At 31.6% G+C, this 125,388-nt stretch overlaps 2 protein-coding genes across 5 annotated transcripts; one reads left to right on the top strand and one right to left on the bottom strand.

The window, feature by feature from the left end:
- Positions 1–16,878: 16,878 nt before the first annotated feature.
- Positions 16,879–79,721, bottom strand: LOC118200688 (protein FAM76A). 3 transcript variants are annotated; one of them, XR_015042165.1, is made up of 10 exons: positions 79,462–79,721; positions 62,257–62,318; positions 58,161–58,224; positions 50,863–51,018; positions 45,622–45,791; positions 45,443–45,523; positions 33,043–33,172; positions 25,200–25,284; positions 21,402–21,503; positions 17,484–17,520 (listed from the first exon to the last, which is right to left on the bottom strand). XR_015042165.1 is itself a non-coding variant. In XM_085820617.1 (9 exons), the coding sequence occupies exons 1-9, from the start codon at positions 79,540–79,542 to the stop codon at positions 17,431–17,433; spliced, it is 936 nt and encodes a 311-aa protein (XP_085676743.1). In that variant the 5' UTR covers positions 79,543–79,720; the 3' UTR covers positions 16,879–17,430. The 3 variants fall into 3 exon arrangements, 2 of the variants coding, with proteins under 2 accessions (XP_085676743.1, XP_085676744.1); XM_085820617.1 differs by lacking the exon at positions 25,200–25,284 and having other exon boundaries at positions 16,879–17,520; positions 79,462–79,720; XM_085820618.1 differs by lacking the exons at positions 17,484–17,520; positions 21,402–21,503; positions 25,200–25,284 and adding an exon at positions 25,337–25,366.
- Positions 79,722–80,500: 779 nt separating this feature from the next.
- LOC118200689 (ADP-ribosylation factor-like protein 3) lies at positions 80,501–122,110 on the top strand. Of its 2 annotated transcripts, XM_035372645.2 has the most exons (6): positions 80,502–80,648; positions 80,861–81,004; positions 95,299–95,415; positions 99,625–99,675; positions 100,209–100,394; positions 119,260–122,110. In XM_035372645.2, the coding sequence occupies exons 1-6, from the start codon at positions 80,646–80,648 to the stop codon at positions 119,299–119,301; spliced, it is 543 nt and encodes a 180-aa protein (XP_035228536.1). In that variant the 5' UTR covers positions 80,502–80,645; the 3' UTR covers positions 119,302–122,110. The 2 variants fall into 2 exon arrangements, with proteins under 2 accessions (XP_085676742.1, XP_035228536.1); XM_085820616.1 differs by lacking the exon at positions 95,299–95,415 and having other exon boundaries at positions 80,501–80,648.
- The last annotated feature ends 3,278 nt before the right edge of the window (positions 122,111–125,388 follow it).

The raw sequence follows: 125,388 nt of genomic DNA, 5'->3' as shown, positions 1-125,388 counted from the left end.
AATTACAGTTAGTGGGGGTGAGGAGGAAATTAACGTCGGAGTGTACAGCTTCATCGCTCTCGTTATGAATTGCTCCACATAAATAACAATAATGTAAAGTGCTAGATAACTAAGGAAATAAAAGTCATTGCATTGAAAGCATCGAAGTTGACATGCTCTCTATCCCCTCCCCCCAAAAAAGAAAATTTGAAAGGTTTCAGACTTTAAATTACAATCAAAGGGGCGTTTTTTTATACATTTTGTCTCTTACCTTTATTTATTAAATATCACTTTCTTCGCCCTTAAAGCATAAAATTCAGTTCAAGAGCAATATCGGAAAATAGTTTTAAATTGAGCATATCTTTAGAATTTCCGATACAGAGTCTCTCGCGCTGGAGATACAATCTGTAGTAGCAATCTTGCTTTTGAGCAAGAAGAAAGGAAGTGAGGACTTTGGCGAACGCCGTTTCCTCCAGTCCGTGAGGCGCGGTAAGTTAGAAGTTGGCGAGTAAACAACGCAACTTCGGAGTTCTTAGAATGGAATTTTTAACTACTCATTCTGGAGATAATGTTTTTTCTGTATAACGTTGCCATTGCTCACTTTAAAATCCTTGAGTTTGTTAATCAAAAATTCGTGAAAGTTTTACAAAATATGAAATCGATAATAAAACAAATTCCAAATTTGGGCCTCCACATGCCCATATTCGTAGCAGAATTACGTCATTCAAAATTTTATGGCTCTATGTACCGTTGTTTTACCACAATGCGAGAAATATACATACATTTATGGAGATTTTTCATTATTTAATTTCTTCAAATATAATGCAAGACTCTTTGGTGGCAACAGTTTGAAAAGTGAAACGGACATTTATAGTGATTGAATGCAAAATCGCAAAACGAAAACAATAGTCCTTCAAGCCCTTTTGGACGAAAAAGTTTAATATTTTTGCTATATTTATTGACTTAACTGAAATTCAAAATAATTGCAAAAAACAATCACTCAAAATTATTTTATTGTGTTTCCCTCCCACTTTTTTGCAATATTTAGATAATAAGTAGCAAATCTCAAAATTAAATACCCGAACTTATTGTTTTTTTCCTTTTCTTTTTTCTTATTTTTCCCCTTACTTCTTATTTATTTATTTATTATTTTTTTATGTAAATGCTTATTTACTTTTAAACATTTTGCTTTTTGATACTTGATCCGAAATGAAAGGGCTTTTTCTTCTTTAGTGACATTAAGCTTGATAGCTAGAGGGAAAGTGAGACCGAATACAGAGGGTTATTCAGAACTGTAAAAGAACAAAAGCTTTACGACTTAAGAGTGTCACCTAACCTTCGTAGTATTTTCCCGCCTCTTGTTTGCTGAGGAAGGATGACTTTTTCTGATCTTACTTCTAATTTGAAAATCGCACTTTCCGTTCATTCTTTGTTAATCACGAAATTTTTGGGAAGCTGGAAATCAATATTTTAAAAATTAAGTCTTATTTATTGAAAATTAGTTAGCACTTTTTTTTAAGTATAGGTAGTGGTGAAGCAGGAGGGTGTTCGGGCGCCCCCCTGGCTACGCGCCTGCATTCTTTCATTTAGTCTGCAGTTAGGTAGCTATCTACGAACAAGTGCGTATTTTGAAATTATTTAAATGCTTTCATAATAATGTCTAGTGACAAAAACGATTCTGATTGAGCAAGTGAGCAAGCGCAACAAAAAAGACAAAGTATTCGACGTCGTTTCAAAACAAGTGGTTAACTCAATTTAATTGGCTTATGGAGAAAGACAACTTTAATGGAGAATGTAAATTATGTCGTAAAACGGTTAATATTAAGTAAGAGGATGTTAGAGCTATAACTGTAAATTCCCAAAGAAACACCAATCGTTAATATTGAATAGGAATTCTTCGCAATCGATTTCAAACTTTTTCGTGAAGAAATCTTCAAAAGAAGAGGACAATATATCAACAATTAAAATTACTTCAGTCTATCATGGGATTAAGCACCATCATAGTTTTAATAGCCAGGATTGCTTAAGCAAATTGTTATAGCACTCTATTTCCAGATTCTTTTTTTGAAAAAAAGATTTCTTGCGGTAGAACAAAATGTACAAGCATTTGCGAGAGTGTGCTTGCTCCTGCAGCTCAAGAAATACTTTTAAATGAGATTGAAGAAGCAGAGTTATTTTCAGTCGCAACAGATGCGCAACGTTAAAATGTTTCCAGTAGTCGTGCAATATTTTCATAAGGAAAGTGGGATAAAACACGAACTGCATGATTTTTACTGCGATCCCCAAGAAAAAAGTGGTGAGATTAAAAACCAGATTTGTTGAGTTCTCGTCGAAAATAATTTATATATATTGAATGTAACTTCGTTTGCTGCTGATAATGCTGTCAATTATGGCATAAATAATTCTGTGTATAAAAAACTTAAGATTGACAATGAAAACATTTTAAAAGCAAACTGTAAATGCCACATATTACAGAACTGCCCAAAATTTGCATTAAAAGGTATAAAATTCGACGTTGAAGCCTTAGTCTTGAAAGTTTATAGTGAATTTTCAGAATATGCTAAACGAACAGAGACTTTGAAAGATTTCCACGCATTTTTAAATATTAAGTATCGCGACATTTTACGCCATGTGCCAACCAGATGGCTATCTTTATTGCCAGAAATAGACCGTTTGCTTTGTAATTGGCCAGCTTTACGGGCGTATTTTATTGAAGAAGGAGAAGAATGTAGTACAATTATTTGGCAAGCATTTAAGGACGAAAACTCAATGCCTTTGTGCTACTGTTATTTTTTGTACAATGTTATGTGAATTTTTGATAATGAAATTAAAATCATCGAAAGTGATTTTGTTACTTGCACAGAATTACACGATGTTATGCTTGCAATTCGCCGAAAAATAACAAATTTTTTGGTAATTCAGCAATAGATTTTTTTAAACAAATTAAACGAAACGGACAAGGCTACGTTTTATAAAGATGCAGACATTTTCTTTGAGAGATGTTTAAATTACCTGAAAAAATGGCATGATTTCAAAAACTCAGAGTATAGTAAATTGAGTGTACTTTCAATGAAAAAAACAGATTACGTGGGATGCTTTAAGAGACTTTTTCCTACGTTTAAAGATCATTTTGGATGAAAATAAGCTTTATGATTTCTGCATTTTGAGGGAGGTTCAAGACAGTATTGTTAAATCAAATGTAAGAGCTGATCTGACGTGGGCAAAATTTTTCTCAACGGTCGAAAATAGAGTTGGAGATATGTTGAAGAAAGTAGTTTCATTCGTTTTGTCTATGCCTGTATCAAACACTGCCTGCGAGCGTGTTTTCAGTATAGCATTCAATATATGGACTAAGGAAACAAACTGTTTAAAAGAAGAACATGTCAAGGCAGAAATCCTAACGTTCTTCAATTTTAAAATGGCCTGCAAAGAGTTTTTTTTAATTTGTTAGTTCCCGACCAAATATTTTGAAATCCGTACGATCAAATGCAAAACATAAGTTCAAAATAAAATAAAAAGTTATGAAAATTGATATTTTCCCCCTCTTCCAGATTTTGACAGCCAAGAGGTGGCGACCCTAGTAGCTGCCGTTGAATAGGATGAATCGATATCATTCGGTGCATCTTTCTGATATCCGCTGTAAAAGCATAAATATGTTGTCGGAAACGTACCATAATTGAAAACAAGTCCTCCTTGAATTACACCACCATTATACTGAATTGATTTCAGCGAATTACCTTTAGACGTTGCAGTCGAAGCATTGAAAACTACTCTCAAAGGTGTCGAACTTTTCTCAGGGCGATAAATACAAAGGTGTGGAATATATTTCCCCTTTTGCTCATCTTCCTCTTTCACTTCAGTCATGTGATCTAGTTCACTATATTCATGTAAAAAATCAAAGAACAATAATAAGTAATTTTCATCCTTACTTAAACGATTCCACAACGAGTTCAACCTCTTAAGTTCGATTTGTTTCGAATTCCCTAAACACATTGGATCTTCCTTAAACGGTATCTTGACAACATATTTTCTGGTTTCAGTCCTAGAATAGTTTTTGAGAAAACGCTGTTCACAAATTTCTGCTTCTTTACTCTTAGAAATCTCAGACTCTCTTTCTACGTTTTCAATTTCCCCAAACTCTCTTACTGCTCTAACTCCAAATTATCTGTAATAAGCCCAAAATGTAATTTACTTTCCCCTTTAGCAGGAACAGTCCCACTTACAACATAGCCCAAAACACTATTTTGTAATCTTAAATTAGAATCCTCAAGGGAAAATTGACCTGTTCTTAAAAGCCTATAGAAATGTTCTGCACCTATCAGAAATTCAATTGAGCCTGGCTAAAAAAATGTGTCATCTGCCAAATTGATGTTATCTAAAGATGAAACATTAATTTCAAGAGGCCTAGAGGGCAAGCACTCTGTTGTTTTAGGAACCACCAAAAATTTTAACTCAAATCGAAACTCTCGTCTCTATTTAAAATAGTTGCACAACTCTAGATTTTATATTCAAAGACAAATTATTTACTCCTGAAACAGAAATGTTAGTCTTTTCTCCCTTTAATCGAAGCAAATCTGCTAACCTCTTGCTCATAAAATTTGAATTGGAACCGACATCTAACAAACCTCTAACTTTAAAAAAGCTACCCGATTCATCTTTAACAAAGAAAAGTGCTCGGTAAGATAACCCTTAATTCATTCGCGAGACTGCACGTTGTTGAGAATAAATTTTGATCAAGCTTGCAGAGGTTCAAATGATGGAGCCGAAGCGTCCAAATTTGAAGGAATATTTTTATTTTCATGACTCACCACCTGCGAAACTATTTGTTTATTTTTTGTTCGCAAGGGAAATAAAGAGTTATGTGATGCTTCTTTTTACAAATACTGCAAGAAAATTTATTGCTGCAATTAATCACCTTATGATTTCCTAAACAGTTGAAACATAGATGTTTCGATTTCACTAGCCCAACTCTATCGCATTGCTAACTGTCATGTTTTTATAAACAGGGCATTTGTACAAAGGATGAATTTCTTTGCATGATAAAATACACTTCTAATTTTTTACATCAGTTAGAAAAGCCTTTGACATATTTTTAGGATAACTGTTTTTATTACTCAACCTAGAATTAGCCACTACAGGTTTTCCCTATGATGTATAATATACATATATCTCCTTCGCCAATTCTACAGGTTTAAACCAAGAACTTCCTTCCCTTACATTTGTTCCGGTTTGACTAGAAACTTTCATTCTGCCGATGTTCCGGTTTGATCAGAAACAAACTATTCTCTGCCTCGGAGCCCGTGAAATTTTTTACTGGCCAGGTATGACAAATGACATTGAGCAGCTTGTTTCCAAATGTGAAAAGATCAGAAATAGAAATCAAAAAGAGCCTCAATGCAACATGAAATTCCAACTAAACCATTCGAAAAAATTGCCCTTGATATCTTGCAATTTGGTAATCAAAATTACTTAGTAGTTATCGATTATTACTCTAAATGGATTGAGGTTTCTAACATAAAAGACAAGACAGCAAATGAAATTATGATAAAGTTAAAATGCATCTTTGCCAGGTATGGTATTGCAAATGAGGTCATTTGCGACAATAATCCCTGTAATAGCTACTTATTTAAGAAATTTGCTGAAGATTGGGATTTCGAACTTAAATTTAGTAGCCCCAGATATCCTCAAAGTAATGGGTTGGCCGAAAAAGCTGTAGGAGTAGTGAAAAATATCATGAGAAAAGTGCAAGATATAAGTGCAGGCTTAATGGATTATCGAAATACCCCAATTAGTAGAATACATTTGTCTCCTGCACAACATTTATTTAATAGAAGATTAAGGACAAAATTACCTATCAGTAATAAATTGTTAAATAGTAAAATAAACAAAACTTATTCTAAATTTTGTGCACTTCAAGCTAGGCAAAAATATTATTATGATAGAAATGCACAGAAACTGCCTGAGTTAAAACCTGGAGATAGAACCTTGTTCAACTTTAGAACTGGGCAATGGGAATAAGGTGAAATAATTTCAAAACATAAAGCTCCTAGATCCTATATTGTAAGAAATTCAAATGGGGAAATATTACGAAGAAACAGATGCCATACAAAATTTTCAAAATCACCTTACAAAGTTAATAATGATTATGATGATATATTATTAGATAAAGAGGAAAATTCAAATGGAAGCCCTGAGAATGTTTCTGTGCCTGTTAATATAGGAAATCAACAGAATAATCTATCCAATAATACAATAACAAGAAGTGGATGGTTGATTAGACAACCTTCAAGATATAGAGACTTTGTTATGGAATAAAATAATGTAACATATTGCATATATCATTTTTATGTAACTTTTTTTATTGTATGTCCTATTGTGAATATACTTGTATTGATATTATTTACTACTTTTATTATTGTTTATAAACTGAAGGAAGGGATGTGATGTATATTTAAAAAATAACTATAACTGTAATGGCACTCATGCTATGCGATTCTGTTGTTGTGATGCACGTGTTACTGTGTTAGCTGAATGTCATGTGAACTGTTTAAAAATGTAATAATAAAAATTTTGAATTCTTGAGATAAACTCATTAGTTGAGTCTACTTTTAAAGTACAGAAGTTAGTAAGTTTAACAAACTAAACAAGAAGTTACAATATACAAGGTTACAAGTTAAGTGCTCCATTAGCACAAAGTGGAACGAGCGAATGCACCATAAGTCCGCTGCGTTTATTGTTCAACAACCAATTCAACTAAATTTGGGTCCTCTCGCAAGAGGGTGCTATATTAAACCGAACAACGTTATTACAAAAATATTTTAATAAAAGATTTTAAAATGAATTTAAAAACTTAATAAATAGTAAAACTTTAATAGCAATATTATTTCAGGATTAATCAATGAATTAGTCGTTAGTTATAATTTTACTTAAAAAGTTTAAATTAATATCATGTTTTGTGATACACAAAATGTCATTTATTAGCCCACCAGTGGCCGAGCAGTAAAGTCGCTGCACACTGGTAGTTCAGTCTGAGGTTCGAATCCCACAAACGGGCTGCCTGCATGGGTGTTTTCCCCCATGTGTAACGTGTATACGAGACAGCTTCCCTTAGAAAGTCCTCCACAAAGGCATCCCTCCTCATTAGGCAGATAGCCCTCAAGGTTTTGCTGTAATTAAATAACCTAACCTATCATTTATTAAATTCAGTAAACTTGAATATGTTTGAAACCGAAATTATTTTAATTAGTGGTAAGTATTATATTTTTAGTAAGCTACAAGTATCATATTTTTAATTGATAAAACTGCAATATGCTTTGCAGATGGAAACAAACTAATAACTAAAATTGTGAATAAGTTAATAAATTTCAAGCAGAAAATATGCTCAGCCAGCTATAATTCAGAACAAGAATACAGAAATATTTGGAGATAAATTACAGATAGTTAAGAAAAAATAACACAACAAAACTGACACAAAAATTATATAATTAATGAACTTTTAAGTATATCAAATGTATGACAAGTAATAAGTAATGCTTTGCCACATAATGATGAAAAATAAACAAAACAATTATAAAAGCATGGTTATTTTATGTTTTTGTGATTTTTAATTTGATGCTGAAAACTATTTTATAGCAACTACAAATTTTAAAATTTAAGTACAACAGACAGTATATGCTGAAATGAGTCATTGATACTAGACTAATAAAAAATTTAACTGTAATTATTTAAAATGCCTTTCTGTTTACTTATTTTTAGCTTTTAATTTTTTTTTAAACATTCGCAATAATAATTACCTTCTTTGCTTGTTGGTTACCTTTTTGATGATGATGCAAAAATTAGTAATTATTTTATTTTGCATCATAGCATTTGTTGTGTCTTTGCATTACAGAAAACATATATATGTGCATATTACAACTTTGTTTATAACATGATAATTATATCTGCTGCTCGAAAACATGATAAACATATATCATTTATTCACTCTAAAATGCCACAAAGTTTGAACATTCTGTGTGTCTCAGCATTAGATGGAACACATGTTAAATTACTTCTCTATAAAGGCTGGACATTATTATTTCCCTAATAGGATGAAAGCTTCATATTACAACTGCAAAACTTTGTACAACCAAGGATCTGTTTGTCTGGTAAATATTCTAGAAAAATATACATTTAATAATGAAAGAAAGAAAAAAGGAAAAATAAATATAAAAGTAGTTTTCACATTTAGAAAAAAAAGGAACTAATCACAAATCCAATACAATTATTTTGGTTTAAAAAAATTTGAAATTAATTATTTTCATCAAATATGCTTTTAATGGCACAATAATAAATTTTAATTAACTTCTCATAAAATAAGAATATTTACAAACCAAACTTCATAGAAAACTTCTATGCTTGATAAGTCCTTATGATTAAATGAGATATCATGTATCACGTAAAATCGTGTAGTAGTAAGAATTGAAATCGTGAGACAATGAGAGACTTGCCAACTAATACATAAAAAGTATTACATTTCAAAAACACAATTATCTAAAATCAGGAATATTGTTTTTCAATTCACACTTGTGAGCAACATAACGAGAATTTGCCAATTATATCTATTCTTAGGAAAAATACTGATATTCACATACTACTAATTCACAAGTCAAACAACAAAAATCAGCGTTATATTTACAAATTTTTTTTTTTTTTTCCGAAAAAAAAAAAAAAAAATTGTAAATATAACGCTGATTTTTGTTGTTTGACTTCTGAATTAGTATTTAATTGGCGTGTTATTGTGTCTTAATCACATACTACTAATTATGTCACTGCAGAGTTCTGCAAATATTCAGAGTTAAACATGTAAGTGTAGTAAAGCTGTGATTGTCAAGGGAATGTAAGTGCATGAGGGGTTTTTGGCGATTTGTGTATTTGTATTCCTTCAAGAAATTTGCTGTGTTTCTCACAAGAGTTTGAGGGTCAGTATTTGGCACTTTTGGCAATGCGACACAGGAATGTTATAGTTTCACAGCTCTCGCATACGCTGTATGCTACCAATGAAGCCAACGGTTTCACAGTCTACAGTTGCCCAAAGGCATCATGTGCTACAACTGTATGCCAGAAGACCAACTGTTTGCATACTGCTCACTACAGCACACAAGAGAATGCATTTAGCATGGTGCAAACAACATATGCCTTAGACCAGACTTCAATGGAGCACCGTGCTTTTTACAGATGAGTTGAGATTCAGCTTGGACAATGATGCTCGGCATATCTAACTAAAGAGAACCGGAATTCTTCCCTGATCAGAGTAAAGGATCATTACAATGGGTGGAGGTGTTCTGGTTTGGATACACATTATGTTGGACGGCCGCACATCCCTGCATATGTTCGACAAAGGCTCCCTGACTGCTATGAGGTACACAGAAATCTTAGAGAAATATGTTTGACTTTTCACGAATGCAGCTGGTTGTGGGTGATAACATTTGTCAGCATAGGACTCAGCTAGTTATATTTATTTGGAAACTACCACCATTAAATTGGGCATATTCACCACATTATGGATTGGCAAGCCACATCTTCCTGACCTTAACCCTATAGAACATGCCTTGGACACTCCTGGGAAATCAATTTCATCTCACCGTTACTCTCTGAGAACCATCACGGAGTTGAAAACTGCCTTGCTCCATGAGTGGAATTGAGTACCATAGGGACTCCTGAACTGTCTCCTGTCCAGTAAACCATCATGCTGTAGACACCATATTATCCTCATTTTGCAGTTCAATACCACAGTGCAGATGTTGAACATACTTGCATAATGAGTTTTATAGAGAATCACGCATATACAAACCGATTTTTGAATGGTTTTCTCTGTTATATATGCAAATTTGTATCAAATTTCAGTAAAATATCCCCATTTGTTTTTCAGAAATTTGACATAATGTGCAAATTCTATTAATTTTGTACACAAGTGCACACTGAGATTATTTACTTAACATTGAAAGTCAACACATAATTTGCCCAATACCTATCTTACAGATTTGAAAGTCAATACAAAATTGTCCAATATAAAATAACAATTTACTTCATAGAATGTTTTAATATGTTTTAAAATAAATTTATACAACATTTTACTTTGACAAGGGATTCACTAAAAAGTAACAAAATCTTTTATAGAAAGAATATTAAATTACTTCTTAGAATCACCTCTATATTTTAAAAATGTAACAGACATTTCCAATAACAATATATAAACAGCACTAATAAATAAGAATTCCATATTGAAACAAGTAAAAATAAACCTTACATAATAAATATTGATTCAGAAAATAAAAACATAAACGTGACCCAAAATTTTACAATAAAAATTTTAGCAACTCTAAAATTGTTTTATTATATTAATTTTGAATTTGACAAATATTAATTTCAATGCAGAAATTCAAGATAACAAATTATGCATATTATTACAAAATATTTCTTTACAGAAGTAATATTATCTATCAACCTCTAATCGTACACTATTTATAGAAATTTTAACAATTTTCTTCAGGATACATTATTTTACAGAAATGCTATTCCGTTTGTATTTTTACAAACGGGAGTTACAAAATTAGAATGTAATGCACCATTTAATACAAAAGTCACTGAAGCTTTTCTCCACAATTTCTAATAAAATTCATTTTATATTATACACATACGAAAAACAAATTACATGCACAGAAAACCAAACAAAACAATTTAAAAATTAAAATTAACAGAATACATGAGTACCTTCATAAACAAAATAGGTCTTCAAAATATATCTTTTTCTTTACAATTTTTCTGCAAAAGGAACAGCATAATTTATGTAGTAAAGTTGAACAATCTGTTCTGGAACTGAATCACTGTATTGAACGAATTCACTCTAACTCTTTCAACAGTTTACATTGTTCTTGTTGGAAGCATACTAGGAATAGAGATCTGACTGATTCACTTTACTGAATAGACTAATTCATTTCACAAACTGATTCACTTTACTGAACAAGCAAACATCTGGCTGCAGATGGGGGGGGGGAGAAGTTGGAAACGTGCCAACTTCCCATTTTATCATTTTATGGGAGAAAATAATGTTTATCCTCCCATGTTAAATGTCAGTTCAATTTTTATCATTTCCCAACTTTTTTAAAAATGCTTATTCAGGAATTTAATTGTTAGTTCTGTGCAGAAAGGAAATTTTATGGAATCTCGCACCACAACTGAAAGAAATCAGTTCAGGGAGTTAGCATTTGATTGACTTGATTTTTCCAATCCCACAGATTGCCTAATTCTTTTCGCTCTTCTCTCCAACCTCACTAACCAGTCATGATGCCACAGCTCGTTCGATTCTTTCCACACTTTATTCCATCTTCACTAACCGCTCTTGATTCATCTATCGTTCTGGATCGGTTTCATTAAGGTTACTGTTAGTGAATGGTGAGCCATAAAAAAGAAACAATTCATTTCAGTGAGCAAATGTTTCTGATCAATCCCATAAAAGAGCAGCTTTTTCCATCTCTATTATGTAGACTCTCTCAGTTACATGATTAAAACACTTTTTCAGTGTGAGTTTCTTTCTTTCGCTATACCAACTTTAGGGGGGGGGGTAACTCAAATATTATTCATTTATTTAAAAATATAAAAATTACATGAACAAGTTAAACATTTGATAAATTGAAAAGAAATATACACATTTTGCCAAAATGTTGATTTCAGAATGGTTGTCCTTAAAAAAAAAAAAAAAAAGTATGAATGAGGAAAAAAAGAATCCCCCATTCCTCCCCCTATCTTGGAAGTCTGAAAGTATACAAAATACAACACCTGCTCCTCCGTTTTTTGTGCGATTGGTTTATTAATTATTTCAAATGGTGCCACAGCACTGGACTCTGCAAATTTTTGCAACTATACTCTAACTCTTTATTTACTTTTCATTAATGGAATAAATTCCTTTAACATGAAATATTACCACACTGCTCACATACAGAGGGTGTTTACACATTTTTGTAACGATTTTGCAAAGATTTATATCTAAACAAACCTTAGAATTTTATTTTCTAATATATTCAATCTGATAGCCCTTTTGTTGAATTATCATATTATGCCTTAATTTCCTAAATAAGTCTTTTTCTTAAAACATCAAGGTTGATTTTATTCCACTCTTCCTTCAAAATCTTCCAGAGTCCATCCAATGTTATGGGATGTCGCTTATAAAGAGGCTGTTTTAAAAGTCCAAATGCACACTAATCAACAAATGACACATCAGGAGACTTGGCTGGGATGCATTTAAAGGGAATAGTTTCAATTGCAGTTTCACTTTTCATTTTTTCAAAAGACAGAGCAGTAGATTTTCGAGGTATGGCTAGGAGCCTTATCCTGATGGAACTTAACCCTTTTGACCCTATTTTTGCATGTTTAAAATCTAATCATGAAAAGTAGTTTAATTTAAGGTTGGCATACTAAAAGAAGTGTAATATGAGTTTAAAGTTTTTAACTTTTCCCAGTTCTTGAAATAATTTATCCCAATTATATTGTCAACTGCGACTATTTGTCCCAACCGTATAGGATATTGTAATAATAATAACCGTATAGGATATTGTAATAATAACCTTACACTGCATATAAATAAATAATAAAGTTATTTAAAATGTACCTAATATTTTATTCTTACAGTACAAGTTAAGTATAACATGGCATAAAGCAATCTTTACAAATGGCATCCTAACACAATTGGCATATAGGCTGGTTTCTTTAGTTATATATTTGTTCTCTAATTCTTTAACATTTTCGCGATGGCGCACAAGACGCTCGTGCAGGATGGAAGGGAATCGAAGGCAGTCATCGTACAGGGCGGAGGTTTTACATCGCTAAGCCTAATTTTATATATATATATATAAAGGAAGAAAGAAAAAAAAGTTTCACTTCTAGCATCGTAATTTTTGGTATCATTTTAGATTATTACTTGAGCTCTTATGTATGTTAAAATTAGCACTTTATAACATTTTTTTTCTTTATTTTACATAAAAATATACTCAAAAAATTGCTTATCTTGTAAAATAATTTTCGGAAGCGCTATTCAAATTATTCCAAAGTTTTAATTGATAAAATCCATCAATAAAGTTTAAAATTAATAAAACAACACAATAAAAACTATTTACTGTAAGAAGTAACAAAATTTAAAATGAAGACGAATGTGGTAAATCTCGAAGCATAGAGAAGTATCACTTTTTAACTCTTTAGAAAAGGAATCATTACTCTCATTTGCATTAGTAAATGGTTCACTAACCATACGAGGGTATTCTTAGTCTGATAAATAGCGCCATAATAGACTGGAGGTGAGGCTTTCCTAAATAAAAAGGAAAGAAACGGAAATATATCTGAAGGCAATGCAAAACATAAAAGAACTCCACACAATAACCCTAAAAGTCCGTACATAGTAGAAGGGAAAAAAAAAAATAAATAAAGGAATTGGATATAAATCAGACAAGAAAGTTTACATTTGCATGCAGTAATATAAAGAGCTCACCTTTGTTTACGCTTTCCCTCCCCCCCACCTTCGCATCAGCTGATGAGTAAAATACCAAAGTCAAGCAGAATATATTAAACTCAAGGTCAGGAACCTAAAACTGTGTTCACTTCAAAACGAATGGACATAGGATCTAGTGACAAAACATCTAGTGGCCTTCAGAAAAACGTTCCACCTTAAAATGCGTATACACATCACCCGTCCTCTGAATGCAATCTCTAGTGATGCATGGATGGGACGCTCGTCTGTAAAAGACGTTCTTAGGGAATGCGTAAATGGGACGCCTGTCCTGAAAGGGTTAAAAACATTGTACACGTAAAAACCCACTTAAAAGTGGGTTTTATTCCCCCAGTCGGGAATGAAATCTAATCTCTGGGACGTATGTGCCCATTAGGACCGAAAGGGTTAACACAGTGAAGACTGTCTGGATAAAGAAATAAAATTCATTCTTTAAAAATAGGCATTAAAACATACTTCTGAGAGTAACCTGAACTAATTTTCACTTTTTTAAAAATTTTCCTTATTTTAAGTTTTCCATTATAAGAGACCGAGACCCCAGTAATAATCATAAAAACCTTCCTTGTTTTCTCTGAACCGACATATTAAGTTCTTTTCTCCTCTTTTTCGGTAGTAAATCGATTTTTTCCTATTGAAATCAGCTAAACATATCCAAGACTCATAAATTGTAACTATATATTTCCAGTTTTCACCTGCCAAATAATTTTCATACAGCAATCTGCACATTCTCTTATGCTGAGAAACCTGTTTCGGCATTAGGCGATGAACCTCGTTTTTTTTTCTTCTTTCTTTTTGTTTTGTTTTAATTAGCTTTAAATCAGATTTTATAATTCGGTTTCATACAGAAATATTTATAGGTTTTATGCAACTTTAGATTTAATTACAGGTATATTAAATACCTTTACCTAAAAATACCTTTGCAGGGTATGTTTTTTTTGCCCTTTTCCCAGTCAGATGTAAGCTTTGCCATTTCTTTCCTTTCATATTAATTATGTCACTTATTTATGTGTAAAAATATTAAGACCATGCTTTTCACGTGTTCTTTTTTAATAATTGAGTAAAAGTATTTTAGCACAAAAATATAGCCTTTGATCCATTGTTTATTTTTCAGCTACATTTTAAAGAAAAGAATATTTTTATAGCTACAGACAATAATTAAACCTTAATCCAAACTGATGCCAGTCACGTTTGTATTTTAAAGTTAATATTTAAATTCACAGAAAATCAAAATCATTACAAAAATGTGAATACCCACTGTATTTTTTCTAGCATTTCCTTTAGCTTTTCAGCATATAAACCTAAGAACATCTGCACTCTGATAATAACACACATAATATGACAGAAAACTAAATATGATGTGTAAGTGAAATATATCTATATATATAAGCATACCTGCCAACTTTTCCGAATTTTTACGAAAATGCGTTTGTCTTTACGATTTTACGATCGTAATCCATTTTTTACGATTTTTTTTCCCTTTTCAAGTGTTTTTAGTGATTTTTGGTCGAAATTTTAGAATTTTTCGCCAATTCAGCGATTTTCGCCAATTGCATCGTGTTTTACCGCCAACTATCGACTACTTCGAATCCAGTAACCTGCGGTTTCCCCCAACTCGCCGCTTAACCAGCCAATCCAATGCGCTGGACTTGTTTCTCCCACTCTTTTCTTTGTGGGCGCCAGATTATTTTTTTTTCGCGTTCGCTTCAGCAGCAAGGGAATTACTCAGCTCGGACTGAGCAAGCGTGGATTGTCGGATTCTGTTTCTTTCTTTTTCTTTTTGCTTGCACGTGCTACGAATTTTCTTAATACGTCGTTGTTACAAAATGAGTTCAAAAAATCCGTATTCTCAATAGTTTCGGCCTGCCTACAAAGCCGAATTTCCAACAATTAAAGAATCCTTCAAAGGAAATAACTATGCATTTTTGCAATGTGTGCGCCTTCATAATAAGTCACGGTGGAAGAAGCGACATTGTGAAGCATGTTAAGTCTAAAAATCATGAAGTTAATGCTTCGGCTTTGACAACGTCAAAGAAAGTGGATGATTTTTTTTCAAATTCGGCTACGAATTCGGATGCCGATGTCATTTTGGCAGAGTGTTTGTTTACTGCATTCCTCATCGAACACAACATGCCGCTAAGCGCTGCCGATCATGCCGGTCAACTTTACAGATGGATGTTTCATCTTTTGACAAATTGAAAATTCATCTTTTGAAAAGATTCGTCTTTTTATTGATAAATTTCCATTTTTGTTAACAATTAAAGAAAATGAATGCCATAATGATGCTTTAGATGAACTACAGAACCAATTTTCTGCTGCACAGTTTGAAGACTTGTTCTGGAGAAGATAGACTTGATGTCCTCATTGGTGCCTTAAAAAGATTAAAAAGAGTTCATGGAACACCAAAATATGATAGACTAGCAAGGGTTTTATGTGCTATTCTCGTAATTCCACACAGTAATGCTGAGTGCGAGAGAGTCTTCAGTGTTGTAAAGAAAAACAAAACTATGTTTCGTTCTTCAATTTCACCAAAAACTCTAGAAAACATTTTAATTGCTAAATGTTATGAGGAAACTAATTGTTATGACAAGAATTTTCCAAAGAATTTTTGGCTAAAGCCAAAAAATGCACTCTAAATTCATTGCAATAATTTTTTTGTGTAACATTAAGTTCTTGTTTTATGTTTCCTAATAAATTTTTTAGTTACTACTTAACTGAGATTTACTAATGTAAGTATAATTTTCTTTTTTCTATTTGTATAAATTGTTATTTTTTCAATATCAAAGCATGATATTAATTCTTCGTGTTCTGAATTTTGGAGAAATCTTCTGAATTTGGGGGAGAAATCTGAATTTTTATTTTTAGAGGTTGGCAAGTATGATATAAGGCAATAACTACAGTTCACGTCTTCAGAATTATGGACATTAGCACAATGTGCACTTTTTAAACTGCTAAACCCTTCTTTTAAAACCTCCCGTCTAAACATGTCCATTTTTAAAGGATAGAGCATGAGTAAAATCAAACAAATTTCCTTAAGTTTAATTGGAAAACAATTGTAATAGAAGAACAGATGTCCTGAGAAAGGGACTGATTCTACTATGTCTTTCATTAAAATTTTTAAGTCCCAAACAAATTACAGGATTGGAAATCTCAGATATCTAAGAATATACTAATTTGCTCCTACCATTCCACCATTTCAAAAATTTATCTACAGACTTGTTAAGAGATAGAGGGGAAAAAAAAAAAAAAAAAAAAAAAAGACTGGCCTACGACTTCTATTTTACAATCCAACAGCTCTTGTAAACCAAACATTTTCATCAATATGTTGATTATTTTGAAAAATACGTTAAAATAAACAGTAGAAAGTGGCAGCAGTGAAAATAGAGTTTTATTTCATTCTTGGGTTATAAAATGACACAGGTATTTTCTGGTTAAAAAGTCATTGGGAAAATAAATATCAATAAGAGGCCTCTTTATGCCTAATAACAATAATAATAATAAAAAAAAATACTTTGAAAATAAGGCATGCACATAAATATCTGGGTTTTTCACTCAACATTTTCATTTTACTTACTTGAAAAGAGGGGGGAAAAAGAGAGTAATAAATAATATTCAGTTTTAATCACAGCACCAATGATTACATTACAGGAATACTGTCATACTGCTTTCCTTTTATTATAACAATATTATATTAAAAAGAAAACTTTATAACATAACATAATTACATACTTTAAAATAGGTTATTTAAAACTGTCATTGTAAAATAACTAAATGAACAATTAGCTATAAATGCATTAAAATCCTCAGTTGATATTTTAAAACAGTATAAAATGTCAAAGATGAGTATGATTTGAGTTATAAATACATGATTTCATTATTTCAGATTTTTTTTTTTTCTTTTCTTTACATTACAGTTATTCTCATAAACGTTGAGGACTGTCTGTATCCTTTCCCTTTTTAAGGCCTTTAGAGAGCGTAATAACTTGCTTCTGTAGCACTCTAACTTTAGACTGTAAATTAGAAAAAAAAAAAAAAAAAAATTAGTTTCTTAAAACATAAAAATACTTCAGAAAATGTTTTAAAAAAATTAAGCTTATTAATACTGGTATTACAATATTCTCGTGTGTATAAGCTGCACCTTTAATTTTTACCTCTAATTCCCATTCTGGAGAATACAAAAAACCTACAGAAGAATGAATATTCACTATGGTGACAGCTGTCTCATTCAAGCAAGAGGCGTACAAATGGGCAAAAAGATTTTTAAAATGGGAGACAAGCATAAACACAGGAATAAGAAACTAGTTAGAACAGAGAGTAAGACAGCCAACAGCAGCAAACTGCTGACAACAAGAGATTCATTGTTGTTAAAGCTGCTGTATTTCAACATGAATCATAGTTCTGCATATAATAAACTACAATGATATCAGGTCTAAGAAAATGTATTGTGAGTGAATATTATGGCGGCTATACAAAAATTATATGTATGTTCAGCAGATAATCTGCCAGAAGCATCTGGACCCCCATGCCTTGATGCAGATATTGTTTTCAATCTAACCGTGAGACAAGACACATCATGACAGCATCATTATAACCCATATGGTTAGAGGTATAAAGTGGAACATACTGTCTCCCCCCCCCCAAAAAAAGAAGAATGAATCTGAAAAGTTTTATATTTTGATGATCACCCAAATGGGTTTGCTAAGGTTTTTTAAGCCCACTAAGCTCACAGTCTATCACTCTGCTCTTGTTTGTACTCACACCTGCCTTTTGAGCTTAATTATTAAGCATTGTTTTCTTCCCACTTACGAGACACACAGTTCTATACAAATATTTTTAAAAGCTGCATAGCAGCCTATGTTTACACAGTTCCTGATGCAGTGTTAAAATGTTGGTATACAATTTTATACTTTTTCCAATCTCTCAGTTTATCATATCAAAACTTGTTTATTCTTAGTAAGATGGCTAATAATTTTTTTTTAAAACTCTTTATGCGTCAAATTTATTTATTAAATATCACATTCTTTGCACTTATGCCATATAAAATTAAATTCCAGAGCAAAATCGCAAAATATTCAAAAACAGCGTAACTTAAGCATTCCTGATAAGAGTGTTAGAGGTTGCCATACATATTTTTATATTCACTATATTATTTATTGAAAACTGCTTAAAATAGCTATCACAAAAAAGAAAAGTATATAATGATTTTAATGAGTCGAGCTAGTGTAATTTCACAAAAATTTTGAATATTTCTAATTAAACATCTCATGCTTTTAATTCATTTTTATTGAAATCAATCACATTAAAAAGTAGAAAAATTAATAAAAACTGTATTTATCGCTTTTAAATCACTTAGTTTATTATTCAATGAGTTACTTAAAAGAATCTAAGGCTTTACTGAATGGCAACATGCTGGTGTGCGGAAGACAAAGATATTTTATTTCTAGCCATGGCAACACACTGCTTTCATAGAGCTGAGTTTGTTAATTGAAACTGAAATATAAATAACTTACGTTTTTCAGAATGGCAATAGTCTCGCATGCTGGAGATAAAACTGCTTTATTTCAAACAATGTTGCCACTACTCATTTTAAAATCAATGAGTTTATTAATCAAAGATTCATTAGTTTTACAAAATATGAAATAAATAATAAAACAAATTCAAAATTCGGTCTTCCAGGTGCACATGTTCAGACAGAGGACTAGATTATGCAAAGTCTGATGGCTCCAGGTACTGCTGTTTTTCACAACATGGGAATATACATACACATATACAGATTCTTCATTATTTAATTTCTTTAACAATAATACAGGGCAATAATAATTGGTGACAACGATATGAAAAGTGATACACAGTTTATAGTGAACTAATGCAAAATCTCATTTCAATACCAACAGCCCCCTTTGGGGTAAAAAGACACAGATTTCCATTGGAAGTTCACACTAACCATCTTTCAAGATGTCAATGATCACATACTGGTACATTTCAAGGGAAAAGATATATTGTGACTAGTGCTCAACACAGTGACATGTCAGCAAACATAAGGAAGCCTCGATGTAACAAAAATGCCTCAGACTTTTTTCCAAAAGGGATACTGCTTCGCAATCAGCGGTGTTAAAACAGTCATTGTGTTGTTTAGATATGGCATTACTGGAAATTTACTTGCATGGATCTTTGAAAAAATATCTAAAGGATCAGATGTTTGTACACTGTGAGAAAAAAAGAAGGGGACAGTTCTATATCTGCTGTTCTGCTGGGCTGATAGATGAAATCCAACTTGCATTTTTCATGTCTCGAAAGTGCGACTTAAGATACCATGTATACCTGCATATGCGAGATATTTTGGACAAAAAAAAAAAAAAAAAAAAAAGGAAGACTTCAAAGTGGGGGGTCGACTTATACGCGGGGCCATAAAAAATTTAAAGAATCGGAAGTTAAAAAATTTCTTTATATAATGCAGTTGATTTCTTCCCGCACTCAAATTGGACGACTTATCAAATAAGTCACTTACCCACCCAATAACTGAACAGTTATTAATATTTCAAAACACCTAAAAACGACTGTGGCTGTAATTCCGGGAGGATTGACATCCGTCATTCAACCCCTATATGTCTGCCTCAATAAGCCTTTCAAAGTAAATGTTAGAAAATATTGGGAAGAGTTGATTAGTTCCGGTCGACCAACATTTACAAAGGGATGCAACATTAAAAAGCCCGATATTACATTAATTGCTCAGTGGGTTAAAGATGCTTGGAACGAAATACCCTCTGAAATGATTATAAAATCATTTAAAAAATGTTGTATTAGCAATGAACTAGATGGCCTGGAAGATGATGCTGTTTTTGAAAGTGAAAATGACGATGAAGGCTCTAGTAGTGATTGTAACAATACAGAGTTCGAGACTGAAAAATGTATGATGATGAGCCAATGACGACAGAAGCGTTCTATGAAATGTTTGGCGAATCTGACCATGAATTAGACGTTGAAGGATTTTGATTTTGTTTATTTACCAAGGTATTTTTTATTGTATATTTACTTTTTTTCCTCAGATGATTTGTAAAAAAAATTTTCGAAGTTTCTCGATTAATTTCGGAAAGTGGGGGGTCGACTTATACACGGGTTTCTTATTTTCTACGAATTTTTTATGTCAAAGTGGGGGGGGGGGTCGACTTATACGCGGTATCGACTTATATGCGAGTATATACGGTATGTATTAGATTTATATATAGCATATAAGATATATCACATTTAAAAATTAAAGAAGCCACACCACTTATCCTTTATCTATATTAATGTAATTATCAAGGGTAATAAAGCAATCTGTTGGCAATTACATTATTACAGAAGTGACCTTTTTCTATGTTGTTCCCAATGAGAGTGCCATAAAACCTTTCTTTCAGTCAGGCACTAAAACTTCTACTGTTCCATGTTAGAAATAACTGCAATAGACCAAGTTGAACTGAATTCCAATAATACTGAAGTCAGAAACAAATTTTATGCTTATTTGTAATAATTCTTTTCCTGAATTTCTTCATTTATTTACTATTTATTAAGAAAATGATGTATTTAGTAACATGCATTTATAACAGGCTGGGATTGTGAAATAATCTGAAACAGTTACCTAAAAATCCTACTGAGAATTAACTTATCACAAATAACATAAGAAATTTCCCACATATGCATCTTGCATAGTAAAATAATCAATAACTTGCACTAATTAGATTTGCATACTGAAAATCAAGGCCTAAAATGATGAGAGGGGGGGGGAATATTCAATATAAACAAAAGTACTGATTCATTAAACATATTAAAGACTATTATTGTTTAACAAACATAACACACATAAAAACACTATAACATTTCCATATTTTAATTCATGAAATAAAAGTTTTACCTGAAGATCTTCCACTATATCGCCATGTTGTTTCTGCATGGCCTGTATTTTCAAGCGTAGTTCTCTTTCTAAAATTCCATGTTGAGCTTTCACTTCAGCCGCCTAAGTTTAACAACAAGCAAAATTCTGAGAACCATTTTAACACACAATACAAGCAAACAAACAGTAAAATGCCTAACAAAAGTTCTAAAATTATTCAGATAAAATAGAAAAGAAAAATTATCTATCATTTAAGAAAAGGGGAGCATACTGTATTAATGTTTCTCATGTTTTGGAAAAAAAAAAAAAAAAAAAAAATTAAGCAATATATATATATATATATATATATATATATATATATATATATATAATTTTAGAATAAATGATTACAAAATATGAGTCATGAAACTATTTCTAGCAGCATATCTTTTCTATTTTTGCAATATAATAAATAATTTTAAAAAATTCGTTTAGATACTTGTATTTCCTGCTTCTCTCACACATTTCTTCTTCTTCAATATAATATATTAAAGAATCATACTCCTTCCCCATCCCTTGAACAGAAAAGTCCCAAATTTTGACATCATACAACATTTAAAACAGAATTATGAATAAAGAACTTTTGTTATAAGTATCATGTATTTAACAGGTTGTCTGTGCTCTCAAAATTAGTTCATTTTCAAAAAGTAGTTTTCATCAGGATATGTATGCAACCCTCAATTAAAAATTTATTATTTCCGAAACATTTTTCACATCTTACCTTCTGATTAAAAATAAAATTTTAAATAATAATAATAACTTTTGTCTTTTTTTAAAGTAAAAGTTAAGATTAAAAGAGCTCATACAAGAATAAAATAAACTACAGGAATCTAGTTTCAAATTTTTAAACAAAAATTCTTGCAGTTCTTCAGTTTGGAGTTTTCCATTTAAACACCTGAATTTTATTTCTTACAGAAGATTTCTTTTATTACCTATATAAGGATTACTTAGAGAGAGAGAGAGAGAGAGAGAGAGAGAGAGAGAGGAAAAAAAAAAAATCTTTAGTCTTTAAAACTCTCCTCTTTATTAAAATCCATGATTTTTGAAAATATGCCTTATTTTAAAACCATTAAATAATAAACTTTAAAATGCAATCAGAGTTTACAATTAAGAGGCTTATATTTCTGGTCAAATATTATGAAAGTTATCCTAAAATTTATTAACATAGGTGATAATAATTCAAAATATCTAGTAAAATATTTCAACTCACTAACTTTTACTAACAAATTATGTTAATTATTGAGATTTACCAATATGACATATTTAAACCTATTTCAATCCAGGTTTGCAATGTAAATCTTTTACACATTATATTTTTTAATTGCTCACAATTGATATTTATCTTCCTATTGATCCATCAAGATGACATACATCATGTTTAAGGATTTGTGTAAGTAGGTGGATTAGAATACTACACAGGTAATAACTTTTACTCAAGTAATAAAAAATATAGTATTCTGCTAAATAAAGTGAAATAAATAAAATTTTGATCAGTTCAGAGCAGATGCATAAAACACTGTGGTATTTTCATTTTAAAGGCAAAGAGAAATGAATACCATCAACAATTAGTGGTGATGAAAAAATTCCTTGGTGAAAGATCATTTCACAGAATGCAAAGCTTCCAGCTTTCAGATAGATCTCATTATCTTCTATAAGAGTGTATTAACAGTGAAAGGATAAAAATATTTATACATTTATCCTTCTGACAGGCAAGGTTTTACATACACAGCCTAGAATAGAAAGTGTGCATATATATGCATCTTGAAATATGGCCAAACAATTATGGCAATATATCAAAAATAAGTAGAGATATAAAGTATAAGGGCCGTTTTGGCATTGAAATCAAGAAAATATCTCTTTCTCACCGCAGTTTCCAGATATCTGGGCTTTCTCAGCGAAACTTCATGCCAATCAGATAATTAAAAAAACATTTTTGGGCATTTAATGGAATATTCTACGATTTCATACTTTCTTTGCTATTGTGTGTTCACTGATCTCCTCACTCTTGCTAATGAAAACTTCAACAACAACAGGGGGGAAAAAAAATTTATGCTAAAAGTTTTTATTAGTCCAAAGGGGCTTTGTCCCTGAAGGCCTATTGTTTTCATTTTGCGATTTTGCATTGAAAACTTTAAAAAGCTGTATCGCTTCTCAAATCATTGCCACCAAAATACTATCGCCCTGTATTATATTTGAAGAAATTAAATAATGAAGAATCTGCATAAATGTTTGTTTGTTTCTCGCATTGTGATAAAACAATGATACCCACAGCCATCCAATTTTAAATGATGTAATCCTACTGCTAATATGGGCATCTGAAAGCTCAAATTTGAAATTTATTTTATTATCAATTGCATATTTTGTCAAATTTTTTATTAACAAACTCAAGGATTTCAAAGTAAGAAATGAGAACGTTGTACAGAAAAAATGCTTTTATCTCCAGCACATGAGACTGTGTATCAGAAATTCTAAAGATATGCTCAATTTAAAATTATTTTGCGATATTGCTCTTGAATTGAATTTTATGATTTAAGTTCAAAGAACATGATATTTAATAAATAAAGGTAACACGCAAGACGTTAAAAAACACCCCTTTGGACGTAATTTAAAATCTGAAACCATTCAGATTTTTTAAAAATTTTATTTCATTTTAAAAAGCGTAAATATACTTTTATAACATAAAACTTTGGCCCCACCAGTGGCCAAGCAGTGAGGTCACTAAAGGCTGGTAGTTAAACCTGGGTTCGATTCCAGGTGAATGAGTGGGAAGTTCTGTTGTTTTTCACATGTATTATAACATGGATATAAGTCAATTCCCTCAAAAAGTCCTTCAAAAGGCATCTCTTCTCCAGGGCAGATAGCCCTCTTGTGCTCTGCCATAACCAACTAAAACAAACTGAAACATAAAATTTCTTTCTGGTCCACCTTGTTGCAGTAAGACAGTAAAAGACAATTTTATAGCATATAACAACTCTGAAACTGTGTAAATACAGAGCAAAGATTGATCATGTCTTTCAATGAAATATTTTCAGTAAATTTTCTACAAAATTATATCTTGTATATTATTTATATTGCTTCGCTCCAGAATTTTGCTTGTTTTAATATCAACAGTTTTATGTTATAAGCAGCATTATTTAAAATAAATTTATAATTCAATATTCTATCTGAAGTATTCTGTTCTTAAATCATACTGTCAGTTAAAAATTAACTTGAAAAAGACCTTCTCATTAAGAAAGGCTGACTATAAACCTAGGCAGAAGAGTTCAACACTGTGCATCATTACGTATGATAACCTCATTACACAGCAGAAAACTGATCCTGACTTGCATTATAACTAATAACAGGAAATGGAATGACAAGCTAATAAAATAAAGCAAAATACATATCCAATAGGATAATATTTTCTACAGAAAAGAATATTGGCGATCACTATTGGAATATCATTTCCAAAATTTTATGATGATGTTAATGCACTGTAAGCTCTATATATAATTTTTATCCAGCTTCTTGGAAGCTTGAAAGCAAGCTTCACTAGCTTCTTTGCATTTAAAAGTTTTTAAAAGGTCCGATCTAATTTTTTAACTATTTAATACATTTCTATACCTATTGAAAAAAATAACAGCAATATAAATTTTTCTCTTGGGAAAACAAACCCATTTTAAAAAAATTCTGAAATTTACCTAGCAAAACTTGCATTTCATTTTTTAATGCCTCATAAAATTAATTAAATTCAAAGGGAGAATATCAAGATTCAATCTTAATAAAAGCATATACACATACTATTTAGTTCTCCCTCTAGGAAACATCCCTCTTCCTAAAATAATGATAATAATGCTATGCACATTTCATGCTGTTACAACATCTCCTAGAAGAAAATTAAATATTACTTGTATACCTAGTAAGCTTTGCTTTCAGTAGTGAAGGCAAAATTTTTAGGAATGATGTATCTGCAAAAGATGAAGACACATAAAGATCCTCTAATACACATTTAATTTTACTATAATATGTACATTTGCTGTCTCAAAAAAAAAAAAAAAAAAAAAAAAAAAAAAAAAAAAGGAGGGAGGCTTATTATTTCAATTATACATATTTATCAATACTATAATCAGGTACTACAAACATAACATATACATAATATGTTTAAAAAGTTACATGAAAAAAATTCCAATTCAATAAAAACAAAAGACTAAAGAATGTTGTTCACTAATTTTCCAAAAATGAAATCCCAAGAAAATAGTGTTACACTTGATAAATATAAACTTTCAGACTCAATTTAACCTGAATATGTAGGCAAAAATGTTATTTCTTAAAAGGAGGGGGGAAGGGGATGTTTCCAATCCACTACAATGGTTTTAAAGAAACCGAATATATAGTGAAAAATGCTAATAACCATTTATCTTAAAAATACACAGCCTTAATGAAATATTAATGTAACTTTTTCCTCTGTCTATGCAGCTGTGGTAAATTTGCTTTTCACTCCTTTTATTAATTACAAAACTAATATTCTGCAGAAATATTTATAATTAAAAGTTAATTTACTAAATTTAATAAGAAGTCTTTTTATTATAATATTATGATATATTATTTGTTAATAAATTTATTTTGATAGGATACAGAAATTAAGCAAACTTAAGGTTATTGTTAATGTATTTAATGATATAAATACTTGAGCTATTCTTATGATGTGTACTATTTCTACCAGAGGGGTTTGCTGTTGTTTTTGAGTCCATTCAAAAGAGGTTGGCCTTCTACTTTCCACACCGATTTTGAGGGAGAGCACCTTGAGGGTAGTCCAAGGGTCTCCCACCCCTCTCCTCCTACCACCAAACCACACAAGAGGACTTTCAGCTCACCATAGAGTGGCCACATGCCGCAAAGACACTATACATTTACAAACCCCCATGCCATCTCTTGGATTCAAACACGGGCCCTCTGGTACAGCACCCAGAGTCACTAACCACTATCCCATCTGAGCGGCATTAGAAGAAAGTAAAAACTGTGAATGAAAAGTTGGCCCGAAGTTGCAGAGTTTCTTAAATACACATTCTGATTATTAATAAATTAAATTTTCTGCTTTTGCAATACTTAAGTTCTCAAAATGCTGCTTGATGGTTCTTATATTACGCTATACTATGCTATGCTAATTTTGGGAAAACTACATTAATAAAATTTGCAAAAGCATCAGTGAAGCTTGTAGGGTTGTTTCATAAGTATACACATGTAAACAAACATTTTACATTGTTATTTGATGTAAGTACAAAGCAATGTTCAGTTATTCCCCATTCTACATTTTTACCTACGTATTCAGGTTAAATTGAGTTCCCAAGGGGATTTAGCTTGACATATGCAGTGTTTATAGTGCAACTGAAATTACCATTTTTTATGTTTTTAAGAATTAAGTGCAGAATACCTTTCATAACACAGCTTGCAGATTTTATTCTTTATTATGAGATATTTTTGTTTGAAAATTAAAGGTACAAAGAGAAAGCTTTAACATTTTCTTCAGAGTATTTAAGACTATACAAATATCTTTGGACTATTTATATGCTAACTGAAATTACTGCTCACCATGAAAAACAAGTCACCACAATACATATTACACAAGATATACATCAACATTTTTATAAGCTTTTATTTAGTTCACTCATGGTCAAAAGATTGTCACTAATTTTTAAGGGACTCTCTGAAAAGCTCTTGAGTTCAAATTTAGTATACATACTGTTTGTGGATAACAATATAATGTAGTGAAGCAGTGTTTCTGAAATTCAATTTATATTTTTTTGTTTAATGTTCAAGAAACTGTTTGCACATATTTTAATAGATATATTAAATATTCAAACATCTCAGAAATTTACTGTTTGACCATTGAATAAAATGAGGGTGGGGGAAATCTTTTTTGATGAAATTTGTATAAAATTGGTGATGCTGTTTCTAGATTTTTTATTGAATTTTCGAAAATTGCCCAATTTTTTTGACTATTTGATATTTAATTATTTTAAAACTTCAGCATAAAAAAAATCAATTACAGAATTTTGAACTTTTCACATGTTACAAAATATTAATTAGGAAATTTTCTACATTTAAAAAAAGTATGCTACAATGTGAAACAAAGGAGCTTCTACCTTCAGCACTGCCAGGAAACATAGTTTCAAAGTTATGGTGTCAACTGCATCATAATGAAATCTACTGCATTATTTTTTTTTAAATTTTTCTCTTTCATTACATGTATGTATGTTTTCATTGGCATTTTCTTTTAAGAGTTTAAGCTTTGAACATCCAAATTTATATTTGTGTTAAAGATTTGACATTTCAAAAGGCATGAAAGAAACTCCTAATCCTCTTCTAAAATAAAAATAAGTAAAATAATTTTTATTGGGCAACATAGTAGAATATTTTTTTTAAACCAGCAATGTTTTCATAAATTTTATTTAACTCACTCATGGTTTTATCACTACAATCAAAACTTTGACATTCATTTTTAAACTGTTCTATAAGTTATTAAGCTCGCATTTTGCACACACACTCACTGTGGATGATACTCATGCTCAATGTAGTGAACAGACGTTTTCAAAATTTGATTTTTTAAAATCTAATGTTGAAATACTTTTTTGAATATATCTTCATTTGATGAACAAAATAGAACTCCCAGAATTTCATGGGTTGCACCACTGGATAGTAAAGAGAAGTTTTTCAAATTAAGTTTATGAGGTTGTAACATAATTTCTTATTTTTTTGGCAAAATCTATGGATTTTTCGACTATTTGATGTAAAAGATTTATTAGAAATAGAAGCATGACTTTTTCACTGTTGAAATATGAATTTTGATAAAATGTGTCATTGAAACTAAAAGGATGGGGATAAACAAAAAGGAACTTTTTTAATAAAATAAGCTTTAATTTAAATCTTTTTAAACAATTAACTAAGAGGAGAAAAATAATTTATTTTATTATTTAATGGGAGTAATAGATTAAGTAATTCTCTTTTCTCTACTTAGTTCACTAATAATTATTTCATAGGATTTACATAAAAGCTTATTTTATAATTTTTTTTTTTTTTTTTTTATTATTTACTAAATTTTTTTAAACACATAAAGACTTGAACACTGCTAGTTTATTCCAAGTACAAATCTTGGAAAATGGATTAGAGTGGTATTATGAGATTTCCTAAAAATGAAATATGAGTAAACACATCCTCCACAAATACACTTCTCTCCTAAAAAAAAAAAAAAAACAGTTTCTCACATGCTTTGTCATAATCAGTTTGAAAAAGTCTTTTGGATATGTAAATCTGTAATTTTTTATATGAACTGAAAGAAATCTTTCTATTTCAGTGCATTTTGAGTACCACTAATTTTCTAAAAGCTGTTGATTGATTAATTAATGGATAAATGTAAAGAATGCAGCAGCTACCTGCTTAAGAGAAGAGATGCCTTTCTCAAGGAAACTAGCTCACAGTCCTATTACACATGAGGAAAGTCACGGAAAACACCCAAGCTGCAAGCTTATTCACTAGGATTTGAACCCATGTCAAACTAACAGCTTTCAGCAGCCTAATCTACTTTGCTACTGGTAGGTCCAGAGAACTTTAGAAGCAGTTTAATTACATCAATCCCAAAAGATCACAATTTTAAGTCACATTTAGTTACTTTATGCTATCATATGGGTTTAATATGTACCTCTGTATCAAACTGGCATTTTAATATGCTAAAAAAATTATTTCCTGTAACATTAGACAATAAATAAAAATATATAAATAGTTACATAACTATTTATATATATAATGAAGAAACCAAAACTGTACTAGTAAACTAATTGCATACCTACATTATGTAAAGGTTAAATCCTTTCCATGCCATAACCAAAATGCTCAGTGTACCAAAATTAGTAAAAGGCCGGTCGTTTATACTTCCGATACAATTAGGCAATTCAATAATATACAACTGCTGTAAAAGCATTTGTCTGCATATATCCTCATACAAGAAATATTTGAAAATTATTAAAAGTTTCAGTACTATTCCATTCTGAGGACCGTAAAAAAATTGCAGCGAAAATGTATGAGCAAAAGCGCCAAATCTAGCAAACGCGCCCATTTAACAGCGCGCCAAATCTAGCGTACGTGCTGATTTCAGATTGCCTAAGTTTATATATATTTCTTAAGATGCCATTGAAATACTAGTTAAATTTTTAAATCCTTTTTTGATATTCTATGGATTTAACAATTTGGGAATTGCCAATGACAAAAATTCTGCAATAGAATTTTAGGTAAAGTGCAGAATCACCCACTGCTTGACATGTTTTTAAGAACTGCACATACTCGGTATCCATGTACACATTGACCTATTTTCACTTTAAAAAAAATCCCAGAATTGCACAAAAATGGCACTACGCGCACCCTTGACTTTATCTATGTACACATCGACCTATTTTCACTTAAAAAGTAAAAGAAAATTGACAAAAATCCAATTGTTTTTACCCTTGTAAAAAGCGGCAAACAAATAAGTGAGCGATTCTGCACTTTACCGAGAATATTTTTAAAGAAAAGGCATCATTCATTATAGAAAATTATGTTTGAACAACTAATGGATGAAATTATGCTTTAGCGATAAGTCAGTAGCGAAATAGCGATACAGGCATCCATTCAGTTATGTTCAGCAATTTTTATATAAATTATAATAATGATCTGAAATAGTTATTTACCCTTATGCTTCCAAACAGTTATATTTAACCTTTTTTATATAAATTATACTAATCAAAACGTACTATATGAAATTAACTTTTCATCTCAATTAAAACATCAATCTTAGATAGTTATTTACTATCATACTACCTTTCTTGTGTTAGGGTTGCCACAATAATGTTTGGCAGCACTGGCATCAACAATAGTTTGGCGATTTTTTATGGCCCTCAAAACCGAATAGTACCAAAGTTTTTAAAATATGCTGAAATTTACATAAAAAGCAAAAGGAACACTGAGAAGTGGAAAAGAAATTTTAAACCCTCAAACAATTACATACTGAGTAGAAATGCTATTAGTAGCCTAAGCCACTAAGTACAAAAAAGCAAGAGCTTTAAAGTTGCTTTATAATATGTTGAAATATTAAGGATTTTTACAATTAAAAAGTCTATTTGATAAAGGTGCACATATATTCAAAGTATCCTTAATCAGGTGTATAAATACATACAAGGATGTAATCTTAAATTAAAAACATCTTATAACTCTTCTTCTCATTATTGTGACAACGGGTTTATTTTAAAATGTTCCAGAGAGCATTGCTACTAATGAAGTTCAAAAAGGACAAGACATATAATTTAAAGCACAACACCTTTTAGTTAGTTAAAGCATATTGCTTTGGTCAACTTAGATGAAGTAGCCAAATTGTCAGAATATGCCAAACTCTGGCAATAATGCATGTAAATATTCTTCAGACAACTAAGATCATAACAAGTCTTCAGTCAAGCATCAGTGCCATTTTTGTATGCATTCTTTTCGATCTATTTCAAGTTCCATTGGTTTTAAAAACCAATCTGTGTATAAAAGACAAATACACCCCCAACTCTCAATTTTGGAATTTGCCAACAATAGAAGAAACTGTGGTAAAACTTCCCCAGAAATATGGTATAAAAAGGGAAAGAATGCATTATAGCGATACATGGAAACGGATTTAACTGTGAACAAGCTGAATGTTCTAGGTACAATGATGGGATGCATTTGCTAGATAGCTAGTGTGCAATCCCAAGTAATGTAATTCTCTCTCTTTTTAAAACGTGAAAATAGATCTCAATGTACATGGGGAGAACAGCACAAAAAATTAAGAGAAATATTTCACGAAAATTGTGTTTTATTATTTTAATGTATCATATAATACTTATTTAACAATTCAAATTTGCATTTTAAATTACTAAAGTATGTTTTCTTTTGATAATTAATTATTAAAGTGTCATTCTTTTCTGATAAAGTTGATAATATTTGCCCACTTATAAATATCAATAGTTTGATGATCCTTTTTAAATCAATGTTACCAAAATCACCAACTAGTATTGGTAAGTAACTCCCCCCCCCTATTTCCAACAAATCCTCAAACGGTGGCAAGGTGATTGCATTAACGTGTAACTACCCTCCCTTCAATTTCTAAAGCCAGTTAATTCACACTAAAAAAGACAACAAATGACATTTTAAGTAGCTTACATATAATAAACATATCAAATGTTATAGCCTATGATTCATATTCAAAACTAAACTCTCGCTGCTGCAAAACAGCAAATAATAAGTTGAATATTCATTTACCCTGTGTTTTCTCTCCTAACAATTAATCAATTTGGAGTTTAATAAAATATGAAAATTTTAATGCTTTTTTCAATAATTTCTATTTCAAACACAAATGGTAAATATGAAAACTTGAAATCCATACAAAGAGACAAACAGGAAAGTATTATCTAGTACATTAGCAAAGCAGTACACCAAAAACAAATTTGTATAATATGCTTAATGCATAAAGTATGTAAAACATCAAAAGCAATCATTTGATATATTTCGCTAGGGAAAAATATATGAAAGAAGCAATGACACTTATAATAATGCATTTTATTATGTGCTGGCTCCAAAACATTCACAAATTATTAGGAGAATAGCAAATAATTTGCTTATATATGCAAAATTTACATATATTTTGAAACCAACACTACCTAAGTATAAAAAATAAAAACTGACATTCTCTTTCAAAGATAAAACATATTTAGCAGAACAATTAAACTAAAAATAATTTACAGTCCCCCCCAAAAAGCCATGCTTAGAATGCCTTCCCCCCATTCCAAAAAATCTCAATTAAAACAGAGAAACATAAAATTTTTAAATAAGAAAAAAGTTTCTTAGACAAATCTCTACTTTTTAAGAACATTTGATCATGAAACACATAATGGAAGCATATAATTAAAAAAAATCAAAAAGTAAAAAATTGTGATATAAACAATAAATTTTTTTCCACACATTTAGAGTCATTATTTCCCCCCAATTTTAACTAATATTCATAAATGAAAGTAAATTAATTACACTGTACATATTTTTAATTGTCAAATATCCCTCTTAAATTTTAACTTGTAACATGTGTCTTTTATCATATTTAGATGGAACCAATATCCAATTAAGTACCATACAAAGAATTCTTTTACTGCACTGGAAACAACATTAATCACTGTCTATATAAGCAAGTTTGATCAGGATCTCTTGCTTTGTTTTGGACAATACAACTAACACGATATTCTCAACAAACAAGGTACTGAAACACTGTTATAATACTCAAATTACATTCCTTACTGGTACTACATAATTAAATGTTTAGTAATTACCAAAATAGTGATTTCTTGTTTAATATTTTGAACTTACGAAATTTAACTCATTTTAACTTAATATTTTAACTTAAATCAAAAAATTCTTATTTTAAATCTCTATCAACAATGAGAAACTTGGAGTCAACTTTAATAAATAACAAAGCAAAACAATATTTGGGAATAGAACCTAAAACCCCAAAATTTGCCTTTTCCTGAGTAATGTTACAAAAATGTTATAATAAACAATGTTTAAATTATCCTTTTCACAGACCATAAATGCAAAATATATTTAAACTTACTTGCTTCTCCCGGGCTAACATTTGCTGATCTTTCATTAGTAACTGCTTTTGAAGAGAGGCAATCTGATCCTTTAACTGATGCATTGCAACAACATGATCACTTGTGCCTGTATCCAATAATGTGCTTTCACTAGACAAACAAAAAAAAAGTAGAGTTAAAACTCAACTCGGCAAAAACCATAGTACCTGATTCATTTCAGGCAGAAAAATGCCTTAAAAAAAAACAAAGAAACTTCCCAATTCCTCATAATAATAATTATAATTTAATATATTTTTAAATTAAAGCTACTATTAGCATGTTTTGAAAGATGTGACTATACTATTAACTCTTCCTCTGTGATTCATCGATCAATTTTTATATTACTATGTGAGACATCCCATCTTTTCCCTCATCAGATAAGGAGCAGCAAATGAAACTTTTAGTTCCTTAGAGTTCATTGTAATGGAGTTTGACTGCATAGCATAAAATCTTACCGTTTGGTAAGAATATCAGAAAATACTGACCCTAATACTAGAAGATAATATTAGCAGCAAGTATTTTTTCAATATCATTTTGTGAAAAATTTCAATTTGAAGTTTCACTGTAGTATAAAATTAATTATATTTTAGCAGTGAAAATCTAACATTTAATGAATCAATCAGGTTCTTAATAATTACAGCATGATCAATGTGAGCAGTTTGAAATATTCATAAAAGATTGCAATCTCAACACCACCAGGCAGTTTCTCTTCATGAGAGGTTTTTTATCATGCTTTTCTATGAAGACAACAGCTAAAAACTCAAACAAGTTCCATTAATTACTGGAAATGCGAATACGAAAAACTAATTTCCTTTAATCGTTTTATTTAGTACAATAGAAGTAAGAAAGACAAAAAGTAAAAAATCTGATGTATGCACCACATGACTTCCTTGTACGGAATATTAAATTATATGCATTTTTTTTTGCATTTCATTTAAACTTATTGTATTGAATTAAATCCACTTCATCGAATAGTGCATAAACCACAATAAAAAAAATGCACTCTTTAAAATTCACTATATTTGTTTACCATAGCGACACTCTGGCCCTAAGTTTGCTTAACAGCGCTACATTTAAATAATTTTTTAAGACTTAGACACTTAGATATATCGAACTATTGCCTGATGCAACGTTGCCGGTTCATAAAATCAAGTCCTGGGGCACGTGACATAGTAAAATCTGGACGAGGATAACATCTCTGAAGAGAAAACAGAGGAAAGGAATAATTTTTTAACTTAGAATGCGCAAAATTTATATCATTATTAAGAATGATCTAATCATTGCCACATGTTCTATTCAAATACTATAATAAATCTAAAATGATGTATAAAAGAAATTAAGCAAAGAATAACAACAAAAAAGAAACAGTTTTTTACAGACAATTCAGTATTTCTCATTCAATTAATTCAGTACTCACTTCGCGACAAGGCAAAAATACATAAAAACTCAGAATATCTATATTGAAAATTACGAAGTAAATCTTAAACACTTATTTCCTCAAATAAATCGCAGAATGTATTAAGCATGATTTAATTCGCAATAATAAAAGAAGGCCTTATCTTTGTTATTGTGAAGCTTACTTTCTCTAGATTGGCCACAAATCTACTATTCTGTTGTTTCAAATGTAAACAAGCAATGGCGGACATGGCAATAATTATTAGGCTTAACTGCACTTAACCCGTTTGCAACGGGCACCTCTGTTACCAAAGAGTTCTCTTGGGACAGCGTGTTAACCGGATGCCTCGTCCTATGGGGACGGGCAATTTACGCAGTTAAGCCTAACTTAGGGAAAAAAATTCGTATAAATGAAATTTGTCCTCCAATTTTTCCAATTTTGGGTACATTATGAGAACATTCACGTAGTCGTCAGAATTAATTTTAAGCCTTTATTATTATATTTTCCTTAAAAATTTTATAAAATACTCATTCTAGAATAATATAATTTCTCCCTTATATCACAAATAAATATATATAGAAAAATATAAACAACAATTGGAGATTTTATTTAACACAACACACAATTAAAATTAAAAAAATATTAAAACTGTCTTTCATAAAAATCAACGAGCAAACAACGAAAAGTAAGCAATGTTTCAAAATGAGATAGTGTATGATATTCTTTGAAACATGGGTGTACGCAAAGTCCAACCTTGCATTAGTCACAGGAATATAATATCTGCTACTATTTTACTCAGCAAATTTGACTCATTTAGCATTTGTATATGTTCTATGGTCAGGATCATGCTTTCGTTTTGCCATTAAAAAATAAATAAATAAATAAAACATAAGAAAAATTTTAAAAAAAACGTTCGTTAAGCGATACAAAATATTCGTCTCAATGCCGAAAAACTCAAAGAGTAATAAAAAATGTCTCTAATGATAGAACATCTACTCCACTATAACCGATAAAAAAATAAAATAAAAATAAGAAAAATTAATAAATTAAATTAAAAGTATTCCAGAGCATCGAGAACATGTTCATATGTTTATATAAAATGATGCAGTAAGAGCCATTACATTACTCAACACTAACGAATTAGCCATTGCGTATACAGTCAAAAGTCTTTAATCCGGACTCGTTGGGACTTTAATGATTCTGGATTATCGGTTTTTCCGGATTATAGATCATCAGTTTAAATCTGTTAAGATGGCATGCAGAAATTATAAAATTAAAAATATGAAACTGTAATTTATGAAATAAAGAACAATTATGATCTAAAGGGTATCAAAATTTACAAAAAAAAAGAAGCTTAATATTTATTTGTTTACTTTATTAAACATTTCTTTTAATGTAAGTTGTTTAAGTTGCTTCGTTTTATGTGATAATAATTTCTTTTTATTTCTATAAACAGACATAATTTCTTGTTCAGTTACGAAGTTCCGCTGTTCAAATCCTATAATTGCTGTGTTGCGCGCCACCACGTCCTCTCGCAGAGCAGCGTGAAATTGATAAACAGATTTCGGAATGGTTAGAGAAACAAAGGATATGCCTTTATCCATATTTTGCCACTTTTTGTTTGATGGACATCGAAACATACTCTTGCTTTGTAGATCCTTTGGCAGCTCCAGCATCGGAAATTCTATTTGACATAATCGAAAGTTTAAGCTTACTTTTATAAAATTGCTCTACCAGTCTGCAAAAAATAATAAGCCCGATCCAATTCGAAGATTAAGGAACAACGCAATCTGCAACATTAAATGAAATAGATAATTTTAGCTTAGCTTATACCGCCCGTTATACATTAAACGCGCATGCGTAAAAGTATTACGCCTATGTGCATGTGTGAACGCATTATGCGTTCACGCATGTGCAGAAAGTTTGTACCTTTAAGGTCCGGATTATAGATCATTCCGGATTATGGATGTCCAGATTAACGACTTTTGACTGTATTCTATGTTTAGATACTGCTTTCGTTTGCCATTAAAAAAAGATAGGTTTCGCTGATAATTATAAATATTCATCTCAAAGCACTAAAAATCTAAGATTAATTTAAAAAAAGGAAAAATATAAAAGTCATTAAAAAAATCTCTAATTATAGAATGTCTATCCCACTATATCGCAAAAATAAAAATAAAAAGTACCTCAATGCAGTGAGAGCACGTGCATTTGTTTATATCAAATGAGGCAGTTAAAGAGACATTACATTGCTCAACACCCACCCACAAACTCACTCTCATTCCGAAACAAAATACCAAAAATAAAAATCATTTCATAGGAATGAAGGTAAACATACTTAACTTTTGATATATTTCCCCATAACAGGTATACAGCTACATCTAGCGGCAACAAAAAATATTAATTAAATGTTTTATCGAAAAAGTCAAATCTAGTACACCCGGCCGGTAAAGTGAATTAAATGGCGATTCAAACATGACGTACCCGGCCGTGAGGTAATGTTTGCTGCTGATGCACGTATGACACACCCATACTGAAAGGGTTAAACAACTTTTAAATTGTTGATAATTTTAAAAATATTGCATACAGATTTACTAAAGGCATAAAATCCTTAACCAGAAGATAAGAACAGCATAATTAAATAATTTTTAAAGCAAAAAATGCACAATTTACAAACATATAAGAATAAAGAAACTAAAATCACTGAGCCAAGTAAATACATAAAATTTATATACTTTTTGGTGCAGCCGAGTGCAACTAAAATACAAGGTGCACATCTACATGTTATAGCAGTCCTATATACAAAATTTCAATGTTTTGAGGCCACTCGTTTTTGAGTTATGAGAGATACATACGTACGCACAGATGCCACGAAAAATTCTCTTTAGAATTCATTTAAAATTAGTTTAACAATTATTTTTTGGGGAAAAGAGTCCTTTATTCTGTCCTTATGTACAGATGTCAAGCAAAAATATTATTAAATTGGATTTGATAGCGGTGTAAATGGATATTTGCGTTGAAATAGGATGCCTGAAACTTCGCAATTACAATATTTCCTTTTTACTTTGCACAAGGAAGTAAAAGACGTCCACTATATCTATTGTGTCTTAAAACCAATAACAAACCTGGTTTTTTGGCCAAATAAGAAATAATAATGAAGAAAAATGGAGCTATTACACAAACTTTTATGTATTCACTTTTTATGGGAACTCAAGTGAAAAAAAGGCCTGCCAAATGTATTCAAACTTGTCAATAACATCACAATGAGCAAAGAACATTCATCAGGCAAAGGCAGTTAGATCTTTGGAGTGGTACCAAATGTCAAAGGGTCAATTGTTGAGCACGGCTTTCCTGAGAAAAGTAGAAATCATTTGTTACCATAGGTAAAAGGATTCATGCTGCTTTGTGAAAGGTCTTTCTGCATGGTCTTTATTAATCTTTACCACACTTTCCTTAAGGCAACCAGAAAACATAAATATCAATTATTTAATTACAGTAGTTGTATTCATTATTGCAAGTTGATATTTTGTAAAAGAATTTTCATCTAATTCTGAAATACATTTTGAAAACAACATATAAGGAATTTAACCTTATCTATACCTAAATGAATTAAATTAATTTTCAATGAAAGACAAGAGGAATTTTTTTTAAATTATGAATATAAATTGAAATAACATTTTTTGAAGTTTGAAATAACTGATTTGGTCTTTTCTTCATTTGTGTCAAGCTGCTTTATGTTACTTTAAAACATGATTAAGCATTGTAAATTGTTACTTCTGTGACTTATTACAATTTCCCCCTGGGCATTAAATCTTTAATTTACATATGATTATATTGTATGATTGATAGTATAGCATTGCTATGCTTAAGAAGGTAATAAATGAATAAACATAAAAGAAAAACAAACTTTTTTATCTTTCAAATTATGATAGTATTGAGTTAGCATGAGAGTTATATCAATTTATTTTAAAACAATTTTTGTACAAATAATTTAAATAAATATCAGTAATAAAGTATTTACAAGCATTCTTTATAATATTATGTAAGTTATGTAACTGCTGTGTTTTATAAACATCTATATCATTCATAGAAGACGTCTATAATGTCATAAGACTTTATAACACCATAATGGATCTGACCACAGAAAAACTGCTTGGTGGTATGCCATGTCCACAAAAGTCCTTATCCTGTCTTTATTTTTGAAACTGTTGGTCACAAAAATGTGCTTTCAGTTACAAAAATGTTTTGAATGATGCAAAGTTTCTTCTTTTGACATTTTGAAATTCAAAGAAATCAATTTTGTGAAAATCATAAAAATCTAACTTTTTTTTATATTCCTCCAGTTTTTTAACTCCTTCCTTAAACTTAGGAAAATGTTTTACTCCTTATTTGGGGGTGGGGCATAAAAAACTTGACTTCCACATGACAAAAAGTTATCAATATATTTAATTTTTTAAGCCTTTACTCCAAAACTTTGCCTAAGAGTTAAGCAGTACAAGGAAGAATGCTACAAGAACATTAAATTCTAACTTCCTTCTATCCCTAAATTATATTCTCAATCAAAAGAGAAATGAAGATAGAAAAGGCTAAATTTGTGATCAATAAATACAGTTAACAAAAGATGCTCTGAGCCAGTGCTGCCAGAAAATTTTCAACTTAAGTAGCAAAGGAAGACTCAAAAAGTCGTAAAAGACGTCAGGGATCATGTGATTTTTGTGACGTCATAGTTATGCATGCTCACATGACCTCTGACGTCATTACAAACTTACTGTCTATTGGTTTCTGTATTTGATTCTTAGTCGGTTTTGTTATGTATCTTAATGAAAAATTTCAAAATTATATTGCTCATTTTCAATTGTTTAAATATCTATTTCTGTTTTAATTAATTCTCATGTATTTAGGTTCTAATTTTAAATTCATATTCGTTCTTAACAGATTCCTCACGTTAAATTATTAGCGCTTTTGTACTAAATTTTTTGAGTTAGCAGTTACTTTGTTTAATTCATTGTTTTTTTCCTTAATTGTGAACATTTTAATTAAGGAATGTCTTTCAGCGAGTTTCCCGTTCTGCCTGGAGGGCTTATTCAGATTCTGATTACTTAAGAAAGCCCTGCTCTTCCCCTGTTAAATTTATTTGTGTTGTTACTTAGAAAAATGTCGTTGCTTTGATTTTTAAGTCATTTCTACTGCTTAGTTAGCTCTTAGCAATATTATTAATCAGGATAATGAATCTTACTTCTTTCTATGTTTGGGTAAACAAGCTGCAAGTTCTTTTGTTGATTTGTTATTATCATAAAAGAGTGAAATGACTTAAACACACGGGGGATGAGGAGGGGAAGGTGAGATGTCCCAAAGCAGTTTTTTTTTTTTTTTTCTTTCTTTCCCACTTTTTCCCATTCTTGTTAAACCAGCATCAGGCCGTACAGGCTTGAAAAGAAAAGCCAACTTGTAAACAGGATTGCCAGATGAAAACTTCTATTTAAGCCTAAAAAAACTTTTTTTAATGTAAATTATTTTTAATTGATACAATACTTTTAACATGTAAGCATTTTCTGATACATTAAAAAAATCTTTGAAGTCGCAAAAAGTAGCATAAGGAAATGATGGAGGTCGAAAAAGTTTTGCAAAATTTCAAATACTAAAATTTTAGTAGCACAGGTTTGTCAAAAGTCGCAAATTTGTGAAAAATCACACTATCTGGAAATACTGCTTTGAGCCATTAAGATTATTCACATGCAACCTTGAAGCTAAAACATTAATAAGTATTTTCTGTTTGCTAAATGTGATCTTAGGACTAAAACATTCCTATGCATTTTCTGATTGCTAGGGTGCAATATGATGTGTAGTATGATCTTAGACCTAAAACTTTCCTATGTATTTTCTGATTTCTAGGGTGTAATGTGATCTGTCTATTAATCAACTGGGAGACTGTGTTATTAGCTTGGAGAGAAGGTTTGCCCTTTCCTTTCAGAAAAGAAAAATATATAAGAGACCGAGCAGGGACTTATCATTCTTTTAGCCTCTTTTTCTAAAGATAACTGTGTCTTTTTACTTTGTATCACTATGTAATTATCAAAAAGGCATCACATGCTTTCAAAAGTTTCATAATCTGTAAAGCTGTGAGTTGTGAGTGTGCGTAAGTAAAGCTGTGAATATGTGAGTATTTATAAAGTTGTGAACATATAACATATGTACAGCAAACTCTCGCTACAACTATACCCATACAACAATAACTCCCTCTACTACAATAATGTTTTGTGGTCCCGGTGATTTTGCATATAAACTAACGTTAATCTCCCCTCAATATTGCTATATTCTCTAGAACAATAAACCTATGTAAAACGATTTTTTCAATCTAAATTTCAGTATTATTTTCTCCCTTTATAATAATATTTTGATTTTCAAATGCTTTTTTTTTTCTTTTTCTTTTGTTATTTTTTCCGTCTATTAAGACTCATTGTGGATATTCAACTTATCCCTGAACAAATAGCTATTGTTCAGGTTTCAAAACAGATGAAGACCACCCTTTTGGGAATCGGAGTGGGTGAGGGGGGTGAAGAGTAAATGTATGTCTAGTCTCATTTCTCAGTAAGCTTTGGAATTCTGATAAGGTTTAAGGACATCTAGACCTGTCTGGTCACCTTGTCACAGAACAAGTGCCCTTTGTTAGAGGAACAGGGGGAGATGGAGGCGGGGTGTTGTTAAGTGACATACTGAAAAGTGAGTTCAAAGGTTGTTTTATAGTCTTTAACGATTTTGAGTTCTACGCGAAACATTTGGTTTAAACTTTTCTTTCTTTCACACGATATTGTTCCCTAAGATGGCAGGGCGAAAGCAACTATTTTTTCGAGATAAACTGAATGTTATCAATGATATTGATGAGGGAATGAAGCAGATTGATACGGCTAAGAAACATGGATTATCGCAATCTACAGTTGCAACGTTCCTAAAGAAGAGAAAGCAAATTGAAGATGCTGTAACTTCAAATGAAATTAACCCAGAGCGAAAACGACTGAAAGTTGCGACAAATGAAAACATTGATGCTGCTGTTTTAAAATGGTTTCAAGAGATGAGAGCAACAAATGTCCCAATAAATTGACCTTTATTATGTGCAAAAGCACGGAAATTTGCAGCAATGCTAGGGAACGAAACTTTCAAAGCTAGCAGTGGTTGGTTAATGCGTTATCGAGATCGTCATGGAATAACTTTCCAAGAAGTTCGCAGAAAGAAAAAGTCAGCCCCGATAAACGACGCAAATGAATGGCGGCAAAACAAGATGAAAGAAATCTTAGAAAAGTACGCTCCAGAAGACATTTATAATGCAGATGAAGCTGGGCTGTTTTTCCAACTCCTACCCGATCGAACATTGGCATTCAAGGGTGAAAAGTGTTATGGAGGGAAGAAATCAAAGCAGAGACTGACTGTTCTTCTGTGTACAAATAGCACAGGAATGCATAGAATACAACCTCTCGTCATTGGTAAATCATTGAAGCCAAGGTGCTTTAAGAACATAAAAAGTCTTCCCGTGGAGTATAAAGCAAATAAGAAGGCTTGGATGACGTCTAAATTTTTTTCCGAATGGTTACAGAAGTTAGACAATGAAATGAAGAAGAGAAAGAAAAAAATCGTTTTGTTGATAGATAACTGCGGTGCTCACACGTCATTTCAAAAGCTACAAAATATCGAAATCGCTTTTTTCCCTGCCAATTACACTTCAATTTTACAGCCTCTTGATATGGGCATAATTAAGTGCTTCAAAGGATATTACAGAAAACGGTTGGTGGACTCCATACTTGTAAACTTTGAAAATAAAGTAGAAGAGCTGTAAATGTCAAGGAAGCGTATGACAATATTGCTGGAAGTTGGTGCGAAGTAACAGAAAAAACCATTCGGAATTGCTGGAAAAAGGCCGGTCTTTGTGTTATGGAAGATAAGAAATCTGATAATGATGAAAATTCCATAGACAATGATCTCTTAGATGATCAAGAATGTCTTTTGCACATAAAAAAAATCCCTATCCCAACTTGAGGAAACAAGAGGTAAAAAGTTTGGAATTGGTATAGAAGACTATTTAACAGCAGATGATGATCTTATGGTTTTCGCAGGAGTTACTGCTCAAGATATTCTCTCTGAAATTACTCATGAGATAGGAAACAATGATGAAGATGATGATGATAATACAGGTCCATCGCAGTCCTTATTGTCATCCCAGATAGCTCTTCAATCTGTGAATTCTATACGGATATTTTTTCAAGCCTTCCGTCGACAAATGAAGAACATTTTCGTGCACTAGACTCAATGCATACAGTATTGGTGAACTTAACAGTTAAAAAAATCAATAAACAAACAAAAATATTGGATTATTTTCAATAAAAAGTATTTTCAAGTATGTGAATATTTCTGTGCTTATTTTCTGAATTTATCTTTTTTTTTTTTTTTTTTTTTTTTTTTTTTTTTTTTTTTTAGTATTTAAACCACTATTATTAGTATTTTACAAACTTAAAAGTAGTATGTTATGCACCTTAAACTAATAATAATAAAAAAAAACTCTTATTAAATGCTCAAAATATGTGGGCCCTTGATATAACAATATGCCTCTCTACAACAATATATTTATTTGGTCCCTAAAATATTGTTGTAACCAGGTTTCACTGCATATATAACTTCTATGTATAACAACAAAAATTATACATAGATAACTTCTATGTATAATTTTTGTTGAAAATACAAAGATAGAATGTTAATAATTTTACATTTTTAGCATTTACTTAGTATATTTATACATTTAGAATAACATCATATGAAAGTGCCTCCTGAAATATGATCAGAATAAATAGTATTATTTGTACTATATTTTTAAATTATTCAGTTAATTTTCAGAAATTATGGTTTTACTAATATTTGACAAAAGAATCTATAACTAATTATACTTATATGTATTATTTTGCTGTAAAAATAAATGCTAAAAACGTTCTCAGATTTCAAGCTCTACATGGGCAGTGGTTTCACTCCTAAACCACCATCTACCTCCTTTCCAAGGTGTGCAACAATTTTTCTTTCAATACATTTCACATTTACGAAGCTCAAAGGTACCACTTATCAATTAATTTCATTAACGGCTGGAAAACTTTCAATGTGCTCTTCAAAGTGTTCAATCAAGTGTCGAAAGCCATTTGCATCCAGAACAGTGTCCAGACTTTTTATCACTTCTAGGCAGAGGGTAGCTATCTTTCTTCATGATGCAATTCAACTGGAGATAGTCAAAACAAAATCCAGTACACCATCTTTATGATCAAGTTGATGCGAGAGGCCTAAGGACTTGCTCGATAACCTTGACTCTAAGGAGGCTTGATAACGTTGCTTTCCAACTTCTACCAGTTTAGCTATCAGTAGACGTATCAGACCTTGCTTTATAGGTGGATGATCCTCCGTATCAATTTTATGATAAGCCAAATTGATTCGCCCTTGACGGCCCCTTCCACCTTTTCTTGGAAGGCCGCAAACACTACGCTGTCACTACCTGTCTTAATGACCCCTCCAGTCAAAGGCATTAAACTCCACTCCTGATACCAAAAGCTGTTATGTGTTATAATTGACTAAATGCCCACAGAACTGATGACAGCTTTATAAAGTTTATTTCCTCACAGAAACTACGTGAATTTTGCACCAAATTTTACAAAATTTAATATTTAGGCATAATCTGAGTCGTAGAATCAAAATATAGAAAAAATTGGCATGTCATTTCAGGAAAAGTTTGATTTTTGTGTCAAAATATATATATTACAACAATGCTACATATAAATCTAATATATAACTTATGCTGCGCTTTCAAGCCATGAAAAATCCAATTCAAATTTCGTCAATCGGCCCAGCAGAACAGGAAATATAGAACTGTCTTTTTTTTTTTTTTTTTTTTTTTTTGGGTGTGTGCAGTGTACTCCTTGTTCATAGAAAGAGTGATTTGTATAAGATATAAGAGCCTGTTTCTTCCAATGCTTCAGTGAAAGTGAACCTTGTTTGTGGAAAGTCAATGCAAGAAATTTTTAACTAAATCTGTTACATATAAAATCTGGATATGGTTAAGTTACATACAGGCATCAATTACAGTTATTCAATTACATTACCAGTTACATATACAGGGTACAGATCAAAATCTCATCAAGTTTGGTGACATTTGGCAATTTCTTGCCAAATTTGGGGATGAAAATAAGACGCCAAAGCCATTGCCAACTTGGCAATATCTCACCAATTTGGTTACTGGCACGAAAACCAAAGTTTGCTATCCCAATGGTTATGGCAAATTATTACTTACACCAGAAATGAACAACTTCTAAACAAGTAAATGGCATCTAACTAAAATTTATTACTTTGAAGTTTGTGGTTGCAATTGTGGATACTATACACCGCCATCCCCCCCCAAAAAAAACACCTTTGTCACAATATCTGCATGATACATGGAATGCAATCTGTTCATTCATCTGCTAAAGACAAAATGACAAATTATCAGCGTTCTCTAGCTTTATTTACATTGAATATTGTAATTATTTATAAAAACTCAATATTTAAAAAACTTTTTACAGCCTCAATGTAATTTTTTTAAAATTTATATCTTTTAAAAGGCATATTCATCTAAATATCCACATATTAGCCAAACTAATGATCATTAATAGCACATTAGGCTTCGCTTAATATTTTCCGATGCTTTTTGAGTTGTGCTTCAAAAACAGCTGAATAACTAAAACTGTGATCCAAGATTAGAAAGGTTAAAAGTACAAATTTTTTGCTAAAATTTATATTAATAATTTTTATATATAAGCAAGCTACATTTTATATTTTATCAACGTTATCAGTTTTTGTAGATTTCTAACACACTTGCTGCTAGGATAGGTGATTGGCTATTAGAGTACTTGTGAATCACAAACTTGTTTATGATATGCAGTAAAAATATTAAGGATTAAAATAAACATGCTATTCTTCAAAATTACCTTGCAGGTAAAGTTCCATTTGCAGATTTCGCCAATTCGGTACGTGGTTTTTTACTTGGTGAATGTGAATGTTCACTTTTTCTGAAAGAAAGATATAACAAGTTAAAATCAAAGACACTGAGATGTTACAAAAAGTAATTCAATTATTATAGCAGCTAAGAATACATGCAAATACAAACTTTGATTTAGATGAATGGCTTGATGAGCGTTTATGATTCTGCGAGGATGAGCGGTGATGGCCTGATGATTTGTTAAGAGATGAATGACGTGAAGAGGAACTTTGCTTTGTCTTGGCCAATGCTCGCTTATAAGACAATGTGCAAAGCCAGCAAAGAAGCTTACCATCCACCTATAAACATATTTAAATATTTAATATAAGATCTAAGAAAAACTGAGGCAGAACAGTGATCCAGTTGCACAACAAATATGAGAAATAATCCACATTATGGACAGTAGTTCAATTATGTATCAAATATTTAAAAATGAAGAAATAAAAAAAAAATTTCAATCTAAAAATTTTACAGTCTTAACACTTTAAAATGAATTAAATATTGTCTTTTGTCTTTTTAAATTTAAAAGCAAAAATTTTATGAAATATATATATATATACACAGACACATACATACAATATGGATGAAATATATATATATACAGACACATACATACATAAATGCATGGTGATTTAAATTTTTGCAGATTCTAGTGTAACATCACACACACGCACATTAAGCTAAACAATTACAACAGACATATTAATTGTTAGAAACTTCACATACAGTACATAAAATTGCATATTTAAAATGAGCTACTCAAAACCACACGGCCAAACAGGAAAAAAAAATATTATATTATAAATTAATGCGATATGTAGAATGATTTAATACAGAAAATAATTGTTTAACATGTTGCTATGCATAATTTCACAAGACAGCTTGCAAAACAAGGTTCATTGCGAAACACGGTTTCATGCCTGAGGTTCATAACTCACATTTATTTATCACATCTAAAGTGAGAAATTCTTTCAGCCAGTACAAGAAATTATTGTAGCAAAAGATAATAAAATGAAAAATTAAAAAAAGCTCAAGAGTTGGTTAATTTTGATGAAAATCTTGCCTTCAATGCAAAAAGATGGTTTCAGTAATTTAAAGCTCACGAAATAGTGAGGGACTTGATTATAAAGAAAAGGTAGGAGTTAATATTTTTCTTTCTGTGATAGGAATCTGCAGTCTTAAAATATATCTCTTCAAAAATGTTAACAAATAAGTAAAATCTTTTTTAATACCATCCCTCAAAATTTACACATTCTTTTTTTTCCTTTAAAAAAGTATTATTTGTTTGGTGGTAGTTAATAAGTAGTTTGAGTAAACACCACAAACAAAAGTTCACTTTCCTTTATAAAGAATTTTATATTATGTGTATATACATGTGGTTGACTAATTGATTAATGATCAAAAAGCATGTGCTGACTATCTACAGGTTTGCCATTCAAACAGGAGAATGAAATTCCCTGACTTTTCCAGATGTGTTTTAAGAAAATTGAGATTAGAATCTGCCCAACGTGGATTAAAAAAATATTTTTTTTAGATATTTTGCAGCTAAATGAAAGAAATAAATCCATTTAATGATATTTTAAAATAAATTAAGGCATTTTATATTTATTCAGCAGTATGCATAAGAACACAAAATGAGCATTAAATTTTGAGATGGTATGTCATCATACTGGCAGAATTAGTTTTAAGAGTATACCCCCCCAAAAAAAAACTGCCTGAAATTTGAAAGTATTATTAATTAATAATAAGCAGACTTAGAAGGAAGAAGCCTCATTAAATGACACAAATAACATTAAAATAAATTACTTAAATATTAAAAACTGAATTACTGTAATCAATGTTATTTTGGCAAACACACCAAAGACCCATTACATTATGACCACCCTCTATCTATAAAAATAAGCTTGCCCAGGAACAAAACCACTGCGTGTGTGCGGTTGATGTTGGTGTGTATAAAGCAGCTATGCATTGTCTTTCCAAACATAGCATGATTAGTAACATAATGGGAAAAGCAGCTGCTTTATCAGACTTTGATAAAGATCAAATCGTTATGGCTCGGCGACAGGAACATCAATAACAGAAACGACATAATTAATGGGCACGTGCAGTTAATGTGTTTACAATGTTTTCATGGAGCACATTAGGACTAATAATCACTAATGAACAATCCCTGATATCTCTGTGCTATGTGAACATCATTGCAGACCAGGTTCACTCATTCATCATAACAATATTTCCAGCAGGGGATGGTATTTACCAACAACATAATGCAGCATGTCATAAGGGTCGAATAAACAGGGAGTGGTTCGAGGAACATTCCAGTGACTTTCAAGTCATATCTTAGCCTGAAAATTCACCTGACATTAATTCAATCAAGCATTTGTGGTCCCACCTGGAGAACCAAATTTGTGCTGCCCTACTGCCCCTTTGCAATGTGTAAGAATTGCAGGATCAGTTGGTGAGCACTTGGTACCAGATACCTCAGACTACCTTATCAGCACTTTGTGGAGCCAATGCCACGCTGGATGCTGGCAGATTTGAGGGTTAAAGGTGGTTCTACATGTTATTATTAGTGTGGTCATAATGGCCCTTCAGTATATAATTATATTAAATGGTTAGCCTAGATGAATGATTACTTTTTTTTTTACTGCAAAATGACAAATAAGGCATTTATTATTAAAAAAAAAAAAAAAAAAGATAAGATTTCAGAGATTTTGTACTAAGATCCTGGTATACGGATTTTAGTACACACGATTGTAGTATGCTTTGGCACGATTTTGAAAATTGTCGCTGACACCAAAATGACCCATTTACTGCTCATCATCATGTCGCCAAATCCTGTGTGTACCGTACACTAAGATTAGACCAAATTTTATTTATACAAGAATTGGAATTTTTTTTTTTTCATTCAAAATGCACTGCACATGCAAATCTCTCAATTCTCGAGGTTACCGGAAACCAAAAAAAGTTGCCGGAAACTTGTTTTGCCTAATTGCTATTAAAGGCAATCTGATTGGAGCTGGGAAAATTAGATGTGCACAAATGACGCGATACATAATTCACCACGAAAGTGATCGCTTCCAACGTTGCCGTAAAAATTGCTTTTTTTTCGGAGATCGCCATATGAAATTCCCTAATTATCTGTAATACAATGCCTGGAATGCACATGCTTGGAGCAGTCTTTGCCAAATACATATACGCTCCAACTGTCAAAGATAGAGTAAACGAGTGAATAAGATCATAAATCATTTTTTTACAGTTAATGGTCAAAATGGCAGATAAGCAATTACAATAGAAATACATAAAGAAATGCATATATGAATAAAATAAATAACTTAATATGTACATAAAAATAAATTACATACAGTGAATGAATGTGTCCATAATAAAAAGTGCAGTTATATAAAAATACAAATACATATATAAATATACAAATATATAAATAAATAAAATACAACAGTAATAATGAGGTTGTGTGATATTGCTAGTAATTAACAATACACAAATTAACAAGACACAATTAAAAAAATCTGATGTGTACACCACATGACTTCATTGTACGGAATATTAAATTATATGCATTTTTCTTGTATTTCATTTAAACTTATTGGATTGAATTAAATTTAATTCTTCGATAGCGCATAAACCACAATAGAATAAATGCTCTCTTTAAAATGTACTATATTTGTTTACCATAGCGACACTCTGGCGCAGGTTCACTTAACAGTGTTATATTTTGTTCATATTATAACTCAGAATGTACAAAATTTATATCACTGAAGATATCTAATCGTTGCCACATGTTCTATTCAAATACTATAATAAATCTAGAATGATGTATAAAAGAAATTAAGCAAAGAAAACAAACAGAAACAGTTTTTCACAGACGATTTAGTATTTCTCATTCAATTAATTCAGTTCTTACTTCGCGACAAGGCAAAAATACATAAAAACTCAAAACATCTATATTAAAAATTACGAAGTACATCTTAAACACTTATTTCCTCAAAAAAAAATTCCAGAAAGGATTAAGTATAATTTAATTCGCAACAATAAATGAAGGCCTTATCTTTGTTGTTGCAAAGCTTAGTCTCTCTAGATTGGCAACAAATCTATTATTCTGCTGTTTCAAATGTAAACAAATATGTCTGTCCGCCATGTTATTTAAAAATTAGGTTTAACTGCACTTAAACAGCTTCTGAAATGTTGATAATTGTACAAATATTGCTTGCAGATTTACTAAAGGCATAAAAACCTTAACCGGAAGATAAGAACAACATAATTCAATCATTTTTAAAGCAAAAAATGCATAATTTACAACCATATAAGAGTAAAGAAACTGAAATCACTGTGCCGGGTAACAGATGAATTGGATGAAAAACAGATGAATTGGATGGAAAACCCATTGAAATTCAATAAACATAGATGGAGTAAATTTTGGAAATCATATGTACAACATAATTCGAAATTGCAATAGTGAAAGCTACAAAAAATCACAGAGGTACAAATCTTACAGTTGATGTTCAGTGACATGATGCAGAGAACTGCAAAAATGACTGAGGCTCAGATATGAGCTACTAAACATCGATATAATATAATATGTGGGGTAGCTTAATATACTATCCTAAAAGAAAGCAGCCAAATGATGGCAATGCATTTTGTGGCTAAATGTTCGTAAAATATGTCCTGTGACTATACAACATGAAACACATAGTTTACAAATTACAAAATATTGAATATGACTGATAAAAAAATGTGAAGGCCAACTACGTGCTCAATTCAAAGTTTCGGAAATCTATTGGACAACTTTCTTAGCAAGCTGCTGAAACTTCTGAAGAATGAATCTGGATAGTTAAAAGATGTTTTGTTAACTTGTAATATAGTCAGTGATAAGAGTAAACAGATGCAGAGCTTCCATATAATCTCTTTTTTCATCGACACTGTTTCATAAACTACAAGCTTTCAAGTAAGCATTTACAGACATTGCATTTGGCAATTTTAAGAAGGCACTCTTGTATAAAGAAGACTGAAATTTGTTATTACCAAAATTTAATCATCATTCCCTTTTACTTTTTATACAGATGACTATACACAATGCAACTGACATATTATACGGCACAGAAACTTGTTTTTTTACTATACTAACTGCATAAATTAACTTTTGGCAATATGATGTTAAGAAGTACAGATAAAATGACTTTTAAACTTATTTTTATTATACTGAATAAGCAAAGTACTTTTATACTATGGCAGATTAATGAATGAAGCCTCACTGACTAGTAAGAACTTCTGATTTTTAAGTAAAAACAATAACATGCCTCTAAAGTATTGATAAAACAACAGATAAAAGAAGAGGAGAAACAGCAATACCTTTTTACGACTATCATCTTTTCTATCAAATGCACATCTCTGCTTGCACTGCTCACAAGTTACCGGTGGTCCATAACGTTTCTCTGAATTAGTGCACCTCTGACATTTTGAACCAATGAATGCTGCTATTATGTTGCAATATTCACATGCAGTAGGCTATTTAAAGACACAACAGATTTACATAGTACAGAGTTATGCATATATACATAAAAACAATTTTTATGACCTACTGTTATAATATATAAATTTAAAAATTTATGGCTACAGTTTTAAATGCGCATAATGCAACAAATTCAATTTTATATATGGCCTTTTTTTATCTGTCTATTTCTGCCTGCCTGTCAGAACTTGGTTTCTAATTTGTTCAGAGATGGCAGTACTTGCCACGCTTCTCTTGTAATTCTATCTTGTCACTGCACATGTGTTGCCTGTACGAAACGAAAGTATGTTTAGATCAGAAGCTAGGATAAGTGTCATGTCGCATGGAGGTTCTACCTGTAAATAAAATTATATTTTCGTAAAAGATGGTGTTCTTTATTCTCTAATGCAATGCACACATATGACACACAAGATATGTGCATCTAATCTGATTTTCAACATATTTTAAAAATAGATCACCACATTATATGTATCTAATCTGATTTTCAATATATTTTAAAAATAGATCACCACATTAAATCGTAGCGTTTGCGCCAGGATGAGTTAGTTAGGGTAAAGAACATTTTGATCATTTAGTAAACAGAAATGGAAGCCTTGAAAGTAAAAAGAATTCCACTGCATGCAGCCTTTAAAATGAACACTTAAACGAATCGGAACTGAACCTTATCATTCCTGGAAATTCTGGAAGATAGGAATTCGACTATAATTTGGATGAAGAAATATTAGATCTGCTATTGAAATCTAAAGCCTTGTAAGAACAAAAGATTGAACAAAAGGATTGAGTATTGTACAAAAGGATTGAGTCGTGCGAGACTTACTAAAAGAAATTAATAGCAGCCACGATGAAAGTGAAACAAGTCGCTGTAAAAATGGAGAAAAATTCGCTGACACATGTATCTATAAATGAAGCCAACAAGTTTCACGCTTCCGAAAATAAATGTGATTGAATTTACCAGTGATCCACATGAATGGTTGAAATTTTGGAATACTTTTAGTAAGATATAATTCTTGTTCATTTGAAATTTGCATAGGCTAAACAACATCGTAGCTTGGATGCATAAGTAACCAAATTCTAAGCCTAAAGTTGTTCATTACGACAGGCTAGCCCCTTACTATGGCCAAAGTATGTTGCCCCATAGTGTTAACAATATAAATAGTACAAGGACATGGTCCTATTTCTTTCGAAATTTGTAAGTTTATGCAGTGCCAAGGGTATGCAGTCCTTGGGAAAGGATCAGTGTTATAAATTTGTACATAGATAGATGATTTTAATACAATTATATGTGAAATTGTTGTATTTTTCAATGTAATGTAACATGAAAAAATTTAAAGAGCCAGGCTATGCTGGAAAAGTAACAATACCGGGGCACATCCATTTAACATTGAGTAAATGGGTATCTCAATTTGGTGAGATACCTCCAAGCTGGCAATGGTTTTGGCAACTCATTTTTGTCACCACATTTGGTGAAATTTTCATCCAGTTCCTGTATCACCGTAATAGGTACTATTGTAAAGGAATAAATGTAATTGATCACTATATTAGCTGTAACTGTAATTCCAGTCTCGTTGTTGTTTTCCAGTTATCATGAGAAGCAGAAAGTACTAGAAATATCTTGACGGCTAGGTGAAAACTATATAAGGCCGGAGAGCATCTGCTGTCAGTTGTAGTTCTTGTTGTCAGCTATTAGCTCAGGCACAAGTTCCGAGTACTATCTCTGGTTTAGCTTCGCTCTTTAGCTGCACTTTGCATTCTGTTGTATTTAACGTTCGTACCAGTTTGAAGTGTAAGTGTGAAGAGTTGTATGATTTCTTTTTTTTTTTTTTTTTTTTTTTGAGGGGGGGGGGAGTTCCAGATCTCTAAAGTGTTTATTTTGATAAAATAAATTTTATCAACCTATCATCAGAGCTGCGTGCATTCAATCTACTGTTAGTGCACATGCATGCAACAGTATATTTTTATGGTGTTCTTTATCTTCTAATGCGATGCACAAGGTATGTGCATGTATTCAATCTTATTTTCAATATACTTTAAAAATAGGATAACTATACTGCCTGCATGCATGTGAAATATAAAATATGAAAAACAACCATTAACAAAATTTTGACAACAGACCTTTAAATTTCTGATTTAAAATATAAATATGACCTCCTTCACTTCTACACTGCGAAAACTCTTGGCCAATGGCTATCCAGAACTCGAACAATTTCTGACCTATAAATACTTCAGCTACCTTCTGCACAGTCTCGTTTTTGCTGCCTAAAATCATTTGTTATGATGTCTCTTTGCTTAACCGTATTCTTCCATTGTTCTTAAATGTTCCCATGTAAGCAAAATTGTGAGGTGAATACTGCACTCCCATAATCATGTTAAAGTAAGCATTGTGTCTCCAGAATTGCTTTATCCAATAATAAAATTACACTGAATTCGGCCATGCTTGTCTTCACATCCATCATTCCATCTACGCAGTAAACATGTCTAAGTTACATCTATGCTACTATTGCCTGTCTATTAAAACTATCACCAGCAAATTATACCAGCTATGATTAAGAAGTTAACTGGTTAACTTTTCTTTTAACCATTAACTTTTCTCATCGTACCCTATAAATTATTACACACACACATAAATGCAGTCAAAATAAGCATAATTAGTGATGATGGAATGAATCTTTGACCAATAACCAGGTGGTGATAGCATAACTGTATAGAAGGATGTATGCTTAGCAGACAATCATGCCATGAATAAATACATAATTTATTTTCAAACATTCTTGAAAGATATTTTCCTCCCATAATTATATTATGGCAGAAAATAATTATTGCATGATTTATCTATCATTTATTACATTTCTGAAATAACAGAGGAAACCAAGCAACAGCCAGACAATGTTATGTTTGCAAGTGAGAAGAGAGGTAGAAAGAAAAGTATGCAATTATCCAATACAGAAGATCACTAAGAGAACAGTTTCAGTTTAAGTTGCTTATTAAGGGAAAGCTTCAGTTTATGTTCCGAATTAGCTACATCACCAGCATTATTATGTCGTATGTATGAATTAATCTAGAAATGACCCAGCTGAAAGAAATTTTGATGCACTGCAGATGCTAGGGCAGGGCCGCATAAAATTCTAAAAAAAAATTTAAAGAGCTATTGCTAATTAAGTTAGTAATTTATTAAAGATTTGTTTTCTTATTTTATATATATACATGTGTGTGTGCGAGTATGCATATAGATTTTCATACATACACTTACATGCAAGATTAAGAAAATTTGCACAATAAACTGAATTTCTGAAAAACTAATGGACAGATTTTAACGAAATTTGGTGTCAATATACATTTATAACAGCAAAAGAGATATAATTACCAAACATGATTTTATGTAAGCATGGTTATCAGTGGAGGGATGTTCAAAATATATGTTGTGATATCAAACTGAAAATGTCTAATATGAGATATGGTATGGCATATTATACAGCAGACAGTTGAGGAAGTACTGTGGCAGTCAATTCCACTTCTGTTACAAGGCAGTTTTTAGCTACGAGTGCTTCTTGGAGGATGATGGCAAGAAGAAATTACCCCCACCCCACCCAAAGAGTACCCCAGACATGCTCTAAATGTTTAAAATCAGGAGATCTAGATGAAAAATCCATGCGATGAATATCCACACTTTCCAGGTAATTGTCAACTAGCTGAACCCTGTGTGGACGTTGTCATCCATTAAGGGGAACCCAAGACAAACTGCATCCCTGAAAAGTTGAGCATATGGCTCAAAGATCTCTATATACTTCACACAGCAGCAGGAAGTCTTTGTCAAACACATGCGGAGATGTACAGCCGTCCAACATAATGCCTGCCCAAACCATTTGATATTTAGCACCGTAATAATATTTTTCCCTGATGAAGAAGGAATGGCATCATGTTCTAGGCTCTCTCTAGATAAGGTATGCAAGAATCAGAATCCAGGCTGAATCTCGACTCATTTGTAAAAACTATGCTGCTCCATTGAAGTCCAAGGCACATGTTGTTTGTTACAAGTTACACGTATTTTCTTGTGTGCTGCAGAGTGCAGTATGCATGTGAAATTCTGGTTCCAGTAGTGGCATACAGCTTATGTGAGAGCTGTGAAGTTGTAGCATCCCTGTGTTGCCTGACTCAAAGTGACTAATACTGACCCTCATTCATTATTATGAATCTTGGTTGATTTTGTCCAAGTCTTTTTGATATGGATCTAGTGTACTGAAACTGTTTCAACAAACTGTAGATGACAAGGACATTACATTGAGTTCTGTAGCCCTTGTGATTGGCCTGCCTCCAATCTAGCTACAATTCTCCATTTCATTCATCATCCATACATTACTGGCTAATCATTTTGCCTGATAACTTATAAATTTTACACAATTCTTGCGAGAAACACAGCAAATGTCATTAAGGAATACAAGCACATATATCACCAATATCCCAACTCCTTCACAATTACAGCTCTATGGATACACAAATTTACATTTACATATTTGACACTGAATACAGTCAAAAGTCTTTAATCCGAACTCATCGGGACTTCGACGATTCCGGATTATCGGTTTTTCCGGATTATAGATCATCAGTTTAAATCTGGTAAGATGGCATGCAGAAATTATAAAATTAAAAATATGAAACCGTAATTTATAAAATAAAGAGCAATTATGATCTAAAAGGTATCAAAATTTACAAAAAAAAAAAAAAAAAAAAAAAAAAACTTAATATTTATTTGTTTACTTTATTAAACATTTCTTTCAATGCGTGCATGCTTGAAGCATACATTACGCATAGTCGAAACTAGAAAAATGCAACCAGAAAACTATTTGATGTGTATTCATGATATTTATAATGATGAGGAATTTGATTTAAATCATATCGAAGTCGGAATACATAGAGATGAAATACTATATTTAGTAAGGAATTATAAGCCGGATAAAATAAAAACATCTGCCCTGAAGATAAGGATAGTGCTGACAGATCAACTTCCAGTTCATTGCGCGCTGCGACATTCCCCCCCCAGCAGAGCAGCGTGAAATTGATTAACATATTTTGGAATGGTTAGAGAATCAAAGGATATGGCTTTATCCATTTTTTGCAGCAATTCCACTTTTTGTTTGATGGACATCGAAACATGCTTTCGCTTCGTACATCCTTTGGTAGCTCCAGAATCGGAAATTCTTTTTGAAATAATCGGAAGTTCTAGCTTACTTTTATAAAATTGCTCTAACAGTCTGCAAAAAATAATAAGCCAGATTCAATTAGAAGGTTAAGGAACAAGGCAATCTGCAACATTAACTGAAATAGTTAGTTAGACAATTTTAGCTTAGCTTATACCGTGCATTATACATTAAACGCGCATGCGGTGACGCATATGCACATGCGTTGATGCATGTGCAGAAAGTTTGTAGCTTTGAGGTCTGGATTATAGATCATTCCAGATTATGGACGTCCGGATTAAAGACTTTTGACTGTATACGCATAACTCTTTAGTGGCATAATTAGTACCTCTGTTTTAATATTTTTTGTAAGAATAGTTGTAATTGACAAATTATCTTAATGTTGTACACAAGTGTAAATCGTAAAACAGCTGAACATTCCCGATTTTAGATAACTGTGTTTTTAAACACGTAGTATTTTTTATGTATTCTCATTGTCTCATCATTTCTGTTCTTACTACTATAAGATTTTACGTGATACATAAGACATCTCATTTAATCATTTCGTGCTTCAATACTTTTTGAAAAAAAAAAAAAAAAAAAAAAAAAAAAAACAGACATAATTTTAAAATTCTCTAAGTTTTTCACACAAGTTTATATATATATATATATATCTTTTAATTATTTACTTTTTCATAAAAACTAATTATTTTAATTGAGTTTAGCACTAGGTGTTAGTTAATTTATTGCATTTCAATAAAACTATTAATTTCAATTAATTTTGATAGCAAAACATACCTATGACATGGACAAAACTGATACTAAAATTTTATCTTATCTAGTCTCTTTTTCATCTCAAAACTCCAGCATATTTAAGAAACCAATGTTAAAATTTTAAATTACATATTCCCAATAAATATCTAAAAATTACAGCATACTTTTAAAATATACTGAGAAATATAGAAAATATTGTGCAACTATTAGAAGGCTTTTCACTACAATTGCTCTATATATTTAAAGTATCAGCTATTTTTAAAATACTGAGATCAAAATTTTTGTTTTATATTAATAGTATACTTTAGTTTTAGGCATACATTATCTGCAAATATAAGGCTATTACGAATGCAGAGAAATTTTTTTTAATTACTTATAAATACGCTTCCTAAATGGACAAGATTTATGATCAACATTATAAACTTATTGGTTTAAAAATTATAGTCTTGCTTCTTCATTCTTTCCCAATTCCTAACCCATACAAAAGTTTACATAAACTGGAAACTCAATTATGGGAAACTGTCACTTTACTTTCATAAAATTTTCAGTCAGTAATTATGTGTCAAGTTTAAGCTATCCTTTAAAGTACTTGAAATGTTGATCACTAAGCCCAAATAAAATTTAGAAAAATGAAACAATCCAAAACAAATAAGGTCAGATTATGTTATTCGACTACAGAAAAGCTCACAAAGGCTTATCTGCCTAAGAGAAGAAATGCCTTCATGGAGGACTTTCTAAGGGACACTGGTTTGAATTCCTATTTTTTGTGAGAAAAACCACAAAACTGAACCACGCAGCCAGGAAACTTCTCTCGGATCAAACTGCCATTATTATGGCTGTAACCACTCGGATGGTCACTGCTGAGCTCCAAAATGAATTAGTAGGCATCTTAAAATAAGACTTTCAGAAAACTGTTTCAAACATTAACAAAATTTGTATACAGATTGATGTCAGAACAGCACAGCTGAAAACACAAAATGTAATATTACAATCAACAAATTCATAAAATACTACCGCAAAGAAAATGTATAAATAAACTTAATAAAATTGACAACATCAGAAAATAGATTATGGAAGAAATGTTGGATGTAAAGATAAATACAATGCTATAATTTTAACATTTACTGCATTTAATATCAACTATGAGAAATAAGAAACATTAAATTGTTTATAAACTGTAAAATGCTGCATACTTTGCCATAAAGTTTGACATTCACTTCACACTTTTTGCAAACAGAGGCAGTACTTCCTTTAGAGCTAAAACAAAAATTATTAATAAAATCATTAGTAAACTATTATATATATATATATATATATATATACACACACACACACAGGGTTCACAAAAGGCCATTGCCAAACTTAACTGGTCTGTCATACCATGACAAACAAGATTCACATAAGAACATATGTTCAAAAATGCAAATGGTGACTGCTAGAGGGCAATGTTCGCAAGCGTAAAGGGGAAGAAAGAAAGGAGGTCAAAACAGGTGTTAATATGACTTTTATTAAAGAACATGGTTAAATCATAGAAGATGTTTACAATTCCATTCCTTCCATTTGCCAAACTGCATGCTTCCTAACGTCTACACATAAATTCACAGATTCACTCAAACTGGACACATGTGTTATGGATAAGTTGCTAACAATTTACCCGATCCTGGTGACAAAATTCATGCCTGACATTACAGTCGTTTTGTACACCATGGTCTTCATGAATACCCACAGGCAGAAATCCAGGGATGGGACCCACAGGGCTGGGGGATGGCGGTAGACATGTTAACTGGTCCGTCTCTGCCAACGCAGTAATCAGGATACATCCTATTGAGGTATTTACACACAGTGCTCCTAAATGTGTAAGCACTCCATCATGCTGAAACCATATGTTTCAACATGTCACTGCTAGAATGTCAGCCATCAGATCCAGCAATACTTTTTCCACAAACTGTTACACAAAATGCTCATAAAGAACTGAGTTAGTAAACTTATTCATTCTTCTCCTGCAACATCCTCACCTGAAATGATCATATTCCCCACTCTGGCTTAAGCCTGCAACACTGCCACCCTCTAGCAGTCGCCATTCGCATTTTCGGACACAATGTATCTGAATCTTGTTTGTAATGGTATGACAGACTAGCACTTTCTTTTAAAATTCTATAAAAAAATTTTATTAAAACTTTAAAAATTTTTTTTTTCATTCAATTGGCATCTTACATTGTTATAAAATTTAACATTTTCTCTCTTTTTTCAATTCAATTTAAAAGTAAATTTTTAGGATGGTTATAATCTTTTTCTTTTAATTTTTTTGTTATGAGTGAAATTATACACATATAAATATAATGTATAACTACATGAAAACAAAATGCAAGTTTTTCCAATATTGAAGAAATTAAAATTAATAAGTACAAAAAATAAAATAAAACCTGAAAGTTTTCAGATTTTAAGTCATCCGTAAAGGTTTGTTAAAGTTTTTTTATGCTTTCGCTGAGCTCGCAGTCTACCAGTCACTTAAACTAACCTCCTCTTTTTTGAGGGGAGGGATCTTTTGAGCTTTATTATAAAACATTGTTTTCTTCACACTTATATCACATACAATTCAACAACAGAATCATAAAATTTTTAGAAGCTGCATAGCAGTATATGTTTAGAACTCCCAATGCAGCGATAAGAGTTAGCATGGATTTCAGTCTTTCTCAGTTTATCATATTAATATTCAGTTTTGTTAGTAAGATGGCTGCCAAAAAAATGTTTTGTCTTTTTATTATTAACTTTTTTTGTGTTATCTTTATTTAATAAATATCACATTTTTTGCACTTAAGGCACATAAAATCAATTCAACAGCAAAATCACAAAATATTCAAAAATAGCATACTTTTAGAATTCCGAATAGAGTATTTACAGGTTGCCATGTATATTTTTGTATTTGCTGCACTAGTTTTTTATTATACGCATTATATATTATTTGTTACATGGCTAGCCATGTTAAATAGTTATAAAAAAAGAAAAAGTATATAATGATTTTAATGCATTCAAGTAGCGTAACTTCATAAAAATATTGAATATTTCTAATTAGACATCTCATGATTTTAATATTATTATTTAAAAAAATCACATTAAAAAAGAGAAAAAATATTTTTAAGAACTGTGTTTATTGCTTTTAAACTGCTTAGTTTATTACTTGATATCTTCTAAATTTAAATTTGAAAGTATCTTAGGCTTTACTGAATGGCAACATGCTGGCATGTGGAAGATAAAATGTATTTTATTTCTGGCCATGGTTACATACTGTTTTCATATACCAAGCTTGTTAATTAAAATTGAAAGATATAAATATCATATTTTTCCAAATGGCAACTGTCTCCCTCCTGCACCAGAAATAAAAATCTTTTATTTCAAACAAAGTTGGCACTGCTTGCTTTATAATTATCGAGTTTATTCATCAAAAATTCCTTAAAATTTTATAGAATATAAAATAAATAATAACACAAATTCAAAATTCGGGCTTCCAGGTGCACATGTTCAGGTGAGGACTACTTTATTCAAAATTTGATGACTTACGGTACCATCGTTTTTTCAAATGCGAGGAACATAACATACATTAATGCAGATTCTTCATTCGTTAATTTCTTTAAAAATAATACAGGGTGATCATTTGGTCGCAACAATCTGCGGAATGATATGCCATTTATAGTGAACTGATGCAAAATCCAAATTCAAGACTAACAGCCCTTTCTGGACGTATAAAAAAAAATGATGCTCCCCAAAAACAGAAAATATTCTCAACAAAAATTCAAGAACTAATAGATTAAATTCAAAAGGAAACACAACACATTTTAGCATTTTAACACAGCTCATTAAAATAGCTCAAAGGATTTTTTTTTACACAATGCTGTTCACTGAAAGTGCAACAACAGTATTTCAGTTAAAGCACTGAAATTTACTTGAAGATGATTTGAGGTATAAGATAAAAAAGTTACAAGTCTGTTAATGAAGAGAAACACAAAATTATGAGCATTTCATATACCTAACTTGCAAAGCAGTAACATTGTACATAATGTGGAATACATAACAGATATTATGCATGGGTTTCAAAATAATAAATACCGTTCCAAGCAGATTCTATCAGTTCCTCAATATACTTCATTGATGACTGTAGATAATACTAACTGTACTAGTCATAACATCATCACATTTATAGATAAAATAAGCTACTAAGAAATTTAAGGATAAAATGCATATGGATAGCATTGAGCAATGCAGAGAAAATAGGAATAAAGGTCCTGCTGAAATATGGCTTCAGATGAATTGAGGTTTTGGAGCATAAAACTGAAACTAAGTAGAAAAAAAGCTTCTAATGTCTACAGTGCAGGAACGTGAAAAGTAGAAGCATCAGATAAGCTGCAAGATCTTGTTGCACTAGGTTAGCTTCCCAGTTTTCAAATTCAACATGGGAATCAGAGTTTCAAATACTTCATAACGACAAATAGAACAATTTTCTATTCATTGTTGCCAGATTCCTGCACACAGTGCCTCACCAACAACATAATGATCAAGACAGATCAGGCAGTAATATCAAGACAGATAAATCATTTTATCTTCCTAAATCTTTCCCTTTCAAATTGAGAAACATTTTTCATTTAACAACAAAGAACTAGGAGCATTAAATTAATCTTACCTCCAGTCTTTTTTAACTTATATTATGAGCTCAAATTTTAATTTTACTTAAAGCAATAAGCTGTAAATTTCTTGTTCAGCACATTTCCACCTAACCTGATAATGCTTTGATAGTACTGCTATTTCAGAGAACTGGATAATACACATAGGTTTTTTGAAAATACATGTTAAAATTCAACATTTGTGAATTCATTGATACATGCTATCATTCAAAATGAATATACATAAAATTTAAATCATTCTAAATAATAATGTTTTATTTTAAATTATTATAAATAATTATTGTTTAAAATAATTTTAAAACATATTTTAATCTGATAATTGGCCAACAATTTATAATAACTCACAGCAAATAAACAAAAAATGCTAAATTGAGGAAATGCATGGAATTCACAATTCTTACGGAAATTCAAACAGATTTCAAATATATTAAAATGCTTTAAGTTTTATAACGTCAAAGATTTTATAAAAAGTTTAAAATTGACATATAATTCACAATGAATTTTTTTAGCCAAGAAAAAATGAAGATTAAAAATTATAACTCTTCTCTACCCTATTCAGTGAAGCAGTTTTCATTACATATAATAAATTCAGAGATATCAAAAAAATACTTACATCTCCTGAAATTCAGTTCTACAATAGGTACATTTAACAAGTGGAAATGCTCCACGACAATCCTGTAATATATTTTAGTGTTAAAAAAAATATCTAATTATATACAGTAATAAAACTAAAATAATATCTAAATTATATACAGCAATAAAACTGAACATCTTTTCAACTGAATTCAAATGGATTTTTCAAAATAATAATAATAATCAACAATGAAAAAGATTTTCACTTAAGCATGAATGGAGTTGTGCAGGACAGATTTTGGGGCTGGAAGCTGCTGTTGTTTTGTTCTAAATAACAAAATTTTTGGTAAAAGTTTACAACAGAGTGCTTCTTAATATTTTTTGCAACTTTTCTGTGATGCAAAGAATAGGTCCAAATACCAATGTTTCCAAAATGGCTGCCATCCAAAACAATGGCAAAAATGTATGCTACAAAAATACTCACTTCATGTCTTCCTGTCAGCATTGGTTCAATGCTGCATATAACATAATGCAAATCGTGCAATTCTGGAATTGATATTCCTTCTCCTGATCCTGGTATTGACGAAGCCACATAAAACTCCACAAAGAAATACAAAATGTCATATGATGACTGCCATAGACACCATTTGCTAAAACTCACACTTTATGTTGTTCTACATGCTCTCAATGGTATTGGTATGAGCAACAGTTTCGGGTGCCTTTCTTGTGACAAACTAACTCATAGACATCCAATTGATAATTAAGCTCAACTGAACGCATCTTTTGTATGAACATGATATTTATAGCGATAACTAATTAAATCTTCACCATACATCAATCAGTATATGAGAAAAGATATAATCATTTTTGTCCTTATGTTCTAAATCATGGGAAAGGGAAAAAAAAAAAAAAAAAAAAAACGTATTTATCTTACCAAACATACTTCTTTGAGAAAATGGCAGGACAATTAAAACCAGCTGAATAATCATGTTATTTATCAGGAAAAATTTCCTTGAATTTTTTGAGGTAAGGAAAAGACAAAATTTTGACAGCCAAGTTGCTTTGAGAACAGCTGGAGTTTTAGTTTGAAAGCACATGCTGCGCTGGCCAGTTGACAGATGAATTGGTTTTTTTCCCATCAATTTTTTGTTTAGGTCATTCAGATGGACAATCACATCAACTAAAAATGATAAGTAACACTTGAAAGATGTTTCCATTAGCATCCAGCATCCTAGTTTGCTTGCCTTTCTCTTCAAGGAATGAAATTATTTCATCAAACTTTCAACCAGCAAACTTTTCCTAAGCATCTAAAGGCTCAATCACCATACTTCAGAGTAATATACAAGATCACTCAATATGTGGTGCATCCTATGTGATGTAGAATTTCCTAAATTGCTTGTGTTTCTTAAATTGCATGTGAGGGAATAAAATTGATTGCATCACTCACTACCTTTGTTAGGTTGTCAAATCCTCGTTTTTTCGTATACAGCTGTTCTTGTTATATGATACAATGATAGCTAAGCAAATTATTTGCCTTGTTCATCCAAATGGTTTCCCAGTAGACTCACCATGCCATTCTGAATTCCAATCATGGCTGCAGCTCAATCAGTAGTGATACAAACAAGTTTGTTAGTATCAAAATTATGTGCAGAACACAAATTTAAAATGGAGAATAAAAAATTAGCTCCAGTTATTCAGCTCTTTGTTGAACTCATTTCAACAAGCTCTTCAGTTACTTTCAAGAGATTTTCTTCAGAAATTCCTCTAACAAACAAAAGCAGCTGAGCTATTGAAATAAGGTCTGTTGACTTATCAGCTGCTACAGAAAAGTACTTAAATTTGGTGGCAGAAAACTGTAATTGTTCATTAACATTCTCAGATAAATTTTCTTCTTTCAATTGCTATTCTTCTCATGTTTTTAAATTTCTTCGTACCTTCAGGGCACACTTTCTTGGAAGCCTGCAAAATCACCATCAGTAATGGGCAGCCACTTTTAAGGCTATGATTCCCAAACTAACTTCAATACAGTTATCTACTTCTGAATATGCCTTTGTAAATACATTCCTTTGTGCAACAAGAGAACATAGAGATTTGATTTTACGATTTCAATCCTCTCCCTCAAGCTTTGAAAATTGCTTAATTTGTAACTTTGCACACTTATTGTACAATTACCAGCTTTTCATGGAATAACTGACTACTGGTTGTCTTGCAATGACAGACAGTCATTGACTGCTTCTAATCACCTTATGGCTATATAATGCAATTCTGCTGCCAAATGTTGCCTCAAACTCATTTTAATGCTTTAGCTGACTTGAAATAGTTTAATCTTTTCAGTGCTATGGATGTAAAATTCTGTATACACGCATGGCTTTCTTATTCATTACACATAAAAATTTCTGCCAGTATTCATTGTATCCAGTTTCGGTTTGGATATATATTGGAAGAAAAGGAGTCAGGTACATAGTGAAAGAGTCGTTTTTTAATTATAATAAAGAAAATACCATTTACCCATCATTACCATAAGGGCACTGCCCCAATCCTCCTACCCAACACAAACCATATGATCAAAAAGTGGGACTGGCAGAAAAAAACAAACATAAGAAAAAACCTACAGTCAAAAGTTGTTAATCCGAACTCATCAGGACTTCCGGATTATAGATCATCAGTTTAAATCTCGTAAGATGGCATGCAGAAATTATAAAATTAAAAATATGAAACAGTAATTTATGAAATAAAGAACAATTATGATCTAAAGGGTACCAAAATTTACAAAAAAAAGCTTAATATTTATTTGTTTACTTTATTAAATATTTCTTTCAACGCGCGCATATGTAAAGCATACATTACGCATAGTCGAAATTAGAAAATTACAACCAGAAAACTATTTGATGTGTATTCGTGATATTTATAATGAATTTGATTTAAATCATATAAAAGACAGAGTACATCGAGATGAAATACTACATTTAGTAATGAACTATAAGCTGAATAAAATAAAAACATCTGCCCTGAAGATATGGATAGTGCTGACAGATCAACTTCCAGTTCATTGCGTACCGCGATGTTCCCCTCCCTGGCAAAGCATCGTGAAATTGATAAACAGATTTCGGAATGGTTAGAAAAACAAAGGATATGCTTTTATCCATTTTTTGCAGCAATTCCACTTTTTGTTTAATGGACATCGAAACATGCTTTTGCTTTGTAGTTCCTTTGGTAGCTCCAGAATCGGAAATTCTTTTTGACATAATCAGAAGTTCTAGCTTACTTTTATAAAATTGCTCTAACAGTCTGCAAAAAATAATAAGCCGGATCCAATTCGAAGATTAAGGAACAACGCAATCTGCAACATTAACTGAATTAGATAATTTTAGCTTAGCATATACCACCCGTTATACATTAAACGTGCATGCGTAAACGTATTATGCTCATGCGCACACGCATATTCGCAGCCCTAAAGGTCTTACGCGCATGCGTCAACGTGATGCATGCGCAGAAAGTTTGTAGCTTTGAGGTCTGGATTATAGATCATTCCGGATTATGGGTGTCCGAATACACGACTTTTGACTGTATAAAGTTCAAAATTCTCCGTGCTGAATTTATATCCTATCTTTGTTCATATTTATAATCTTCATTCTTGTCTCTGAAATCTTTCAAATTTGAATAGTTCCTTTTAAAATCTTCCGTAAACTTCTTTCTATATTTCTCTCTTGCACTCCAGGTAAGCATGCATTCATCGAGAAAGTGCCTGGCGTCCCCAAACTTATCATATATTAAGCATTTATCCTTATTCTGTAGATGAAACCAACTAAAATAAGTTGGGAAACGAGTCAGTATCTGATTTATATCAACATTATTTATAATATTCATCTTCTTGTTTAACTTTATATTTTTCATTAACTCTTTTTTTTTCGTATTAAACGACTCCCAGCAAAAATTCCATTCTATATGAACCCAGTTTTCCATTTCAGCAATGAACTTTTTTCTTGAATCTAGGATATCAAAATTATTGGTCCCATCCCCAAATGACATTTTGAGAAACTTTTAAAATTTCAGTGTTAGAGTGTGTCCCATAATGCTCCGAGAGTTAATATAATGCTGTTCATTGAAATGCCATTCCTTCCTAAATGGCTGGTTTTAAATTGTAATGTATTTACATCAAGTGATAGCAATGTGACTCTTGCATAATGTTAATCAATGCAGTTAACTTTTATTCATTACATATTCAAATTTGCAGAATGTCAAACTACTTTTAACAGAGTTATCATGATTTTCAACTTGCTGCTTAACTTCTTTAACCACTATTATTATATGACAACCCAAGATACTGCCAAAAAGTGTTTATGCAGCAACTAAAGTATGTGCACAGCACATCTATTTCGACCGAAGCACTATGCTGAAGCTGCATGATACTGTAGAAACTAAAAGGGCAAGAACCAGATAGTCTTGTTCATTTGAGTTGTTCTAAAAAATTGGCACCTTTGATACAGCAAACAATGTTGAATGTGAAGAAAGTACAATGCAAATCATAAACTGATATATATGCTTTCCTCTCTGTTGTGTATTGTGTTCATGATATCAATAAAAGTTTTGATTTAATTAACTGAATTAACCTTGTTTGATAGATAAGCGAAATTTTACTATTTGTTCAGATGTGGAAACGCTAAACTGAAACCGAACTTGAGCTTTTTGGTTGCATCGGATGCTGACTTCACAGCACTGGCTTAGAAACTTTGTTGCCAAAGTGCAGCTATAATTCAAAATGTCCATGAAGAGTAAATCAAGAAGCTCTTTTCTTGTAAACAAACTAATATGTATACATGTCCTGTTAGAAAACTGTCTGTCAAATACTTCTGTCAAGAATATCCCACTGCATAACCACAATGATAAAATACTTTTGCTATGAATATACTGGGATTTGACTGAAAAGAGTCAAATATCTAATTAAAAGTAAATAAGAACACCCAGTTTATCAGTACGAGTATTTGGCTTTGCCTTTAATACATTGAAAAATTGTATTCTTATACATAACAAGATAACAAGCAAATTTTCTTCAAGACTAACTATCCGCAAATGTTTTAATTCCCATTTCTAGTTTACACCTCTATACCCAGTCATAATACAGTCAAAAGTTGTTAATCCGAACTCGTCAGGACTTCCGGATTATAGATCATCAGTTTAAATCTGGTAAGATGGCATGCTGAAATTATAAAATTAAAAATATGAAAACGTAATTTATGAAATAAAGAACAATTATGATCTAAAGGGTATCAAAATTTACAAAAAGAAAAGCTTAATATTTATTTGTTTACTTTATTAATCATTTCTTTTAATGTAAGTTGTTTAAGTTGCTTCGTTTTATGTGATACTTTCTCTTTAATTCTATAAACAGAGATAATTTCTTGTTCAGTTACAAAGTTCCGCTGTTCAAGTCCTATAATTGCTGTGTCGAGAATATCGACTAATTTGTCAATAGAAATTTTTTCGTTTTCAATAACCTCCGTGTCACTCTCTTCACTATCGGAAGCAAAGTATAATGACGAGGAATTTGATTTAAATCATATCAAAGATGGTGTACATCGAGATGAAATACTACATTTAGTAAGGAATTATAAGCCAAATAAAATAAAAACATCTGCCCTGAAGATAAGGATAGTGCAGACAGATCAACTTCCAATTCATTGAGCGCCGCGCGTTTTCCCCTTCCGCCGCAGAGCAGCGTGAAATTGATAAACAGATTTTGGAATGGTTAGAAAAACAAAGGATATGTATGCCTATACCCATTTTTTTGCAACAATTCCACTCTTTGTTTAATGGACTTCGAAACATACTTTCACTTTGTAGATCCTTTGCATATTAGTAAATATGGTACTATTCGGTTTTGAGGGCCGTAAAAAATCGCCAAACTATTGTTGATGCCAATGATTCCAAAAATAATTGTGGCAAACCTAACGCAAGAAAGGAAGTATAATAGTAAATAACTATTTAAGATTGATTTTTTAATTTAAATGAAAAGTTACTTTCATATAGTATTTTTTTATTATTATAATTTATATAAAAAAGGCTAAACATGACTGAATCGAAGCATAAGAGTAAATAACTGTTTGAGATTATTATTTTAATTTAGATAAAATGTTAATTTCACATCATATAATTTTTTATTATTATTATTTATATAAAAAAGGCTAAAATAACTGAATGGAAACATAATAGTAAATACCTATTTCAGATTTTTATTTTAATTTAGATGAGACGTTAATTTCATATAATACAATTTTGTATTACTTTATGAAAAAAAGGCTAAATATACTTGCAACTAAACGGGTGGCATAAAATTTTTTATGTTTTCCAACATAGCAGAAAAAATTTCAGTTTTTTTTTTTTTTTTTTTTTTTTTTTTTTGTGCAAACGTCTGTACATAAACTCGGGCAAGTAAGAATCAAAATGCTGTCGAGCAGTGCCCCAATGGCATTTATTACGCCATTTAGCACTGCTCCACAGCCGTTCTACTGTTTGTTTATGACACCCACTTTCCGGGTCCACAAAAGTGTAGTTGTGGTTGACAGTAAAGAGTTAAAAACCGGCATCCTGCAGTTCATCTGACTTCTATGATTTCCAGCAGTCAGTATAAATAATGCTTCCTTCTGCGATATTATCCTTTAATGATGTTCAATAAGGTTTCGCCGATCGATCTGGAACAGCGACTAAGAAACATTCATTTGATTCTCTGCATAATACGCCGAAAACCCATTGTGGTGGAAGAACACGTCCAACATTGTTCTTTCTTTTACTGAAAAGGCTTCTGTCTACTTCAGTAAGTTTGCCACATCTGCCAATTTTAGACTTGGGCCAAGCAATTAAAGCTGAGGCACACACCTCACGCATGTAACTCTTCCAGTCTACAACTGTACTGTGGTTCATCTTGAGCTGAAGTTCACAAAATTCAACAGATGTCATTTCCTGACACCAAAAATAGATGAACCTAATGGCTGTAAGGAAGGGGATTTTCGATCCTTCAAACCAATTTTGAATTCTCAATCCTTTCTTCTCATTACAAGTTTCTTTCCTGCACCGCCATTTTGCTACCGAGTTATGGATAAAGCATAATTTCATCTCATGATTGTTCAAACATAATTTTCTATCATGAATGATGCCTTTCTTTTTGAAAAAATTCTATTGCAGACTTTTCTTCACTCGGCAATTCCCAAATTGTAATATCCATAGCTTTATCAAAAAGAGAATTAAAAAATTAAACTAGTATTTCAATGGCGACTTACAAATATAGAACTATGTAAAACTTACGCAATTTGAAATCAGCGCTTTTTCGAGATTTGGCATGCTGTTTAATGGGCGAGTTTGCTAGATTTGGCGCCTTTGCGCATGCATTTTCACTGCAATTTTTTACGGTCCCCAAAACCGAATTGTACCGTAAATATATATCGGAAATTCTATTTGACATAATCGAAAGTTCAAGCTTACTTTTATAAAATTGCTCTAACAGTCTGCAAAAAATAATAAGCTGGATCCAATTCGAAGATTAAGGAACAACGCAATCTGCAACATTAACTGAATTAAATAATTTAAGCTTAGCTTATACAGTCCATTATACATTAAACGCACATGCGTACATGCACATTCGCAGCCGTAAGGGTCTTGCACGCATGCGTCAGTAGCTTTGAGGTCCGGATTATAGATCATTCCGGATTATGGGTGTCCGAATTAACGACTTTTGACTGTAATACTAAAAGGGATGCTAAGTGGAAAATTTGAGTTCTTCTAAGATAATCACTGGGCTAATCTTTGGAATATGGTAACAGGTAGTTTGGCGACATTTTGGTAAGGCGATAAAGGTTACTAGCTAGGACTTTAGCAGTGTACATGGATATAATCAAGAGTATGCGCAATGCCATTTTTGTGCAATTCTGGGATGTTTTTTCAAGTGAAAATAGGTCGACTTGTACATGGATGACACCGTGTATGTGCAATTCGTAAAAACGCGGCAAGCAGTGGGCGATTCTGCACTTTGTCCCAATTTCGCACCTAATTTTCGTCATGATTAAGCACTTTTGTTCCATAAAAGTTCTAGCATAAGCGTAATTCGGCTAGCAGATTGTTGGAAAAAATCTTGGAAATGTTGAGTAAAAAAAAAACAAAACATGCCTTTACTTCGTGAAAACAAAATGGCGTCCAAACAAAAACTAACAGGTTGCTGTACCAGGGTTGGTCGCAAAATTTTCGCCAACAAATCGCCAAAGATTAGCCAATCACTGCTTCTACAAAGTCTATTCTCAAAACCACAGTTGGATTAACTAATAGCTGGAAAGTAATGTCGCTTTTTTACATTAAATTCAAACGAATAAATTTGTAACAAGTTTTTATTTTTAATCAATAATATAATCACCCTTGTTATCAGCAACCTTTTGCCATATAGTATGCAGATTTTAATCTCAGACTGATACAAATCAATTGGTTTTTGAGGAAAATATCTCGAGATGGCATTTTGGACATAATCCAAATTTTCAAATTTTTGTCACTAAGAAAATGTTGTAGGGATCAGAATAAATGGAAATCTGAGGGTGCGATATCGGGCGAATATGGTGGGTGAGGCAGTACCACCCCAATTCATAATATTTTTCCAGTGTTCGTCTTGCATTGTCGTGTTGCAAAATGACGCCTTTTCCATTGACAATCGCCGGATATTTTTCGATTAAAGATTGGTACACTAGAGCCAATTGTTCAGAAAAATGGTCTACATTAACAGTTTTTCCAGGTTTCAGCAATTCAAAGTGAACACTTCCGCGAATACTCCACCAAACACCCAGAAGCGCCTTTTCAGGATGTAAACCCCTTTAACCCCTATTAAAACTGCCTTTTGAGTTTTGGATTATCATATAGGACTTATTTTTTTGTTTCCACTAATCAAACGATCAAAAAACGGTTCTGTATAGTGCAGTTGAAGCAATATGTAGCATGTGATGGATAGGTTGGCTTTCTTCTTTTCGAACAGATTATGGGGGACTTAAACACCTGCTTTCCTTATTTTTTCCAATATGCTTTAAATGTTCTTGAATGGTCGACCATTACGCAGACACGGCATTACTTTCCGGTCCCCGTATTATTAAGGAAAGTAGGTACATGCTTACAGCATCACAGAAAAAGGACACCAAAATAAAGTGCTTAGGAACTAGAGGAAAAGAATCATCATAAAAATCTCCTATAGCTGATTTTACTATGTAATGCAAAGCGCTTCTAAACCATGATCAAGAAATGGTTGGAAAAACAGGTATAAATGCATGTGGAGAAACTAAAATCCCTTAAGTACTTAAGGCATCTAAAAGTCTTAATGTGGCTCTGCTCAAAAGTGAAAGTTTCCTTAACATATAAAGCTACTAAGAAGAAAAATTACATAAGTGAATCATCAATTCAAACATTTGCAGGCATTATAGGCTATTTCTCCAACCAACATGGTTTGAAATGCAATGCAGATGATAAGACTATACTTGTAAGACCATTGTGAGGAGTCAATAAAGAACAGTTTCTGGTGCTTTTCTGTTTTGCTGGCCAAGCGATAAAGTCGTCAATAATGCTACAACTGATGCCAAACGGAACATCTTCACTGGTAACCTTTTACGCTTCATTGTCAAAAGAAGTTGCAGCCATTTCTTATCAGATTGATTGTTTCTTTCAACACTGCCATACAATTAATTACATATATTTTTACAAGATAGTTACATTTTATGCCCTAAGACCATTTGTGGTAATTAAGTCAATTAGGATGCAATCACACTGCTCACCCAGAGGCAAAAATATAGAAAAGGCAAAGTCAAGGGTTAAATTCATCAATTCTAATGAGAATGCACTAGCGAAGTAAAGCACTGCGGTTTTACATAATTTCTGAGTAAGCTATTCGTACGAATTGAAATAATTCTTGCATTTAAACTTGTATTCCAAATTAAGATTTAACTTGAAATTAATGTAGATAATTACTGAGAGAATTAGATTTTTGTAGCGGAGTTTATGTGACATGAGATCACTTGGGGTCCCGAGATACGAATCGGCGAATCAGGCTTTTGAACCATGAAAGCATAGTAAATTCTTAAATATATGCTTTTTTAAAAATTGTCTTCATTTATTGGCTTTTTACAAAAGATTAAACCATATTAAAATGTTTATGCCTTCAAAATAAAAAAATTCTTAGAACTAACATTTGTTAACATTTTTTATGTGTATACTGCATGCTGTCGCCAACAATGTGTGCTTGGCGAGATTTGCGCCAGCGAAACGGAAAAGTACCCAGTTTCCTAAAAGCAAAATTTAATTAAAATAGTAATGTGGAAGAAGAGGTGATAACAATAAATTATCGATAAGATGCATGAACCGCAAGGGCTAATCTTTAGAATATGGTAACAGGTAGTTTGGAGACATTTTGGTAAGACGATAAAGGTTACTAGCTAGGACTTTAGCTATAATCTGAGAAGTACACAGTTCAAATCACAGATTATTTTGTCTCAGAGAAATGAGAGATCATGAGACATGTAATGTGACATTTTCTGGAAAATTCCACTTAGAAACAATTTCGCTGCTAAAGTGCAGAATAGCCCACTTACTTGTTTGGCGCTTTTTACAAGAGTAAGAAGAATTGGATTTTTGTCAAGTTTCTTTGAATTTTTATGTGAGAATAGCTTGATGTGTACATGGATAAAGTCAAGAGTGTGCGCAATGACATTTTTGTGAAATTCTGGGATGATTTTTTAACATTAAGTGAAAATAGGTCAACGTGTACATGGATACCGTGTATATGCAATTCTTAAAAACGCGGCAAGCAGTGGGCGATTCTACACTTTCTCCCAATTTCGCACCTAATCTTCATCATGATAAAGCACTTTTGTTCCATAAAAGTTCTAGTATAAGCATGATTCGGCTAGCAGATTGTTGGAAAAAATGTTGAGTTAAAAAAAAAAAAAAAAAAAAAAGCCTTTACTTCGTCAAAACAAAATGGCGTCAAAAAAGAAAAAAAAAAAAAAAAAAAAGGTTGATTTTTGGATTATGGTAACTTGACGATTTTTTGGCGAAAATTTGGCGACCAACTCTGCTACAGCAACCCTCTATTTTTTTTTTCGCCGCCATTTTGTCTTCACGCAGTAAAGACATGTTTCTTTTCTTTTTATTTACTGAACACTTTTTCCAACAATGTACTAGCCAAATTACACTTATACTAGAAATTTTATCTAACAAAACTGCTTAATCATGACAAATATTCACTGCAAAATTGGGAAAAAGGGCACAATCGGAAACTCCTTGCACGTTTTTCACAATAACACATACACCATGTACACGTCGACTTATTTTTACTTAAAAAAAATCCCAGAATTGCACAAAAATGGCATTGCGCACACTCTTCACTATATCCATGTACTGCTTTTTCCTCATAAATTAGAAAAATTTTACGAAAATGCATGACAATTTTCTGAATCTTTAAACCCGGTAAAAAGAACATATATGAAATTACTTTATCGCGAAAAAGTATATACCCTTTCCAAATATGAACATTTCCACGTATAAAATAAATAAAATATCTAAAAACTTTTACCTCTAAATTATCTATTATATTATAAACGTCACCAACGAATTCATACCGCAAACATTACAAATACTTAGTGTCAAATATTTAAATTATTTCCATGCACGTTTACTTCAACTAAAACGTATACCAAATTCCTACAAACATAAAATTCACAAAATAACTATCATTTAATTAAAATATCACTAAACCATGTACACGTCGACTTATTTTTACTTAAAAAAACATCCCAGAATTGCACAAAAATGCATTGCGCACACTCTTCACTATATCCATGTACACTGCTTTTTTCTCATAAATTAGAAAAATTTCATCAAAATGCATGAAAATACTCAATGACTACTACTTAAACATATTCCAAAATACTACAAACATATAACTCACAAAATCATGATCATTAAATTAAAATATAATTAAATTAAAAAACACTACTTAAAATATAAATAAGCACATACATTAAATTAATAAAAATTAAGATTACAATCCTAATTACTTTAAACTAAATCATTGCTAATAACAATTTTCAAATAATACCATTTTAATTTATTTACTCCTTACATTTAGAACAATGCATAAAAATAATATCCTCAAATGATTAAAAATACTAACTTATCTAATCTTCTTCAGAATCTTCATTACATCGCTGCAGTACTACTGCTAATTTCTAAATCCTGTAGTCAACTGGAAGTCTATTCACCAAGTAATAAGAAATTAATAAAATTTCACCTCTACTCAAACTACTTTCAGCAAACCACGTACCCTTCCTTACACTCCTTTTTACAAAATGTCCATTTTCACCATATTTCTTGCACGGCCATTTAAACTTCTAATATCCTTCCTTTCACACAATCTCAACTTATTATTATTACCATCAGATAAACGCATTAAAAATTTAGAATTCACTTTACATAGCGCCACGCAATCCAAAAATTAATCAACACTATTTCGCACAACACACAATGAAGCTTTTCCAAATTAACCCCCTTTTCCGATTATAGAACCGTCCATTAATGTCACGTATCACACAACACAGAATATAGCTAAATACGAAATTTCCAGATTTCCCCCCTTTTCCAATTAAACAACTGTGATTCGTCCATTAATGTCACATGACATATATCATGATCTCTCATTTCCCTCACACAAAATAATGCATAATCGGAACTGAGTGCGGAACAGCTTTAGTATTGGTCCTTTTGGCAATTTTTTGATTTGGCGACAAACTTCGGTCGCCAAGGTAGACCCAGCTTTGAAGATCGGAAAAAATTATTTTTATGTATTGTTCTAAATGTAAGGTGGAAGTAAAGTAATTTGGTATTATTGGGAAAATTGTTATTAGCAATGATTTAGTTTAAAGTAATTAGGATTGTAAGCTAATTTTTATTAATTTAATATATGTGCTTATTTATATTTTAAGTAGTGTTTTTGAATTTAATTATATTTTAATGAAATGATAGTTATTTTGTGAATTTTATGTTTGTAGGAATTTGGTATACATTTTAGTTGAAGTAAATGTGCATGGAAATAATTTAAATATTTGATACTAAGTATTTGTAATACTTGTGGTATGAATTCGTTGGTGACGTGTATAATGTAATAGATGATTTAGAGGTAAACGTTTTTGGATATTTATTTTATATGTGGAAATGTTCATATTTGGAAAGGGTAAATACTTTTTCGCGATCAGGTAATTTCATATATGTTCTTTTTACCGGGTTTAAAGATTGAGAAAATTGTCATCTATTTTCGTGAAATTTTTCTAATTTATGAGAAAAAAGCAGTGTACATGGATATAGTGAAGAGTGTGCGCAATGCCATTTTTGTGCAATTCTGGGATGTTTTTTTAAGTAAAAATAAGTCGGCGTGTACATGGTTTATGTGTATGTGTTATTTTGAAAAACGTGTAAGGAGTATGGTACTGTGCACTTTTTCCCAATTTTGCAGTGAATATTTGTCATGATTAAGCAGTTTTGTTAGATAAAATTTCTAGCATAAGTGTAATTCGGCTAGTAGATTGTTGGAAGAAGTGTTCAGTAGATAAAAAGAAAAGAAACATGTCTTTACTTCGTGAAGACAAAATGGCGGCGGGAAAAAAAAAATAGAGGGTTGCTGTAGGAGAGTTGGTCGCCAAATTTTCGCCAAAAAAACGCCAAGTTACCATAATGTAAAGATCAACCTAAATTTTTTAAATGTTAAAAATATTAAGAAGTGTGTATTTTTTAACACCTCAATTTATTACAAGTAATTTATGATTATAATTTAAAAGCTAAAATTAAATTATCATAATGAGTAAATTTTGTACCAATGGTAATAATACAACAATCATCATAAATGATGGTTTCTGTGAAAAATTCGAACAGTCATTGGAATCCACTAGTGGTGGAGTGATAGCCACTGAACAGTGGTAGTTCAGGCTGGCTATATGGGAGTTTTTGTAGTTTTCCGTACATGTAATGTGAATCTGAGCCAGTTTCTCTTAAAAAGTACTTTATGAAGGTACCCTTCTTTTGTTAGCCAGCACATGTATTTATTTTCTATTTCTAATTCTCTCTTATTTTCTTACTTCTTAATTCTAAATCTTACTTCTGAAGTGAAGAAATGTAGCATCTATAGGTCGAAAAATATGGTCAATATGTTTGAAAAAACCTGTTCAGTTTTGGAAAGCATTTAAAAAAAATAAATAATTTGTATATGATGCAAACAAAAATGCATTACACTATTTCATGTAGTGAATAATTAATGACGGAACAAAGTATCTTGTAGCGTTCCTTTATTTTGTAACCAGAGTTATTTTATGCTTGGGATCTTTACTGTCAATTTCCTCTATCCGTTTTCTCACCAGAATCTAAATGAAGTTTTTAGTTTGTAAAACAAACCATGTTTTGCCTTTCGAGGCCATATTACTAGGTTGCTAGATAAGATTTGTAGTCTTCAGTCTTGCATTATAATTGCTGATAGTTGAATTCCATGCCAGTTAAGTTTTTAACCAACTTTGCATTAAATTGATTTGTGTAGCCTTTGGCTACTAATTTATTTGAATTTAAATTTTACATTTGAACTTAATTCTTATCATAAGTTATCTTGCCGCAAGTGGTTGATTGAGTCGTAAGCACAAAGTGTGCCTTCTGTTCTCTACATCTAAACTTTATAATAGAATAAAAGTATATCTTAACTTAATAAGAGTATATCTACACTTTATAATAATAACATTTAAAGACATTGAAATCAGTATCTAAGTGCTTGCCATGTAGTCAAATTTTTATACATAAATTGTACTCTTACTTTTATTATAACATAAATTGTACTCTTACTTTTATTATAGAGTTTTTATTACAAAAAATGAAGATTTCTGTTAGATAAAATGTTTAAGTAATGTAGAAAATTTGCATAAAATTTAAAATAAAAAGTCGACTGTTATGTCAACATACTATTAATAAAAGTAATAATACTCAGTGAAGGTTATTCATATACAGCTGTTAGGTTGTAAGATTTACAAAATTTGAGAACTCTAAATTATAAGCAATATATTCCATAATCTACATTATATTTTAGCAATATTATATTTTTTATAGTCGGACAAATTATAAAAATGTTATAAAAGCAATAATGAAACCTGATTTGAACCTATGAATTCATGCAATTACACATCCCTATAGTTCTAATATGAGGCAAATAAGTATTTTTAGACCATGGTAATTTTGATCTCCTTAGCAAAGGAAACATCAAGAGTTTACCTCATGCTACTGAAGATGTGTTTTTTTTCTTGAAGGGGGGGAAGTTTATAATAATATGCAGAGTTGACATATGAAAAAATGTCGACTCATGTGATGTAATATTAAAAGCACCAGTTTTAACTATCAAAATTTTGGCTTTTTAAAAAATATTTTAAATGTTGTGCTTTCCTAACACAAAAGTAACTTTAAGAAAAACATGCATTATCCCTCCTGCCATCAAAGCTCTGATACCTACCAAATTCGTTAAATATGCGTGGACAGAAATGGCAGCATGTTTTAAGCTCAGTATTTAGGGTTACCAAGGTTATCATAATTTTTCATTTATCGCTCTAAAATGTCGCCAAACAAATTTCTTGCCAAAAAGGACTAATACTAAAGCTGTGCCCTGAGTGCTTCTCACATTATTACTAAAGTCCTAGGTAGTAACCTTTATCGCCTCCAAACTACCAGTTACCATATTCCAAAGATCAGCCAAAAAAACTAGCAAGCAGGTGTTGCAGGTTTGGTCGCCAAAGTTTCGCCAAGTTACCATAATGTAAAGATTCAACCATTCTGCTTCTTGAATGTCATAATCCTTGTTTTTTGAACTTTTGGAACCAAACCTTCACAGTGTCTATGTAACAGCAATAGTGCCTAATGCTGTACACGATTTGGTGACACTCTGCAGCTGACTTTTTGAAACAGAACTGAAAGTAAATAATGGATCTAATCTGGTAGCATGATAGTTCCATTTCAGACACCTTGTACTTAATGATAACCATAAGTTTTTAACAAATTTCACAACACTGTGTCCTAAAGCAAGTCTCTTTCTTTCAAATGGCAAAAATTGTTTGACAGAATTTGATTAAACATGCCAATGCGAACTGTATGCGCAGATCATATTTGCGGTGGTGAGAAACTTTCATTAAAACCCGATATTATTTTAAGAGTCCTGTTATCGAGCTTAGTAAGCTAGTACTGAACATGCAGCAGCATGTTATAGTTGCAGCACAAGCATACATTTGTAATAGTTCATGCTGCAAATTATAATTTTTCAGAATTATTGAACGGCTGTTATACTGGGTAGGTAAGATTTCAATAAACGACAGGAAAATGGAGAAAATATCTGCTTATAATGGTAAAAACGAGACAAGAAAAACTTCTAAAAGATATCGTAATGGTGTTATGCAGCAACATGGTCAACACTGGAAGCATTCAAAATTACAAATCATTTGAGGTCAAAAAGCGAATCGAGTTCTTTTGTATTTAATAATTCTCAAATTGAAATCTTGATCATTCAAATGGCAATATATCATCTTCCTTAGCCATAATATTGTCATCACATAGCATGATTGAACATGCAGGCATATTTCTGTCCTTCTAGATGTACATACATACATTATATTTAAATAAATTTTATCAGAAATTTAATGAATTTTGCTTTTTTGGTCTGCATGGCTAAATACATCACGTGTATTTATGAAGTGCACTAAAAGTGATTCCCTAGAAATTTAAGTAGCAAATATTAAACTCCCAGCAAAATTAGATGCTTTGTTATGCTATTTCTCAAGCCAGAACCAGGCAGCCTTAAGATTTTATTAAATACTGTGATCTGTGCATAATAACGCTGCCCATACAAAACCGCAAACAGTGAAAAGCATACTAAAATTCACTCAAGACTAAAGATTAGATATCCATTATAGAAATATAGTTTTCTTACCTCCGTTAAATAAAACATGACAGATAATTACAATAAAGTATTTAAACAGATATTACAATAAAGTACGTAAAATAAGATAATTGAACTTTTAGCTTCGTAACATTAACCGTACGTGCAATAGAAAAGAGAACTCCGTAAAATTTAAACAAATCGGTACTCATCAGATGGTTCAATTATGTTTTTTAGTTGCAAACATTTTTAAAAATGACAAATTATTTTTAAAAGCTGACTTACTTTGCAAAGTTGTTGACCTTGAGATAATTCTTCGAAAGGATGACGGCTATTGCACTTGGTACAAGCGAAGAGAGCAGCCATTACTAATGATACTTCTTTTATAAACGAAGTCAGTAAAAATGAAATAAAAATAAACGTTGCACAAACATATATTTGATGTTAAAACTTGATTTCGGTAGAGCAAGTTTCTTCAGTCAAACAAGACAGGTTGCATCACAACAGAAAGACGCAATCAAACTTGGTTTACACACACAACCACAAAGTTGTAGTAATAGTATTTATTAGCTCGACAATGGAACGGTCGAGGAAACGAAGTAAAAGCAAAAAACGTCTACACACACACACACACAGATCGTATTTTATTTTCGAGTGTCAAAAGATGTAGAAACATCTTTTTTACTCTACTTCTGATAAGAATCTGGAAGGAGAAGGAAGAAGAGTATGTCAATACATATTCTTTGGTGAAAGTTTATTTGCTAGACAACATATGATGAGCGTGAAAATTTTTTCAATAGGTAAATCTTTCTCAATCTGGCTTTTGAGAAAAAGTGAATTTCGTTTTTTATTTATGAACCGTGAAGCTAGAATTGAAATTTAAATACATTAAAAATGTCATAAATGTAGTAATAGGGTAATGTGATAATCATTACAGCGTTTGCAATAAATAAACAACTGTAAAATTTGGAGTTAAAAGTTAATAAACAAAGAAGTAATATCTAATATGAAAAAATATGTTTTGCGCTACATGTAATGATATTTACTACGTTAAACAAACTAGTGCATGTACTTAATATTTGTTGGACTTAAATTCGGAGAACAGCCTTAGTTGCACTAACTTGGCTCTTTTACGGATACGGGCGACACGAGGTTAGAATATTCTAAGAAGGTTAGAATAGATGTATTTAATCATGCAGACCAAAAATCACGTGATGTCCCATACAAACTATTCTAACCTCCTTGCAAGAGCCTTAGGTGAAAGAAAGGAGTGAAAATGTCCCATACGAGCTTTTCTTTTTCTTCTATGCTTTCTTTGTCTTCGCTTCCCTCCTTTCGCTTTGATTTTATGATTTGCGTGCAGAAAGACTTGGCCGTTGCAAAACAAGTTCTATGTTGTCTGTCTGTCTGTTTTCATTATTGTACAAATAAGTATAATATTCCAAAAACAGTGCGAAATTTAGAATAATATGGTGCGTAGAATTTTTAATTAGCATTTCGGAGATTTTTTAAATAGTCCAAATTATTATAGTTTTGAATATGTTATGGAAAAATTTTATTTAATTTTGACATAAGTGGAACTTTTGTAGGCTCTCCCAATAATAAATTATTATAACCTTGTTTCTTTATTCTGTGTTTATCCAGTCTGAGTATAAATTCTTTCTTTCTTTACTATCTCTTAAAGGGTTTACTGTCTCTTCTTCGAAAATTAAAATCCGCTCCTGATCGTGAGCTGAGAATTTTGCTTTTAGGTCTAGATAATGCTGGAAAAACAACAATTTTGAAAAAGCTTGCATCTGAAGATGTTACACATATTACTCCAACTCAGGTATAAACTTTTAATACTTGACAAACGTTTTTGCAATAAAGCGTTATCCTTATTTTAATTTTAAATATTTATTTTATATTTTTGGCTACATCATTAATGTTTATGGTATTTCGTATTCAGTTATGATTCTTATACTAAAATACTCTAATATATAATGCAGCTATTATATTCAATATAATACTAATCAATGTGTATCCAGAGGATTTATCCCGATATCCAGGCTTAAATATCAACTGCTTCTTGAACTTTAGTGGAAAAAACATTTGCAGATTAAATATCTAATACATGAAACATACATGTAGTTTGTTGATTTTTTTGTTTTTCTAGAACTATATTTGAATGTGATCGGTTTTCCTTTTGCTATTTGCTTTACACAGTAAAAATATATTTAAGGGTTTAAAAGTATATTTATGGGTACACCTTGGCGGTTGTTGGCGGTACTTGGATATTGAATTTGTGCAATTTTTTGACTTGTTATTTTGGTTTGTGTAGCGGCAATTTTTGCGCCAAAACGTTTTGAAATCAGACAATGAAATAACATGAAAAAGGAAATTCATCTTTGCACTACACAAAAGAAATATACACTAACCTTATTTACAAATTAACACGTCTTCAGCCGAACAAAATTCCTTAACTGCATCTGAAAACTTTCTAAAATTATTTGAACTAGAATCTGTGTATTTGCATCACCACATAAACTCACAAAATAAGAGTAAAAAACATCCTCCGTAACGACGTTCAACTCTACGCATTTCTGACGTTTAACCATATGCATTTCCTTCCTACCAACAGAACACCTAATAATGGCTACTAAGTAAACCTTTATTTATGCACCAGTCAAGTAATGCTCTTTTCCCCTTTATTTCCAAATCGTACAGAAACTTCAAATTAAACTCCCACATTTGGCCATTTTACCATCTAAACCACAAAACAAGTAATATACTTCCTAACCAATGCATACACCACAAGCCCTTATGAATTTACCGCAATCATGCAACCGATTATGTCATAATAGTGTTTTCGTAACATTCAGCTACTCAGGCTACCATAAATGAAACAACAACTTTGCGATAATACAAGGGGTACCCTTCTCTCTACTGTAACCATTTAAGGGTGCCTCTTGGCGAAAATTGGCGATTGGCCAGCAAGGCACAATTTCAAGATGACCGCTACACAAAATCAAAATAGCAAGTCAAAGAAGTGCAAAAACTCGGTGTCCATGTACAATCTATTTTCACTTTAAAAAAAATCAGAGAATTGCACAAACTCAGCATTGCGCGGTCCCTTGATTTTGTCTATCTACACATCGGTCTATTTTCACTTTAAAAAAATCAGAAGAATGATGACATCATATAATGTTTAAACACAGTTACTCAGTATCAAAATTGGATAAGATTTGTAGCTAATCGAATCTCAATAAACTGCAACAATAAACATTTTAAATCACACAATAAAATAACATCAAAAAGGAAATACGTGTTATTGCATATACGCACTACAACAACGAGATATTGACTTAACTATATTTAGAAATTTCTGTGTCTTCAGTCTGTGGTACATAAAATTCCCTAACCTTCATTTACACCAGTCAATTAACCCTTAGCCTGTCGAGTAATTTTCTGCGAATCCCTTTAAAACTGTCGCTAATTTTGGACCGAACTTCCCGTAAAATGTTGCGAAAATAACCCTAAACCTCTGAAAATTGTCAAGCAGTTCTTTTGCTATTTCCCATCCCTCTCAGAATTTTAGATCAATTCTTCCGCCTAAAAGAGATTGATTGCGCTGTAAGCATTAGTAGATGCGAACTGTCAAGAACTTTGCGAATGAATAGCTTCTCTCTGACGGACCCTGGAAGTGCTCTAGGGTTATTGTCCACCAAATACTCAACATTTCATGAGTAAACGGTATCAGAACTAAAAGGATATTCTTTCATACAAACATCTCATTTTCGAATAAATTGCTTTTAAAATTTGCCTGTTTTCATTTTTAATTTTTGTGCATTTTATAACCAAGTTACCCAGATTTCGAAGTCACTGATTTCATTGCAGATCGATTAAATTGCATTGTAATTTATTAATAAAATCTGTATTAACTGGTACATGTTTCATTCCTTCTGTGACACTGTTACAACATTTAAATAGCATTATTTATTAGTTCTCTTGAATGTTACATTATTTTCTGATATTTTAGCATAAATTAAAAATCTTTAAAACATTAATCTTTTTCTATATTTTTTATTTGCATGCAAATAATAATGTGTTGGTTGACAGCATAAAAACTTGCTTTTTGTCTACCCAAGACTTGCACAACAAATTTGGAAATTTTTTACTCTGAAAAGTCTGGCTTTCATTTGGGATTTTCAATTTTAACGTTTTAATTTCAGTTGGTTAGTGCTTTCTGTTCGGCATAACAGTTCTGCAAGCATAAAAGTCGAATTTCAATAAATCAACCATCAGCTGAACGCTGGTAAAAAAAATCGATTAAAATAGAGTTCATGTCCTTTGCTTGTTAAGGGCTTTATCAAATGTGTGACAGCGTCGTACCCCAATCCTTTGCCTGATCTCACAATTTTATCTTGTTTTACCCCATACAAATAAAAATTTACAGTATAACCCAAATAAGATGTGCATAACATCCAAATTTTAAGCTTGCGCTTATCTGGTTTTTAAAGGCATATACTGTACAATTCTTAAACGCCCTTTGAATTTTACCATAACTTCATCAATGGAAAGATTTTTATAACAATCACAGATTAAAACAATCTGAAAACCGCCCTTTTACCTCAGAAATAATAGGCTCTAACTTTTGAAAAAAATTAAAGTTTTCATCGTTTTCTTTTACCTTCTTTTCTCTATTGGAGATATGAAAATAATGTTTAATTTTTAAAAATCTGTCTCTACACATTAATTTCTTTATCACTTCGTTGCCAAGTATAGGATTCTGGGACCAGTAATCATTCATTCTAGGTAAATGCATAATGCTCATTATGAAAAAAAAAAAAAAAAAAAAAAAAAAAAAACCATTATAAAAGCCCATATCTCATTTATGGAGAGTATAGGTTGCCAGCTTCCATCTTCAACACCATGATTTTTTGCACAAAATTATGCATATTTTTTTGTATTTTTTTCTAATTACTTCACAGTATTCATTGGGCATAAGTAATTTGAAATAATCTAAAGCAGATGATCCAGTTGGCAAATCATGAGATGGCCGCAGGTGAGGAAGAGAAAAATCCAAATTTTGTGTCCTTTTATTTATATAGTTCCTCCAGTCTGGTTAAAAGGTATCACAAAGAGAGTCCAAATTTTCACCACTTTGTAAAACAGATTGTTCTAAATTATCACTATGTTCGATTTCATTGTCCTCATTATTTTCATGTCCATCATCTTCATCGGATTCAACTGTTTCTGCAAATAATATGGCCTTTATTTCTTCTTGTGTTAATATATTACATCTTCTGAACATTTTGCGATGAAGCTACAGAATAGCAGAAAGATATTTTTTTTACCTGAGGAAGAAGCAAAATGAGTGGTCTATACATAAGTCACCTCGCCTGGGAGCGATGATGCTAAACAAAGGAGAGCGAACATGCATTCAGATAAGAAAGGTACTTTAGTTGCTTCAAAAAAATGATTGACATGTCTCTTAACAACTTGTGAAACCAATGATCCATACACTAACGTATGTGGAGGGAAGAAGCACTAGGTAGAAAATAAACGAGGCGTTTGGTGTTGCCTGAATGAATGGGCGTTATGGGTGACTTCGATGCAAAAGAGTTAAAGGATGACTGGGGATTAGGACACCCACTTCCCAAATCCTGGTAGTGACGAATTATCATCCACCAGCTTTTAGTTTGGGCATCACTGTAGTCATTAGGTTATTTTTTAAGACATGAGAAATGCAGTGCCTTTGCTGGGACTTGAAGGCCTGGAGCTCTTTAATGCATGTTTAGTATGCTTCCTGTTACCCCACGAAGGCATATGGAAAGAAAGGAAAAATTACCTTTTAAGTGTATCAAGGCTTCACAAAATAATTATTTTTTGCAAGTTGTGATTGTTGTTTTTTTCTAAAATTTTATAAAAATAAATTTCGGAATCTTATTAAATATTTTACATTTTAGACAAACAAAAAATGCAATAACTGTACTTAAACAAAATGTTTTAAAATAAGTAAAAATTAAATTTATAAAAATTTTTAAAATATATAAAATGTTATCAACTTCACATAACAAAAAAATTTAACTGTGCAGTGCAGTTTATACCAAAAGTTGTCATACATTATTTTTTGTTTTTTTCACATAAATTGTTCTTCTAGAACAGCGCTGTCTAATTTATCATAGCTCCCGGGCCATATTTTCTTCACCAAACATTTCGGAGGCCAAGAAGGTTGATAAATTAAAAGTCAGTTTATGTTGATTAAAAAAATATTTTATTTATACTAAAATGAAAACTTTAAAATATTCGTAATATATTAATGAGAAAATTGTGGTTGTAATTTTTTAGCAATAATATCTTTTATGTCCACATCAATATTTGTTGTGGCAAGTATAATTATATCTTCAATCTTTCAAACTGTTTCTATATTTTGACTTTATATATTTCATATCAGAGTATACACGCTTGCAGATATATGTACTTCCGAACATTGATACAATTTGAAGTCCAAAATCTCTCAATTTTGGATATTTCTCTTTATCTAAAAATTTGAATATTTCTACTCCAGTTACTCCATGAGATGTAAAAATGGGTCAGCCTGCAGGTCGCATAATTCTATTTGATATTTAAGATCAACAGAGTTGATATCAATATTAATTGGATCACAAAATAAATCAATAGACGGTTAACATCAAATTGAGAAAATCTTTCATTGAAATCTGTAATTAGCATATCCAATTTTGGTAGAAATGTTTTAAAATTCACATCTATATTACATTCCTTTATTTCTTCATGGATTTCTTTGCAAGATTCAAAATTAAATAAATTATATTGCTCCAAATTAAACCTTAACAGTTTTAATTAGTTTTTAGATCCAGTAACATATTTATAAAGGCAACACACATTTTGATCTTGTTCTTGCAAGGGTTTATTCAAAATATTTAAATAATTTGTAATGTCAGTTAAGAAAGCAAGTGAATAAATAAAATTTTTATCAACTAAATTTGCTGTTAAATTTTCATCGATGGCAATTTCTGTGAGAAAAAGGTGAACTAGTGTAAAGAATCTCCTCAAGCACTTTCCAGCACTTAACCAACGAACGTTACTAAGTAAAAGCAGATCTCCATACTCAGTTTCCAATTCATTCAAAAATGTTTTAAATTTTCGTTGTGTAAGAGAACAATTTCCGCCTCGAATTAAATTAGTAATTTTGCAAACCTTACATTTTTTAGTTGTAGGGATGAACCACATAATGCCTCCTGATGGATAAATACAGTGTGACATACGACATGTTATTCCTTCTTTTTGCAAAAGTCTCGCGAGCCCAGTATAGCTCGTCATAGCTCTAGCACCGTCAGTTACAATAGCAGTGCACTTGTCAGATCCGCCATACTGCTCTACTGAACATTTTAATTGTCTGTAAATATCTTCACCTTTTGTTGTTCCATGTAATGATTGTAATTTTAAAAGTTCTTCTGTATAATTATAGTTTTCATTTACAGTTCTTATAAAGATAAGTATTTGACATGTTTTGGAAATGTCTGCGCTTTCATCCAATGCTACCGAAAAATAGCAGCAACTATTGATTAGGTCTTCTAATTTATTAGTGACATGCATGCTAATCTCATTTATACGTTGGCTTACAGTCTGGTGAGAAAGCAATACTATTTGAAATTTTCGCACCATTTCATTGTCATTAAATGCTTGAGCCATTTTTATGGCACATTTTAAAATGAATTCTCCATCCAGAAATGGTTTCTTTGCCTTTACTATTTCTAAACAAACTTCAAACAATGCAGATACAGATGCTTCTTGAAATTTTGGTTCTTGATTAAAATAAATCCTTTGATGATCCAGCTGCTTTTTCATATTTTTCACTAGTGGTATTTTCATGTCTCGCATGTACGAATGATACCTTTTTCATGCATGGAAAGATAATGGCACTTCAAGTTATATTCTTGTAATTCCTATGATTTGTAAACATTCCAAACACTGTGTTTACCATTCTTGTTCAGAATAAATAAATAATCTATCTCCCAGCGATCTTGAAATTCTCGATTTTCGAGGTCTATTTTTCTTTTATTAGTACCCCTCATATTCAATAATTATTTTAATTAATAAAGAAATATGAAATTAAGTTAATAATATTATAACACAGTAACCCCTCAACAAATTATAGACAAGACTGCACTCGCACGATTGCATGAATCAACCAAATAGCGCAGGGTAGTGTGCACATCACGTGCGTCAACCATAGATAAACAACAACCAACCACAAATATAATATGTGGCGCCAACGTTGAGCCAACCATCATCAGACGTTAAACAGATTGCTGCTGTATTCAGCCAGGTTAAGTGAAGTTACGTAAACTAAATAGTACCTATTTTAAATTCAAATTAGATTTAAATTTTCACATAGTAAAATAATTTTAATATTAATAATAATAATTTAGTAACATAAATTTATTCATAGTGAAATATACTCGCGGGCCGTAAAAATAATTTGGCGCGCCGCCAGTTGGACAGCCCTGTTCTAGAAGATTCTAAGGCCAAGCAATGATTTAAAAAATAATGTTTACATAAGATTTAGAACTAAATTCCTTAAAGGTATCTAGTTTAAGGTTATTGTAATTAATTCTGTGATATGTTGTATAGTGAAAGATCTTGTTATGGAAGTATTGTTCATTGTGTTGAAAGCTTGTTCTGTCTAACATAAGAAGTTCAGTTAATAACATTCACAGAAAGGCTAATGTAAATCAAAATAAGTTTATGACATACGAGATGTTTTTTTTGGGGGGGGGAGAGGAGGGGGTATAAATAAACAAGCAAACAAAACTAATTTTAACTTTAGAACTTTCCAGACTTTTTTCAGTTTTAGAGCTAACTGGTTTAAATTTAGAAACAGAAAAATCAGCTAGTTTATTTTCTGTTTAATGTCAGTTTCATATTAAATCTAAGTATGTGATCTCAATTTTGAAACAAAACGTAAGTCATCAGTGAAACCTTGTGTAGGAAATAGGATTTGTGTTTCTACAAATTCGAGCCATTTTCCTGACATTTTCTGTTGGATATCTGTGTCACAGATTTATATCCTTTTGAATAGAACCCTTGGTTCATAACACCCAGATGTCAGAAAAGAGAGTCAGCATGGCCTTTCATATTTCATCTGACTTATTGCACTTTTTTCAGTTTTAGAAAACATTTTCTGTTCCACTGTCTACATTTTTATAACTACATTATAGCAGTTTCATCACCAAAGATAATTGTTTTCTTGGATTTTTTTACTTTAAGTGATAATATAGTAAATTTTTAATTTTTTTAAAATTTTTTATTCTTTATTTTCTATATTGTTTTGCTTAGTTATTAATTTATTGTTTTTAAAATTGTAATTTTATAGTTTATTTTGTGTTTAATGTAATTTGTAGCTGCATCTTGTAATTAAGTGCTTATTTGTTGCATAAAATTATAGATATTTTAATTCTGAGCACAACAGTTTTGGAATCGTAAAAATAGGTCAGTTAGAACTACAGATATTGGCAATTTTGTTCCTAAGGTGCCCTAGTGATAATTTTTTTTTACCAAGTTGGCAATATTTGGCAACTTTCTGGAAGATTCACGAAAGAACATTTTTAAAGCTGTACAATTGATTCATCTAGAAGTTTCCAGAGCCCCTGCTGCATGTTAGAGAACTGGGGAGCTCTGTGAAGTATATGTGAGACTTGGCAGTTAGCTGATCTACCTGTTAGGGTTTTGCCCTCAGAGTGTTTTGAGGAATTTTACAGTTTATTTTATGTGTTAAGAGGGAACTGCTGAATTCTTCTGGAATTGTTTCCAGCCATTATTGTGCTATGTGTACTATTACTGCGCCTATTTTCCCATTAAATTGTTCATTTCTTCCTTCTTATTTGGACTTATTATTCAAAGGAACATCAACAATCTCTTAGTTCACAACAGTATCTAAAAATTACTAATTGATCAGTTTTGATCCTTTATTAACTTTGTGACAGATGCATTTTCACTTTTGTCGCCAGAATGTTAGCTGAAGTGCTGCCATAGGCAGTTGTTTCTTTAATGATCAGTTAATAATTTGAATGTATGATTTTGTGGATCTGGATTGCATAAGTGTTGTTGGTTAATATAACAATAAAATAATCAGCAGCCTCCTTGTATAACTCTCATCATCAATTGATTATTGACCTCCTTTGAATCTCCCAAATTGTTTATGACACTATAAGTAACTTCGAACATTGATCACCATAAATTTCTGATTCCTAAGCTTGACTCAATTTCATATTAATACAATGCTTATCAAACCCGTCTGTCTTAAAAATGATAGTGCATATACAGAAAGCTCCAAAGGATAGCTGCCAGACTAAACAGGAATATTTGGTAAATTAAATGTCTGTTGTCAGATTCACTGCTGTGCAGCATTAGCTTCTGTACCTTGCTATGAAGGTACAGTGGCTCACAAAAATGATCAGGCACTTTGAATTTTGTATTCTTTAATGAACATAAAAACTAAAATAAATTAAAACAAAAAGAAAGGCTTTATTTTAATTATATATGAATTTCACATTTTTTATAGTAATTACATTTTCAAAAGGATGAAAATTAAATTCAAAAATCAATACCATTTGTTTAATGAAGAAAAATATTCTCACAAAAATAATCAGACATTTTTAGTAACAGCCAAAAATGACAAAAACTTACATTGCTTTTGCTTCTTAATATCTTTTGGAATAACCTTTACACTTGATTACTTCATTTAACCTTTCGGGCATTGACTTTTGGACAAGTTTTTTTGCTTTTTCTAGACATATTTTATGCCAGTCCTCTTGAATCGCTGCTTTCAGTTGCTGCTGTGACGATATGCTTCTGTTTTTGAATTTTCGATTCTAGTTCCTGCCAAATATGCTCAATAGGATTAAGATCTGGTGATTGGGGTGGTGCCTTAATTACTTCTGGACACGTATATAACAGCCAGAGTCTAACACTATGCACAGTATACATTGGATCATTGTCCTTTTAGAATTTAAAATTATTTTGTATATTAAGTTTTTATTCTAACGATACCAGATTTTGCATCAAGATGTCAAGGTATTTATACTACCATCTATAAACTCTATATTACCAACATCTGAATATGCCATAGATCCCCCATACCATGACTCCTCCTCCATGTTTAACACTTGGTACTATATTTTGCTTCCAAAACTCTTTGGGTCTTCTCTAACACCAACACTCGTCCATCTGAGCCAAAGATGCTAAATTTGCTTTTATCAACAAACAACACTTATTTTTTCCCAGTAATCGAGTGTCTTGTTTCATTGATTTTGCCGAAGCGAGTCGAAGTTTTCAGTTTTTTTACTGACATAACATTTTTTTCTTGCTACTCACCAATGATATCCAGTAGATCACATTACTCTTCTTAATGTTTCTGGATTTACACATATTCCATATAATTCATGAAGTTCTGCAACAAGTTTAGGAGCACTCAGTCTTGGATTCTTTTTAATATTTCTTAGATATATAAAGCATTTCATTCCATGAGGTAACTTAGATGGTCTTCCAGGTCTTTGTTTGTTTTGAATACGATTCTGTTTCTTGTAATGCTCAATAATATCAAAACTCTAGAATCACTTAAATTAAGTAAATAAGTAATCTTTCTAATAGATTTTCCTTTCTTTTGGGGCAAATCAATGAATAATCTGCAGATTTCTAACGATGTTTCATTTCATGACCAAGCCATTGCAATAAAACAGTAAAATATTTTCTAAAAAGAAAATTCAAATTATAAAAGCAAATAATTTTTAGATTTTTGCCTTCCTTCTTTATCCAAACTAATTCTATAAAATTTTGTTTTTTATGTATTGCAGACAAGTTTAATTAGAAATTATGAAAATGTCCGATTAATTTTGTGGTATCTTTTTTTACCATTTTAACATAAAATGCTATTTTTTAAATTTACTATTTCATTTTTTTCAATTTATTTAGTACAAAGAGAGAGTTAAAATATGTATTCAGGGGGAAAATATTCTTCATTAGATTATTGCAAAGCTTTTCTCCTATTACTTAAAAAAGTAAAAATATGTCATGCCCGATCATTTTCGTGATACACTGTAAGTAAATCTGGAAACTTTTAAACAGACCTCATGCATATAATGATTAAAAGCAGTCTAAAATTTTTGAAAGATGTTTCTAATTTCAAAACATGTTTTAGTGAGTGTTAGACTTTTGATGGGCTGTTTGCTGTTATTTAATACATCACTAAAACAAGTATTTAAATCTTAAGTAAAATTATGTTTCGAAATTGAAGACAAATGTCTGCTAACAACAATACAGATAATTTCTAATGGCATATCTTACAGCATTTTATGTTGTTGGAACTAACTGAATGAGAAGCAAACAAACTTTCAAGTAAAACAAACTAACTTTTCAAGGAAATATAAATTTAATTAAGTGGAAACTAAACATGATTGTTAGACCTTTTTTAAAATTTAAATAAAAAACAGTTACAGGGAAGAAACTTGTTTTAATAATAGGTTAATTGAACTAGTTAACAGAAGCTCAGAGAATATTTTATAGATGTTAATAATATATTGGGCCATTTGTTAAGCTCTGCAGTTTTTTTTATGATAACTACAAATGAAGCAGAAAAACATAAGAAAATTTCATTGAATCAATAAACATCTTATGTTCGACGACTCATTACCATCTGTTTGGCAGTTGGAAAATTCATTTTTTAAAAAAGTAATTAGAAAAGATAAAGTAAGTTTGTAAAGAAGCTGTCAGGCGCTATTTGATAGTCTCCAAAGAAATGAACTCCAGACCATTCAGAGAATAAAAATCAATGCACCAAGAAGGAACCATCCGATTGCTTTGAAATTTTGTATGCTTAAATGTTTTGACCAAAAAATTTGGTATCCAATGAATGAATAGTGTGATCTCCAGTGCATCGGAACTATGCATCCAGCAGCTGTATATAAGGAGATGTTCTTGAACTAATGTTAAAAATTTCCGTTGCATTGTGATATGAGATACCTTTCAACGACTGGAAAAAAATGCCTCACCGCAGAATTCGAGCTCGTTATGTGCAACTATAAGAGTTTGAAAGAGGTTGGATTGAAAGAGGCAGGTTGGGCAAATTGGAGAATCGCTCATCATATAAGTCGGAGCGATGCGGCGATCAGAAGATGCTGGCAAGAATGGTTGGATAATGGCCAATTTCAGCGTCATGAGGTTAGCGGTTGACCTAGGACCACAATAGATCAAGAGGACAGAGTGATTGTCAGATCAGCTGTTACAGTACCTAATTCATCGTTATCAACCATCAGATCTACGACTCGCATACGAGTGTCCACCATGACCATTCACAGATGGTTGATAGAGTGAAATCTATGCTCACACCGACTGTTGCGCCACCTGCCACTCATGCACACTATCAAGCCAGATTACAGTGGTGCTTGGTTTGGTCAGATTGGAGTGATGCTAACTGGGGGCGTATAGTTTTTAGCGACAAATTCCACTTCCAACTGTGTCGTGACGATCATGGAGATCATGGCTCTGGAGAGGCCCAGAGTAGTGTGCCAATCCTGCTTTCACTATTGCAGCCACACAGGCCTTCAACCAGGAGTTATGGTCTTTTGTGCCATTTCTCTTGATAGCTGGACCCCTTTGTTCATCATTAGAGGTGCATTTACAGCACAGCGGTACGTCAGCAAAATTCTGAGGCCTATTTTGCTACTGTTCCTTTTGCAGTACCCTGGCCCTATTTTTAAGCAAGATAATGCCAGATCACATATGCCACGTGTTGCTATAAATGGTATTACAGTTATGATGGGAAGGTGAATGCATCTACCAGGGTATGTTGATAACCTAGCCTGAAAATTGGAACAAATTTGGCAAGCAATACTGCAGGAGGCCATTAGGAAGCTTCATCAGTCTATGCCATGCCATGTGGTTGCTTGCATCCAGGCTTAGAGATGGGTCAATGTCTTATTGAGCTCCTTACTTTGTTACTATGTAACTCTGAAATAAATCATTCTATTGTTCTGACATTTTAATCATTTTCTATTCTGTACATAATATTCGTATCCACCAATGTTTGTCCCCATTGCACAATTCCTTCTTGGTGCATCGATTTTTTTTGTTATAGAGTGTAACAAGGGGAGAAGGTCTGGTGAATATCAGGTATGTGACACAAAACATTCCAGCCTTATCACAGAACAACTCTGCTTTTTGAAGGAGAAGAATTTGTTGTAAATTTCTTGCAAAATGCACTGAGCATACTTATAAGATTAATTACTGTCCAAAATTTTAAAAGTCTTAAATGAACAGCAATGATTGCCTTATATTTCCATGTATAAGGTAAGAATTTTGAAAACTTTAGAAAAAGGTGCTATGAAGCCTTGCTAGCTAAATTACGTGGGTCGGCTAATATGCGATTCCGCTAATGTCACAAAAAAATGTAAGTACTTTTCCTTAATCGGGGCCAAAATATAGCTTTTTTAAATTTCTTTAATTTATATTTCTTAATGAAAAAATTAATTTTAAATGAAATAAATTAATATATTATGAAAATGAGTTGTTTTATTTTCATAATTATATTTATATTGGTGTTTTCTTCCTCCACTCTTGAACTTATTTTTCGTTGCTAAGCAGCCATACTGTAATTAGAATTTTCCTCAAACATAATCACCTACAGTTTAAAATTTGTCACATAAAAATATCTCTTCGTGCTCATCTCTCACACAAAATAAAATGACATAGATAATAAAATTAGCACAGATATCACAGATCATATACAAGACAAATTAATGGGAAAATGTACTGGTTTTAGATAGGATTAACAAAATAAAAACTCTCATTCGCCTGGCATTTTGCTTTACAACAGTTTGATTGGGATATATTTCATCCATTTTAGCTGTTTGGCAGTATTTTTGTCCTCATGGCATGGATTTTCATACAGTGCGTCAGAACAGATTTAAAAATAATAATAATAATAATAATAATAATGTGTACAAGATATTAAAAGAACCAATGTTTATTTTAAAAGTAAATATTAAAATTGCAAGTGTTGGTTAATTTGTGCGTCTACATTGTGTTACTATGCAAACTAATACGCGCCGAGTATTGATAACGTAAACAGGGTAATTTATTGTTATATATATGTAGATGAGAGAAAGTGAATTTGTAAATTTTAGATAGTATTAGACAACTTTAAAATTGACACTTTTATTACTTATGTCATTTTCTTCCACTTAGAACTTAACTTGGCTGTTTGAAATGAAATTTACACTCAAAATTACTCACGAGAAAAAGCGATACATTTGAACAACCGTGTAATGTCCACACCTGCATTTTAGTGATGTAATTTTAGCTAAAAATGTAAGGATATTAAGTGAGTGTATATGATGTAGGGTATTTAATATGCTATTAATGTTATAAACTCTTAGTAAAACAGTTAAACATTTACACATCTATTAAATGACTGCAAAATAAAGATTATACAATATATATGATGAAGATATGAATGAATGTAAGCAAATACCAGTATATAAAAAAATTTACAGCAGTACTTTTAACCAATTATGGTTAAAATTATGTGGTTGTAGAAAGAATTTGATTATATAGTAGTCTAATAATGTTATTTCTTTTCAGTGTATGCATAATTAGCATATCGCTTTATAGAAGATCAAGATGGCATTGATGTTATTGTAATTTCACAATTCTTTAAACTACAGCCCTAAGTTAAACTAATATGTGAATTCTCCACCTCCATTTTTGTAATTACAAGTTAAAAATTCACTTCAATTAGAAAAATATAGTTATGCATTATATAGTCTGTAATATGAAAGTGATTATGCCATCAGTCATGAAAATTACCAGAAATATGAAAACTTAAATTTAGTTGATTATTGTAGCTCTTTTGGATTCTCCCAGAATTTATTATTATTATTGTATGCTTTAGAAAAAAATTGCATCTTAATTGCTTTGAACATACATAAATTTGCCTGTGTAATAATAAGATTTAATTTCAAAAGTTTCATTTCTTAAATGTTTTAATATAAAAATTTCTTGAAATGTAATTCTTGCTTTTAGATAACAAAATTTATTGTGGTTTTTCTTTTTTATATATAGGGTTTCAATATAAAAAGTGTTCAGTCAGAAGGTTTTAAATTAAATGTATGGGACATAGGTGGTCAAAGAAAGATTCGACCATACTGGCGTAATTACTTTGAAAATACAGATGTCTTGGTAATTATATAAAATTAACGATTAAAAATCTTTATACTCCTTTAACACATTCGCTGCTGATCATATGCTTATATGTGATATATTGGTACCTTTTAATAGCCATTCATGCACCAAACATGTGGTGAGGTGTATGTTAAGCATTTTTTCACGTGATAGTCAGCTTCTTACATGAAAAAGTTTAGTTTTAGAAAACTTAGTTAAAACAAGTTAGTTTCAGATACCTACAATGGCACTGAATGGGTTAAAATATTTATTACTAGTAAGCAGAATATTTTAAAATGGTTATGCAGCATATAATTTTGTAATAATTTACATTGCATTTCTAAGTCTTACTTGCTCTAGCATATGCACTTAGTTCAGATAGCTTTTGTGTGGTTTGCAATATGGATACCAGACATTTAGCTGTATTTATCTTTGTATGCTAAAACATATGATATGTGAATGTTTGATAACTTCAGAAGCTGTTCTAGATTCTTCCATTAAAGATAAGAATTTTATTTCTTTTCTGATGAATGCTTTCTGTATTTTTGAGGGAGAGCTGAAGAAGGCAAACATGTTTTTATATGTCGGTTTGGATTCCGAGACTGCATCTAAATTTTGTGATGTTTATCAGCAAAATGATAGAATAAATGGCTACTTGATACTGTTCTTCAAGCACTTGCCTTCTTACTTATCAGAATTTATTTGAAGAATTACAGAATTTATTAGGCAAAAACAAGCTGCAGATAATAATAATCTGTTTGCTGCCAGTTTAAATTTGATTATCATTTATTAGCCACCAAAAATTGATAAACTAGATTTCATAGCCCAAAGCCACCAGTATATTGATGGGTACCATATAGCCAACAAGTACCACTGAAATTAGTGACTTTTAAATTATTGAAGAAATTTATAATGAACACAAAGTGGATGTGAAATCATCCAGTTCTCAAAAGCAGTGATGGATTAAATAAAAATATATGTGAAAATAATCTCTTTTAAAGCAACTAAGACTTTGCAGTGTGTAAGTATGTACTTAAAGGATACTTGATATGGATGAGACTTCTTCTTAACTTCTTAATTTTGATGCTGAAAATGAGGTTTAAAGATGAGTGTCATTGCTTCCTGTATTTAACAGTAATTTTTGTTAGTCATTTTATTTGTCTAAATTTAGATAGATTTAAGTGTATTTTGATAAAAGAGCAATATTTTGCAGGAATGTTGATCCAACCAACTTTTTATCACCAGTGGTTGTGTGGTTAAAATTGCTGAACACTGGTATTTTGATTCAAGTTCTGGTTAATGGGTTAGCTTCATGGGTGTTGTTTTCATGATTTTCCGTGTGTATAACATAAGTACAAGCCAGTATTCTGTGTAAAATTCTCTACAGACGCATATTAGTCATAGTTCAGATAGCCTTCATGTATTTTGCAGTTCCATGCAATCAAAAACAGATTTGTTTTATTGTTGAAATAAAGTGTTGAGAAATTTTTAATGTTTTCTTAATAAGGAAGGTACAAGTCTCATAATAGTTTAAGGTTGTGTGTATTAAAGGTTTTCTTTTTTTTTTATGTTACTTTATTTTGTTCTCAACTTCTGAACTTTTATGAATTTATAAAATATGTTTAAAAGTTATGTAATTTAATACATCATCAGAGAAGTGTCTCATGATGCCTAAACAAAAAAGTTGGTACTTGCATACTATTGCAACCATCTTAGTAGAAGTAGCCAAATTTTCAGAAAGTGTCAAACTGCAGCAGCAATGTACATAACCATTCTTCTGGCAACCATGCTTATAGCAATCATTTCAGTCAAGCAAGGCTGCCATTTTTGTATGCGTTCTGTTTTGTTGCATTCCAAGTTACAATGGTTTTTATACATAAATCCTGATATTTTTTGCCTTAATTTCAAAGTATGAGATAATGGAATGTGCCAGCAATGGAAGAAACTACAGTAAAATTTTAGCAGCAATAAAGAATTTTGCTGAAATTTTTTAAAGAAAACAACGACAAGTAGCATTTTTTTTAGATAGTCGCTGTTGCCGAAGATTGCACAAAGCTGAGTCTCTGCAATTGTATGATTTTTTTTCAAGTGAAAATAGATTGTTGTGTACTTCAGGAGAAGAATAACACCCCCCCCCCCAAAAAAAAAATTACAGAAAAATTTAAAGAATGTAAGTGTTTTATTTTTTTTAATGTAGGACATAATCCTTATTTAATAATTCAAACTTACATTTTAAATTGCTAAAGTAAGTTTTCTTTTCTTATGTTCATAATGTTTACCAAACTTACTATAATATCATTAGTTTGGGAATCTTTCTAGAAATAAAAGGCACGAAAACCACAAGTTTGCACATGCTAAGTAACATTTACATTTTCATCTGTAAAAAATTGCCAAATTGCACCAAGGTGGTTGTGATAGTATGTAAGTACCAAAAAGTTTTATCCTTCCCCCCCCCCCAACTTGTTTTCTTTCTGCTTAAAGTTTTATGACAACTTTGAATTATCATTTGAGTGCCTAATTGGCTTGTGACATTGCTGCAGTTTCTTTTTTCTTTCTCTCTCTCATGCTTCCCCCTTTTTATCTGTTTTATGAAATTGGTTTGTGGTCAGTTTGTAGCAATAAAGGTGTGCTATAAATTGCAGAAGCTGTTATTAAAATATGCAACGAAATCCATTGTAAACATTGACATCCATGATTTGTCGCTAGAATTTTTTGTTCAAATATTACAATTTGAAGCATTTTGAATTATAATTTACTTTAATAAATTAATGTAAGATGTTTATTTTTCATGCATTTTTTTGTCACGTATTCCATAGCCTGAAAATCAAGAGAGGGGTATTATGTGGTTTGTGTAGAGTTTCAAGGGAAGGAAAGGAATACTTGAATGGAAAGCATGTGTGAATGAATGTACTAATATTATTTCTAGCTACTCTGTTAAATTGTATTTTTTTTTTTATTATTATTCTACATTTCATACTATTATGTTATTGAACACTTTACAGTCAGTCTCCAGATACTTTGTTTTGAGGTTCTTTCAAATTCATCTTTGCTAATAAATTTTTGATTCTTTCTGATTATCCACAAAAAGCATTTATAAGGCAATATGTAGTGTCATGAAAACAATTATGTGGCAACCCATGACATCATCAAAGTGTATTTATGTGGCAACCCAGGTATGCTTGCAACAGATGTGCATTTCAGTACATGTAAATTTCCACCTTTCAAATTTAATGGTTCTTTTTCTGAGTGTATTTTTTCCCCTTGGTAACAAATTGTGATGAGACTGTGGAGTTTGCCAGCTGACGAAAAAGAAAGCATTCCATTTCATCAGAAGTAATGCCGAAGTTGTAAAGCAGAAACAGATTGCTGTATAATAGGGGATAACAACAGTGTGTGCAATGCTAAATTAAATGCAGTTCTCTAATGCTTTTTTGGTACTTTTCTGTTATTTATTGGGGGACAGGATTCAGAAATGTATGTTTGTATGTGTTTGTATATGCATATATATATATATGTGTACCTACACACATATACACTTATTCATATATACACAGATTTCTAAATCTGATCCTGGTAGTAGAAAAGTACTATTGTAAACAGATCACTGTATATGTAATGAGAACAGTAATGTAAAAATGAAAAAAATTACATAAGGATTTCTTGAAAGAGATTAATGTTTATCTCCTGCCTTTTTAAAAAATCTGTATTAATTCATTACTATTTTATAGAATTCTTTGCACAGCTATTTAAAAAATGGCTATTGGGCTTCACAGATTAGCTTGGTAAAAAATTAATTGCCAGCAAGTTGGTGACTTTTTTTTGGGGGGGGGAGGTGGCTACAGATAATTATAAAGTATAAAATTTTCTTGTTTCTGGAAATATCCAATCAGACTTGGTTTAACTCAAAATTGTTGTAGCTGCCATTTATTCCACCGTAAAATGACACTGGCAACCTAAATTTTACAGTATAACTACAATTAATGTTTTCTTAAAAGAAAAAAGTGGAAACTATGTTTTATTTGAACTGACAATGATATTTTTATAAAACTTTCTTATGAATAAGTTGCAAGAAACAGTGGACAGCAGTGATTTCAGTTTTATTGCAAAAGCACAATATTCTAATCACATGCTTTGAAATGACTATATGTTATTTGTATTTCTTAATGTTTTAAATTTGTATGTTTTTACAATTATGTTATGCTTAATAATATATTTTCTTTTTACCAGATATATGTTATTGACAGTGCTGATAGGAAACGATTTGAGGAAACAGGTGTGGTAAGTCAGAAACCATTTATTTTATCTTGACCTTTATAATATCATCTGAATTTTATAGATTTGAAAGATTCATTGAACTAATATTTTTATACAAAAAGTTATTGGATGTATTTTTAAAACGTTTTGTGTGCTGATAACTTAATCTTGTTTTCATCAGTATTTAGAAGTATTTAATATATTTCAAATACCAACCACTTCACATAGACCTTCAAACTCTACCAGTTAACGAATTTTAGATTATTTTGAGAATTATTTAAAGCATAAAAGTAACTTTGTCACAAACAGTGTTAACTTTTGTTGTTACTGTAAAAAAAATTAATATGACTTTTTACATAACAATGTTGATGATTATCCTGTATACCTAAGCCTATCAATAAATGACAGGTTTAGTAATTTCTTACATTGTATTTTGTTTGTTTAATTATATGCATTATAATACTACAATTTTGCACTAACATCAGATTGTAAAGTGTATTGATTTCAGTCTTAAAAATGAAGCATGTTTTAATTTTTTAATGAGATTTCATTTTTAGGAATTAGCAGAACTGTTGGCTGAAGAAAAGTTAGCCGGTGTTCCATTGCTTGTTTTTGCTAACAAACAAGATTTATTCAATGCTGCTCCTGCCAGTGAATTAGCAGATGGATTAAATTTACCTGCCATTCGTGATCGTTCTTGGCAAATACAGGCTTGTTCTGCACTGACTGGCGAAGCTTTAAAGGTTTGTTTCAGAGTCTTAAATTTGTTTTAACCATTTTAGTGACAAGATTTTGTACAACAATAACTATTGCCATTTGCCAACTTCATTAATTCATTCTTCTCATTTGTTGAAGGTAACTTTAAATTTGTATATATTATATCATAAATTATGAACAGATAAATAAAAGAAAAACTCTAATAATAATTAGTTGTAAAAGTAATGAAGTGAATCCATAAAAATATAAATGAAAAAAAATTAGGAAAAGGTTAGATTCACAAGTGATCCTATTTTATATGTTTTTACCTATAACTTTGTTGTATGAACCATATAATATTAATGCGTGCATACGGGTTCGTTATGAAATGAATGCACAAGTCTGATGAAAAAGGAACAAAAATTTATTATTATCACAACAAAAATTCTTAAATTTTCTCAAATTATCATGCAGTATTACAATATCTCACAGTAGTTTCCTTTTAACTACTCAAATGTCCAATAGAACGTAATTCAAAACAGCTAAAGAATGCCAATCCGCGAATTCGCTACAATCAACAAGAGCAGTTTTCTAAACAACAACAAACTAAGCAACTACTACAAACTGAGATGTTTTCCTACTTTTATAAGATTTTAAAAATCACGCGCTAGAATTTTCTAGTACTTTCTCGAAATCAAAAAGAGATATTTATTTAATTTAATGCACGCGCTCTTGTATTTTCAATTTTCCGGCTTAGCTTTCTTTTAATATTCGTCACGCGCTGCCCTGGGCGAGAAATAAAACTATTTAATTTATAATTGAACTAACATTAGCTTTTTAAATACCAAATTCGTAACACTGCCCCCTTCCCAAGGACTGCACGTCCCGGGCAGTACAATCCCTGGACAGGAAGCTAAACTTACAACTGTGACATAAATGCATTAATAAGCATTACATTACAATAATAAACAACATGAACAATAAATGCAATACATAAAACAAATCAAATGCTATCAAATACTAAATACAAATCAAATCAAATACACATTTAAAAACAAAATGAACCATGGTCTTATACTATTTACAATTATTTACATTACGAACTATGGCCATTGTAGTGAGCTAACATGTCGTAATAAACGACTTTAGGTTTAGAGTTTGAAGACTTACGGATCATGACGTCATTCAGTCTCTTCAGGACTGTATATGGACGATCCGAAGGTGACTGTAATTTAGAACTGAGTTCTCTTCGTTGAATCGGATTCCACAACCACACCTTGTCTCCTTGTTTGAATTTATGTCCAGTATCTCTCGTGTTGTATGTGGTTTTCACCTTCTCCGTCGCCAAGTTCACTTGCTTTCGTGCGGAATGGTGCATTACTTCAAAACGGGCCTGGACATCTTGGATGTGTTCCTCAGGCGATGAAGGAGCATCCATACGGCGATCAAACAGGCGGTCACAAGGCAGACGAAGGTCTCGACCGAAGAGCATCTGAGATGGAGAATAGCTGGTAGTCTTGCGTTTCTTTTTGGCCCTAGCACGATTTCGGCAGCTACCTGAGCTGGGTCTTTCGGACAAGGCGTCAGCATTTTCAGGTGAGGATCCCTTTTGAGGATGGATAGTCATGCCATCAGATGCTGAAAGCAGTTTGTTGTTTTTGAAGTCTAAGGAAAAATTGTATTTCCTTAAAAGGTCCAATTCGAGTATGCATGTATCTGTAATATCCGCCACATAGGCCGTGTAATGGTAAGCGGCACTTCCAAACGTGATGTTAACGTTCAACTTCCCAGCTATCTCGATCTTGTCACCATACGCAGTCTGAAGGGTAACACAGGATGGCGTGCAAATAAGTTTATCTTTAAACTGTTCAGCTACATCTTTCCTAATGATGGTAACATTAGCTCCTGTGTCAATGATCATATTGCAAGAAACTCCATCGATATTTCCATTGATGGACAGTCCGTTACTGTTGCCACTTACTCTAGAAATCTTGAGTGCTTTAAAGCAAGGTTTTTCATTATCTGGCAACCTCCGTTCCTCGATATGGTCTTTCATTTGTTTCCTCCGTTGTTGCTGGGAAATGGTCTCAATTTCCGTGCTTCGGGGTGTTCTGCAGTTCCTTCGTACGTGGCCTTCAGTTCCACAGTTCCAGCATTTTGGTTTTGTGTCAATCCTTTTTCGTCCGATGGCATTTAATTGTCTGTTCAACTCGTCTATCTTATTTTCCGTGCTCTGGGGAGTTCTGCCGTTCTTTCGCACGTGGCCTTCAACACTGCAGCTCCAGCACTTTAGAACTGGTTTCTTTTCACTTCTGTTCCGTCTCAAGCCACTTACTTGTCTGGTAAAATCATCTGTTTTATTTTCTGTACCTCGGAGTGTTTTGCAATTTCATCATATGTGTCCTTCAGCACCGCAGTTCCAGCACTTAACGGTCAGTTTCTTCTCACCAATATTCCGTCTCAAGGCGTTCAGTTGTCTACTTAAATCGTCTAGACGAGCGGTGACTTAATCCCCTGGCTCCTGGACTTGAGCAGCTCTAACTGGGTGGCGGTCTCGACGAGTGGCTTGCTGGGCTGCCTCGAATTTCATGGATGACACTAAAGCGCTTTTCAAATCTTTAACATCCGCCATTCGCAGTGCTTTCTGTTCAGGGTCCCGGATGCCATCGACGAAATATTGCAGCGACAGGATTTCCCTCGTTTCTCTCGGGCACTCCGTAAAGGCGAGGTGGGACAGCCTTTCAACATCCGTGGCGAGTTCCTGGAGTGATTCGGTGGGCTTCTGTTGATGGGATTTTAATTAAAGCCTGCTGTAGTCTTTTAAACATTTCTCGCCAAAGCGCAGCTCCAATGCGCCGGATAGAGCTTCGAAGTCAAGTCTTTGGTTTTCAGGAAGCGTCTGCAGGATATCCGCTGTGTCTGCTCTCAGCGAAGCGGCGAGATGATAGGCCTTAGTTTGGGAATCCCATCCATTCGCACCCGCCACTATAGAAAATTGTGTTTTATACACTTGCCAGGAGGTCTTCCCATCATAAGTGGATAACTTCAGAGAGGGACGAGCAGGCATGGGTAAAAATTTAAAACCATCACTATTGTTCTCTGCCGTCGCTACGAATTTCTTTAAAATATCCACTTCTTTGGCTACTGCAGAAACCCTATCATCAATTTGTTGTTCGATTTGGTGTTGGACGGCACAAACTCTTCCTTCTATATGTTCTTTTACAGAAGAAACTCTTCTTCTATTTCTTCTTTCACCGAAGAAACTCTTTCTTCAATTTGATCTTTTACGGAAGAAACGTTTTCTTCAATTTTTCCAACTTTATTTTCAACTGTGTTAATTCTGCCTTCCATAGCTTCAAGTTTATTTTCTATTATGCAAGTAATTTCTCTTTTCATTTCTTCTTGACCAGCTTGAACAGCTTTCATTTCGTCCTTAATGGATTCCTGGCCCAATTTCATTTCTTCCTTAACGGAGTTGACGGCCCCTTCCATCTTTCCTTGGCTAGATTTCATCTCTTCTTTCATTTCTTCTTTAAACGAGGCAAAGGCTGATATCAACTGCCTTAACTGCTCTTCCATCGCTCTTGTTATTGGCATTCAAATCCCACTCCTGACACCAAAAATTGTTGCGTGCGTACGGGTTCGTTATGAAATGAATGCACAAGTCCAATGAAAAATGAACAAAAATTTATTATTATCACAACAAAAATGCTTAAATTTTCTCAAATTATCATGCAGTATTACAATATCTCACAGTAGTTTCCTTTTAACTACTCAAATGTCCAATAGAACGTAATTCAAAACAGCTAAAGAACGCTAATCCGTGAATTCGCTACGATCAACAAGAACAGTTTTCTAAACAACAACAAACTAAGCAACTACTACAAACTGAGATGTTTTCCTACTTTTATAAGATTTTAAAAATCACGCGCTAGAATTTTCCAGTACTTTCTCGAAATCAAAAAGAGATATTTATTTAATTTAATGCACGCGCTCTTGTATTTTCAATTTTCCGACTTAGCTTTCTTTTAATATTCGTCACGCGCTGCACTGCATGAGAAATAAAACTATTTAGTTTATAACTGAATTAACATTAGCTTTTTAAATACCAAATTTGTAACAATATGTTGTGCTTTTAAATAAGCAACAATTTACCTCCTTTTTTGCAACTTTTTATGAATATAATAATTTTTACTATGATCCATATTTCTGCTTTTCTATTCTAATTATTTAGCTTCATTCTTCATAAAATTTTACATTATTATTTTTCTGTTGTATCAATTTATTTTGGGGTAAAGAAAGCATTCCATTTCATCAGAAATAATGCCGAAGTTTTTTTTTTTCAGACATTTTATATTCTAATTATAATTCAGTAAACGGTGTATTGAAATATAATTAGAATATAAAATATTTGGCTTTATTTTTTTGTCTCCATCATGAGGCAAAAACAGTTAGACAGTATAAATTTTGCAGTATACCATCATCTTTGTAGGTGGCATTATATTAGGTAAGTAGTGTAGTTGTATACTTTGTAGGTGGCTTCATTATGAAATATTAATCACTGAATAAAAAAAAGTCTTCTGTCATCAACCAGCGTTGGTTGGAATAGTATCAAGCATTTGCTCTAGAAACATTCTTCAAAAGCAAGGATTCTGTTACTGTCGCCAACATTTTGACACTGGAAAGAATATGTGGCAACAATTAGATTCATTGCATAATAACGAGTCGCCATAGTGACAATAAGCTCTGAACAACAATTATTATATTTTTGACTTTTGAGTTTGTATCATCATGATAAGTTTCTTTCCTGTGCTTAGATATATTTAACTGGGAAATAAGTAAATATTTAAATAATAATTCAGTCATAATTTAAATATTTATCTCTACCTCCCAAATTTGTTGACCTGGATATTTGAAGACATCATGAATGATGTCCAATGGCAAAATAGAAACCAGTTAATACCTTTGATGATCACGAGTTCTTAACAAAGTGAGATCAATAATTTATCTTACAATTTTTAATTGCTTAACTTTTGTTCGTTGCTTTATATTTAATTCTGTTCAGTAAGTTAAAGTTTTTTTTTTTTTTTTTTTTAAATTAAATGCCGCATAATAGTGAAACTCAAACTATCGAACTCTCTTGTATTACTTTCTTTGCACCTTCATTTTGGGAAAATAACCCAGAATTATAGTTTATGCAATTAGAATCAAATTTTAATTTTATCTGGTATCACTTCAGATCAAACAAGGTTTCACTGACTTATACCTGCATTGGATGCAAAAGTTCTGGCATATGTAGCTGATATTGTGCGTAATATTCAAGCAACTAACATGTAACTGAAAGCAAGAATTTTAGAGCAATTTTCTCATTCAAAAACTCTAAAATGCGTATACTTTTACAAGAATTACAGTTGAGAGATAAAACACTGTCACAACTTTTATTTGAAATGCGTAATTTATCAGCCGGTAACGTAAGTGAGGAAGTATTAAAATCCATTTGGCTTCGAAGACTCCCAATTTCAGTTCAAAAGATATTATCAGTATGCAGCGATACAATAGATTATTTGTCTAAAATAGCTGATAAAGTTAATGAGATATCTGGTTACCCTCCTGAAACAGCCATTGTAAGTTGTGATGCATCCCGTAGCAAATTTTGGCAACATAGTGAAAGCAGAAAGAGAAATCCTAGCAAATCAAGAGGTCAACGTCATTATGTTAAATCACAAACTCACGATTTGTGCTGGTATCATAGCTGTTTTGCTCAAAGAGCTAAAAAATGCATTTTCCATGCAAATGGCAGGAAAACTTTCAGACGCCTCCATATTAGTGGCAGCGGTTGGTAGTCAAGTGCACTGCTGTTTTTTCATTTTGGATAAAAAGTACCGGTTTTTGGTTCTTTATTGATAGCAGTGCTGCAGTTAGTTGCATTCCTAAAAAATTTACAAATTGTAAGACGGTTCAAGATTTGACTTTATATCCTGCCAGTAGTTCAAAAATATGTAGATATGGCACAAAAAGCCTCAAACTCGATCTTGGTTTAAGAAGACGATTTCCCTGGCATTCCATTATTGTGGACGTATCCTAACCTATCATTGGGGCAGATTTTTTAAATAAATTTGGAATTTTGGTGGATATTAAAAATCGAGGTTTGATCGATAACCTCACCCATGTGATTTCTAAAGGATGCAAGGCCCTAGGATAAAGTGACCACATTTTCATTGAGACAAAGTGGGATAAATGGAATGAAATGAGAATTATAATTTAGTTATGAAAGCAGACCAATAATTCAAAAAAATATATTTTATTATATACATTCATATACTTGTCTATAAATATACAAAAATATATTTATTATTAACAATTGCTAACTATAAAAATATTTGTAAAAAACCATAATTTGAATATTATGTTTTTTAATTAATTTAATATTTTATTTAAAAAAAATTATGATTTTTTTCACTGTTATATTTTTTATCCGAGTGAATACTTTGCAATAGCTTCGAATCATTTAATAAAATGTCATGAAATTTCTCACATGAATTGATCAAGTTATATTTTAGGCTTAATACAGATTTTAAAGTTTTAATGTTCAATTGTGTTCTTTTTTCAATTTTCCATATTTTATTGATACTATAAAAAATGCGTTCTGTTGCTGCATTTGTTCCTTCAAGGAAGAGTGTGTGTTCTACAGTTTTTAAAATATATTCATAAGGAATATTATTCTGTTTAAAATGAAGGAATAACTCCATCCATTTTTTCATTTGTTTCCACATTTGCAGATACCAACATTTAATTTTTTCATCAGTAACGCATCTTTTTACCAATGACACCTCATCAAAAAGATCATTTTCGAAAATATTATTTTTTGGAAAATAGTTACTAATATAATATTAAAAATGATATTTCCGCATATTCCCATAAAATCTCCTTTTTTAAATGTCACCCAATGAAAGTTTTTAACCCTTTATCGGTCCCAGGCCATTTATTTTCCAAATTCATATTTTATGCAACTATTAGGGAAAAGTAGCTCGTTTATGACCAAAAATACTATTTTTGGAATTCTGTTGTTGTTTATAATAGGGGTGGTAACATATTTACCACCGCCCGGTATAAGCAATGGCATTTTACTGAGTTGTGCAAAAGAAAAAAATCATAATTACAAAAATATCACAAATAAACATGTATTTTTGATGAAAACTATTTATTCTTGGTTATTTAAATATACATATAATATAAAATCGATAATATAAAATTGATTACAGATACACATATAACCAAATGCACTACTTCTACTGATTTTAATTTTAATTTTTATTTATAACACGAAACAGCACAGAATGGTACATGTCATGTTGAACATACCACCTTGGTACGTTTCTGATTTACTTTTATTCTGCAATATTTGCACCTTCTGTAACTTTCTCCTCTGAATGGCATGTGTGTTCTAACATTAGTTGTTCGGATTTCACCTTGGAATAGCATTTTCCTTTTTCGCTGATACCCAGTTTGATTGCAGTTTTCGTTTTTTACTAGAGAAGCCTCCAATTAGGCTGCGAGCTACTCTCAACCTAAATTCAAGTCTTTTTCCCAGTGTAAACTTCAGACTGATATAGGTAACCAATTGATGCATTTGATCTAGCCCAAATCTTATAAACTCTTTTTACATGCTTCCCTGGAATATATTGCTTCATTGTGGACCTTCCTTTGAATTTTACCATTTTTTCATCAATAGATTGAAGTCTGAATACTTTTCTTAAATTTTTATCTAAATGGGTGATCAAAGAACGCATTTACTGTAATTTGTCAAATTCTGGCTCATTTCAAGGGGCAGCCTTTTGATTGCCATTGATATGCAAATTTGAAAGGATATTTTTTTAATCTCCTTGCTGGCATAATTGACGAGATTTTTTGATTATTGAAAAAAAAAAAAAGTCAGAAGACCAGTACAAATCTAAGGTAATTTATTGATCCCCTTCATAATTAGGATTTCCTAAAAAGCCTGCGGTTCTTGCGTGAGGGAGTCCTTTTTCGGCATCTTCAGGATCTGAAGGCAGTGCAAAATAAAGCTCTACAGCTTCCTCGGTGATTAATTTTTTTTCTTTTTCTTCAATGCGTTTACCTAAAATGATATTCATTACATTTAATTAGTTACTTATATTTTGAAATCACTTGAACATAATGATCAAAATATTACCTTTATGGCATTCTAAAGTAATATTTTAATTCTAATTTCTAAATACATAAATATTTATGTAATCCTAAATAAATGCTAAAATATTTTCCATAATATTTATAATAATTAATATTAGAAATAATTAATTACTGAAATGCTAATATAAAAGTATTAGGTATACAAAGAAATCAAATACCATGCCAAACAAAATGCTATTTCTAAAGCAAAACATATTAGTAAAACTGTGTTTCTATCAGGCAGTGGTAAATTATTTGCCACCTCTAAAATCACTAACCGTGCCGTGGTAAATATTTTACCACCAAATTCAAATATGTATAAAACAAAATATTTTGCCATATTTTTTAAATGCCTAATACAATTTAGCTATCAAACCTTTAAGATACAAAATATATGAATATATAGCTTTGAACGTATTTTTATATATCAATACACAATAAAATAAGAAAAAAGTACGTGCTTACCCTCTCCATTTTGCTTGAAAACTGGATGAATGCAGAAATGTTGCGATTTACGTGGCCCCCTACAACCACCTATTACGGAAAATGTGAAGCTCTGGTTCCAGAGGAAAATTCCTGATATCGGGCGCTGGTAAATAATTTTCCGTATGCTGCTAGAAAACAAATTGCTTAGTGGTAAGATATTTACCACCACCTGTAAAAGGGTTAATATCCTCAAATTGAACTGTCCGTTCTTCAAGATATTCCAAGCAGTTATTATAAAAATTTCTGACTTCTTCACCTTGCTCTTCCAACTTAGTGATGTCCTTTTGAATAACTTAATGTAATCGTTATCAATTTATTCTCGCAATTTTTATTAATTAATTGTTTTTAAATTATTGATTTCATTTGACACTACCATAATTGAAATTTTGTTCCAATTCAATAATTTTCACAGCATTGTGAAATAATGTAGCTTGGTTGTGGATGAACTAAAGACAAATTTGTGATGTGTCATTTTCAAAAAACAGCTGCAATATTCTTGAACATTTATCTTGTGATAAAAAGTATGATTTTAATGGTTTGTATATTTTTAAAATATTTTCTTCAGCTGGTAAGAGCTAGCCATAATGTTTTGCTGTAACCAATAATTCTTTTATATTCGATTTCTGCGCTTTCACAAAATCTTTCAAACTTTCGACACGCACAGCATATATACGAGGGCTATCCAGAAAGTAGATTATGTTTTGGAATAAAAAAATAAACAAAGTATAGGAAACAAATTTTATTATATACAGATGAAAGCCACACTCAAATACTACTTTTCTACATAGTCACCATACAAATTAAGGCATTTATCGTAGCGATGTACGAGCTTGGAAATTCCTTCGTCGAAAAATTCGGCCGCCTGCGCCTTCAACCACTTCGTTACCTCTTCTTGCAGCTGTGCGTCGTCATCAAAACGCATTGATTGCAATTTCGTTTCACAGTTCACATGTTTCACCCATGTTTCGTCACCAGTAACGATGCGATCGAGTAAAGAGTCACCATCCTTATGGTAAGCGTCCAAAAAGTTCAACGCTGCAGCCATTCGCTGATTTTTGTGGTCCTCTGTCAAGATTTTTGGAATCCATCTTGCACAAAACTTGTGGTAACCAAGCTTTTCGCTGATGATTTCGTGCAACAAACTTCGCGAAATTTGTGGAAAACTCAAAGAAAGTTCCGTTATTGTGAAATTTCGATTTTCACGGACTTTAGCATCGACTTTTTCGAGAAGTTCGGCGGTCACTATGCTGGGTCTCCCACTTCGATCTTCGTCGTGAACATTGGTTCGGCCATTTTGAAATCTTATGACCCACTGACGCACTCCACCTTCAGTGATAATGTTGTCCCCATACACTTCACGAAGCTGCCGATAGATTTCTATCGGTTTACAGTTTTTTGCAGTCAGAAACCTTATTACTGAGCGCACCTCGCAGCTCGCGGGATTTTCAATTAACGCAGACATTTCAAACCGTCACAGTATCTGAACGGAGCACAGCACGAACCTCTCACTAGCACGGCTAGATGCAGACTGAGCTGCGCAACGCTCTGACCCCAAGATGGCCGCGCTAGCCCCGCCCCTAGCAGACACAGACGGAAACGTAATCTACTTCCTGGATGGCCCTCGTATATATATAAATACAAATAAATTTTCAAAATAATATTTTCAACATCCTTTGGAAGTAAGTCAGATGCTGTTTGAATAGTATTGTGTAGAATGTGTGCTGCACAACTTACTTGAATAATTTCTTGGTTCAAACGATCAGTTAAGTTTCGTAAAAACGTTATTGATGCCTTTTCTAGCTTTTCCACCAAAATTTGCGTTAGTGCCTTATTAATTAATTAGTTAAAATTATTGCCTCACAATAGGCAATAATTTTATTGTTCAAATTATTCTTTTTAAAAACAGTACTTATTGAATCAAAATTATTTATGAAGTTTCACCTGGCAGCCGCCCAGACGCTATAGTGGTTAGGGGAGCCTGACTGTGATACTGAAGCGCCTGGGTTCGAATCCAGGGGAAGGCATGGTTGTAACTGTCTTTCATTTCAAGGAGGCAATGGTGGCCCGCCTGTTAGGTGCCTTCATAATAGAGACCACCACATCTGGCCTTAGTATAGATTAATGGACTCTGTTACAAAACTGTAACTGTTCACAATCTTGCCATTGGGGAAAAAAAAAAGTTTCACCTGGCATTGAAACAAAATCTAATATTCTAATTTTAATTCCTGTTTCTGGATCAAAAAGTCTAACAATTGCGGGAAATAATTTTAAATCTTAGTGGTTGGAAGCATCATATTATATGGACATAAAATGTGCATTTATCTAATTCTTTCTGCAACTGTGAAAATGAATATGGTGGAAAAAAAATTCAAATAATTGCTTCGGTTTTTGTCCTTGCATGTGCAAATTTTTTGTTGTACAATGTTTTGATCATTTGCAGCGTACAATCAATTGATCTGAAACTTTGATTGTGGTTTATGGTGGGGAAAGCAAATAGCCCTTCAGCTAATGCTAGCTGTTCCTCCGTTAACAATATATATTCCTTGACGAGACGTAACGACAATGATCAAACACCACTGAGTAAATCTAACTCATTATATCGCCTAATTTAGTTTACTCTGCATGCATTTTATGTGTTTTTTATTTCTTTATATTCACTATAATAATTAATAAAAAAAAAGGTATTAGATTTTCACAGAACAGTTAAAATAAAAAAAATGCAGATGTTTTTTTAAAAGTGGGACATTTTTAAAAATCAGCGGGACGTGGGACAGTCCTCCAAAAAGCAGGATTGTTCAACCATAATCGGGACGTGTGGTCACTTTACTCTAGGACCTTCTTTGGGATTAACTCTCATTTGTGACAATGCTCCTTATAGTGAAATTTTAAACAAATTTCATTAATTATTTAATCCCACAATAAGTGCAAGCTCAATTATTCATAATGTATTATTCATTCACTGTATCGAAACTAAAGGCCCTCCTATCTGTTCGAAAGTTAGACGACTATTGCTTGAAAAATTAGAAGCTTTAAAAAAGAAATTCAAAGCGTTAATATAACAAGGAATCATTCTGCCTTTGAAAAGTCCTAATGCTACTCCTATACATTTTGTCAAAAAACAAAATGGTGATTGGAAAATTTGTGGTGATTTCAGAAAATTGAATTCCATTACCTTGCCTGATCACGCTTTACCACATATGCATGACTTTTCTCAGTGTTCAACAAAAAAAAAAAAAAAAAAAAAAAATTCAGCAAAATAGATCTGGTCACAGATTATCATCAAATTCCAATACGGCAATCTGATATAGAAAAGACAGTGGTAATTACTCCCATTAAATTATATGAATACACAAACATGACATTTGGGTTAAAAAATGCAGCTCAAACATTTCAGAGATTTATTGATCAAGTTTTACGAGGTTTAGGTTGCTGTTACGCTTACCTCTATGATGTATAGCATCGGGAAATGAAAACACACACAAAGCCGATTTAGAAAATGTGTTTGAACTATAGAAGAACTACGGACTTAAAGTTAATTTATCTAAATGCATTTTGGGGTAAAAAGAAATTCAATTCCTGGGTTTTCTAGTTTCTTCGGATGGTATATCCCCATTACCAGAAAAGATAAAAGCTCTATCCGAATACCTGCTACCTAAGACTGTAAAGGATCTTAAGCCATTTCTTGCAATGCTTCTTTTATGATTTTATACAAAATACAGCTGAGACTCAAGATTGTCTTTATTATTTGGTTAAAGGAAAAATTAGGAACAACACGTCAGATCTTACATCGGATGATAAAACAAAAGATGCCTTCAACTTATGCAAGCAATTATTATCCAGTGCTAACATGTTAGCACATCCTGTTCAAAATGCTAAACTTTCATTAGTTACCGATGCTTCAGAAATAGCTATTGGTGCCGTATTACAACAACATGTTGGTGATAAGGTTGAACCGTTAGGATTTTATTCCAGAAATTTAACACCTTCTAAATGTAAATACTGCACTTACGATAGAGAGCTTTTGGCAATATATTCAGCAATTAAATTTTTTCGGCACATGGTTGAAGGCCAAGATTTCATGGCATTCACTGATTACAAACCTTTAATTTATGCTCTACAACACACACTTCATCATAAAGCAACATTTCATCATTTAGAATTTATATCACAATTCTTTACCAATTGGAGATACGTTTATGGAAGTAATTATACAGTAGCAGATGCTTTTTGGAAAATTTCAGAAATTCAATTGCCTCAAGTTATTGATTATGATGAATTGGCTCGTGCTCAGGAACATGTTATCGAGTTGAAAACCCTTCTCAAATCTGATACTGGTCTTGTTTTTAAGCAATTAAATTTCCCTTTAACAAATCTTCCAATTTATTGAGGTATATCTTCAAACAACATTTGACTGTATGTACCTAAAAAGTTCAGATTTCAAGTTTTTGAAATGTTACACAACTTATCTCATCCAGAAATAAAACCAACTACAAACCTAATAAAAACTCAATTTATATGGAAATCACTCAATAGTTATATAAAGAACTGGTGCAAAAATTGTTTAACCCTTTGATGGTTATGAATGAGTTCAGCTCGCAATCAAATCGTGCTTCATAATGAGCACAAACGAGTTCCGCTCGAGAGCAAGATTTCGATTGAAATGCTTAGAAACGAGCACTATTCACATAGTGAAATTTTCCCCAAATGCGCACTGATGAGCTGAGCTTGTTCACCATTATTATTTTGCATTGATTATGTTACAAAGGAATCCTACTCCCGAAATTTAGTTAGTTTTACTGTCTACAGATGGCAGTATGGGTTCCATGAATTTCTTTTCATAATTAAGGGTGAATATTTTTTTTTTTTTTTTACCTTGTTCTTTTTATGCGTATTTTGGTGCATTTTTTAGGGTGTTTGTAAAGTAAAATGGCTCAAAAGCAAAAGTTAGATAATTATGATGGTGATTATGATTGTGAGACAGAAAGCTTATCAAGTTTTGAGTCTGATGAAGACTTTGTTCACAGTATATCAAGCTCAGAAGATGATTCAAGCGATTAGGAAGATTTTTCGAGTGTTCGACAGTGGTGTAAAATTGATTCAAGTTCTGACGCTCTTAGCCGATTTATTTTTACTGGTTAGTTTAGTTTTAAAGTATATCGCACATAAAAAGATTTTTAGGTAATTACAGTATTTAAATGCTTCATTAAGTTTTACATTAGTTGCATTTATTTAGTCCTTTCAATTTAATATTTGTCTTATATTTATAATTTACTATTATTATTTATATAATTGATTATAATCATTTATAATTTACTATTTAATATTTATCATTTATTAATTATTTTAAAGTACATAAAAACTGTTATTTATGTACTACAAATACTTTAAGAAATTTTTAAAACCGTGAGGCGAGCTATCTACGGCATCACCAGAGAAGGGTGACATTTTCGGAAGAACGGCGGGGAAAAACAGCTGCCACTTTTTTACTTCTGTTTACTCATAATTATTCGTGAATTAACTCTTTGGCATCGAAATCGCCCGTAGCGCCCGTTCATTCAGGCAACGGCAAACCGCCCCAACGCCTCGTTTATTTTCTACCTAGTTCTTTCCCCTCCACGTTAGTGTATGGCTCATTGGTTTCGCGAGTTGTTAAAAGACATGTCAATCATTCTTTTGAAGCAAATAAAGGAGAAATATGGAAAGCTATTGACGTTCGCAGGTGCAATCCGGCCCTAAGGTGAAACTGCGCACAATGGATGAATGGATGAAACCGCAAAAGGGGGAAAGGAAAACTATTCCAAGACAAATTCGTAAACACGGGCATTTTCGATGTTTGTTGAAAACAGATTTGGTCGTCTCTCGATGCGAAAGAGTTAAGTAAATGAAAACTGCTCATTTCCCTAACCATCAAAGGGTTAATGTGCCAAAAATCTAAAATTCATCAACACACTAAAAATACTCTTGGTACATATTCATTACCTTAAGTTAGGTTCAGCCATATATGTATAGATATAATCAGCCCACTTCCACTATCAAAAGGCTACACATACATTTTAACTTGTATAGACAGATTCACTATTCAGCCAGAAGCTTTTCCAGTGCCTAGCCAAACTACTGAAACTGTAGCTGAGACCTTTTTTCTCTGGATGGATTGCTAGATTTGGAGTACCTGATACCATGATGACTGATCGTGGTACCAACTTCGAAAGTGTATTAATTAGATCACTCGCAATTTTCCTAGGAACTCACAAAACAAGAACTACTGCCTTTCATTCAATTTCAAACAGTATTGTAGAACACATGCATCGATAACTAAAAGCATCCATTAAATGTCATGCAACAGTTAGATAGAGTGAAGTGTTGCCATCAGTTTTGCTGGAATGAAGTCATGCATTAAAGAATATATTGAATTTTTACCAGCTGAAATGGTCTATGGAACTTGCTTGAAACTTCCAGGAGAATTTTTTCGTAATTCTTTTTCAAATGTAGTTCCTGCAAAAGAATTTGTTGACAGTCTTCGCCAACAGATGCAACTTATCATCTCCTGCTTCGCAACATATTCATTCATAAGGATTACAAGCTCGCATGTTTTCCTTAGACGAGACACTGTGCGAAAACTATTAAAGCAACCATACCAGAGACCATTCAAAGTATTAGCTAGGACTGAATTTTTTTTTACAATAGATATAAATGGCAATAAATCTACAGTATCCGTAGATTACTGAAAGCCTGCATACATACTAGTAGACTCTCGAGAAAAAAATCATGTAAGTAACAGCAAAGAGTCTGAACCTGATTCTAGAGTAAACCAAACGTTCCCAACTTTCACTAAGTCTGGCAGATGCTTAAAAATTGTTCAACCATACCAAGCTTCTTAGATCGTCCTCTGAACTGGAAAGGGACCATTGTGGCAACAGTTAGATTCATCACATAGCAAGTTGCCATAGTTACTATAAGCTAGGAACAACAATTATTATGTTTTTAACTTTTGAATTTGTATCATCATGATAAGTTTCTTTCCTGTACTTAGATATATTTTACTGGTAAATAAATAAATATTTAAATACTAACTGAGTCATAATTTGAATACTTATCTCTACCACCCAAAAACAGAAAGGTTCTAACATACTAAATGATAATGAATTGGGTCTCATAATTTAAGTCTAGTGCACCCATTCCAACAAAAAAACCTCATGGTCACTATCGAACACTGGAAACATAAAAAAATAATGTGCAGATACAGCTTTTCAGTGTAGTTTTCGTTGTTCTGATCATTGGATTACACTTAATCCCTAAAATTATTGAACACATTTTGTGTGAGGATTCAAAGCTCTATCCTTTTAAAAGTCAAATACTTTCCCATGGTTTGAATCAGTGGAAGAAATTCTGCAGGACACTATTGCAAATTATTAAAAAGAAATGCTACGATTCCTGGATTGCATGATATTGCCCAAGAAAATTCATTCTCATCTAAACAGATACATCAATGAGGAGAACTTCAGATATTGGACAGCAGAGAATCTATGCGTGTTTCATCAGAAGCCACTGCACAGTGAAAAAGTTGCAGTGTGATTTGGTGCTAGGCATTTGGTGTGATTGGGCCCTACTTCTGTAACCCTTCCAGGATGGTGTGCCTTTGTTTAATACGTTCTCTCAGGACAGATGGAAGTCAAAAGGAATCATCTCACAGGACGGGGGTTTTGTGTTGCTGAGCCTAACTGTAGAGGGGAAAAAAAAAACCTAACGACCTAATTTTTGTATCTTTTTATATTGTTTCTTAAGCTATCATATACATTAAAATTAACATTTAATAATCTTTTTTCTTTCATTTACATGAAAATATAAAAGAAAAATTGCTTACTTTTTATATAATTTTCGAAAGCGCTATTCAAATTATTCTGAAGTTTCAGCACTCCGTCGGGCGCGTATTGAAACTTGCGCCATCGGGTGCACTGTATCTGTCAGATACATTTCTATTTTGCATGTTTTCTGGTGATCTGTATTACTTTAAATCTTCTACTTTTATTCTTTTTTGATCCAGGCTTTTACATCCAAACCTTTCTTTATTTTTTTTTAATTTTTTAATGTTTTTATTTATTATTTACAATCACTATTACACAGGTTAAAATGCCTTTTAAAAACACACACAATCAAACATGTTAATACAGTTGAAAAAAAAAATTAAGTATGGCAGTTGTTCACAAATAATTGATATCACATAAAAATACATAATATAAAATGACAAAATAAATCAGTTATACTTTAATTCAATTCTAAATTTAAGTTTGGTTTTCATTTGAACGTTTCTGACACATCATTACTGCATGTTCTAAACAAAAATATTCAGCACATTTTATGCAAGAATATTGGATCAGTCTACTTTTCTTATTTGTTTGACATGTAGAGCACCTTTTGCATTTATTTTGGTTATTGGGAACCTTTGCATTTTTTTTTCCTTCTTCAGCAGTTGGTCTGTAGGTTTGAAGTTTCATTTGCAAATCCTTCGATAAATTGGGTTTAGTCATGCACCTAACAACTTCTTCATTGCCTAATTCCTTCACCAGTATTTTCAAATACTCTCTCCTGTTCTGAACAGTATTCTGATTTCCCAAATCAGATCAGGGTTGTATTAATTTGGAACCTCCAAAGTAATCTTAACTTCAGAATTACCTTTAGCCTCTCAAAAGAGATAATAGAGCCTCTCCTAAAGATGATAGTGAAATTAAAAAACAAATAGATGAACTATTAAATGCTGGTATCATAAAATCTTCCTTTAGTCCTTATGCTGCACCTGTAACTCTAGCTTATGATAGAGATGAACTGGCAAAAACTATTTAGGTCATACAGAAATGAATGCACAAATGCTGCTACAGAGCGGAATACAATTTATTAACAAAAAACTAATAATACATTAGTTATAAATACCGTATTTGACGGCATATAAGACACACTTTTTTTCTTAAATTTGATCTCAAAAAAGTTACCTGCGTCTTATACGTGAAGAACACAAGTTAACTTTCAATACTGAATGCTATTTTTAGCCCGGATAAAGGTCTAGACACACATAACTTTTTCTACATCTACATGTGTGTGGCCTTCTAAATAAGGGTGCATCTTATCTGCGAGTGTGTCTTATATGCCGTCAAATACGGTAATCTCCGCCCATGTCAATACACTTCCGCGATCTGGCTGGGAGATCCTGAAGGGCTTTTGTAAACCAGTCTGTGGGGGTGTTGGTGGTGCACCACCTATGGACAATTGGATACAGTTCGATAGAAGATTAAACATGTTGACCTCTGACTGCGTCCTTCATGTTGTCAGGCAAGGCGTAGTCCAAGGTCCACCCACTTTGCATACACATTTGTCATCTCCAAATCACCATGCACAGTCACCTGCAATGTTCCTTGTGCAAACCTTTTCTCTTCCTGCATCTTGTTAAATGTTATGTGTCTATTCACCATGATCAAATCGAACACGGCTGCCACATATACTGCTGCATGCAGTGTTGCTGGTCGTCCTGCACTGGTACCTTTGGCTATGGTCTCCACTCCACTGCTGAACTTGGCCAACCAACGGGATACGGTACACCTTAAGGGTGTTTTGTTCCTGTTCAAATTTATCTTTTATCATACAGATATTTTTATTTTCCAGATTATCAAGTTTAGATTTTAACATGTTTCCTATCATTTAGAAAAATTAAGGATGTTTAATTAGTGATTTTTTTTAAATCTTTTAATTAAAATCATGATTTAATTGCATGTATAAAATTATTGACATACTGTCTGTATGCTTGCCTGATTTAAGCAGCATGCATTTTTTCCCCCTTGTGGGGCTGTTTTAAGGATAAGGTTTATACTCATCAGTGTCGCTCTATACAGAAACTGAAAAATTACATCCAAGACGAAATTCATGCTAACCCAAGGAATTTGCTGAGAAAAGTTATAGATAACATTAGACATGCAGAGGTATGCCTTAGCCCCAGTGAAGGTGATTGAAGTGATGTTATCTTCAAAAGAGATTTGAAAATGAAATGCTTTTCTGTGTTTTTTAAAAATGTTTACATAGTTATTATTTAGTTTTCAATTAAAGTGTTCAAGTTATTATTCTTTGAATTGTTTCAGCCTACTCTGTTATTATATTATATATACATATAAAACTATGTATTTCTTTTTATGGAATGTATGCTTTGATATAAAACAGTATTTTAAGATTGTTTAAAAATGTTTTTCTTTATAGGAAGGATTGGATTGGGTGTGCAAGAATATTAAAAAGAAATAGTGTTTGTTTATATTTTTCAAAACCTAGTCAGAACTAATGCAATTCATTGGTGAATGAAGATAGCACATAATTTAGTTTTCACAAGATTTGTCTGTGATAGGCTGGTAGCTTCACAATGCCGTCCGCACCTGCAGCTTTATATTGTGCACTGCCATACTATAACAACTTTTAATGTTAAGTATTTATTGTTGCACCAGCCATATCATTTTATCTCATCTTTTTTATGTGAATGACGTAAATATTTTTGTCCACTTTGGTAAGTATATTTACATACTCAAGCAAGCAAAAGCATGTAATAAATATGAAGTGGTGGCATTTGAAGTCAAACATGGAGGTTTGTTTTTGATAATAAATAATATAAAAATACAAATCTTGAATAACTATCATTAAAAACTAAAAGTATTATGCTAATTAAATTGTAAAATGATGAAACATAAAACTTATGTATATCTTTCATCTTAATAAGTAGAGTGTTTTTAAGAAGTGTTAAACTGATAATTTCAGATTACAATCTAATTCCTTAAAGAGTTTACTATTATGGTTTTAAAAACGTTTGAATATAATTGTATATCAAATATGATCAAAATAAATAAAACTACTTTTTAAAAACTTCAATCAGTTTCAGATTAAAGTGAAACTCTTGAAAAGTTTACCATTAAAGTTTCAAAATTTATTATTAAATTTTAATAAAATTGAAATTATGATTTTTTTATTTTTATTTATTTATTTATTTTGTTTTCATTCAAAATTTTATATGCAAATTTCAGTTCAGTGCCTAAAACAGTTTTAAGCTAAGCTATTACAGTTAACCTGTTAGTTTTTGAATTAATTTCCTAGGAATTCAGGATATAGAACATAAAATCGTACATTTAAAACAAGCTGTAAAAGTATCATTGTAAACTGTTAGGTGACAAAGTAGATTTTAATATTATTTCATTGTAAATTAATGCCTCTATGAAGATTTTTAAGTTTCTTTAATATGTTCATCATGCAGTTGTGCATTCATTTTATAAGACTGCTTTCGCATGAAGCTTGTAATAATTATTTTCTTCAAGTGGCAGTACTTTTAATTTTCACAGGGCAAAAAAACAATACCTCTTCAAGGTGTGTAATACATTTTTAAATTCCTGTTATATATTAAATATTGAAATGAAATCTTTTGCAAATTTTCCATTTTTTTGTACAGAGGTATTATTTAAACTTTTTGTGAGAGATAAAAATAATGATTAAATTCTCCTTAAAGGCCATACATGTAAATTTTAGAAAGTTGAGTATCTGATTATTATATCAAATACAATAAATATAGCTATAAATGATAATATATATTTTTGGAATTTTACAAACATATTTGTACTAGGATGCATTAATTACATCATTAATTTGATATATAAAATGTTTGTCTCAAGAGGAAAGTTATTAGATAAAATGTTTTAGATTGTTTTTTGTCTCATAAGAATATTTGTTAATATTTTATTATAACATTCTGAAGAAAAAAATTGCAAAGGGAATAACTTTTGTATTTCATTTAATTAATATTAGTGATCATTTTATACTCCTTAACCTTTAGATTCATATAATTTCCTCAAAAGTATATTAAATGGTACTATGCTGAATATTTTATACATAGGCAATAGATATAAGTGTTACCTAAGAATATATGCATTTAAATTGCTTGGGAGACTTGATGCCACCATGATCTCATTCAAAATGCAAATTTTTGTACATATTTCTGAATGAAAAACTGGCGTTTTATTCTTCCAATTATATTTAATATATTATTAGATGAACATCCTTAATTCCTTTCCTTCACTTCTTGCCATGCCATTATTCATAATTTCGTGTTTTACCATCTTAAAAATTTTAAGTGTTCCAATTGATTTGATATCCCTGTACTAGAATTCATTTTATTCTGGATTATATTTTATAAATGTGAGAAATATTCTTAAAGATGCAATTTTTTTCAAGCAAATTTTTCTAAAAATGGATTGTATCTTCAAAGGGGTACTTTGCACTCAGCTTCCAGTTTTTTTTTTAATTCATTATAAGAAAATTTTCATATTTTCATCATTATCAGTGGCTTAGGAGACAATATTTTATAGGGAAATAATGTTAAAGACTAATTAAGATTGTAATTATTTTCTGATATTAAATACAAACATCTCAAAAGAATGAGATTATGGTACTGGTTCAGGAAGAAGTAATAACTAATATATCCATTGATAAAAGACTAATACTGTTATTATTAAATCAAGTTCTGTTATAATGAAAATATTGTTAGATATATGTTAGTATTTAATTTTATTTATAATTTTCTTTGAATGCATTTTTTTCCTTCCGTTTGGTAAAAGCTGTTTGTTCTCTTGCAATGGGATGACAGTATTGAAGAAATATGGTAGCATGCAGGGTATATATTTTTATCACTGAATATTTTTATTTTGTGAATAGTGTGAATTGTTTTAACTTAATCTTAAATTAAGTGAAAATTTAGATCATCATTTTATGGATTAGTTTTAAAAATTTGGTTAATATTATTTAAATTTTATGTATTCAGATTATGAATCCTAATTTGGTTTTTAATATATTTTTATATTGTTATAAATATTTATAAATGAGCGAGAAAAATTATGTTTTTAATGTAATAATTTATGAGAGCTTTTGCTGCTTAGCATGGAAGTCCAGCATGGTCTAAGATTAATTTCTTTCACAAATAAAAACAGATCTCTAACATGCAGTATTGTGTATTTGTGTTTGATTTTTTATGTTAAAAATGTTTAAGTTTATATTTGAAAAAAAAAAAAAAAAAAAAGAACTGAATATGCAATTGAGGGAAACATTTCTGGCATGTATTTAATCAAATATTTATAACTAATATATTTATTCAGGCATATTAATATATTTATTCAGAATTTTGATATGTCATTCAGTAGAATAAAGAAGGAAACAGTTGAATGCAAGAAAATATTACTCATTGATAGTAAACATTTATTACCTTTAATATAAATGCATTACATTAATCCTCTGCGTGGCCTGGATTTTTGGATCTGTATCTAAAGAGCCTTTATTAGTTAAATTTGTGCCTATTTTAGTCTCTGTTTTCATAAACTTTCATTCATTAAGATGACATTTATATTATTAATGAAAGGGAGAAAGCAAAATGCCTGAAATTATAAGCTAGTATATACCAAGTAACAAAAAATCTCATAACCGAATAAAGCCGGCCATGGTGCTCAAAGGGTTAAAAAATACTTTTTAACAAAAAGTCATACATCATACTTTGCTCCTTAGGTTAATTTGCTCCTTTTGCCTGATATGAAAATTGACATTTAAAGATTTAAATTGAATTTACTATTTACCTAAGTTCCACATTGCACTTGAAAAAGATGTAACTCTCAAAGCCATCACATTTTCATTTTCCTTATCTTTTTGTATACCCAGTCTGAAAATTAGCAGAAATACATTTATTGCACTTTTCAAAAAACTGATATTTGGAAATAATGAGCTGAGCCTTGTGAGCAAAGCATAGCTGCATTACTATATCATCAAATATATTAACCAAAGAGACAATAACACAAATAATAAATATGAGGGCTGTTTAGAAAGTATCGAGACTGAATTTATTCTATTTATTCCAGAAAACCCCTAGCGGGTTGACTGTACGCATTATGCACGCGCATGTTTCACCTCGTTTCACAAAAACCGACAAGTCTGTACAGCACGCCGTTCAGTCACACTGACTTCTTTCATGTGGAGTGTTTGCGTGCGTTCGTCGAAAAGAGAAAATGTGTAAAACACGGAGCAGCGAATCCGATCAACTTTTGCTTTAAACTTGGTAAAACGGGCACCAAAACCTACGAGATGATGAAAACAGCATTTGGAGATGAGGTGATGAGTCGTGCTTGGGTTTTCGAGTGGTTCCGGCGATTCAAGGAGGGTCGGAAATCAGTGGACAGCAATCTCCATTCTGGACGCTTGTCCACCGCTCGCAATGAGGACAAGATTGCACAAGTGCAGGCTGTGGTGCGCTCTGATCGTCGTTTAACAGTCTGAGAAACTGCCTAGGAGTGCGGCGTTTCCATACAATCATGTGATGAAATTTTGAGAAAGGACTGCAAAGCTCCTCACTGAGGATCAGCAATTCCAATAACTTGCAATCTCATCTAATTTGTTTCAAAGTCACCTCCAGATTTCTTCCTCTTTCCCAAGATCAAGAGCACCTTAAAAGGACACCGGTTTCAGGACATTGAGACTATAAAACAAAATTCGATGCAGTAGCTTCAGGCCATCCCAAAGTCGGAGTTCCAGAAATGTTTCGAGGACTGGAAACATCGTTGGACCATTAATTCTCTGCGTGGAGCATATTTTGTAGCGTTACTGCCAGTGGAGCATATTTCGTAGGAGATTGACTCAAAACGTGTTTTGCATAATAAATTCAGTCTTGATACTTTCTGAACAGCCCTCTTACATACTTCATTTCAGACTTTTTTTTTTTTTTTTCAAATAATTCATGCAGGAAATGCTGCACTAGAATTTAATTTATAAACATTAACAGGGGGAGGGACAAATGAATACATTAATAAATAACATTATGTATATATTTAACTTCCTTCAGAGTCAAAAACTTCAAATAGTATAAGTTAGAATCGTAAATTGAGGCTCTATTGTGCGTGAAAAGCTAATACACTTTTATTAAATTAAGATTTTTAGCCAAAAAATTAATATTCATGAATTATTTAAAAGAAATTTTTCATTACTTTTTAAACTGTCGTATCACTCCAAATTCTTTGAAAACTTTGATTTTTCCCCAAATCTTTTTTTTTTTAACTTTTTTTACTTAGTACATTTAATGTGCTTAACAGCTGCTTGCCCAGTGCCATTGTGGTTGAATGTTATGAAACAAAATTCTTTTGGAGAACGTTAAAATATTCATAGTATTGTACTATTAAACACAGTCAGTGTTATATAAAACATTCCACTAATCAAACTGTCCAAAGATGAAATTTTTAAGTGAAAAGAAATTGTAAAAGTACTAGTTGTGGAAAAAGTCTAGAATGGGCAAAAGAAATGGAATATGACAAGGAAGAAGGTTCAGCTAATATTACATGGAATAAAGCTGTTGATTCATTACATATATTTTGAAGTTTGCAGAGCGTAATAACCACTATAGCATTACAGCAATTTGCATATCTCTGTTCTGATTTTTCTAAAAAAGAAGGATGAGATAGGTAAATATTCATGGCTAGTTTTGAAAGCCTACAAGCAATCATGACATTATAGATTCCAAACCATGAACTAAATAAAAATATTAAATTAAGTACCTTCTTTAATTCAATTTCTCATTTTACTATGATAATCATTAAACATATTTGTAGAATTAATGTATGTTGTTTTAACTTTTCAATTGGGGATAATTGTTAATTTTGTTGCAGAAAATAGTTTTAATGATTCCTACATATTTTGAGAGCTGGTTTTAATTATAAGTATGGAATTTTTCAGGCTTTTTCTTCTTCTTTTTCTTCTTCTTCTTTTTTTTTTTTTTTTTTTTTTTTTTTTTTTTTAAGAACTTCCTAATAATGCTATTATTCCTCATCCAAAGCTATTTTAGATAACTTTTTTTAATGCAATATAAGCCTGCCATCGTGTATTACCATTACACCAGGGAAAGGAGGGAGAAAATACCTTATATACTTCCCCTTTTAAAGGGCGACGGGATTAGGGGACCCAATTACCAAATCCTGGTGGTGACAAATTATTATCCTCCACCTTTTAGTTCAGGCACCACGGTAGAGTCTTAGGTTATTTTGAAGTTGGAGGCATGAAAAATGAGCAGTGCCCTAGCTGGGATTCGAACCATGGACCTCTTGAATACATGTCAAGTGTGCTATATCATTACACCATAAAGGCATGCTGGAAGGAGGGAGAAAATACCTTATAAGATAAAATTATTGGCATCAAGATTAAGAGTTGGAATTTCTTGAAGTTGAAGAGTTGGAAGGCACCAAATGTGTAATTTTCACCAGAGCTGCTGAAAAGGAAAATTTTATAATGATTTAAAGTGATGTCTTTAAAGTTTCGGGGCTCACAATCCTT

The sequence above is a fragment of the Stegodyphus dumicola genome, chromosome 7 (assembly GCF_044657685.1).
Source record: "Stegodyphus dumicola isolate Sdum_Otavi_A_Nest chromosome 7, ASM4465768v1".
Lineage (NCBI taxonomy): Eukaryota > Metazoa > Arthropoda > Arachnida > Araneae > Eresidae > Stegodyphus > Stegodyphus dumicola.
Note: the sequence above shows the minus strand (reverse complement) of the source record. Positions and strands in the feature narration are given on the sequence as shown.

What these genes read in the sequence shown, in the direction of transcription:
- LOC118200688 (XM_085820617.1), bottom strand. Translation starts at nt 79,542, where the DNA reads ATGGCTGCTCTCTTCGCTTGTACCAAGTGCAATAGCCGTCATCCTTTC. An exon ending in AGAACTGAATTTCAGGAGAT is followed by an intron (nt 58,225 to 62,256) that starts GTAAGTATTTTT and finishes TTTTTGTTTTAG; the next exon opens with CTCTAAAGGAAGTACTGCCT. An exon ending in AATGGAACTTTACCTGCAAG is followed by an intron (nt 33,173 to 45,442) that starts GTAATTTTGAAG and finishes TTGTTTGTCTAG; the next exon opens with TGAAAGCACATTATTGGATA.
- LOC118200689 (XM_035372645.2), top strand. An exon ending in TTGAAAATACAGATGTCTTG is followed by an intron (nt 95,416 to 99,624) that starts GTAATTATATAA and finishes TCTTTTTACCAG; the next exon opens with ATATATGTTATTGACAGTGC. An exon ending in GATTTGAGGAAACAGGTGTG is followed by an intron (nt 99,676 to 100,208) that starts GTAAGTCAGAAA and finishes TTTCATTTTTAG; the next exon opens with GAATTAGCAGAACTGTTGGC.